General features: G+C 60.5%; 2 protein-coding genes across 9 annotated transcripts; both read right to left on the bottom strand.

Moving 5' to 3' along the window:
- Window positions 1-11,837: 11,837 nt before the first annotated feature.
- COL6A1 (collagen type VI alpha 1 chain) lies at window positions 11,838-47,556 on the bottom strand. The gene is made up of 35 exons (XM_075934120.2): window positions 47,263-47,556; window positions 46,028-46,157; window positions 42,146-42,346; window positions 41,611-41,770; window positions 41,077-41,178; window positions 40,960-40,980; window positions 40,355-40,375; window positions 40,212-40,256; window positions 39,517-39,570; window positions 36,873-36,917; window positions 36,740-36,766; window positions 36,006-36,032; window positions 35,759-35,803; window positions 33,523-33,576; window positions 32,560-32,622; window positions 31,398-31,460; window positions 29,877-29,930; window positions 29,759-29,794; window positions 29,338-29,400; window positions 26,140-26,202; window positions 24,290-24,352; window positions 23,655-23,717; window positions 22,591-22,641; window positions 22,468-22,503; window positions 21,988-22,050; window positions 20,376-20,441; window positions 19,920-19,955; window positions 19,358-19,394; window positions 18,356-18,364; window positions 17,587-17,720; window positions 16,692-16,801; window positions 16,072-16,258; window positions 15,057-15,231; window positions 14,269-14,298; window positions 11,838-13,572 (listed from the first exon to the last, which is right to left on the bottom strand). Exons 1-35 carry the CDS (start codon window positions 47,369-47,371, stop codon window positions 12,962-12,964), a joined length of 3,054 nt encoding a protein of 1,017 aa, XP_075790235.2. The 5' UTR covers window positions 47,372-47,556; the 3' UTR covers window positions 11,838-12,961.
- Window positions 47,557-67,780: 20,224 nt separating this feature from the next.
- On the bottom strand, window positions 67,781-128,510 carry PCBP3 (poly(rC) binding protein 3). 8 transcript variants are annotated; one of them, XM_089779845.1, is made up of 14 exons: window positions 128,364-128,510; window positions 108,170-108,315; window positions 106,840-106,863; window positions 105,946-105,978; window positions 105,386-105,502; window positions 103,623-103,754; window positions 103,081-103,209; window positions 100,464-100,607; window positions 95,455-95,496; window positions 83,688-83,766; window positions 82,805-82,864; window positions 75,030-75,082; window positions 70,819-70,988; window positions 67,781-69,305 (listed from the first exon to the last, which is right to left on the bottom strand). In XM_089779845.1, exons 2-14 carry the CDS (start codon window positions 108,236-108,238, stop codon window positions 69,269-69,271), a joined length of 1,089 nt encoding a protein of 362 aa, XP_089635971.1. In that variant the 5' UTR covers window positions 108,239-108,315; window positions 128,364-128,510; the 3' UTR covers window positions 67,781-69,268. The 8 variants fall into 8 exon arrangements, with proteins under 8 accessions (XP_089635971.1, XP_089635972.1, XP_089635975.1 ...); XM_089779846.1 differs by having other exon boundaries at window positions 83,688-83,763; XM_089779849.1 differs by having other exon boundaries at window positions 100,533-100,607; window positions 128,364-128,509.
- Between the last annotated feature and the right edge of the window lie 5,438 nt (window positions 128,511-133,948).

Genomic DNA, 133,948 nt, shown 5'->3' with positions numbered 1-133,948 from the left:
ACAACACGACGGGCCAGGCCCTGGCGAATCTGCCCCCAAATCCCGAGCAAGGCTCCTGAGGTGCCCGTGGGCGAAGAGCCCCACTTGCACAGGTGACCTAGGTAGCTGCACGGGGCTTTCACACCTGCCCCAGCGGGTCCTGGGGCCTGCGCCTGCACTCAGACTCGGAGCGTGCCAGGGGCAGCAGGCCTCCTAACAGCGCCGGGGGGGGGGGAGACTGTCCCAGGTTACAGGGTGGGGGCTCGAGCCAGGCCTGTGTTGGACGGACGGGAGGAGTCCTCGATACTGAACCCGGCCCTGCCTGCGGCTGGTGCCACCTGGACGGGCCGGCGTAAGATTTTGTAGTCCCCCGCAGCCATTATCAGCCCCCTCTGAGGGAGGCTGGTGCGACCGGGCTACCGTGTCCCCGCCACGGCGTCTCTGAGGCGTCTACTTTCGCCCGCGCCACTGCAGGACTCGGCTGCCCACTGTTCCCACTGAGCCAGGCACCCGTGTGGTCACCAGTGTCCCCAGCCCACAGAACTGTCACTGCCCCCGCCCAGCCACGGGCCCCTGCCATCAGCCACCGGCTCCGCTCTGACAGCGCCCGCCAGCCACCGCAGCCAGCCACGTGCAAACCCCGTGGCCCCAAAGGGAGCCTTGCTCCCTGGGAACCGGAGCTCCCATTGGCCTGCAGGCCTGACCCGCTCCTCTCGCCCTGCCCCCAGGTCCTCCTCTCCTGCTGGCGACCGGCCTGAGGCTGACGCCAGCTTCCGTAGCTGCTCCGAACTCGGTGGCCCCAGCAGCCGCCGCGCGTCTCTGGCTACAGCTGGGGTCCTTCTGGTCCCAAGAAACCAGCCACAGTCCTCGGTCAATGTACACTCTGGATCTTACCCACAAGATCACACTGAGCCAGTCCTTTAGAATCTACAGTCGAAAGGTTTATTACTAAAGGAAAGAAAAGCCTGAGAGTGAGGTTGTTAAGGAGAATACGTTACATGCGCCAATCTCCCAGTTCTCAGTGCAGGCTCGCAGCAGAGATGTTATGAACTGCTGGCTTAGAAGTGTCTGGTTACATCCTGTGTCAGGATGGGTCCGCGGTTCTTCCCGGCTCGTTGTTCCCTGCAAGGCTGCATCTGGGATCAGGAGCTGAGCTCAAGACAAGATGGAGGGAGCCACATGGCATTTTATATCCATCCCTGGTCTCTCCCAAGCTGGAGCAGGTCCCATGGCCCAGGGACCTATCCCTGTGTCCCAAGCCAGCAATCATTGTTCGGGCTGGTCTGCAGGCATCCAGGCATTCCCCAGGGGTGTCTTTGGCACCGAGAGATCCATTGTCCCTGGAGCCTCGCTAATTAGCCCAGCCACTGAACGAACATTCCTGGCCCATGGCTCTGCCTCAGACAGAGAATTGTCCAGCATCCACACAGAGTCCATGTTCATAACTCCACACACAGACATCACACAAGTACATGAATGGCACCTACAGAACCATGATAGAGATGCAGCTGTGTCAGTCTGGTGTAGCTGAAACAAGAGACAGGACTATGCGGCACTTTAAAGACTAACAAGATGGTTTATTAGGTGATGAGCTTTTGTGGGCCAGACCCACTTCCTCAGATCAATTTTCTTCCACTATTTGATCTGAGGAAGTGGGTCTGGCCCACGAAAGCTCATCACCTATTAAACCATCTTGTTAGTCTTTAAAGTGCTGCATAGTCCTGTCTCTTGTTTCATATACAGAATCAGTAGAACATGAGCTTTTGTGTGACACCTCTCATGGCCCCTTTGTACAGACTTTTGGGGCAAACACCTCCCCCCTCCCATGGGCACAACAGAGATCTTTAGAGTCCAGTCATGTGACAAAGCTACCGGCCATTTGGTGACGGGTTCCAGGCAGCCGTCCTTTGACAAAAGGGTTTCAGTCCCCGCTTACAAAGGGAGATGGCTGCACCAGGATTCATTGGGGGGGAAGCGAAGTCTCTTCTAGATCTGGGAGCTACACCTGCATTTTGCCCAGCCGGGCTCTGGGTAAGGCCGACACAGTGATTGAGGCTGCCAAGGAGGGTGTGTTTTATAACCCTAAACCGCCTGTGTGGGTCTTTCCCCAGTGAGTGGCTGTGCGTTAAGCGCACTGTTCACTGGGACTGCCCAGCTGTGGGTGGTTAAAGATCCGTTTTAACCGTACCCGCTTGCTGGAGCGAGATGGGGTGCCAATGTCCCAACGCCATGCACGTCAGCCTGGGCACGCTGTTAGTGCACCCTAGCCGGTCTTGCACGTCTCGCACAAGGGTGTGCACCTGAATTGCTGCACGCATATTATGTCAGGCACGCGCCAGTCCCCTCCTCTGCACGGTGACTGGCTCTCTGTGGCTGTGCTCCTCCGAGTATTCGCCAAGAGGTGAGCACAGCAAACTCATGGCACAAGTGAGTGCAAATCCATGTCTGCCATTCAGCTAGGGCTTGTTTAACCCAGCACAAGGTCCTCTGCCCTCGCCACGCCCCTTGTGCACACGTTTACTGGGTGAGGATGCATGGTGAGCACCTTAGTTCCCAGAGACAGGGCTGAAACAACAGCACTTCTCCACGCATGTCACACTGAACACGGAACGCCCACCTGATAAATTTACCACGGAAACAACGGCGCTTCTCCACGCGTGTCATACTGAACACGGAACGCTCGCCTGAGCGATTTACTATGGAAACAGCGGCGCTTTTCCACCCGTGTCACACTGAACATGGAACGCTCGCCTGAGCGATTTACCACAGAAACAACGGCGCTTCTCCACGCGTGTCACACTGAACACGGAACGCTCGCCTGAGCGATTTACTATGGAAACAGCGGCGCTTCTCCACCCGTGTCACACTGAACATGGAACGCTCGCCTGAGCAATTTACCACAGACACAACGGCGCTACTCCATCCGTGTCACACTGAACATGGAACGCCCGCCTGAGTGATTTACCACAGAAACAGCGGCGCTTCTCCATCCGTGTCACACTGAACATGGAACGCCCGCCTGAGCGATTTACCACAGAAACAACGGCGCTACTCCATCCGTGTCACACTGAACATGGAACACTTGCCTGAGCGATTTACCACAGAAACAGCGGTGCTTCTCCATCCGTGTCACACTGAACATGGAACGCCCACCTGAGTGATTTGCCATGGAAACAGCGGTGCTTCTCCACCTGTGTCACACTGAACAGAGAACGCAGAGTGCTGCCAGTGTGCCAGCGACATTGCGCTGTGTCCATGTGGGCAGCCACAAGCCATGAGAGTCACTGCTGAGGAGGGCAAAACCATTTAACTGTCCAGAGATCTGCGCACCTTGAACATCGTTGGGTAGATACCAGGGCTGGGTTCGACTGGCTTGCCTAGCCAAATAAATAATACGGGCTGGGTTCTGGGTAGCCATGCCTAGTCGTCAGAGCCAGATTGTACAGACAAGAGTGACTGGGGCCAGAGTGCTTGCAGGTCAGGCCAGGTCTGGGTGCCGGAGGGTCAGAGGCAGGAGCTGCGCTGGGGTCAGAAACGACTGTCCCTCTTTCCTTCAGACTCAGCCAATGATTTTGAGATCACTGAAATCTCTCAAATCGAGGCAAGATGGAGGCTTGTAGTTCTACGTGTACACATGATAGTTATCTGCAGACTTTTTCCTGGAAGCTATAACTCAAAAATGATTCAGCCAATTTAGCTCAGGAATAGAATTTAAAAAAAATGTTGTTTCTGGGCTGATATCAAGTGAGGAGAATTTCAGCCAAGCAGGGTTTAGTTAGAAAATGACATCAATAACTGAAAAAGTGGGGGAGGAGAGAGAGTTGGAAGAGACATTTGAACTTCATCATAGTTATAGCTAATTTAAATTTAACTATTATGTTGACTAAAAGAAAAGAATTCTAGAGCTAAATATATCAAAGTGAGCGAATATAAACCTGCAGATTGGTAAGCTAGCGCGCAGGTTGAGATAGACTCAGGCTAAGGCACCTCACAAGAGCATGGTCATGAGCCTAAACCAAGAGTTCTAGACTCGGGACTAGGACAAACTTAAGAGAGGACCGGACATGAAGGACCAGAAATGCTCAGTGAGGGCGCCCTGGTCGCATGGACACCCAAGTGAAAAGGGGGAGAATTTCTCATGGAAACGGCCTAATAACAGGAATGAAGTTTTGGATAAAATGAAACTTTCAGCTTTGCCAAAATATTTCCCCTGGCCAATCAGAAGGCAGTGTTTCGCTTCCGTAACCTCGATGGAAACGGTTTGTGGAAATGCACGGAGACACTTTGTTTTCGCGGATTGATGTTAAACTGCAGCCCCGGCCCACACTCGGCCACGTGGCTGGCATTTTGGCCAGAATCCAGCTTCCATGACACACCGTGGACTGTGATCTGGTGGTGGCGTGTCCCGGGCGATGCAGTGCTGCCAGGGGTCTAGCTCGGAAGGGGGAACAGGGCCGCCCACACACGACGCTCCATGAGCCCCACAGCACAGGGTGGAGATGTGGTTCAACGACTGACTCCAAACAGTTTCACCTTCCAACTGACTTTTTGGAGTTTTCTCCACTGAATGACTAGAGTAGGGACAAAAGCAACGGTTCACATCTTGGAATTTCCTCAAAGATGGGATGTAACAGGTAGCTTGAAGGGCAGGGCAGCCTAGCAGTGAGAGCACATGTCGCTTAGCTCACTGCTTGGTGGAGAAACCTCAGAGAGGTAGTCGAGTTAGTCTGTAGCAGGAAAAACATAAGGAGCCTTGTCCTTTAAGGCCGGGGGAATGGGGGACCCAGGACCTTCCTCTCCTCTGGGTTCCATTCCAGGGCCCTATGTGGGGCAGCCCCCCACCCCCCAGGGAGTCTCAGTCCTCTGCCCTCGGCTGCTCCCTGCCTGTGCCTGTCCAGTTTTGGGCAAGGCCCCATTAGCCGGGCTGGCTGGGCTCTTTGCTCCCCACAGGGCCCTCTCATGGGTTTGCTCAGGCACTTACCTCGGGGGCTAGAGGCTCCTTGGCCCCCTTGGCTGAGAGGTGTGATGGTGCGTTGCGGTTTTCCTGTCTCCTGCACCCCAGTAATGGCCCGGACAGACTCCACCAGCCAGTAGAATAGAGGGAGTTTATTGCTTCTCCAGGATACAGCACAGCACAGATGTCATCTGGTTCCAGGGCAGGCCTAGGATGCCTCAGCCCCCCTTGAGATGGGGGAGCCTGGGCCCCTAAATCCCAGCCCGTTGCCTAGGCTGCTTCCTCCATGATACCAGCCAGAAACCAAACTAACTCACTTCCAGCCCTGCCCCCAGCCAGGGCTCCACTCCCCTTCTTCCCATTGTTCCGCTACCTGGGAGATCACTGGTCAGACAGGTTGGAAGTCCCCTTGCATAATGACTCATCCCCTGCCCTGCTGGGCCGTGCTGTAGCCAGCAGCCAGTGGGGGTCACTCACAGCCCCAGCATAGCAACCAGCAAGGTACCCCCACTATGTCACAAGGGGACAGGGCTCACGCCCAGCCAGCTGGCTTGGCTGTCAGGTGGCTAGTGCCCCTGCCTCTCAGGGGGAAGGAGATGGCTAGCTACTGCCTCTCCTCCAGTCTCCCCCCAGCTGAGCCAGGCTCCCCCTTGCGTACCCCCAGGCCTGGCAGTGGCTGCATGTGTGTGTGTGGGGGGGGGCTGGCAGGGCCCATAGGCTCTCCTGAACCCCTGCTGTGCTGGGCGGGGCAGTTTCTCTTCTTCACCTGCCTTTGCTCAGCTCTCCCCCTAATGAGCCCACTTGGGCTGTGCTCACGCCACGTCCCAGCCCCAGTGGAGCAGGGTTCCCCGACGCTGGGAGCTGGCTGCGAGGGCAGGTGCTGACTAAATCACAGTGCTGACTGATTAGGGAGGTGGAATGAAACGGAGCAAGAGATCTTACTACAAACAGTCACAACGGTTGGGAAATCGCAGACCATTGTGCTGGGCCAGGAGAACAGCTCCTCCAGAGGGAACCAGTGCCGACTGTACCCCTAGCGACGTCTCTGGAAAACGTATGAAACTAACGACTTCTTATGAAAACAAGGGCACCAGTGCCGACTGTACCCCTAGCGACGTCTCTGGAAAACGTATGAAACTAACAACTTCTTATGAAAACAAGGGCACCAGTGCCGACTGTACCCCTAGCGACGTCTCTGGAAAACGTATGAAACTAACAACTTCTTATGAAAACAAGGGCACCAGTGCCGACTGTACCTCTAGTGACTTCTCTGGAAAACGTATGAAACTAACGACTTCTTATGAAAACAAGGGCACCAGTGCCGACTGTACCTCTAGTGACTTCTCTGGAAAACGTATGAAACTAACGACTTCTTATGAAAACAAGGGAACCAGTGCCGACTGTACCTCTAGTGACTTCTCTGGAAAACGTATGAAACTAACGACTTCTTATGAAAACAAGGGAACCAGTGCCGACTGTACCCCTAGCGACTTCTCAGGAAACTTAAAAAACAATGAATGGTTCTGCAGCATCATAGAAACTAACCACAAAATATAGCTGGTACCACGCGCTTTTGTGGGCACAGCCAGGCAGCATGGGGGCCCAGCCCACGAAAGCACGTGGTACCAGCTATATTTTGTGGTTAGTCCCTCAGGTGCTGCAGGACAATTCGTTGCTTTTGACATTTTTTAGTTCCAGACTAACACGGCCGCTCCTCGGAGACTTCTTAGGCAGAGGCCTTGCCAAGCACTTCGTTAGAGGCTTGCTCACAAATAGCGACCGTACTGGCACCTGCCTGATAGCCGTCCAAGGCGGAGCGTCTGAAGCAGTTTGTTGGCCTCTCTGGTGTCGCCTGCCAATGTGTGCAGGACACAAAGCAAAGCTGCTGCTTGTGGGGACGCTGGCTGTGCCCAGGAGGCCTTGCTGAGAGAATTCATTACCAGAGGCACTGGGCAGCCCTGCTCTTCGTTTCAATCAATAGTTTATCACCCAAGCCCTCTGGAAAAACTCTGACCTGACTGGTACAGCACACAGATAAAGGTGCCCTTTGCCAGAAAAAAGCAATCTGATGGGAAGGGCCCAATGAGGGTGAAGTAGACTGATTCCCATCACCCGCTCTTTCTCTTTGCTGACGCTAGCCTTCGGGAGAATTTCTCCAGCTGCCATTTTCTGGCCTGTGTATCACAACCCCCGTCTCTTGGAAGCGAAACACAAGCACTTCCCGGGGAAGGTGAAAACACAGCCTTCCTGTGAGCACTTATCACAGCAACGGCTGGGACTGGGACCTTAAGCAGGTGGGACAGCTGCATCTTGTGCACTAGTGCACGGGAATGAACTGGGACCTTGCTTCGTGACCCCTGGTGGAAATACAGCACCATTCTCGGCACACTTTGCACAAGGGCACGTGCTAGTGCTGCAGCCACACGCTTAGGCTGTGTCTAGACTACATGGCTCCATCGACGGAGCCATGTAGATTAGGGTTGTAGGCAAAGGGAAATGAAGCGGTGATTTAAATAATTGCCCCTTCATTTAAATTGAAATGGCTGCCGCGCTGAGCCGACAAACAGCTGATCAGCTGTTTGTAATCTCAGCGCGCTAGTCTGGATGCTCCGTGGTCGACATCAAAGCCCTTTGTCGACCGCCCCGGTAAACCTCTTCCCATGAGGAATAACTCTGTCAATAAAAGGCGTTATTCCTCGTAGAACGAGGTTTACCGCCGTTGACAAAGCTGCTGAGTTCTGTTGCCATTATGTCGACAGAACTCAGCGGCAGTGTAGACACAGGTATAGTTTTGTTGACAAAAGTCCACTTTTGTCAACAAAACCCTGTAGTCTAGACACATCCTCAGTGATGATTTCCTGTTCCCTTTCTGGTCACTGACAGAAGAGGGCCACCACCCCACGCAATGACAACCGCTCCTTTGACGTGACCTTCGGCGACCCATCAGCTCACCAGCTTCCAGTACATTTCATAGGTGTCAGGTTCAGGTTGGGCTTGTTTCGAATGAAAAGGCGGCGTGGTGCCAAATTCAAAACCTTAGGGAAGTCTAAGTAAAGTGGATCAGCACTAGTCCCTTTATAGACCAATCCTGTAATCTCATCACACAAAGAGCTCAAGGCAGCCTGGCAGGGGCTGGTTCCCATAAACCCAGGGTAACTGGCATTAATTGCATCATCTTCCTTTAATTCTTCTTTAATTGCATTCAGCCCTCTCAGCCACTCCATTGTCTAGCCCAGGATCAATGCCAGGCCAACAGGCCTGTCACTGGCCACCTATCCCATTCCCTTTTTAACTATTGGCACAGTATTAGCATTCTTCCCTCAAGAGCTTTACAAGAGCTGGCCGAGGAGCCTGCTGGCCCATGTATCTAGGTTTTCAGTAAGTCCTGCAGCACCTGGAAAGTTCCAGAAGAATGGAAGAAAATGAATGTTGTGCCAATTTTGGAAAAGGGTAACTGGGGTGCCATGGCTATTCAGAAGCTGACAGTCTGACATCAAGCCTAGGCAAGCTACTGGAGCGGCTGACTTGGGACACAATCAAAAATATAGGGAGCTGCTGCAGTTAACACAAGTCAACATGGGTTTGTGGCAGATGGATCCTGTTCGATGAAGGGGCCAGCCTGTCTATTGGGAGTGCAGGTGTCACGTTGCTGGATCTTGAGGGGAGCAGCCAGATCACTGATGCACCCATAGGTGGGGGTGTTGGCCCCAAAAATGGTATAGGAGGGGGCCATGTGAGGTATTGAATAGAAGCTTATTATCTGATAATCCTATGTATGCTGTTCTGGTGTTTGTATAATGTCTGTGTGTGCAATTATTAGCATGTACTTGTATGGACACTGAAGATTTCCCTGCATGTGGTTAAGCATTGGGCAGGGCCGAGCCTGTGGACATGCTAATTACCGAGGCCCTGTGGAACAATGACTCTCAATGGGCTATGGACACACCTAAAGAATGGGGGCTGTCATCTGAGAGCAGCCAGCAGGGAACACAGAGATTGGCCTCTGTTCAGGTGACCGGCTACATACTAGAAGAGGCCAGGAAGGAGGTATAAAGAGGCCATGCGGTTGATGCCATTTTGTTCTCAGCTCAGCACTTCATCCCAGAGGCAGCATTGCAGGGATCGAAGAGCCCGGAAGACCTGTGAACCCATCCTGATGATAGGATGTGCAACAAGAACTTTTAAACCAGCAGCTGTAACATCTCTGCTAGAGCCTGCATCGAGGACTGGGAGATTCGGTGCATGTAACGTAATATTCTTTAACAACCTTACTCTCATGCTTTTCTTTATTGTAATAATAAACCTTTAGATATATATTCTAAAGGATTGGCCCAGCGTGATTTGTGGATGAGATCCAGAGGGTAAATTGACCAGGGATCTGTGGCTGGTTTCTTGGAACCGGACAGAACTTGTTCGGGGTAGGTGGGATTGGGTGCTAGGACCCGCCACCTGTGTATGAGGCCCGGGGCCATCTGGGGCACGGATATTGCTGGGGTGTCAGAGGGGTTTTGCTCGGGAGGCTTCAGGCAGGTTGCTGAAGCGCTCTGTGGAACTGGTTTGTGGCCTGTTTGGAGAGGTCACCAGTCTGGGGGCTGTAAGGAGCCCCGGATTTGAGCAATTCGCCCTGAGCTGACACCCTCAGTTGTGCCCAGACACGGCCCGGTCTGTCACAGCAGGTTTGGTTCCATTATCAACAAGCTGAGCGAACTAGACAGTGGTCACTTACGCTGTCTGCAGCTGGCACGGGGGCTGGGGTTGCTGAGTCCAGTCGCCCCGGGCTTCCTGGGGGCACAGGGACACCGGGACTCAGCAAAGGCTGCGAGGCGAGCTGTGCGGAGGTGGAGAATCAGCTGACCGTGAATTGGGCGCTCTTCCCTCTCGTCAGGACAAGCATAAAATCATTCAGTGGCTGGGGGCTGAGGCCAGAGAAAGTCAGGCTGGAAATGAAGGGGCATTTTTAACAGGAAGAGTCACTGGAACAATTTACCAAGGGGCGTGGCGCATTCCCCGGCACTGGCCCTCCTTTTCCTACCAGCCTGGGCTGCACAGGAGGTCTGACTAAATGTTCACAAGGCTCCCTTCTAGCCTTTGTCCTGGGACTCTGTGGACGAGCAGCAGTAGCAGAGCGCCCCACGCATCAAGCTGTCCTTGTTTCATGCCAGGACATTTCCAAATACCCTTGCCAGTTGGTGGGGGAAGGGTGGGAGCTGGGCAGGCTACCAAGGGCCAGCAGGTAACTGTACAGCTGTCTGATTCATGACGAGGGCATGGGAAGAAGCGGGTGATTTTTTATTTGCTTCTGTGAGAGTGGGAGATCTTCAGCCTGTTTGGAAGTTTTTGCATTGTAGCCTCCTCTCTCCATTCTTCCCCATTGTCTCCCCAAGGTGCTGGGCACAGCAAGCTAGTGGACACATAGAACCTTAATTTCTCAGTGCCTCAGTTCTCCATCTGTAAAATGGGGGTTGTGGTAAATGGGGAGTACTGCCTATAAAGGGTTAAACTCAGAATCAAGAGACTCCCTGAAAAAACCCAGGAAGTGTTGGCTGGGAGCCAGGGAAGCCAATGGGAAGAAAGTGATAAGAATTTTAAACCAGGACGTAGGGAGTGGGGGGAAGATGAATTGAATGGGGCAGGGATACCTGGGCCTAGAATTGGACTGGACCTTGCAAGTACGCATATGTGAGTAGATAGGGAATGTTTAGTTAGACGTAATCAGGTTAATTTCTTTGTTTTGTTGTTTGGTTAAGCTCCTCTGTGCTAAGTCTATGTGCCCCTCCCCCCCACCCTCACACACTGTAACTGAAGCTGAATCCCAGGGAAGCAATTCTCTGTGTTTTAATTTGTTTTCTTAGTTACTCTCTAACATCTGGCAATCAACTCTGCTTTATGGAGTAGATCTTGTTTTGCAATAAAATCACCTTCTAAGGGGCAGATTTTATTACCTGGGAGGTAACAGAAGGTCTGGCTGTGCCTGCCTAAGACTGGCAGGTCCGCAATCAGAGATTGCAGCTTGTTTTCAAGCTCTCTTGTGGTAAAGGGACTTGGGGTGCCCCTCTGGAAGAAGTTCCCAAGTGATTTCTTCCGGGGTTCAAGAATAAAGGGTTTTTTCCATGTGGGTGGTGCAGTTACCTCCCAGGGTCAGGGAATCTGTGACCTTGGGGAGTTTTTAAGCAGAAGCCTCCAGAAGCCAGGAATTTGTAAGGTCTCTTGGGGGCCCCCAGCTGCACTCGGAGTGCCAGCGTGGGGACCAACCTCGCCAGGGACAATAGCCACTGCTGACATGACCAGTGAGCCACATTCATTGCGGCTGGAGGAGCAGCCAGGCACCGGAGCAGGGAGCCCCACAGAGAGCCCAGCAGGAAAGGAACCATTCTGTCTTGGGAGCAGGGTTTCAACAGGGAGCAGTCACTAAGATCTGGGGCCACCCACTGAACAGCGAGAAACCAAAGCATCAAACAGCTGCTCGTTCAGCCCAGCACCACCCCCAGGGCTGGCTGAGGCAGGCGCCCGCGGAGAGCCAGAGCGTGAGCATCATAAAAAGCTGCACCTGAACGCAAACACAAGGGGCCGGCTGGAAGTTGCAGGGCCTCTCCTCAGGGCTTGACTCTGCACTCTGAACGTTCCTTTGCCATACCGCGTGTGTGCAAGAAATGCATCGAGCGATGGGGCCCTGGGACGCGGGGCCGGGCATATTTTGAAATGAGCAAATCCAGCGGAGAGCTTTCTGTGGGCTCCAAGCACCCGTTCCCTCCCCTGGCGTTCCCCCACCAAGCTCCCATGCAGCCCTGGAGAGACTCCCAGATCCTGTGTGATGTACTGAGCCAGCCACACCTCCCACTGCAAGCCACAGAGCCACGAAGCTAAGCCTCTGGCCCAGGTTACAGACCCACACAGACAGCCTGCCAACGGGGCTGAGGAGAACTATTTATTTGGAAAAACTCTTTAAGTGGACACGTTTCAGTAAAACAGGCATAAGATAAAATGAGCTGGCAAAATGGATCTTGGTTACAGAGTAAAATAGACGGTGACATTGACGGCATCTCAGCCGTTTCTGTCCGAAGCAAGAGCACCACTGGGAATATGAAGGAAACTTCTCCAGGCCACGCCACATCTTCAGTGTGGCCGTGGCATTACTGTGTAAACATGTAGGGCAGGAATTGGCCAGGGAGGGGTAGCACCTTTCCTTGTCACTGCGCCTTGCAGGGTCTGCTCCAGAACCAAGGGAAGCTAGTGAGGATCTTTCCATCAGCCTCACTGGGTTCTGCATCTGTCTATGTGACCGTGGCCCTAGGCAGACCTTCTAAGGGCGACTTTGGGACACAACCCATCCTAAGCTCACAGCTTTGTAGGACAGGGCAAGTGACCTCTCCCCCCCCCCACCCAGGGTCCCCTTCTGGCTTATCCCTAGCTCTCTGGGTCCCATGTGGCTGGAGTGAAGCCCTGTGAACCCCACGGGTATGGGTGGAAGTGCAGAGGGGCAGCCCGTGCTGCACGGAGTCTAGCCTGCGGCACTGAGAACCATGTGCACTGTGGGCCCATTTCCCAGGTGCTGAGGATGGTTTTAAGGCCCGTTTGGGGCTGGGAAACAAACTTGCCTGCCACGGCCAGGACCCCACCTCCCTGGCTGGTGCTGGCATTTGAAAGCTGAGCCTTAAACGCAGCATTGGCTAGGCCCTGGAGAACGGGGGAAGCAAAGGGCTTTACTTGGGAAAGCGAGATCTGGGACCGAGCTTGTCGAACGGGGCGAGTTCTGCATGGTCTCTGCCTCATCTGCCTCACGTCTGGGGCTCGGTGGTGAGTCGAAGGCTGGCCACGGGGCTGCCGCATTTAAGTGCGGCTGCTGGGGGGACTCAGGGAGAGGAAGAGGAAAGGGAGCTCCAAGCAGGGGTAGGGGTGCACAGAGATTCTGGCACTATGGCTTTACACAGACACAGAAGTCCAGCCCATATCGCTAACTTTTGACTCTTTCCGAGACGCCGCAAGCACACACGGCCTGTCCCCGGGCTGGGCGAGGCCTTTCCCTGCCACTCAGTTCACAGCGACCCTCCTGGAGACTGTCTGGTAGAAGACCCCTCGAAGCAGGGAGTTGTAGTCAGGCACTCGGAAGAGGTGGCGCTCCCCAAAGGCCACGTCATACTCGGTGCTCTTCCCCGTGACAAGGACCTGGATGTTGGGCTCGTTGACTTGGCTGCCAACCACCACCAGGTAGATCTTGATGCCTGCCTGCTGGGCCTGCTGCACCGCCTGCTCGATGGCACTTTTTGTGATCCCCTGGGAGTGGCCGTCGGAGAAGACCAGCAGCCGTTTGTTGGCATTGGCCCGGGAGGACTGCTGGTAGAGGCTGGTGACGTACCGGAGGGCGGCGTTGATGTCCGTGGCATCGTTAATGAACTCCATGTCATCGATCGCACTGGCGATCATGGTGTAGTTCTGCAAAAACAGGGCTTCCAGCTTCTGCTGGTTCTTGCCGCTGTACTGGACGATGGAGACGCGCACGGAGTCCTCCGAAGGCTTGTCCGCCAACAGGAACCGCTCCGCCATCCGCTTCACAAACTTCTTGGTGGTCTCAAAGTTCCGGCTGCCAACGCTGGCGGAGCTGTCCACCAGGAGAGTGATGTCCGCGGGGCCCGTGAAGACAACTGCACAGAGAAAGCCGCTCGGTTATTCGCAGCTTCTCCGCCTTAAGAGTTCCCCTGCCCCACCTGAGTCCACTGGACTCACGGGCTGTCTGGCCTCCTGCTCTTCCCTCTGGGCTTGCCTGGGCTCCTGGGAAATAACCTCCTACCCCTTGCCAGCTGAGCGCCCTGGCTGGTTTCCTTGCCTGGAGGGCATGCCTGCTGGGCACTAGCAGCCTCCATGCTGAGGTGGAGGGAGGGGTTAGCTCCTTACTGAGCGGTAGGGAAGTTTGGATGACCCCCACCCCAGTTAGAAAAGCCCCTTTTCCAGCCGTTACTGCCCCAGTGCCACGGCTTGTCCCTCCCCCGCCCCAAGAACTCGGGACGCAGGGCCATGGTCCATCCTGGGCTGCCCTTTGAGGCAAGGTGTGGGTGCCACTCGGGCCTAGGCCAGGAATGCGCCTCCCGAGCTCTGGAGCAATGCTCAGTCTTCTGCCCTGGCTCCGCTGTCTCATTTCTCCCCCCCTCCCCGTGCGCTCCCCCAGGCCAGCAGTGCAGCTGGGCACGCCGGGATTCCTGCCTAGGACTGGGCTTTGAACCCAGACAGAGCCAGCTGCCTGGCCCTCTCCACTCCAAAACGGTAGCTTAGATTCCCTGGCACGGGCGGGGCGCTGGGCTCCCTCCGTGCCCCACCCGCCCTCGCCAGGCGGAAATACTCACTCGGGCAGGTGTAGTCTGGACATTTCTTCTCTGCAAGAGAAACAGGCAAAACAAACCCCTTAACTTGGCCCTCGTTCGGGAAGGGCGTCTCTCGTCTAGACACCAGCCAACGCCCCTCCCCCCCCAGAATATTCACAGCCAGCGTCCAGCGCACGACGCCACGCTACTGCCAGGGCCAGCTCTGCCACGGCCACGGAGCCCACCTCTCGCCGCACAGGCCATGCTGTGTCTCCTGGCCCGGCTGCAGGAGGGCTGAGTGGCAGAGCTGTGGCACCACATGGCCGCCCCGTGGCACCACGGCAAGGACTGATCTGCAGGGACAGGCCTGGGAATGACCAGGGGGGGCTGTGCTGTGCGGGGAGTCCCTATCATCCCGGAGGAAGCAGAGCACGTGGCTAGCCACGTATGGGCCAGTGAGCACCTCTGCCCAAGCCCACACCAGGGCATGAGCACTGCCAGAGCGGGAGAAGTGCTGGGCAGGGCCTCGGCTGGAGAGGCAGCCCTCCGTAGCCAGGCATAAACCAGGCCTAGAAATGGGCTGGGGAGATGACAGACCCCCTCCTGCAGCCACACGAGGGTCCCCGAGCTGCAGTGCCGCTGCCTGGAGCGGCTGACTCCCCAGTCGGCAAAGTGGCCCGGAACCCCATCAGCTGGGATGTCATCGGGGCTGCTGGCAGCCCTACCAGTCCGAGTGGGACCTGCCCCCCAGTCCCCTGGCTCCCGTCGGGGACCCCCTGTAATCCTTCGGTCCCGGCCAGTCGGGAGGAGTGAGCGGCGGCACCACCCACCTCGGCAGATGTAGGAGGTCACGTTCAGGAGGAAGGCGTCCTCCAGCAGCTCGGCATAGTTGTCCCGCTGGACGGACAGCCCCGGGCGGTAGGAGGTGCCCTCGCAGGCAATCACCCCCAGCTGCTCCGAGTTGGGGGAGGTGCGGAAGATGTCCCCTATGCCCAGGGAAACCACCTAGGAACAAGAAGGCCCATGACTGACTGGGACTGGCCGGGCGTCGCTCTGCACCGCGGGGCGCCCAGCTGCCTTCCTGGGGTGGCCCCTGGGCCAGATGTGGCACGAGGGGCATGCAGGAGAGCGGAGAGGGCTGCCATCCCCGCGCAGGCCCCCCATGCCCACCTGCTGAGCGGGGAACCAGCAAGTGCTCCGCTGTGCCGACACGTGCTCTCTGTCTTGCCGCCCAGTGCCGGCCTGCGTGGGCCCCAGGCCGCAGGCGACAGCCGCGCCGGTCTGCCTGGGTACCCCGTCCAGCACCTCCCGCTCGCCCAGGCCCACAGGTGACAGCCGCGCCGGTCTGCCTGGGCGCCCCGTCCAGCACCTCCCGCTCGCCCAGGCCCACAGGCGACAGCCGCGCCGGTCTGCCTGGGCGCCCCGTCCAGCACCTCCCGCTCGCCCAGGCCCACAGGCGACAGCCGCGCCGGTCTGCCTGGGCGCCCCGTCCAGCGCCTCCCGCTCGCCCAGGCCCACAGGTGACAGCCGCGCCGGTCTGCCTGGGTACCCCGTCCAGCATCCCCCACTCGACCCGGCCCGCAGGTGACAGCCGCGCCGGTCTGCCTGGGCGCCCCGTCCAGCATCCCCCACTCGCCCCGGTGCGCAGGAGACAGCCGTGCCGGTCTGCCTGGGCACCCCGTCCAGCATCCCCCGCTCGCCCCGGTGCGCAGGAGACAGCCGTGCTGGTCTGCCTGGGCACCCCGTCCAGCATCCCCCACTCGCCCCGGTGCGCAGGAGACAGCCGTGCTGGTCTGCCTGGGCACCCCGTCCAGCATCCCCCACTCGCCCCGGCCCACTGCCTACCTGGGTGTTGATCTCGCAGAGCGAGGAGAGGGGCGTGGCATCCCGCAGCGTGTCCGACCGCCCGTCCGTGATGACGATGGCCACCCTCTTGTCGGAGGCAAAGCGCGCCAGCAACCTGTCCTTGGTGAACTGCAGGGCCTCCCCCGTGAAGGTGCCGCCCGCGATCCACTTCAGGTTCCTCACAGCCCTGCACGCGAGTGGCACAGGGAGCTCAGAGCCTGCAGGCCCCGGCTCCTGACAGCCCTCATCCCCCGCCGGCCGGCCCTGCAGGCCAGCCGTAGGAAAGCGCCACACAGAGACACGGGCACGAGTGCCTGGGCTAAGGAAACATCCCGTTCCCCCCACTCTGCCCATCGCCCCTCCACTCTGCCCATCCCCCACTCCCCCATCGCCCCTGACACCATGCCCACCCCCCCACTCTGCCCATCCCCCCACTCGTCCCCCCCCCCCACATGGGTCCAGGCCCTCCATGGCGGGTGCTGGGAGGATGGGACTCCTCCCCGGAGTGGGCAATGAGCATGTGGCTGCCCAGGGCTGTGAGATGCTGAAACAGGCGCTGCCCCGGCCCTGGGCTGGGACTCTGAGCAGCAACCGAACCCCATGTCAGGCTGCGGACTCACTCCTTCAAGGCGCCGATGTTGCTGATGTTGGGGTCGCCCATGGCCACCAGCTCCTGGGTGTTGCCGTGGCTGTACTGTACGACGCCCACGCGGGAGTCCCCGGCTTCAAACTGTTGAGCAAGGGTCAGACAGGGGTAGAAGCAGGGCCGGGAGAGACTGTCTCGCCGTGTCCAGCCCCAGGCCCAGGGACGCCCCTCGCCCGAATGAAACCGGGCAGCCCTCTTCTGGAGCAGTCTGCCCCACCCACACGGGGATGTGTTGGAGCGGGGGGGCAGTGCTTCCCGCAGCCACGAGAGCTCTCACGTGGACACGCCGCTGCGCAGGAGAGGCCCCCGCTGCTTCTCCGGGGACAGGAGAGTGGCCCCTCCCTGGGCATCACCTTAGCCACAAAAGCGGTGAGGAGTCCTGTGGCACGAACTAGGTAGTTCGGACTAGGCTTCCTATTCCGAACTACCGGTTCCACGAGGCGTACAGGTAGTTCGGAATAGGAAGCCTAGTCCGAACTACCTAGTCCGTGCCACGTGTAGCCGCGGGCACGGAGTCCTCACTAGCGGACATTTAAAAATGGCGGCGCCCGGCAACATGCAAATGAAGCCCGGGAAATTCAAATCCCGGGCTTCATTTGCAAGTTCGCATGACTACATGAACCACCCTACTTCGAACTAGGGTGGTAGTGTAGACAGACCCTAAGTTGCCACAGGACTCCTCGCCGCTTTTGCAGATTCAGACTAACACGGCGACCCCTCTGATACTTGGCCACAAGTGGATTAGCTAGGGAGGCTCACAGACTCAGGGAAGGCTGGGAAAGAACCCCCCGGGTGCACGCCGCGGTGTTCTCCAGGGCCGGCCTGCCCTGCGCGCAGGCCATTCGGCGCACGCCCAGGGCCCCACCCACCTTCACGTGCTCGTCCTTGACCAGCCGGTCGATGACTTTGATGATGAAATTCTTGGCGAGAAGGAAGTTCTGGTCGCCGATGCTCTCCGAGCTGTCCAGCACGAAGAGCACGTCCACGGGCCCACACTTGCACTCTGCAGCAAGGCACAGGCCGGGGGCGTCAGACAGAGCCCAGAGATGCTCGCCCCAGCCGGGAGGGGCCAGGCCATCCTGCGCGCGCTGCACTGGAGGAGGTGGGAGCCCCGCGCAGGGCTGGGGATGCCATTAGCTACCTTCCTTTCAGCCCCCCGCCTCCGCGCCCAGCGTCTAAACCACACGGGCCGCGTGTCACAGGGCCCCCGCCAGCCCTCCTCTCCTCCCGCTGCCCAGTGCAGGCCGAGGGCCAGTCTCTTCCAGGCCCTGACCTCTGCCCTGCCTGCCTTTGGGTTCCTAGTCCCCCCCGAGACACTGCAGCACTGGGGAGGGGCGGTAGCTGGACGGACAACTGCAGAACTGCTCCCTCCTTCAGCGCAAGAAGGGTCCCAGAGCACCGTGGCCCCGGCTCTTCGGGCAGCGCCCTCCTACACAGGATACAGCGCAGATGCGCGCCAGAGGCCTCCCGCTCTCTCTGTGCGCTCCCCCCGCGCGGGGGCGGGCTGTGCTCTCGGGCGCGTTCGGCAGGACCAGACCGGACTGCCCGGCTAGTTCCTGCGGCTTCGGGGGCTGGAGCAGGAAGGAGGCGGGATGGACCCAGCGAACATTCCTCCGGCGTGTGGAAAGTGACACTCACCACAGCAAGCTGGAAGACAGGGGGGGGGGGGGGCAGTTACAGCTGCGCGTCTGGAATGTCATCTCAGCCGGCACGCAGGGCAGCGAGCGCCCAGCCGGAGTGATGTACAGCAGGGCTGTCGGGGCCCCGCGGCTCCCAGCGCACGCAGCCCCCGCGAGGCGGCCTTGGGGGGTGCGGGGAACATGTTACCACCAGCTGATCCCCAACCAGAATCTCCCAGCAGAACCAGATGCGGGGGCCGGCCAGCCGGGGGAGGCTCTGCCTGCAGGCCAGGGGTGGCATCTGGTACTTTGCAGGAACAGGCTGTCACCTTGCTCCCTTGCCACCTTGGTTTGCACAGACAGGCCTGGTCCCCATCTCTGGCCGGCCCTGACGCAATGGGGGGAAGAGCTGGGGGGGTCCTTGTCGAGGCGGCAGTGCCCAGAGCTCCCTGAAGTGCCTGTTCAAGGGACAGAGCACAGGGCCCTCCCACCCCTGTGCTGTGAGGGGCCTGGCTGGCGCGCCAAGGGGGCTGCCAGCTCGGTCAGCTGTGGGCACGGCATCGAGCCAACGGGCGTCGGGCTCTCCCCCTGAAGCACAGGGGCTGTCCTGGTTTCTGCAGCCTGCTCCGGCGGGCTGCTGAGCTGCAGGGCCCCCAGTGCCGCACGCGCAGGCCACACGTTCCCTGCAGCTGCTGGGCAGGGCGGCGGAGCTGTGGCTGCTGGGCAGGGCGGCGGAGCTGTGGCTGCTGGGCAGGGCGGCGGAGCTGTGGCTGCTGGGCAGGGCGGCGGAGCTGTGGCTGCAAGGCAGCGGGCAGAGGGTGAGCTGCCTGGCTGCCCAGCAGCGGGGGTACATGCCGCCATTCCCCGGGCTGGGGTCCAGCCCCCCCAGAGCTGAGCCAGGTGGCCGAGCTCACTTAGGGCTGTCTCTGCCGTTGCACGGGCTTGTCTGGCTGGTCACTGCCCCGTGGCCAAGGCCTGCGCCCCCCTCCCCACACACAGCAAGCGGGCGCGGGATACTCACAGCACATTTTCATGATGATGTCCAAAATCTCACATTCCTGACAATGAAGGAGAAGAAAGGCTGAAGGGCCGGGCCCAGACGGCTCCTGCCTGCCCCCGGCGCGACGGCTGCCCTGTGGGCACAGGGCTCTCGGGGGGACGAGGGCAGATGGCATTTCTCACTGACTGGGGGACAGCCGCTCATGGGCCAGTGGCAGAGGATTCCCTCTGGCTAGAGCAAGGGGCCTAACACACTGGACACGCCGCCCGTCAGAGCGCCCAGGCCACGCCGGTAGGTGCCACACCCACCCCTCCTTGACAATGCGGCTGGGCTGTTGGTCCGGGCCAATGTCAGGGGACTCACACTGGCGCTGAGGGGGCAGGGCATGTGCTTGCTGGGCTCCCCTAGGGGGGAGGGACCCCAGACCTCTGTGTCTATGTGAACGCAGGGAGGACGACACGGCCGGGTTTGGCCTCCTCCAGAGAAGCCCTGCGCCCGCCCCGCCCTGAGCTAGACGCGCTGGAGGGACGTGGCTCCCGCGAGCGGTTGCCAGGGCAGAGGGGACAGCGAGCGGGTCACTCACGTCTGGTCCTGGGAAGCCGGGGGGTCCGGGCGGTCCCTGTCAAAGGAAGCGTTGAGAAGGCGGTTACCAGAGAGCCGGGCGGCTCTCCCCAGGCGCTCGGCTGATGAACGCTGCAGAGAGCAGCCGGGGGAGCCGCTGGGGCTGAGCGTGGAGCAGGTGCATGTGTCTCTGCAGGGGCCAAGCCACCCCACGCGCTTTCCCAAACTGCTCCTGCTGCACCGTGAGCAGCCAAGCCCCTGGCTGGGCCAGCTCCCAGCTCCCGTGACCAGCCTTCGCCACGGGCCCGGCGAAACGCTCCCCTGCAAACAGTGGCTTCCGCAGGCGTGGGGGAGACTGGGCCCTCCCTCTGCCAGAGCCGTGGCACCCTCCCCAGCCGAACAGCACCGGGCTCCGAGTGCCCAGCCCCCCCGCACGGTGCTGTTCCCTCCAGCGCTGCCCCAGAGCGGGCTGACTTACCGGGGGGCCTTCCGGGCCGCGGTGACCCTTGGCCCCTTTCAATCCTGGGGGGCCAGGGCTGGGGTTCTGCAAGCAAAGGACAAGTGGTTACCGAGGGGCAGGCTGGGGGTGTGGCGGCTTGGCTGAGCTAGGGCAGTTGGGTTGTGTTGGGGGAGCGAAGGGCCTGTCCTGCCCCCTCCTCGGCCAGCTCACGTCACTCACCCGGGGCACTCGGTGCACGGCCAGCCTGGCGCTCAGCTCACAGGGCACTCGGTGCACGGCCAGCCTGGCGCTCAGCTCACAGGGCATTCGGTGCACGGCCAGCCCAGCGCTCAGCTCACAGGGCACTCGGTGCACGGCCAGCCCGGCGCTCAGCTCACAGGGCACTCGGTGCACGGCCAGCCCGGCGCTCAGCTCACAGGGCACTCGGTGCACGGCCAGCCCGGCGCTCAGCTCACAGGGCACTCGGTGCACGGCCAGCCCGGCGCTCAGCTCACAGGGCACTCGGTGCACGGCCAGCCCGGCGCTCAGCTCACAGGGCACTCGGTGCACGGCCAGCCCGGCGCTCAGCTCACAGGGCACTCGGTGCACGGCCAGCCCGGTGCTCAGCTCACAGGGCACTCGGTGCACGGCCAGCCCGGTGCTCAGCTCACAGGGCACTCGGTGCACGGCCAGCCCGGCGCTCAGCTCACAGGGCACTCGGTGCACGGCCAGCCCGGCGCTCAGCTCACAGGGCAGCCCAGTGCCTGGCTCACTTCGTGCACAGCCATCCCAGCGGCCGGCTTATGGGGCACTCTGCATGACCAGCCCAACAGCCAGCTCACTTGGTGCACGGCCAGCCCGGCCTGCCTTCCACTCACCCCAGCTCAGTGTCACGGCTATCTGCCCCAGACCCCTTTCCAGCCCTGTGCTCCAGAGAAAGAGACCCAACAAGGAGTGCCTGGCACCGGCTCCAGGCTGCCTGGCAGTGTGGCTTGGATGGTGTGACGTAGTGGGGGTACCTTGCTGGTTGCTATGCTGGGCAGTGGGTGACCTCCACTGGCTGCTGTCTGCAGCACGGCCCAGCAGGGCAGGGGATGAGTCATTATGCAAGGGGGCTTCCAACCTGTCTGACCAGTGATCTCCCAGGGAGCGGAACAATGGGAAGAAGGGGAGTGGAGCCCTGTCTGGGGGCAGGGCTGGAAGAGTTGGTTAGTTTCTGTCTGGGAGCATGGAGGAGACAGCCTAGGGAAAGGGGCTGGGATTTAAGGGCCCAGTCTCCTCCATCTCAAGGGAGGGCTGAGGCATCCTAGGCTTGCCCTGGAACCAGAAGACATCTGTGCTGTGCTGTATCCTGGAGAAGCAATAAACTTCCTCTATTCTACTGGCTGGTGGAGTCTGTTCGTGCCATTACGGGGGTGCAGGAGATGGGAAAACCCCGACGTGCCGTCACAGATGACACACAGATCAAACCTACTGGGAGCTAGTGTCTCCCTGCTGCCCCTCCCTGTAGGCCCCTCGACAGGCACAAGGCGCTCCAGAGGCCAGGCAGCGTCCCAGCATCGCCGCAGGCTGCGCCCTCTGCATGAATCGGTTCCTCCGCCAGGGCACGGCGCCCGCTAGAAAGCAAATGATGTCAGCCGCTCGTACTCACGTCAGGTCCGGGGTCTCCGGCATCTCCCTCGTCGCCCTTGGGCCCCGGGTAGCCTCTTGTGCCCTGAAAGAGGACACCGTGAGCGCGGCGAATGAGGAGCCAGGTCCAGGCGGGACAGGCGTTCCCCCATAGCCTGAGGCCAGCCATGAGAACGGACACCCCTGAGGAGTCCCAGCCGGTGCAGAGTTACCACACCCGCGTCTGAGCCACGGAGCCCTCCTGCCTCCACAAATTCCCCTAGGGAGTTGGCCTGAGCACCCGCACGGCCTGCTCCTGCCAGCTTTGGTGATCCCTGGGAGCTGCCGGCCTTTGGAAACATGGACTTGGGGCGGGGGGCAGGCCGGCCACTCCCGGCCATGGGCAACCAGCGGGCTCTGGGGCCGTCTGGCCAGCTGTGAACACGTGTGGGGGCCGCCGGCGGGTTGTGTCTCAGGCGGCTTTGTGCCATGCGAGCCGCGGGAGAGCCAGGGGCAGACTTACATTCGTGCCTGGGTTCCCTCTGGTGCCGGGGTAGCCCTGAAAGGAGGGAGACACACGTTAGGGAGGGGCTTGGGTTCCGTTGGCAGCCACGGAACCATCTCCTGGGGGGCAAAGACAACTCACCGGGAAGCCGGGGAAACCGTCGGTGCCGTTCCCTGGGATGCCATCCGCTCCCTAGCGGGGAGAGCAAACCACATCGCTAGTTAGCTCAGGCCTCCATGTGGCACCCGCCCTCCGCCCAGCCTGCCCCGTGTCTCCCTGTGGGCCGGGATCCTGCAGAGGAACAGGCCACACCGCGGGGAGGAACAGGGTGGGAGCTGTCAAGGATGGGCCAGTGATTGATGCGCCCTGTTGCTGCCTCCCTTCTAAGGCTCTAATCCCGCTCCAACGCCAGGCCCGCCTGTCCCTGCCGCCTGCCGCCTGCCTGCTCCGTCTCTGCAGTGCGTGGGTGGGGGAGCCCGAAGATCTCCTTCGCCGCTGGAGTCTCTGCGATGGGCACGCTTCCGAGAGCAGGCACCCTGGGCATGGCCCGTGGCAAGGGGGGGGGATCCCAGGTACCTGGTATACACCCCCCGCGAGAGCAGCCGGCAGCTCTACCCAAGCCCCAAGTGTCAGACCCTGCGGCCCTCTGTGCAAGGCATCTTCCAGGCGAGAGGCTCCCAGCCGGCGGGGCCGGGGGAACGTGGACGTACGGAAAGGACTCTGCGAAGGGCTGGCTGGTGACAGGCTGACAGCCCTACTATCGATCCGACCGCCCCGGAAAGTGGGCTGCTCCCCCTCCCCGGATTGGACAGCTCTCGCTGCCTCTGTGGCCCTGGGCCGTAGTGCAAGGCCACGGGCAGCAGGATAGCCGCAGGGAACGGCAGCGCTATTGGCGTGGCGTCGCAGTGGGCGGGGCGCAGTTCCACGCGCAGCAGGGGAGCGGGACAGGAGACGGCTGGAAGAGCCGAGATCAGAGGCGAAGGGAGGGTCTGTGGCTGAGCCACCCGCGGGGATGTCTCTGCGGAGCCACACGCTGGCAGACCCAGGAATGAATTCGCAGTGCACAATGCAGGGAGCGGGAACCCGTGTGCCAGCTCCTCTGCCGGGGGTATCAGCGTAGCCCCACGGGCAGGTCCGTGGGCTCAGTGCAGTGGCACCCGGGACACCCTCCGCTAAGCACTTCCTGTGCTGCGAAGGCCACGCACCCGTTCGCCCATCAGGCCGGGGTCTCCAGGCAATCCGGAGGGTCCGGGAAGTCCTTTGGGGCCCTGCAGGGAGAAGGCGAAATGGTCACGGGGGTAGCGCCCAGCACCCGCCCCTCAGAAGCACACAGCTGCCCCTCGTGTCCCTGCGCCGTCCGGTGCCCCCGTCCCAGCCTGGCACTTACGGCTGAGCACGGCCAGGAACACGGGCCCGGGGAGCGAACTCTGCACCTTTACCCCGGCCTCAGTCCCTTGTCCCCCAGGCCAGGCCCGCCATGATCCGCTCCTGGCTGGGGCCAAGCCCCCAAGGCGCACTGCAGGGAACGAGCCAATCCCGCTTGCCAGGCGGGAGCACAGTGTAGACGGGCTCTGCCTAAGGGTCTCTCAGGGATCAGCTCTCCGGCCGGCAGCTCTGTTCAGAAAACGGGCCGAGGGGCCTGGGGAAGAAACGTTAAACGTTCCCCTCCCATCCTGGCCTGGCCCGGCCATGTGTTCCTGCAGAGCAGGGAACCCGGCTTCCCCGTCCCCGCTTCCAAGGGCTGCCAGGGCTTTCCAAGGGCCGCGGGGTGGCAGGGAGAACTGTTCCCGTCACTGCTCTGGTGTGCGTGGCCCCCATCACGAGGAGGAGGGACACTGACCTCAGGTCCCATGGGTCCTTCGTCTCCTCTGTACCCCTTGGGTCCAATCAGGCCAGCCTCCCCCTGCGAAAGGAATATGAGACCTCAGGGAAGAGAATTCCCTACTCTTCCCCGTCTCGCTGGCAGCGCTGAGCCCAGGAGCCAGCTGTCCCTCCCCGCCTGTGTGCAGCTCTGCGCCCGGGAGCAGGCTGTCCCTCCCCGCCTGTGTGCAGCTCTGCGCCCGGGAGCCGGCTGTCCCTCCCCGCCTGTGTGCAGCTCTGCGCCCGGGAGCCGGCTGTCCCTCCCCGCCTGTGTGCAGCTCTGCGCCCGGGAGCCGGCTGTCCCTCCCCGCCTGTGTGCAGCTCTGCGCCCGGGAGCCGGCTGTCCCTCCCCGCCTGTGTGCAGCTCTGAGCCCGGGAGCCGGCTGTCCCTCCCCGCCTGTGTGCAGCTCTGCGCCCAGGAGCCAACTGTCCCTCCCCGCCTGTGTGCAGCTCTGAGCCCAGGAGCGAACTGTCCCTCCCCGCCTATGTGCAGCTCTGCGCCCGGGAGCCGGCTGCCCCTCCCCGCCTGTGTGCAGCTCTGTACCCGGGAGCCGGCTGCTCAGGCAGGCTCCAGTTGTAGGTTTGGGAAAACTGGACCATCCCGTCTGGCTTTATTCCCAAAGGGAAAGCGTGGGCAGGAGGGGGCCAGTCTGGCTGCAGAGTGGCTGGCATGGGGAGTGCTCAGGAGCCCCTTGAAAGGACAGCTTGTGGCAAAAGGCTTTGCAAAGGGCCTGAGCCAGCAGGGTGGGGGAGGTGCCGAACACGCTCGCCAATGAACTGCTGTTCTGCAGCCCCCGTGGCTCTGGCACCCACAGACGCTCTGAACCAGCACCGGCACCGAGCTAACGCGGAGCCGCCAGCGGGCTGGGCCCTCTGGCCTAGGAGAGAGAAATGCCTCGGCTGCAGCACAGCTTGGGCCAGCTGAGGATGTCGGGGTCTGGCCCAGCCTTCCTGCTGCTCACTGGAGTCGGTACCCAGGGTCGGCACAAAACATCTCCCGCCCGCTCCCTCCCGCTGTGACTGGCTCCACGTTACAGACCGGTTCTGGTGCCAGCACCCGCGCTGCACCTCTCCACGCAGCTGCCTTCAATGACACCGCGCTGGTGGCTCTGCTGGGCCTCGGGGATCTCCAGCCCTGCTCCCTGTCCACACGGACACGCCCCACAAAGCCAGATTCCCAGGTGCCCCTGGGCCTGAATGATGCCACTGCCAAGCAACCAGGGCGGGATTGAGGGCAGCCCTGGTCTGCACCAGATTCGTGGCCTTGGGCAGCCCCAGATTATTCCTGGCCTAGCCATGGGGGATGTCTGTAGCCTTGCCTAGCCCTGCCTTGGGCAGGGACACCATGTTCTCTGGCCCCGTTGCTGAGCTGTTGGGCTCGTGGCTGCTTGCCATTTGGCCCAGGTCCTGGCTGCAAAGTAGCTGCCACTCATGCAGCTTAGCAAGGAGCCCTCGTCTCTGCACATGGTAGAGTGAGCCATTTTAAAGAGGCAGGAGCCAAGTCCCACCCAACTCACCCAGTAGCCCGAGGCAGGTGAGTACGAGCAGCGGGGTCTGGCCCAGACTTAGCACTCTGTGCTCGGCTGCCCAGATCTGCTAACACATGGGCTGGCCTCTGTTCGCACCAGCAGGCGGAAACGATGTCCCAACCACCAGCCAGTCTCCATTTCTAGGCTAGTCCAGGTCTCCCCACTGGCACGGCCCCTCCCGCCACCTCTCGCCTTGAGGGTGCGTGTCCAGGCTGGGTGCACACCACCTCTTGCCGCCTCCCTGTCTGAGCCGACGTGCCCCCATTTGCCCGGCCCCGGGGGGAAGCAGCCATGTCCTTACGGGATCTCCAGGCGCGCCGGGCGGTCCTTCCCGTCCTTGGTCGCCCTGTGGGCCAGGCTCCCCCTGAAAAGGGAGAAAAGCAGAAAACTCCAGGAGCTGCTCTGGGAGCCAAGAGTGGGGTGAGGGCTGGGGAGCAGGGACCGAGCGGAGCAGCAGAAGAGGGAGCCCATTCCCAATGCCCGGGTCCCTGGGCAGCCAGACGGGGCTGACCACAAGGCTCGGGGGAATGGGCCAGCGCCCGGGGGATGGCATGCAGGGGGCAGATCAGCAGAGCGGGTGACAGCCCAGCTCCCCCACGGCCGGCAGGGCTCCCTCTGCTCCAGCGACCCGCGGGGAGTTTCATTTATCACTGTCTGTGAGAACAGCAACGGCTCCCTTCATCCGGGCAGGGGCAGGGCCTCTCTGCTACCGGCTGCATAACCCCTGTGATGATGCGGCCCCTTGCTCAGCGGTCTCATCTCCCCCCGTACCTCGCTCTGCACTGACCAGCCCCTTCCACCTGACGCAATACAGCGTCACTGCACACCCGGGGCAGTCTCCAGGCCTGGTCCCCTCGGCTCTGCACTGACCAGCCCCTTCCACCTGACGCAATACAGTGTCACTGCACACCCGGGGCAGTCTCCAGGCCTGGTCCCCTCGGCTCTGCACTGACCAGCCCCTTCCGCCTGACGCAATACAGCGTCACTGCACACCCGGGGCAGTCTCCAGGCCTGGTCCCCTCGGCTCTGCACTGAGCAGCCCCTTCCACCTGACGCAATACAGCGTCACTGCACACCCGGGGCAGTCTCCAGGCCTGGTCCCCTCGGCTCTGCACTGACCAGCCCCTTCCACCTGACGCAATACAGCGTCACTGCACACCCGGGGCAGTCTCCGGGCCTGGTCCCCTCGGCTCTGCACTGACCAGCCCCTTCCACCTGACGCAATACAGCGTCACTGCACACCCGGGGCAGTCTCCGGGCTGGGTCCCCTTGGCTCCGCACTGAGCAGCCCAGCATCAGGGAGTCCCAGAGTGCCGGTTAGCGAGGAAACCTTGTGCAGTGGCTCCATGTGTCAGACGCCCACGACTAAGCGCAGGGCAGGGCACTGCACGAGGGAGAAAACTAGAGCCCAGAAAGTGCCGCCCTGCATGCGGGCCCATGGCGGAGCAAGGGGAGCGGGGCGGGCGTTAGGCTGCAGGGTGCAGCGCTGAACAGCCGGGAAATGCTTCGTCCGCAGGTCTCTCTGTGAACTCAGAGCCATGCAGGCAGGGCAGCAGTTCTCTGCAAAGCCCAGCAGCTCGGTGCCCCTTAGCTGTGCATTCTCGCCCGTCCTGTGATCCGCCCGCCCTGCCCCCCGGCTGCGGGAGGAGACCACCACCCCTTCTTCCAGCTCCTCTGGCCTTTGAGCCGTGCATCCCCCCCGCCGACCGGGGCCTCGGCCTCGCTTGAACTGGCCCGCTCATCTGCCGCCACCCTCACACCTCCCTGCCACCATGCCCAATGGCGAGCGGCCGGGGGCGACAGGCCCGGGAGCAGCCTGGCTGTTGTTTGCACGCTAGAAGCTTCCATGGGGCCCGGCCAAGCAGTAAAGCAAATGGTCTCCGGCCTCAGCAGGCCCTGGATGCAGATGGAGATGCTTCTGGCAAGGGGCTCATCCCTGGAGCCAGGCCAGAGACTTGGAAACTTGCCTCTGCCTCTTAGCCACCTCCTGTGGCTTCCTTCGCATGCCTCTGGGCCATGCAGGCAGCGCACCCGGTGGGGGGGGAGCTGTTCCCAGGACACAGGATGTAAACAGGAAATCGCACTTCGGGCCGTTCCCAACGGGCGGGATGGAGAACCCCACAACGTCTGCTTTGTGCTGCCCTGGCCGCGCTGCGCCCTGCATGGCCGTAACGCCAGGACGCTCTGTGCCATGCTAGGGACAGCCCCCGGGCAGCGGGGCACCCCCGCTCTGCCTCCTCTTGCTGTGCGGGAGCCTTTGCCTCGGCAGCCTGCTCCAGCGGCGCCAGGGCTCCCTGGGGCACAGCGAGAGCAGGGGCACCTCACGTCTCCTGGGAGAACCAGCACAGGGCCGGATCGCGGACGGCACCCGAGGCAGCTGGCCCATCGCTGTCCCGTGAACCAGTGTCACCAGCAAGGCGGGCCACGGCATTGCTGCCACAGTGGCCAGGAGGCCGGACTCAGACGGCTGTGGTGGCTGGCTGTCAGCCCAAGCGCGTGTTTCTGGTGGGGTCCCACGGGTATCAGGGCGGTGGGCACAAGGGGGGTTGCCCGGCAATGCGCCGCACGTGACTGCAGGCCTCGGCTGGAGCGGGCGCTGCTCCCATGGCGCGTGCGGACGGGAACCGGCAGCAGGCTCCTTGGCCCTGGCTTAAAGGGCTCAGCACGTGGGCAAAACAAGCAGGTGCGAGTCCCACCGAGGGCTGGGCCCGGGGTTCGCCTGCCCTGTCTTACGGCCTGTCTGGGGGCCACCCGCGGGGCTTTGGCAGCCCAGCAGCACGGCCGTCTTGTGGCTGGCAGCCTAGATCCTGTTCGGCCAGCTCCTATCCTGCCCCCCGCACCTGCCCGGCACCACCTGGCCAGCGCCCGGCTTGGCATGCTGCATTTGGACCAGGGCTGCCAGATGAGTCACCCTGCGGCCACCATCCCCCGCTTTCCCACCGGCGCCCCGCCTCTCGGAAACGGGCGCTGAGTGACACAGCCCCCCCCGTGCACCCCCTTTTCCTGCGAGGCCAGGTGCTCTCTGGGCCAGTCCCACCCAGATCCCTCAGCAGAGGCCTCAAGCAGCCTCCCCCCCAGCTCACCCTGGCCCAGCTGCTCGGGGGCGCAAGCGAGCACGGAGAAGCCAGCAGCAGTTCTGCAGCTGGAGGGGTTTTACCTTCCTCTGTCTGTGCTGGTCCCTTCCCCTGGTTCTGCGGAGCTCTGCTCCTGGTCCCGGAGCAGGCCAGGAGGCCTAGGGCGCCCAGCCACGCAGGGCCACGAAGCCAGCCTGGCTCTGACCCGTGGCTCTTGGAAGCAGCGGCCACGACAGCGCACGCGGCAGGGGACGGGCATGCAGCCCAGCGGCTCTCGTAACGCCCAGCAAGCGTGGCACGCCACCGGCCTGGGGCCGCAAGCCTCTGCAGCTCCCTGCCTGCCCAGGTTCATGCCCTTGGGTGGGGGTGGGGTGGCCAGCCCAGCCAGCCGGGAGCCTGGCACAGCCTGGGACACACGCAGTTACCTCGTCTCCTCGGGGCCCACGAATGCCCGGCGTGCCCTGCGGCCCTTGATCGCCATCGCGGCCCTGTTGGGGAATGGCCAGAGCGTCAGGTCAAGCCCACAGGGCCCGGGGCAGACTGTCCCTCTGCCACGTGGGAAAGGAAGGGGGGCCAAGGGGCTGCCAAGGGAGGCCAAGGGGCAGAGCCAGGGCCACGGCGAGGCCCACGAATACCTGGGCAAGTTGCACAAATCCCCCCAGCTCCTTGGTCGGGGCTTTCCAGGCTCCGAGCCTGTCGCCCTGAGCACCCACCCCGCGCCCTTGGCCTCAGCGCGAGCGAGCCACCACCAGCCGGAGCCTGGGGCTCCCCAGCGACCCAGCCCTCTGAGGCGCAGCCGAGCCCCTCGGCCCCCCGGCGCGGGACTGCGGCACGTGCAGCTCTTACCTTCGCTCCGACAGGGCCGGGCGGGCCGGGCAGTCCCTGCACAGACACAAAAGCAGGGTTAGCGCACTCGGACGTGCCTGCCGACCGCACCGCCGCACGCCAGGCGCCCAGGACTCACCTCGTCCCCCAGCTCCCCTTTCTCTCCAGGGCCTCCAGAACTGCCCGGCTGTCCCTGCACAGGCAAACCAGACACAGCAAACACTGTCAGTCACGGGCTCGGACGGCGGCTGCAGCCCACGCCGCTGGCCTGCTCTTCACCGTGTGCTGGGGTAAGGCCCCCTTGCTGACGGGCGGGGTAAGGCCATGGGTGCCGGGGTTGGGGTAAGGCCCCCCTTGCCGACAGGCGGGGTAAGGCCATGGGTGCTGGGGCTGGGGTAAGGCCCCCCTTGCCGACGGGCGAGGTAAGGCCATGGGTGCCGGGGTTGGGGTAAGGCCCCCCTTGCCAACGGGTGGGGTAAGGCCATGGGTGCCGGGGTTGGGGTAAGGCTCCCCTTGCCGACGGGCGGGGTAAGGCCATGGGTGCTGGGGTTGGGGTAAGGCCCCCCTTGCCAACGGGCGGGGTAAGGCCATGGGTGCCGGGGTTGGGGTAAGGCCCCCCTTGCCGACGGGTGGGGTAAGGCCATGGGTGCCGGGGTTGGGGTAAGGCCCCCCTTGCCAACGGGTGGGGTAAGGCCATGGGTGCCGGGGTTGGGGTAAGGCTCCCCTTGCCGACGGGCGGGGTAAGGCCATGGGTGCTGGGGTTGGGGTAAGGCCCCCCTTGCCAACGGGCGGGGTAAGGCCATGGGTGCCGGGGTTGGGGTAAGGCCCCCCTTGCCGACGGGCGGGGTAAGGCCATGGGTGCCGGGGTTGGGGTAAGGCTCCCCTTGCCGACGGGTGGGGTAAGGCCATGGGTGCTGGGGTTGGGGTAAGGCCCCCCTTGCCGACGGGTGGGGTAAGGCCATGGGTGCCGGGGTTGGGGTAAGGCCCCCCTTGCCGACGGGTGGGGTAAGGCCATGGGTGCCGGGGTTGGGGTAAGGCTCCCCTTGCCGACGGGCGGGGTAAGGCCATGGGTGCTGGGGTTGGGGTAAGGCCCCCCTTGCCGACGGGTGGGGTAAGGCCATGGGTGCCGGGGTTGGGGTAAGGCTCCCCTTGCCGACGGGCGGGGTAAGGCCATGGGTGCTGGGGCTGGGGTAAGGCCCCCCTTGCCGACGGGCGGGGCAAGGCCATGGGTGCTGGGGCTGGGGTGCTGCCCCCATCTCCTGGCTGGGTGTGATTTCCACCAGGCCAAGGGGTACAGCGGGGCTCGCCGCTGCACACATCGGTCCAATGAGCCCCGCCGTGGTACATCCTTGGGCCCGGGCGAACCTCCCTGCTCGGGTGAGGACAGCGACACGCGAGCCAAGCTGTCTGGGCCCCTGAGCAGACCCCACTGGGCCCGAAGGGGAGCCGTGCAAGGAACCAAGCCTGTCCCCACGGGCACAAACGCAGCACGTCCTGGTGCAGCTGCCGGGACGGTGACAAAGCAGCTCGTCCCCTGCTTTGCAGCATTGGCCCAGAGAAGGAAGCAGGGCGGAGCACTGCCCTGCCCCTGCCTGGGTGGGGAGCTGCAGCTCTAACCCGGGGCAGGGGCGGGGGGCAGCCTGCTGCCCAGGCACTTCACCTTTTCGCCAGGGTTCCCGGAGCTGCCCGGCCTGCCAGGTTTCCCGTCTGCTCCCGGATCGCCCTGGAGGGAAGAGAAAGCGAGTTAGCGGCAGGGGTCTCCTCAGAGGGGGAGGTCTCTTACCGACAGGGGGAGGGTCTGAGAAACCCGCGCAGCAGCCGCAGGCCCTGTGGCCCCTGGAAAGGGGAGACCATTTGCTTCCCGAGCCCCGGGGAGGGACAAGTGCTGGGTATCATGGGCCTGCTCCGAGAGGCGCTGGGCACCCGCCGCGCCCCTGAGCTCAGCCTGAGTTATGCCCCAGCTCTGTCCTGCAAGGGGGGCAGTGAGGCCGGGGGTGCACCATTCCCAGCGTCGATACGGGGATTTGCCCCGGCTCTGCCCTGCAAGGGGGGCAGTGAGGCCGAGGGGGGCACCATTCCCAGCGTCGATACGGGGATTTGCCCCAGCTCTGTCCTGCAAGGGGGGCAGTGAGGCCGGGGGTGCACCATTCCCAGCGTCGATACGGGGATTTGCCCCGGCTCTGCCCTGCAAGGGGGGCAGTGAGGCCGGGGGGGCACCATTCCCAGCGTCGATACGGGGATTTGCCCCAGCTCTGTTCTGCAAGGGGGGCAGTGAGGCCGGGGATGCACCATTCCCAGCGTCGATACGGGGATTTGCCCCAGCTCTGTTCTGCAAGGGGGGCAGTGAGGCCGGGGGTGCACCATTCCCAGCGTCGATACGGGGATTTGCCCCGGCTCTGCCCTGCAAGGGGGGCAGTGAGGCCGGGGGTGCACCATTCCCAGCGTCGATACGGGGATTTGCCCCAGCTCTGTTCTGCAAGGGGGGCAGTGAGGCCGGGGGTGCACCATTCCCAGTGTCAATACGGGGATTTGCCCCGGCTCTGCCCTGCAAGGGGGGCAGTGAGGTCGGGGGGGGGACTGTTCCCCGCATCGCTATGGGGATTTGCTTGCCAAGGAAACTAATAATTAACGCCACCTCCCGCTCTGCACAACAACTCAATCCCCCTCCTTCCAGGCAGCAGGCAGCGAACAGGCCAGCGCCTCCCGTCCCCCGTCCCAGGCGAGTGACAGCCAATCCCTCCTGCCAGCAGCCCAGAGGTGGGGCGAGGGCCGCTGGAGATGGAGCGTGGCCGACCCCATGCCGGGGGCGACTCGCGACTCACCTTGCTCCCTTTGCGTCCGTAGGATCCAGGGTCTCCCTTCGGGCCGGCGGGGCCTTGGAAGCCCTGTGAAAACCAGGCAGCTGCTCATCTCACGCTTCCCTGCGCTGTGCCCGGGGGTCGGGCAGGGCCACCCGCGGAGCGTGACCTGCCCGTTCAAGGCTCAGGGTTTGCAGCCGCATGACCCGGGCCCCAGCCCTTGCTGGGAGAGGAGGGGGGGCAGCGCAGACGGGCGCACATGCCCCACACGGCTCTCCGGCCACATGACGACATGCAGGCTCGCGCTGCCCGAAGGGTCGGGGGTGGGGGTGCCTGTGGAGCCAGGGTGTCGCCCAAAGCAGCTTGTGGATTTGCCTTGATGGAATAGTAACCCCCCCCCCCCCCAGGGCCAACCGCTGGAAAGCTGCCAAATCGCCCAAGAAGCCCCCTGCTCCTGGAATTTCCTCTGCAGCTCCCGCCAGCAGCAAGGGCCACAGCAGCTGAGCGGTTGCCCTCTCCGGCTCGGCGGGGGTCCGCCCCCACGGTGGGCAGGCCGTGCCGCGCCCAGCAGTCGGGTTCTCCGCTGTCGTGCAAAGCGTCCCCTGAGCATCCGCGGAGAACGCCAGAGGCGGCACGGGGCTCTCCCGGCTGCTCCTTGGCCCTGGATGCTTTCACTAGAGGGCAAAGCTCTGACTGGGCTACACGAGCCTCTGGAATGAGCCCGTTTTCCCAGCGCCCTGACGGCCACACACGGCCAGGCCAGCAGGGCCAGCAACCGCCCTGGTTAGCCCGCCGGACACAGGGCTCACAGGACCCCAGCCCCCTCTCAGGACCCCAGCCCGCCCACGTGGTTCCCAGGCACGCCGCCCTGCCACCCAGCTCCCTGGAGCCCCCCGCGGGGATTTGCTTTGCCTGGCCCCCGGCGCCAGCGCCCTGCCGGCCAGCAGCAGCGTCCCCGCGGCGCACAGCAAACCCGCCCCTACGTACGTCAGTGCCTGGCGATCCCTTGCAGCCGGGCAGGCCGGGGAATCCACTCTCCCCCTGGCAGGGAAGGAAAAGCGGGCAGTGAGTGTCCCGTGGAGCGAGCAGGCCCCGCCCCATGGCCGGCAGCCCTGACCCCCCGAGGGTGCTGCCGGCTGCAGGTCCCAGGCCCCTCTCCCCGCTGGAGGGGAGGTGACGGTTGCAGAGAAAGCTGGTGCTGGAGGGAGTCCTGGGGGAACCCTGCCTCCCCGAAGGCAGCGCTAGGGAGACCCTTCGCTCCGGCCAGGGGCACAGGCCTCTGGGCTGATGCAGTGGTGCCCGGATGCAGCGGTGATGGGCTGCACAGTACAGCCGGGAGCCGGGGCCCCCCCAGAGCAGCCTGCAGGGGCAGAGGGTGGGGAATCGCGGAGGGGCGTGGCCCAGGCCCCTCACGGGCACATGGATCCCCAGGGGCCTGTGCCGTTGTGGGGGGGGCCAGGCCTGGGCAGGAGCCTCCCCTGTCCGCCTGCCGCGTCCCTGGGGCTGCGTGGTGTCATGTTACCGGATTTGAAGCCCAATCGCTGCCGCACCCGTGGGGGTGTTTGCCCCAAAGGCTGTACAAAGGGGGCCGTGTGAGGTGCCACATCAGGGCTTCTGTTCTGCTGGTTCTGTGTGTGCCGCGCATGTACCTGTGTGATCTGCGTGTGGAGTTAGAAATACGTGCTCTGCGCGGAGGCTGGAAAATCCTCTGTCTGGATGAGCAAAGGGCAAGGGATGCTCAGCCGGCGGCTGTGCTAATTAGCAAGGAGATAGTGAAGCTCTAGGTGCCAGGACACACCCCAGGAATGGGACTGGTACCTGCAGACCAGCCAGGGCCAAAGGGCTGCCAGCCTGGGACACAGGGATAGGTCGCTCGACCATGTGACCTTCTCTGGCCAGGGAGATGCCAGGGGAGGGATATAAGTGCCATGTGGCTCCCTCCATCTGGTCTTGAGCTCAGCTCCTGATCCCAGATGCAGCCTCGCAGGGAACAAAGAGCCGGGAAGAACCGCGGACCCGTCCTGACGTAGGATGTAACCAGAGACTTTTAAGCCAGCAGTTTGTAACATCTCTGCTGCGAGCCTGCACTGAGAACTGGGAGATTGGTGCATGTAACGTATTCTCCTTAACAACCTCACTCTCAGGCTTTTCTTACAGTTAGTAATAAACCTTTAGGCTGCATCTAGAGTGGCATGATTTTGTGGAAATACTTTTAACAGAAAAGTTTTTCAGTTAAAAGTATTTCCGCAAAAGCACGTCTAGATTGGCACGGATGCTTTTGCACAAAAGCATCCGTGGCCAGTCTAGACGCCATTTTGCACAAGAAAGCCCTGATCGCCATTTTAGCCATCGGGGCTTTTTTGCGCAAAACTGTTCTTCCCCTCTTCTTGCACAAAAGGGCTTTTTCCCGAGTGGGAGCATGGAAGACATCTGTCAGGGATGGTGTAGACGGAGCTTGGTCCTGCCTTGAGGGCGGGGGGCTGGACTCGATGACCTCTTGAGGTCCCTTCCAGTCCTATTATTCTATGATTCTAAGTATTTGCACAAGAAGCACTGATTTTGTACATTACAAAGTCAGTGCTCTTGCGCAAATTCAAGCGGCCAGTGTAGACAGCTGGCAAGTTTTTGCGCCAAAGCGGCCGCTTTTGCACAAAATCTTGCCAGTCTAGACGCACCCTTCGATTGTAGATTCTAAAGGATCGGCTCAGGGTGATCTTGTGGGTAAGATCCAGAGTGTACATTGACCGGGGACTGTGGCTGGTTTCTTGGGACCGGACAGAACCCGTTCAAGGAAGGTGAGGTTGGATTCTATAACCCCCCACCCGTGTGCAGGCCTGGGGCTGCTTGGGGTGCAGGGAGAGCTGGGGTGTCCGAGGGGTTTTGCTCGTGAGGCTTCTGGCTGGCCAGATTGGCAGCTGAAGCGCTCGGTGTGGCTGGTGTGTGGCCTGTTGGGAAGGTCCCCGGTCTGGGGCGGTATGGAGCCCAGCGTCTGAGCAATTCGCCCTCAGCGGACGCCCTCGGCGGTGCCCAGACCCGGCCCGGCACACTGGGCTTTGCCACAGTCCCACAGTCCGAGCCCCCAGCCCCCCTCACTCTGCGCCAGAACCCCCACCCGCTGGGCAGCCCAAAGCCCGGCAGTCCTACTGCCTCCCAGCCTGGCCACACCCCCTCCCGCCTCTGCTCGGGGGTAAACGAGCATGCTGGCGCCCCCCCGTGGACTCACCTTCATGCCGTCTATGCCGTCGATGCCACGCCTGCCCTTCTCCCCCTGGCAGGAGAGACAAGAGAGAGCCGTGGAGATGCCGCTTCCGGCCGGCGTCCCAGTCCCCCACACTCCCCGGCACAGGCCACGCGTGGTAGCCCTTGATGGGGGCACCGCCCCAGGCCCTGCCAAAACCGCCTCGTGCCCCTCCCTGCACCCCTCCCTCCACAGGCCCCACGCCCCAACACCCCCAGCCACAGCCGCTCACCTTAGCGCCTTTGGAGCCACGCCAGCCCTGTGTGGGGGAGGAGAGGAGAGGTTAGCGGTAGCACACAGGTCATGCCCCCTCCCGCCATGTGGAGCCCGGCGCTGACGTGGCCCAGCTGACCAGAGAGAACCCAGCTTCTCTTCGCTCCCAAGGCGGGTCCTTCTGCTGGGCGTGGCATGAGGGCATGTGCGCACGTGTGTGAGTATGTGTCTGTGAGTGTGTGTGTGTGTGTCTGTGTGCATGTGCGTCTGTGACAGTGTGTGTGTGTGTGCGCATCTGTGAGAGTGTGTGTGTGTGTGTGTGTGTGTCTGTGTGTGCATGTGCGTCTGTGTGAGTGTGTGTGCGTGTGTGTGTGCGAGTGCATCCGTGAGATTGTGTGTGCGGGTGTGAGTGTGTGTGTGCGCGAGTGCGTCTCTGTGTGTGCGCATGAGTGCGTCTGTGAGAGTGTGTGCGAGTGTGAGTGTGTGTGAGTGTGTGTGTGCGAGTGTGTCTCTGTGTGTGCGAGTGTGTCTGTGTGTGTGTGAGTGTGTGTGTGTGCGCGCAGGCGTGCGTGAAGCCACCCCAGCCTGGCGGAGCTGCCCAGGGTGGCTACGTGGCGGATTGCTCCCCTTGCCCCGCCGTGGCAGGGCGGAGGCAGCGCGAGAGGCCGGTTTCCAGGGTGCAGGAGGAAGCCAGGCACCGCCGTGCCCTGGGCGGGTACCGGACAGCGTGTGGGCAGCGCGCGCCTCACTCACCTTCTCTCCCTTAAAGCCTTTTTCTCCCTAAAGAGAAAGGAGAGAACCAGTCAGCGGGAGCCTGAGGGTGCGTGGCCGCACGGCGGGAGCAGCCGTGACAGCAGCATGGCCCTGAGCGAGGCGGGGCACATACCTTCATCCCCTGGTAGCCAACGGGCCCGAGGTCGCCTTGCTTGCCCTAGGGACAAAACCCAACAGGTTAGATGTGTCAGGAGCCCGCGCGCCACCGCTGGGCCTATTCCGGCTCTCCTGGCAGGTGGCGGCTGGGTTTAGAACAGTCAGCAGAGCCCCACACCCCAGCGCTGCTCTGTCCCCCCAGAACCGCCCCTGGCTCAGCCTGCATGGCGCCCTCCGACGTCTGGGAACGGGCGACAGGAGGGGCCACGGGAGGATTCCCGGGTCTGGTCCCTCCCTCCGGGGCACTGGCCGCGGTGGGCAGACGGGCCTGGGCGAGATGGGCCTTGGGCCTGAGCCCGTCTGTCCGTGCTCATGCCCTTGTTCTAACTCCGTCAGCGAGCGCGAAGGAGCCTGACGACAAGGGGATCCCAGCAGCCCCGCAGAGCACTTCCTCTCCCCACGCACGCAGGGAGTCGCTCGTCCGCTGTTAGGGAGCACCCGGCCGTCGCCGGTGGGACTTGGAAGGAAAGTTTAGTCGACAGAGAAGAAAAACCGTGAGAGAGGAAATATCCCAGGCTGGGTTTTCCAGGCTGAAAACACACGGCAGCCTGTGCTCCGAGGGGTGTGGGCGAAACACACGCCCCAAAGTAAATGTGCCTCATAGGAAAGGGCGGGGGACAAACGGAGCTGGTGGCTGACACCCCCCCCCCCGTAACACTGTCCTGTCTGTCCCGGGAAGGGGCATCGGCGCCAACGCTGCGTGGGCATCCCTGGGCGAGGTGAGTCAGAGGAACGGGCTGCTGGAAAACTGGCTATTTTGGGGTTGGGCCTCAGGCCCGGTGTTGGCAGCAAGGAGGCGAAGGGCTGACTCAGACATGGTCACCACTCAGCACCGTTGCCATAGTGCCCCCCACACGCTCCGGCCCTGAGCGGCCGGCTGTAACCCAGCTGAGGCCACTGCCAGCTCCCAGCTCCTGGGCGCCCAGGGCAGAGTCGGACACAGACCTGCCTAGGAAACCCCCCGGGAGCCAAGGGGCTTTCAGGGCCTGCTCCTCCGAGCCAGCGCGGCATCGTTCGAACCCGGGACGAGCAGGGACTCAGGGCCCGAGCTGCCTCGTCGTGGGAAGGCCGGTCCTGGCTGTGATGCAGTGGGGGGCTGTCTGCTCAGTATCCTGGGGTCCCCCCGCACTGCGATTCCCACGGACTCACCCACACGCACATTGGCCCAGACGCCTAGGCCCAGCCTGAGCAGATAGCAAAGCTCTTCCCAGGGGGAGAGACAAAGGGAGGGAGGTGGAGACCTGGCTGGGGGGCAGGGCCTGGGAGCAAAGGGAACGGGCTAAGCTGGGTGCTGAGGGTTGGGGGGGGGCAATGGACCCCTGCCCCAAGGGGTCTGAGGAATCCTGCCCCTGACTCCTGTAGCCACGTCACGTCTGTGCTGGGCTGTGTCCTGGAGAAGCAATGAACCCCCCTGTTCTACTGGCGGAGTCTGGCTGCTATGGGGGTGCAGGATCAGGGGGACCCCGACGCGCCGTCACACTGGCCAACCCATCTCTTTCACATGACACTGGCGGCTCGGCTTTGCCTCCCGGTAGGCCCCGCCCTGCGTCGTCCTCTGTCCCTGACAGCGCTGGAGACTGAGGCCAGGCCGTTCAAGCGGGCAGGGCAGGGCAGGCAAGATGGCGGGAGAGCAGCCATGAGGGGCCTATGGCACAGCGGTTCCAGAGGCGCTATTTCCTAGGACCCCTTTGGCGGGGTCCTCCGGAGACACGGGAGGCAGGGAACGGAGCAGAGCGGTTCCAGATGGCTCACGATAAGGGGCGGACGAGCTAGCAGACTGTGGACGTTCTCACCCCGTTCTGCTCTGGAGCCCAGTGCCGCAGGGTTCCTGCAGCCCATCACAGCCAGCTCTGGAGAACGGTTGCTCGGCCACTGCTGGGCAAAGCCACTTGGCCGTCTGACAGACGGACGGCTCAGAACAGCTACTGCCTGCAAACCCAGCAACAGCGCCCCATGCCCCTTGTGAGCCAGGGGACTGCCTAGAACCATCCTTCAAAGGAGCTAGCCTAGAACCAGGGGACTGCCTAGCACTGTTCTACAAATGAGCTATCCTAGAACCAGGGGCCAGTCTAGCACCATCCCACAAATGAGCTAGCCTAGAACCAGGGGCTGTCTAGAACCATCCTACAGATGAGCTAGCCTAGAACCAGGGGCCAGTCTAGCACCATCCTACAAAGGAGCTAGCCTAGAACCAGGGGCCAGTCTAGCACCATCATAAAAAGGAGCTAGCCTAGAACCAGGGGCTGTCTAGAACCATCCTACAAAGGAGCTAGCCTAGAACCAGGGGCCAGTCTAGCACCATCCTAAAAAGGAGCTAGCCTAGAACCAGGGGCTGTCTAGAACCATCCTACAAAAGAGCTAGCCTAGAACCAGAGGCCAGTCTAGCACCGTCCTACAAAGGAGCTAGCCCAGAACTGGAGATGGTCTAGCACCATCTCACGATGGAGTTAGCCCAGCCAGAGGTGAGTGTGCTGCACCATCCCACAGTGGAGTGCTGCCCTTAAGGCTCTAGAGCATTCCAAACAAGCTGTGGCACTGGAAGCCTTGCATCCCGTGCAGTCTCCCCCACCTAAACACGGTGTATGCCCCTCCCCACTTACCGGCTCTCCAGGAGTCCCTTTCTCCCCAGGAAGACCCGGCTTTCCTCTCTCCCCCTGAAACACAGAATATGCATCGCCGTAGGACCCCACGTCTCTTTCTGTGCAGCGCTGTGCGCCTCGCGATCCGAGTTCCTGCCGGCGCGATGCGGGAGCGGCTCTTCCCAGCCAGGCAGCCCCAGCGTGCTCATTTGTGGACGTGGAGCCAGGCTGGCTGTCGAGCACCTTGGTCTAGGTCCAGTCGCCAGCTGGAGGCTTCCTGAGGCAGGCCTCGGGCAGGGCAGCGTGCGCCACCTCCAGCGCTGGGAGATCGCGGTGCTGCCCCGGCAAACTATAAACTGAGGCCATGGGCTCACCGGAGCGTGCTCAGCTCCTCCCCAGGACTGGCTCCCTAATGCCCCATCTCAAGGGCCCCTGAGCCGGGAGACCAGCCAACCCAGGGCTGGCTTTCCTACAGGCGACACCCTGGGGCCCGGCGTGGCTGCAGGCCTCCCAGGGCCTCGGTGGCTCTGGGGAACACGGGGCCGGCCACGTGGGTCCCACTGGAGTTCACTTGATGCTCGTGGCTCTCCTACAGTGCAGGCAAGCGCAGCTGTGATCCCCGCATGCCCCTTGGCCCATCCGCTCGCTGGCATGGCCCCTCCAGCGGGTCTCTGCTCTGGTGCCCCCCTCGCACAGCAGGGCCCTGGCTCACTAACCTCGTAGCCTGGATCCCCTGGCAGCCCGGGAGGCCCTCTGGCAGGCTGCAAGAAAGAGGCAATGGTGAGAGGCAGGCCAGGGCGCAGGCCTGGGGGAAGGGGCGCTCAGGGAGAGCTAAGGCAGGGCCGGGAGCCCCACTCACCTGGCACTCGAAGGAGCAGCACTGCCGGGGAGAAGGAGAAAGCGCAACATTAGACACCCCGCTCGGCTGATGTCGCCGCCCCGCCCCACCACCGCCAGCCCAGGCAGGCGCCCTGACGGTGACTCCCGCTGTTGCGAGGGCGAGAGGAGCCAGGCCTACCCTGCCTGCAGGCTGGACCCTCGCCCCGCACGGGTGGCCAGTGCGAGAAGCCCTCCTCCCGCCAGCGTGCTCCACTGCATGGCAAGGTACGCCGGGTGCACGGCCGGGGCCACCCCAGCAGCTGGAGCAAATGCCAACGGAGGCCATGCTGGGCGCTTTGCTCCCCCGGCGTGGGCAGGACGCTCAGGGCCTGCCCCCTGAGCGAGAGCTCTGGAGACCCTGGAGGGCAGGGAAGGCTCGGGGAGCTCCAGGCCTGGCCCGGTTTGCTCCCCTGCCTGGGAAGGAGAAGGGACCCGGCGGGCCAGACGGTGGGGCTGCTGCGCTGCATTCCTCGCGGTGCGGTACTGGAGCCAGGGTGTGAGCGCAGCCTGTGCGCAGCTCCCAGGGAGCCAGCCTGGCCCGGACCGGGCCACGCCAGGGGAAAGCCCGGGGAGCGCAGGACTCACCATTTGTTCCACGTTCTTTTTCTAGAAGAGAACAAGACAAGCGCCCGGTGAGCAGGCCCAGTGACACCCGCCACGTGGGCAGGGGGAGCCCGGGGCCTGAGGCCAGGCGATACTCACAATCATGTCCAGGATGGTATCGATGGTGTACTCCACCGAGTTGGTTGCCGTGAAGTTGCGTCGGTGGCTGTTGTCCGTGGCAATGACGCTCAGCCGGGACTCCTGGGGGGAACAGCCGGGAAGCCACAAGGTTGGGCTCGAGGCCCTAGGCTACCTGCCAGGTGCCCACGGCCCGGCCCGAGAACATTCCCGCGGGGCTCTGCTGCTCTTGCTCGGCCCAGCCGGGGCAGTCGGCTCAGGGCTGGAGCCGTTTCCCCAGCGCCGACGTGGGGTGTCAGACCTTGGCGCTGCCTTGGGGACCATCTCTGTATTAACGGAAGGTGCTGGGCCAGAGTCTCAGCTGGGGTAACCCGGCACTGCTTCACGGGGGCACCGTTTCTAATCGGCCACCCCACCCAGCTCCTTCCCAAGGCTGCTGCAGCCACGGGCCCCTGCCCCGAGACGGGTTGTGTGGCTGTGCTAAGGACTATCCGGTCTCTTGCTCCTCCCTGCACCCCAGCCGTGAAAGCCCCCAGCCCCGTGGCCCATGCGTACCAGATGGTCAGGAGAGATGGCAACAGAGAACACTTTGATCCCCAGATGTTTTGCTTCGTTGGCAGCATCTTCCAGGCCCCCGCAGGGCTCCTTGTAGCCTTCCAAGGGGTGGCCATCGGTCACCACGATCAGGTACTTGTTCTCCTTCTGGTGGGAGCCCCTGGAACATCCCAAGTGCCATTGACTTCCTTTGCAATTCTTCTACACCCCGTGGCCTCTCTCTGACCATCAGCCTCCCCTGGGACTAACCAGTCGGGGGCTGGCCGGGGTGCAGCTAAACATGGGGGCCATGGCAGAGTGCTGGGGTCCCCAGTGGCCATACCACGCATGGGGGCCCACTCAGGCCCAGCCCTGGAGAAGCAGGGCGTGGTGCCCGGGAGGAGGCCACGGTGCAGTGGGACCAGTGGGCCCCTCCAGCACAGAGCTGCCAAGCTGCGCCTAGCCAGGCGGCAGCAGAGCCGGGCTGTCCCGGCACCAAGACAAGGCTCCTCCCGGCCCCCGGCCTTCCCTCTCCGCCGGCCTGGCTCTCGCTCACCGGATGAGCAGCTCCTCGATGCCTCTCTTGATGGCGCAGTCGGTGTAGGTGCCTTTCCCAATGTAGTCCACGGCAGTCACCTTCCTCTTCAGTTCATTGCGCATGGCGGGCATACGCTCCAGCCCCTGGATCAGCACCACCTCATCGCTGTAGTGCAGCGCACCTGCGTTCCACACCAAGCTCCGGTCGCACCGATAATACCTGCAGAGAGCAACCAGGAACCCGCCTCAGAGTCAGCTTCCGCCCGGCCTGCAGCCCCCCACCACGGCCCCCGCCACGGCTCCCACGGCTCTACTGGGTCTCTCCTGCGGCATCCTCCCACCCTCTTCCACGGCCCCCGCCACAGCTCCCACGGCTCTGCTGGGTTTCTCCTGTGGCGTCCTCCCGCCCTCCGCCACGGACCCTACCACGGCTCCTACGGCTCTGCTGGGTCTCTCCTGCGGCGTCCTCCCGCCCTCCGCCACGGCCCCCACCACGGCTCCAACGGCTCTGCTGGGTCTCTCCTGCGGCGTCCTCCCGCCCTCCGCCACGGCCCCCACCACGGCTCCCACGGTTCTGCTGGGTCTCTCCTGCGGCGTCCTCCCGCCCTCTGCCACGGCCCCCACCATGGCTCCCACGGCTCTGCTGGGTTTCTCCTGCGGTGTCCTCCCGCCCTCCGCCACAGCCCCCGCCACGGCTCCCACGGCTCTGCTGGGTTTCTCCTGTGGCGTCCTCCCGCCCTCCGCCACGGCCCCCACCACAGCTCCCACGGCTCTGCTGGGTCTCTCCTGCGGCGTCCTCCCGCCCTCCGCCACGGCCCCCACCACGGCTCCCACGGTTCTGCTGGGTCTCTCCTGCGGCGTCCTCCCGCCCTCTGCCACGGCCCCCACCACGGCTCCCACGGCTCTGCTGGGTTTCTCCTGCGGTGTCCTCCCGCCCTCCGCCACAGCCCCCGCCACGGCTCCCACGGCTCTGCTGAGTCTCTCCTGTGGAATCCTCCCGTCCCCCGCCACGGCCCCTGCCAGTCCGTGACGTCCGGAGCATGTTGCACTCGGCTTTTTGGTGGACGGTGGAGCCTCTGCCTGAGAGCCCGGCCATGCCAGGCCCTTCCTACAGGCCTGTCCTCATGCAATACGGGGAAGGGTCCCGGGAGGGGAAAAGAGGCTCCGTGGTGACTGGCACAGCTGGAGCGCAGCCTGCCCGTGCGAACACACCTCTCTGGTGCAAGGGAGAGATGACGGGCGACTCCCTCCCAGCCCAAGTGCCAACACGGTGACCAGCTGTTTAGAGAGAGCGCTCAGGCGAGCCGACAAAGGCACCAGCTGCCAGGGGATTCACAGTGCACAGCCCAACCAGGCAGAGATCCATCCAGCCCACAGACTTGAAAAGGTGTGAAAAGGGGATGAGCAGTGGGGTGTGAACACATGGGTGTGAAAAGGGGATGAGCCGCGGGGTGTGACGATGGGGTGATCAGTGGGGTGCGATGATGGGGGTGAGCCACGGGTGTGAACACATGGGTGTGAAAAGGGGGTGATCAGTGGGGTGCGATGATGGGGGTGAGCCACGGGTGTGAACACATGGGTGTGAAAAGGGGGTGATCAGTGGGGTGCGATGATGGGGGTGAGCCACGGGTGTGAACACATGGGTGTGAAAAGGGGGTGATCAGTGGGGTGCGATGATGGGGGTAAGCCACGGGTGTGAACACATGGGTGTGAAAAGGCGATGAGCAGTGGGGTGCGATGATGGGGTGAGCAGTGGGGTGTGACGATGGGGTGAGCAGTGGGGTGCGATGATGGGGGTGAGCCACGGGTGTGAACACGTGGGTGTGAAAAGGGGATGAGCAGCGGGGGGGGGGGACACGATGGGGCTGCATATGCATGGGTGTGACTATGGGGCGGTGCCGCAGTCACATGGAACCTGACTCTGTTACGGCCACAGGAGCCGTCTGGCTGCCCCACCCGCTGTTGTGCTGTCGCTGTGGGGCTGCTGCCATGTAGCCGGAGGCTTGTCTCCAGCCCGGCCCAACCACTGCGGCTCACTCTGCTCCCTTCCTGATGGGACTGTAGGGTGGCTCTGCAGCCTGAGCCTCCTCAGCCCGGCCGTGTACCACTGCAGCAGGCTCTGGGAGGAGTCTGGGGATAGGAGGGGGTACTGACTGGGGGTGCAGAAGGGGAACCATAGGCATGGTGGCCCCGTGCCACTCAGAATACCGGCTGCTGCTGGCATGCAGGCCCCACACCGCTCAGGGCACTGGCTGCTGCTGGCATGGCTGCCCCACACTGCTCAGTGCACTGGCTGCTGCTGGCATGCAGGCCCCACACCGCTCAGGGCACTGGCTGCTGCTGGCATGGCTGCCCCACACCGCTCAGGGCGCTGGCTGCTGCTGGCATGGCTGCCCCACACCGCTCAGTGCACTGGCTGCTGCTGGCATGCAGGCCCCACACCGCTCAGGGCACTGGCTGCTGCTGGCATGCAGGCCCCACACCGCTCAGGGCACTGGCTGCTGCTGGCATGCAGGCCCCACACCGCTCAGTGCACTGGCTGCTGCTGGAATGGCTGCCCCACACCGCTCAGGGCGCTGGCTGCTGCTGGCATGGCTGCCCCACACCGCTCAGTGCGCTGGCTGCTGCTGGCATGGTTGCCCCACACCGCTCAGTGCACTGGCTGCTGCTGGCATGGCTGCCCCACACCGCTCAGTGCACTGGCTGCTGCTGGCATGGCTGCCCCACACCGCTCAGTGCACTGGCTGCTGCTGGCATGGCTGCCCCACACCGCTCAGTGCACTGGCTGCTGCTGGCATGGCTGCCCCACACCGCTCAGTGCACTGGCTGCTGCTGGCATGGCTGCCCCACACCGCTCAGTGCACTGGCTGCTGCTGGCATGGCTGCCCCACACCGCTCAGGGCGCTGGCTGCTGCTGGCATGGCTGCCCCACACCGCTCAGTGCACTGGCTGCTGCTGGCATGGCTGCCCCACACCGCTCAGGGCGCTGGCTGCTGCTGGCATGGCTGCCCCACACCGCTCAGTGCACTGGCTGCTGCTGGCATGGCTGCCCCACACCGCTCAGTGCACTGGCTGCTGCTGGCATGGCTGCCCCACACCGCTCAGGGCGCTGGCTGCTGCTGGCATGGCTGCCCCACACCGCTCAGTGCACTGGCTGCTGCTGGCATGGCTGCCCCACACCGCTCAGGGCGCTGGCTGCTGCTGGCATGGCTGCCCCACACCGCTCAGGGCGCTGGCTGCTGCTGGCATGGCTGCCCCACACCGCTCAGGGCGCTGGCTGCCGCTGGCATGGCTGCCCCACACCGCTCAGTGCACTGGGTGCTGCTGGCAAATGCCTGTGGGCCGCTGGTCTCTGTGCACTTCCCACTGGCCGGTTCCTGGGCCTGGCACCCCGGCAGGGGAGCAACCACAGGGCATGGCCCATCCCCAGCAGAGGGCCTGCAGAGTGCAGCTGACGGTGCGTGAAACCAAGGCCGGGCTCTGCTTTGGCTCTAAGGGGAGGCCGGAGTTACGCCAAGCCCTGGGACCCAGCCCTGGCTTCGTGCCGGCGGCCCCAGAGGATAGCTCTGCGGGTGGGACTCAACGCCGCTACACCCCCACCCCATTGTTGGACGAACGTCGCCACCTGCAGACGGGGATGGAGAAGTGCAGCGCTCCCATGCCACACAGGAGAGCACTAATCTCACCAGTACAATCTCCTCAGCCTCTCCCATTGGTCACAGCGCCAGGCCCTGGCCTCTCTCTTGTGCACTCTCTCCTCGTGCAAAACACAAAGACCCAAGCAGCGTCCCAGTCCTGCCGGGGTCACTTTCCATTCTGCTGCCACGACCAGGCGTGAGCACCCCGGGACGTGCCACGAGACACGCGGGGCAGCAGTAGCATGCACGGCCACTCCCCTTACCTGTCGGTCAGCCTGTCAATGAACTGGTTGGTGAAATCTTTCAACTGCGTCACCAGGGCTCCGAACGGCTTCACCCGCAGAGCAACGCTTTCCGATGTGTCCAGCACAAAAAACAGGTCGACCGGGCAGTCTGCTCAAAGCCAGAGAAAGGGCGTGAGACGTGCTGTGGCTACACCAGTGGCCCAGTCCACGAGGGGCTTCCGTGCAACGTGGATTCGAGCGCTATAATGAGCGCCTTCCCTAGAGCACACACGCAGGCCAGTCTCTAGCACCCTCTTACACACTCTCTCTCCCACGGTGCAGCTGCCAGGCACCAGCGTTACACACACACACACACTGGTGGCATTGGTGCTAGGCCGGGTTAAAACAGAACCTGGATGCAATAGATTAAAGCCAACATCGAATCTAAAAAGAAACAGCTTTTTTCAAACCAGCCAAGCAAACCCAGAGCAACCGTGGTATTTTTCTTTACGTTTATGGCTGTGATGTTTAAATGAGAGATTGTTTTCCTAGGCGTCTCGGCTTTATACCGAGAGATGAATTAAGTCAGCTCAATAAAACATCAGCCAGACACTGTTTAAAAGAACACCCCCATGTAGCGCTCCTGTCTCTCTTGTATGTATTTTCTATTTAAAGAAGAGCAAAGAGCCTGTGACAAAGGATTTCTTTTGCAACAGGACCAAATACTAGTACAATTGAAGGGAAAATCTAGACACTGTGGGCGTGTCTAGACTACAGGGTTTTGTCGACAGAACTGGATGTCGTCTAGATGCTCTTTGTTGACTGAAGCTTTGTCGTCAGTATCTGTCGACAAAGCCTCCGTTGACAAAAGCCTGTAGTCTGGCCGTACCCCATTTGGGCAGCTTTTGAACACATTCTAGCCAGAGATCGGTAACTCATGCAGAATACTGTCCTGCACAGGCCTCGCTTCGACTCCCCTGGTTTGCTAATGACGCCCCATGAGGGAGGCACAGAGGTGAGGGTAACGGGGAAATGGCTCAGAGCAGTGGGCTGAAGAGGGGAGATTCCCGATACCCCAGTAAGGACTAGCTAATCAGCAGGCATCCGAAGTGAAACGTCCCGGCAAGCGGAAAGCCCCGCAGGCTGAGCAGCCGGAGGTGCCCGTGCAGAAGGATGAGGGGCGCAGCTCGGGAGGCAGAGCCTGCTCGTAACATGACAGGACGGGGAAGGGGAAGGGAACGGGAAGCAAGTTCACCGCAAAGCAACGTTCTTACCTTGAAAGGTTTCACCTCGGTCGATTATCTGCGTCTGCTGAGCCCGCGTCCCTCTCCACAGGAAACAGACTTGGAGGAGGAAAAGGAACAGAAAGTTTGCTAACTTCATCTTGCGGGTCCCGGGGTCACCATTTACTACCGAGGGAGCGGAGGGAGGGGGCCGAAGGGGGCAGAGGACAGGAGTTGGGATTTTGATCCTAGTTGGGGAGTTTGGTCGAGGTTTCCACTCGGTCCCTGAGTTTCCTGTGGCAGGAGGCGCGGGAGAGGCAGTGAGGAGGAGGGATGTGCCGGGCTGGTTCCCAGCTGCAGCAGGGGCGGGATTTCAGAATGTCAATTTCGGTTGAGCCTCAGCATAACCAGTGAGCGGCTAAAACATCCCCTCCCCCTGTACTGGGGCCATTTCTCCTTTGCAGCTCTGGTGATGCCTGGTCAGGCTTCCCGATGGCCGTCAGACCACAATTCATTTCTGCTCCGCCAACCTCTGGCCGCTCCGGCAGCTCGTCTTTACCCCGGTGAACGGGCTGTGGCATCGCCGCGCGGGGCCTGCTCCAGAAGGGAGCCTGGGGCCGTCGCAGGTCTAAGGGTACCATCCCGACCGCCACAGCTAAGAGCTCTCACCCCGGCGTGGGCCAGCCCGTGGCTGCTCTGGGGCAGGGGTGTCAGTGCAAGGACGGCGTGGCTGGGCCGTCGCACGCTGTGTTAGTGGCTCTTCCGTGGCTTTCCACCGTGTCCAAGCTGGCTTGGGAGTGTGCCCCAGGAGTTTATCAAATCCCAGGCTGCCCCTGCCACGGCGAGCACCCTGGGCCACCATCCCCACGCCCTGCTGGGAGAACTCGCGCCGGCCCAGCCCCCTGTGTCCCTCCAGCCCAGGCACCAGGCATCCGTCTCCCCTGCCTGCGCCAGGCGAAAACTGCGATGGAGACCACTGGTGGGTGCTGGTCCTCCCGCTCCTCGCCTCCAGGGCGGCTTCCTGGGCCCACGGCCACATGGCCCAGCCCGGCCACACCGAGGTGTGAGTGAAACACCCCCGAACAGACACCAGCGCCTCACCCCCGCCAGACACCCCGGCCCTGCCTGCCGGAGGGAGATTCCTCAGGTGGGCCCCCTCCCTGGGGGCAGAAACTGCACCTGCACTGGAGGAAGTAAAATGGGGGCCACTGAGGTGTCCCACAAGAGTTTCATCGCAATAGCCAGGTAGTTCAAATGGAGGCCAGAGCGTCCAGACCCGGGAGCCGAAAAACAGGCCCCAAAGTCCCTCCGTAGACCCACGTGGCCAGGGCGGCAACGCCCCCAGCTGGAGGCCAGTGGCCTTTGGGGTGCGTGGCCCGTGGCCGCAACAGGAGCAGGAGCGGAGTGCAGCGTCCAAGAGCGGATGGAAGGTCTGTGCAGCGCCGGGAGCAGCTGCAAGGCTGGGGCTTGGCTCGGCCCCACTCGCCAGTGAAGGGGAACCGCCTGCTGTGGCGCGCAGGCAGGGCCAGAGGGCAGGGTTGCGGGCGACAGAGCTTGACAGGGCAGGGAGGGAGCCACTGGGAGGCGATGCGGAGGGGTGCGAAGGGATGTCCGCATGGATGACGTGAAGAAGGGAAGCTCGTTAACCCTGGGTCATTTTCCAAAAGATGACGTTCAGTGCCATGGAAAGGCAGGACATCGGCCTGTGGAGCAAGGACACTCTTACACCGTGTGCACGGTAGCCTGCGGAACTCACTGCCACAAGATAGCACGGAGATCAAGCACTGACCAGGATGCACACTGGGATTATGCATCTTTACGGAACCCCAAAGGGACACAGGTACGGCGGCACGGGGAGCCTGCGTATGTGCATGGATGACGAACCTGCCCATGTCACACAGAGGTAGCGCCAGTGCTTCTTCTGTGACAGCCGCTCCCGCCAGCCACCGCGACGCTGCGCCCACCCAAATGGCCCCTGGCCCCTAGCCATCTCCCTGTGTGACGGCGTGTCGGGTTTTTCCCATCTCCTGCACCCCCGTAATGGCACGGACAGACTCCACCAGCCGGTAGAACAGAGGGAGTTTATTGCTTCTCCAGGATACAGCACAGCACAGATGTAATCTGGTTACAGGGCAGGTCTAGGATGCCTCAGCCCCCCTTGAGATGGGGGAGCCTGGGCCCCTAAAACCCAGCCTGTTGCCATGGCTGCTTCCTCCATGATACCAGACAGAAACTAACCCTCTTGCAGCCCTACCCCCCAGCCAGGAGCGGCATTCCACCTTCCTTTGTTTCTCTCCCTGGGGGGTAGCTGGTCGGACAGGTTGAGAGACCCTTGCCTAGTGACTCATCCCCTGTTCTGCTGGGCCGTGCTACAGACAGCAGCCAGTGGGGGTCACCCACAGCCCCAGCATAGCAACCAGCAAGGTACCAACACTACGTCAAACCCTGGGAGACGCAGCCATCGAGCCTCTAGCCCACAGCCCCTTGGTCCTTGTCTGAACCAATAGGCGTCTGTCCCCAATGCCTCCTGTTCTCCGTGTTTCCAACCCCCACCCTGATGCGCCTTAGAGAAGCAGCGTGAAGGGCTAGCGACCCCCCCTTCCGCGGGCGAAAGGCTCACTGGCCAGCCCCTTCGGCTGCCTTCTCTTCGCGGGCTCTCTGCTGGGGACAGCTGAGGTCTGGGCGGAGTCCCAGGGCGGCACGCCTGCCAGTAGTCAGTTACCCTCCCTGCCCTGGCTTGGGTAGTCCGCCGGGGCTGGGAGCGCCATGTGCGAGGGGTTCCGGCTCACGCGGCGCGAGGGGGACCCCGAGCTCCACTTCCGTCTCAGAGCCCCGCGGGGAGCAAAAGCCGAAGGCCCGACGACAGAATGGTGCCACGTCCTCGTGTGAGGATGCGAAGGGCCTGGTGGTTGGCTCGAGCCGCCAGCCTGCAAGAGCTGTCTCCCAGCATTGCCTCTGCGCTCACTGTGCTGTGCAGCCCTGGCAAGGACCGGGCACGGCAGCAGCGGCCACACCACCGAGCAGGAAATGTTGAGGCATTTGAGCTGCTGTCGCCTGCAGCCCCTCTGTGAGGAGAAGTGGGGCTGTTCCCAGGGAGGCCCCATCCTACTGCCAAGAAGAGGGCACTGTCGGAGCCCCGCTGCAGTCCAGCTGGGGAAAACGGTGGTGCTCTGTGGCCAGGTGGGCTCTTCCAGACCCCTGGGCACATGTGGCAAGCAGGGCAGGGCTGGACGGAGCGACCCCGGTGTGACGGGCCAGGCTGGGTCCGGGCACCGCCGAGGGCATCCGCTCAGGGCGAATTGCTCAAACCCACGGCTCCGTACAGCCCCAGACCGGGACCTTCCCAACAGACCACACACCAACCACACCGAGCGCTCCAGCTGCCGATCCGGCCAGCAGGAACCTCACGAGCAAAACCCCTCAGACACCCCAGCTCTCCCTGTGCCACAGTCAGCCCCTAACACGGGTGGGGGGTTGTAGAATCCGATCTCTCCTATCCCGAACGGGTCCTTCTGGTCCCAAAGAACTAGCCACAGGTCCCCAGTCAACGTACATGCTGGATCTTGCCCACAAGATCACGCTGAGCCAGTCCTTTAGAATCTAACATCTAAAAGTTTATTACTAACAGAAAGAAAAGCCTGAGAGAGAGGGTCTGTCTACACTGCCACCCTAATTCGAACTAGGGTGGTAATGTAGGCAACCGGAGTTGCAAATGAAGCCCGGGATTTGAATTTCCTGGGCTTCATTTGCATCTTGCCGGGCGCCGCCATTTTTAAATGAAATGAGGAGTAACGGTAGTTCGGAATAGGAAGCCTAGTCCGAACTACCTAGTCCGTGCCGCGTGTAGCTGCGGGCACGGAGTCCGCACTAGCGGACATTTAAAAATGGTGGCGCCCGGCAACATGCAAATGAAGCCCAGGAAATTCAAATCCCGGGCTTCATTTGCAACTCCAGTTGCCTACATTACCACCCTAGTTCGAACTAGGGTGGTAGTGTAGACATACCCTGCACCCTGGGAATCGGAGCTCCCATTGGCCTGCAGGCCTGACCCGCTCCTCTCGCCCTGCCCCCGGGCTCTCCTCTCCTGCTGGCGACCGGCCTGAGGCTGACGCCAGCTTCCGTAGCTGCTCTGAGCTCGGTGGCCCCAGCAGCCGCCGCCACGCATCTCTGGCTACAGCTGGGGTCCTTCTGGTCCCAAGAAACCAGCCACAGTCCTCGGTCAATGTACACTCTGGATCTTACCCACAAGATCACACTGAGCCAGTCCTTTAGAATCTACAGTCGAAGGTTTATTACTAAAGGAAAGAAAAGCCTGAGAGTGAGGTTGTTAAGGAGAATACGTTACATGCGCCAATCTCCCAGTTCTCAGTGCAGGCTCGCAGCAGAGATGTTATGAACTGCTGGCTTAGAAGTGTCTGGTTACATCCTGTGTCAGGATGGGTCCGCGGTTCTTCCCGGCTCGTTGTTCCCTGCAAGGCTGCATCTGGGATCAGGAGCTGAGCTCAAGACAAGATGGAGGGAGCCACATGGCATTTTATATCCATCCCTGGTCTCTCCCAAGCTGGAGCAGGTCCCATGGCCCAGGGACCTATCCCTGTGTCCCAAGCCAGCAATCATTGTTCGGGCTGGTCTGCAGGCATCCAGACATTCCCCAGGGGTGTCTTTGGCACCGAGAGATCCACTGTCCCTGGAGCCTCGCTAATTAGCACAGCCACTGAACGAACATTCCTGGCCCATGGCTCTGCCTCAGACAGAGAATTGTCCAACCTAGACCACACACAGACATCACACAAGTACATGAATGGCACCTACAGAACCAGTAGAACATGAGCTTTCATGTGACACCTCGCATGGCCCCTTTGTACAGACGTTTGGGCCCCATGGGCGCAAGAGTGACCTTTCCAGTCCAATCCCATGACCCCCTGAGGGCATCCCGGGGAAGTCTCCCCCTGCGTCCCGGTCTCAGACACAGGCGTCTGGCAAGGGCTGGGGGAGCCGCTGTGGTGCCAGTCCTCTGGAGATGACTCACTGAGGAGAGGCTGGATGGAATGAGCCGTGCACAGCGTGCTGTAGGAACTTCCCCAAGCCTTTGTCCAGTCTGTGGGAGCGCCAGGCCGGCCCGTGGGAGCATTAGGCAATGGTGCTTTGCCCCTTTCCTGCAGTGCTTCCCGCTGAATCTCTGGTCCTTGGCTCCTAGAGTCTGCGGTGAAGCTTGGCCTAGAGCCCCCAGTCTGTGCGGGCGCCTTGGCCTTACCAAGCAGCGTCTGGCTAGGGCTGCAGAGCTGCGCCCCCCTGGTCTGAGCCGGGCCCAGAAGGGGAGAACCCGAGACGTGACTGAGGCCCCGAGTTCGCAGATGCTGCCCCTGAGCAGCAGAGCCACTCGGCTTCCTTCCCGCAACACAGGCAGGTGGTGGAAGGCGGGCGGGGGGGCCGCAGCTATTGGGCTGCAATGGCCACACTTCTGCAGCGGCTCCCGTGGGATGCCCCATCTCACCCCCGGGATCCAGTTCGGCCTGCTGGCAGGGCAAACGCTCTCTGCAGGAGACGCTTCGTCTGGGCCACCTTGCACCCCACAGGGGCCATTCTGCTGGTTAAGGGGAAGCCTCGTGGGGAGCCCCGCAGGAAGGGGCCCCGCCCCGGGGCTGCAAGCGGGTGCTGCGTGGTGCCAGCGGGCGGGGCAGGGCCCGGGCAGGAGAGCGCCGTGGAGTAGTGGGTCACGTGGCACTGTGGGCTGAGCCAGGGGGTTCCCTGTCTGCACCTGTGGCAAGGGGCAGCGGCCCCCTTGGGGAGCAGGCGGGGGGGACATCGCAGCGTGAGGGGGCGCTTTCCTGGTGAGCGGCGCTTGGCAGGGAGCTGCTCTTTGCAGAGGCCGCGAGTGAAGGAAAGGAGGCTCAGAGCGCAGAGCGATGGCGCAGTGGAGCGCTGACCCCCGGCTAGTGCAGATTTTATTTATTTCCAGCAAACGCTGCCTGGGGGAGCTGCGTCCATCTTCAGCTGGCCCTGGGCTGCTCTGCAGCATCCCGCCAGGAGGGGAGGCAGCCAAAGACGTCACGGCAATGGCACGGCGTGTGCAGCCCAGCCATGCCCTTATATGGCCATGCCGCACAGCTGCAAGCAATCACAGACACATGTGTGTGTCAGGAGCCCCGCGGCACCCAGCCCTTCCCAGGCAAAGGGGAACAGCGCCACCGCGGCTGCGGAGTGGAGAGCTGCAGCCGCTTCACGCCACTGCCCGCCGCGCCCCGCGCACTGGGACACAGAGCTGCGCCTCATGCCTCTTCGCCTCTCAGCTCGCCTCGCGGGCTCCCCCGCAGCCAGGCCCACGCGCTCCCCCTCGCAGCCTCTCCCAGCCTGACTCCCCCACAGCCAGGCCCATGCGCTCCCCCTGGCAGCCCCACCCAGCCTGGCTACCCCAGAGGGCTTGGCCTTGCCTGGGGCAGCGCTACCCTCAGGGGCTCATGGTGGCCCCTCAGCCAGCCTCTGGCCCCTGACTAGAGGCCACGGCCACAGCCTGCTGAGCCGCCTTCGTCCCAGGAGACTCGTCCAGTGGGACTCTGCTGCCCCAGAGGGGCAGGACCCTGGTGGCCTGGCCGAGGGCTGAGTCCCAGCGAGAGCCACGAGGGACAGCAGCAGGTGACTCAGGGCATCTGGGCCCAGGCGGCGAATGCCCTGCCCGTACTGAGGGCCGTGCCCCGGGCCCCAGCTCGCTGTGGGGACGTGCTCCCCAAAGGGTTCTTCACTCCCCTGGCCAGACCCCAAGCACAGCCAGCTCCTCTGCGTGAGCCGCGCCGAAAGCCAGCGTCAGCCAGACGCAGCCGGAGTCCTAGTGCTGCCACTGTGCGCGCTCCCTTGGAGACGCCAGAGTTTGGCAGCTCCCCGGACTTCCCTGATCACCCCCATGCAAACAGAAATCTGTGTCCATTGCCCTGCCCCCCGAGTCGCCTTCTTTTCCAGCGGTCCGCAAAAGGCACAGCCGCGACTTGGCGCGTGTGCGGAGTGGCTAACGGTGACTAACAGGGAGAGCAGCAGTGTAGTTCCTGGCTGCCACCACACTGCCTCTGCCCGGCCCTGGCAGGGCTGGGGACACAGTCCTGGAGCTGCAGAGCGGAGAAGGAATCTCACTTCTCCAGATCGTCCTGGGTTGGCCGACCCCATCTCACTGGGGCTAGTTACACGCCGGAACCTCTGATCTGCAGCAGGGACAGCTGCGGGTTTTCACTGAGCCTTTATTTATGGTTTCAGCTCTGGCGGCCAGAAGCCCCATGGAAGAGAGTGTGGTTTCGTGGTCACTGCAAAGATGGTCATTAAACTCCCCACGACGTGGTCCCAGCAGCGGCTCCCTCTGCCGAAGGGCGCGATGGGGAGATTCACCATCTGTGACGGCGCATCGGGGAGCCCCCAGCCCTGCGCCCTCATCCGCAGCCAGATGTGACTCCGCCAGCCAGTAGAACAGGGGGGTTTATTGCTTCTCCGAGGCACAGCCCGGCCCGGGCTCGACGCTGACGTAGGCACCAGGGCCGACAGCTCCTGGGGGTAAGGAGTTCACAGGCCCCTGAACCCCCTGTACTGGACTCAGTCTCCTTTCCTCATGCTTCCCCCAGCTAAAAATGCCCCTTCTTCCAGCCACTGGTCGGTCACTCCCCCCGGTAGCCACACCCCTTCCTTTGTTCAAACTCCTTCCCCTGGTCAGGTGTGAAGTGGCCGGGCTATTGCCTATGACACACACACACACGCACACGCACACACTCACTCTCCCCCCCCCCCCCCAGCATGGGCAGTAGGGGTCACACACAGCCCAACACATCAACCACAAGAGTGGCTAGCACACCCCTCCCCCACTACGTCACACCATCTAGCAAAGAAGCAGATGGAGAGGGCTGTGTGCCTACTGAACGCCGGAGAGTCCCGGGGTGGGCTTCGGGTCCAAGGGGGCTGGTCAGCAAAGCCCCTTGCCCAGTGCCCCCAGTGACCGTCTCCCGGGGAGGAACACGCTGAGACAATCGCAAATGGTATCGGCAAAGGAGCAGGCGCCAGGCGTCTCACCCACAGTGGGGCTAGGTGCAGAGCGGAGGGGGACGGATTTCTCTACGCAGTGTCCATGAGCCGTTTCCTGTGCCTTAAGGGGAACCCGTCCGGTCCCTCGGTGGCCTTCCCTCTTGGAGGCAGAGCCATTTTGAGAGGAAGGCGTGAGTCGTCGCACAGGGGACTCGTTAGCGGGAGGGGGGGGCTGGTGGTTTGACCGTTAGCCTGGGCTTCCTTAGATGTGGGTTCAAGGCTAGAGCCCCCGTGAGGCTGAGCGAGTGACTCTATCTGGGCTTCAGAGCTTGGCCTCCACATGGCAAGGGTAAGTCATGAGCTCCAGGGCAAGGATGGAGCCAAGCTGGCAGTGCAGGAACGGCAGAACCGTGCCAACTGAATTACTCTTGCTTGAAACGGTCACCGTGTTTCTTCGAAGTCATCCAGCCACTGGCCCTTGTTGCACCTTTCCAGGGCTTTGTCCTTCACAGGCAGCAGCCACGAGCATGGACATCCAGCCAGGGTGTCCAAAATCCTTCCGACTCTCAGATTTACCTTTCTGGCCATGTGTGTCAGAGGCCTCCTGACTGCCCCGCGCCAGTCCATTCCTCCGCGGCACATGGCCGTTCTCACTGGCCGCTCGCCACTCCATTCCTCCGTGGCACGTGGCCGTTCTCACCGGCCGCTCGCCGCTCCATTCCTCTGCTGCAGGTGTTATCCTCTCTTCCCTGGCTTAGCCTGGGCCTTCCCGGGGAGCCATTTGGCACCAGGCCTCTTTCTTTACCCCCTCAACGTGAAGGTGTCGTCCGTAACCCAGCATTGGTCTTTATTCTCGAATATCCCAGTTCTTCTTCAGCAATCCCTGTGATAAAATCACAAGATAAGCCCCCCTGCCTCCACAGTAGACAGCTGGTCATCCAGGGTAGAGGATCTGCAGCCTCTGTGGGATTTAAGATCAATTGTGGGGAACCCCCAAGCAACGCGCACCTCCTAGAATGGAAACCAGTGAACTGCTTACGCTGTTTTCACTCGTGGTGGCGCTGAAGGAGTGAAGAGTCGTATCACTCTGGGTGGGCCGTTACCAGTGCATGGCTCTGCAGGGGAAGAAGTCACCAGTGGGTTGGCCCTGGGAGGGGTCTGACATTTCAGCAGCTTCCATGTCCTGTGCTAGGTGACGGGGCATCTGTGTAACAATTAAGACCCCAGTGTGCAGTGTGGTGGTGATAACACAGTAGTGACAACAGAGAAGATCCGGGGTGTGGAGGCCTAGCCTGCGCAGTGAGGAGAGCAAATATGGTAGGTGACCAGATCGGCTTACCGGGAACATCCTTGGTGAGCTTAAACACAAAAAGGAAGCTCACAAGAAGTGGAAACTTGGACAGATGACTAGGGAGGAGTATAAATATATTGCTCGAGAATGCAGAGTTGTCAGGAAGGTGAAAGCGCAATTGGAATTGCAGCTAGCAAGGGATGTGAAGGACAATAAGAAAGGTTTCTACAGGCATGTTAGCAATAAGAGGGTGATCAGAGAGGGTGTGGGGCGCTTACTGGATGAAGGCGGTAACCTAGTGACAGATGATGTGGGAAAAGCTGAAGTACTCAATGCTTTCTTTGCCACTGTCTTCACAGACAAGGTCAGCTCCCAGACAAATGCAGTATGGGAAGGAGGTGGACAGCCCTTGGTGCAGAAAGAACAGGTTAGGGACTATTTAGAAAAGCTAAACATACACAAACCAATGTGCCCAGATTTAATGCATCCGAGGGTACTGAGGGAGTTGGCAAATGTCATTGCAGAGCCTTTGGCCATTACCTTTGAAAACTTATGGAGATTGGGGGAGATCCCGGATGACTGGAAAAAGGCAAATGTAGTGCCCATCTTTAAAAAAGGGAAGAGGGACAATCCAGAGAACTAGAGACCTATCAGCTTTATCTCAGTCCCCGGAAAAATCATGGAGGAGATCCTCAAGGAATCCATTCTAAGCACTTGGAAGAAGGGAATGTGATCAGGAACAGTCAACATGGATTCACAAAGGGCAAGTCATGCCTGACCAATCTGATTAGCTTCTATGATGAGGTAACTGGCTCTGTGGACATGGGGAAGTCAGTGGATGTGACTTTAGCAAAGCTTTTGACACGGTCTCCCACAATATTCTTGCCAGCAAGTTAAGAGAGTACGGATTGGATAAATGGACTGTAAGATGGATAGAAAGCTGGCTAGACTGTTGGACCCAACGAGTAGTGATCAATGGGTCGATATCAGGTTGGCGGTCAGTTTCTAGTGGAGTGCCCCAAGGATCTGTTCTAGGGCTGGTTTTGTTCAACCTCTTTATTAATGATGTGAGAAGCAGATAAGGGGATGGATTGCACCCTCAGCAAGTTTGCAGATGACACTAAACTAGGGGGAGTGGTAGATATGCTGGAGGACAGAGATAGGGTCCAGAGTGACCTGGACAGATTAGAGGATTGGGCCAAAAGAAATCTGATGAGGTTCAGCAAGGACAAGTGCAGAGTCCTGCCCTTGGGACGGAAGACTCCCAAGCACTGTTACAGGCTGGGGACCGACTGGCTAAGCAGCAGTTCTGCAGAAAAGGACCTGGGGGTTACAGTGGATGAGAAGCTGGAGATGAGTCAACAGTGTGCCCTTGTAGCCAAGAAGGCTAATGGTATATTAGGTTGCATTAGGAGGAGCATTGCCAGCAGATCTAGAGAAGTGATTATTCTGCTCTGGTCAGACCACATCTGGAGTATTGTGTCCAATTCTGGGCCCCCCACTACAGGAAGGATGTGGATGCATTAGGGAGGGTCCAGTGGAGGGCTACCAAAATGATGAGGGGGCTGGAGCACATGACCTATGAGGAGAGGCTGAGGGAGTTGGGTCTGTTTAGTCTGCAGAAGAGAAGAGGGAGGGAGGATTTGAGAGCAGCCTTCAACTTCCTGAAGGGAGGTTCCAAAGAGGATGGAGAGAGGCTGTTCTCAGTAGTGACGGATGGCAGAACGAGGAGCAATGGGCTCAAGTTGCAGTGGGGGAGGTCTAGGTTGGATATTAGGAAAAACTATTGTGACGTAGTGTGGGTACCTTGCCGGTTGCTAGGGTTGGGCTGTGGGTGACCCCCACTGGCTGCTGTCTGTACCACGGCCCAGCAGAGTAGCTGATGGGACAGGGAGGTAACCTGTTCTACCGGTTACTCCCCAGGGAGAGGAACAAAGAAAGGTGGAATGCCACCCCTGGCTAGGGGGCAGGGCTGGAAGGGACGGTTTTTAGTTGGCTGTCTGGGAAGCAGGGGAGAAGGAGCTAGGGAGAGGGGGCTGGGATTGTAGGGCCCAGCCACCCCCCATCTCAAGGGGGGGCACTGAGGCCCTCTAGCCGGTGAGAGCCGGTCAGACTAGGCAGTGGGTGGTGCTGGTGACCGGTGGGAGCCGGTCAGACTAGGCAGTGGGTGGTGCTGGTGGCCGGTGGGAGCTGGTCAGACTAGGCGGTGGGTGGTGCTGGTGGGAGCTGGTCAGACTAGGCGGTGGGTGGTGCTGGTGGGAGCTGGTCAGACTAGGCAGTGGGTGGTGCTGGTGGCCGGTGGGAGCTGGTCAGACTAGGCGGTGGGTGGTGCTGGTGGGAGCTGGTCAGACTAGGCGGTGGGTGGTGCTGGTGGGAGCTGGTCAGACTAGGCGGTGGGTGGTGCTGGTGGCCGGTGGGAGCCGGTCAGACTAGGCGGTGGGTGGTGCTGGTGGGAGCTGGTCAGACTAGGCGGTGGGTGGTCGGTGGGAGCCAGTCAGACTAGGCGGTGAGCAGTGCTGGTGAGAGCTGGTCAGACTAGGCGGTGGGCGGTCCCTTCTGGCCTGCAGCACTGTGGCACTCTGTGGCATGCTGCAGAAACATGGTTGAGGAGGAAATGAAACAGCCCTCAGCGTCTAAGGTCCCGGCGTATGGCTAACCCCATTGGTTGATTCTGTCACAGCCAGGAGGGCATGAGGCATCAGGTGAGAAGCAGACAATGGCTGGTGTGGGGCCATGCCTGGTGCGCAGAGGAAAGTGGGTGTTGCAGAAAGTCTGCAGTGCTGAGGGCAAAGGAAGCCAGCCAGGAGGCTGACGGTTAACGAGGCTGGGAAATGCAGTCCCGGGGTGTTTCCTACACTGACCCTCGCTGGAGGGAGACACTGGCAAGGAGCCTTTCGCGATGGAAGCCATTCTGCACCTCACCGTGGCTGCACCATAGCGCCGGCAATCCATGCCGCGCAGCGTTCGTACGGCACCGAGCACAACGGGGCTGTGATTGGCTGCTACCGAGACCTAAGGAGCCAGAAAACTAGCATCCAGACCTGACAGGCTGCTGTAAACACCTCCCCTGCCCTCCTTGCTTCCCAGCAGATGGGCTGCCTCAGGCACTGACCTCCAGCTGTTCTGGCCCCGCTGTTTATACCATTTGTCAGTGAGTGCTGCTGTCAGGGTGGGGCAGGCGGCGAGGGAGCTGAGGCGAGCCGGGGAGGGCACTGCGGCTCGGTGGAGTGAGCAGAGGATGCTGGGAGTGGAGGGAGCCATGTTGTTCGTGGGTCGCTGGCGTGAGCGCAGGAGAACGGAGAAAGTGGCTTGCAGCCTGGCAGAGGGCAGCAGCAAGGGGACAGAAGATTGGGTCAACAAGATCCCTGTAACTGTGGGGCCTTCCCCTGGATAAGGCAACGCAGATACCCGCGGTGGCTGGCACCAGCGTGCGGCCGTAGGGGGAGGACACTGCTCCGAGGGGTGCAGCAGCCGGTGGCAATTCGGGAGGAGCGTGCGGGGGAAGGCAGAGCTGTTTCAGTGAGCAGCCACTTCTGGGAGCTTGGGGGGATTAAATTAGCAGCGTTCCCTGAGCAAGGCGAGGTCAAATGCTCAGGGGTCTGGGGAGTTTGGCTTGGCTTGAAAATTGTAGACACATCTCAGCCATCCTGGCTTCCCCCTACCGGGCTTGCCCGGAACAGCCTGTCAGCCCTGCCGCTGCGAGGGGTGGGAAGCCAGGCCCAGTCCACCCCCTCGCGTTCCCTTTCAGGACACAGCGTCCCTGCAGAGGGAGGCCAAGCCACGCCGTGCAGGCAGGGCCGCGGGCGAGCTCTGACACACTGTTGGCTTTGGACGGGTTAACGGTTTTCCAGTTACCTCATGTTGGCCCCTGCTTCTATGGAAAAACAGACCATCTGGTCCCAATATTTCTTGACTCGCTGTCTGAGTCTGTGGGAACGTTTGGCTTCAGTTCTTAAAACCCCATTTCACTGGAAAAGGCCCGTGGGGGGCAGGGCAGGAGGCTCCGGACCCAGGCAGCCTTGTAGCGAGGCGGGGAGGGCAAGGAAATGGTCTTCATATTCCTTTTCCTAGACTGGGTCTTACAGGGCAAGGACCGCAAAAGTCGGGCAGGTCCCCTCTGCGCTCCCGGGAGGTGCTGCTCCGTGTGCGCAGGGAGGGGCGTGATGCAGACCTGCCGGAAAAGCCTTTCGAAGGGGAGCCAATGTCACCGTGGAGCCCAGGGACCTCACCACTGGCCCCAGACACAGCCGTTCTTGGCAAGGGAGCCCCCATGCGCGTCCAGCAGGAGAGACGAAGCCTCCATCCCCGGAGGCAAAGCCCCAGCCCGGCTCTGGGAGGAAGGTCACCATGTGGGGGTGGGGGGGCATGGCTGCAACACGACCCACCCTCAGCCGGCCAGCCAGTGTCCCCTCAGCACGCCTGAGGCGCTGGCTGCCGCAGGGGCCTTCGGAGAGCTGCAAGCCCACGGCACGGGAGAGATCCCCCACCCCCCGTTCTAACTGGACTCAGAGCCTGGGGAGACACGGGGCCCCCGGAGCCCCCCTCGAGGCCAGACTGGCACTAATGGCATAGCTGTGGGGCACTGCCCGAAGGGAGCACCCAGAGGCCCTGTGCCCAGAGGGCACCCTCCACTTGCAGGTTTGGGGGCCACCCAGGACAGCAGGGGGTTCACTCCTCACCTCCTTGGAAACGCTGGGGGCCTGCGCAGCTAAAGCCCCAAGCCCCCGACCGGTCTCAGCCCTGGCTCCCCCAGCCTGAGTAGCCCTTGTAGGGTGGCCTCCTCAGCCCCGTCATCCCGGGCACCCCAGTCCATCTCCCCAGGCTATCTGGGAGAAGCCCGGTCCTCCTTGTCCCCGCCTGCTCCTTCGGGCGGACAAGGGCTGCCATTGCCAGGCGTCCCTTGGCCGGGCTGATCTGTGTGCCCGGGGGAGGAGTAGGAGCCTGGCCCTACCCCCACGTACCGTGCGCAGGGCCTGGTGAGCGCACACGTGCCAGCCCCGTGCTGGCTCCGTTACCGATTTAGCCCTGCCTGTTGGCAGCCCTTCAGCCACCCAGAGTCTCAGCCAGGTGGTGGGTGGCACGTGTGGGGCTTCGGCTCCGTGGCTTGGTGCACTGGCTGGACACCAGGCCAGAGCAGAACCTGCTGCACAGAAACGCTCGCCCAGACCTCTGCTGCCCTTGCCAGCCCTCTGGAGTCATCCTGGCACCTCCCTCTGTGCCCAGGAGAGCGTCCTGCATGAAAGAGCCACAGAACCTGCCGCTTCCGGCCCTTGGGAACTGCTGACATTTCGCAAGTGGTTTTCCAACAAGAACCAAAATGAGAAATTTCAAAATTTCCAAAGAAAGAGGCTCCCCAGGGGTCTTCATGTAGGGAAAATGAAAACTCTCCCCCGCAGTGTTTCAGCCAGCAAGAGCCGGGGTGGGCTCCTCGCACGCCGGAGAGCCAGGGCGGGCTCCTCACACTGCCCAAGAGCCGGGGTGGGCTCCTCGCACTGCCCGAGAGCCGGGGCGGGCTCCTCACACGCTGGAGAGCCGGGGCGGGCTCCTCGCACGCCGGAGAGCCGGGGCGGGCTCCTCGTATGCTGGAGAGCCGGGGCGGGCTCCTTGCACGCCGGAGAGCCGGGGTGGGCTCCTCGCATGCCCGAGAGCCGGGGTGGGCTCCTCGCACTGCCCGAGAGCTGGGATGGGCTCCTCGCACTACCCGAGAGCCGGGGTGGGCTCCTCGCACTGACCGAGAGCCGGGGTGGGCTCCTCGCACTGACCGAGAGCCGGGGTGGGCTCCTCGCATGCCCGAGAGCCGGGGTGGGCTCCTCGCACTACCCGAGAGCCGGGGTGGGCTCCTCGCACTGCCCGAGAGCCGGGGTGGGCTCCTCGCATGCCCGAGAGCCGGGGTGGGCTCCTCGCATGCCCGAGAGCCGGGGTGGGCTCCTCGCACTGCCCGAGAGCCGGGGTGGGCTCCTCGCATGCCCGAGAGCCGGGGTGGGCTCCTCGCATGCCCGAGAGCTGGGGTGGGCTCCTCGCATGCCTGAGAACCAGGGTGGGCTCCTCGCACTGCCCGAGAGCCGGGGTGGGCTCCTCGCATGCCCGAGAGCTGGGGTGGATTCCTCGCACTGCTGTACCTTTAGCATGGCACCGGCTCCAAGGGCTCAGTGGGGTGGGTGGGAGGGACTGTGGGGCCTAGGAGAAGCTGAGCCAGCCCCTGGAGGGAGGCCAGGTTCTCAGGTTCTATCAATTTTCCTCTGCCAAGCTGCAGTCCCGCAGCCTTGCCCTGAAACGTGTCACCTCACAGCCCCCGCCTTGCTCGTGGGACTGAACCACAGGGAGCCCCTACACCATGCGGGCTCCTCTGCCTCCCGCTCCACATTGCACAGGCCGCGACGGCCCCTCTACCCCCGGGTTTGTGTGTTAGCCGGGGCCCTGTTTCTGTGGGCAACCTCCAGCAGGCGCCTGCCAGCGCAAGGGCAGTCTGTGCGTGGCGCCGGAACCCCGCACCACTGCGCCCAGCGCCCCCCGGACGTGAGGGGAAGGCCCCCCCCTGCAGAAACGCGCCCTCGTCTGGGACTGACGGCATCGAAGCAGGGCTCACCAGCAGGAAGGGGCCACTCCCGCCGCCACGCTGCAGGAAATGGCAGGGACGTGCGGGAGGAAGAGGGTGTTGGCACAACTGCGGAGTGGCGCCCGTGCTAGTACAAGAGTGCCTCCCCGTGCGGGGGCCCCTGGCACTAAGGGCCCAGCCCCCGAGTAAAGCAGGCTGCACGCTACCGGCTGTGGGGCTGGGACTCAACGGGACGGAGGATGGGAAAACTGAGACTCTCCTTCCGGCCGTCCCCAGGCCTCTGCGCTCAGCCCACTCCAAGCACCGCTCCCTTCCAGCTTCCCACCCTCGACAGCTGCCCCGCGGCCTGGGTCGGAGTGGCTGGACTAGCAGCTGCTTGGGGCAGGGGCCAGGTCTCTGTCCGCAGAGCGCCTGCTGGGGGCTCGCATCGCATGCGCAGCGCGATGGGTCAGATTCACATTCCTGCGAACGCTATCTCAGCAGCGTGCTGGCCTGCGTCCCAACGCCCACGCTGCTGAGTGCTCCAGGCCCAGCAGGGATCCGCTGGGAGGTTTGTTTGTTTCCTGCGTGCAAGCAGAGCTGTGACCCCGATCTCGGCGAGCCAAGCACGCTGCCTTTTGTTTGCACACGTCCCACGGCGCCAGCTCTCCCAGGCCCCCGCGCACCCTGCGCCGAGCACGAGCCTAGCAACCCACCCTGGGCCATAGAGCTACGTAGCGCGCCGCCGCCGCCTCGCTGGACGAGGCCTGGCCCGCGGCATCTTCGCACCTTCTGGGGGTGGACGGGGCTCCCTCCAAAGCAGAGCCTTTCGCCGAAGGCGTGGCGGGTCGCTCCAACTGCTGCCTATGGGAATGTCGTTTCTGCACCGTGCCACAGGCCGAGGGATGCCTGGGCGGGAAGGGGGCTCTTCGCCTTTTCACTGCCCCTCCCCCCCATACACACGTTTCCTTGCTGCTCTGCCACTTTCCAAAACCGTCTCAGGGCTGGAGAAATGCCGCTGGCGAGGAAGGCCGTGGTCTCCTGGGCCCTGCACAGCATGTCACGGCATTGCCCTGGGCCCGAGGCACCTACCCCTGAGATCCGGACGTTGCCCTGGGCCCGAGGCACCTACCCCTGAGATCCGGGCGTTGCCCTGGGACCGAGGAACCTGCTCCCGAGATCCGGGCATTGCCCTCGGCTCCAGGAACCTGCCCCCGAAATCCGGGCGTTGCCCTCGGCCCCAGGAACCTGCTCCCGAAATCCGGGCGTTGCCCTCGGCCCCAGGAACCTGCCCCCGAAATCCGGGCATTGCCCTGGGCCCCAGGAACCTGCCCCCGAAATCCGGGCGTTGCCCTCGGCCCCAGGAACCTGCCCCCGAAATCCGGGCGTTGCCCTCGGCCCCAGGAACCTGCCCCCGAAATCCGGGCATTGCCCTGGGCCCCAGGAACCTGCCCCCGAGATCTGGGCATTGCCCTGGGCCCCATTAGGCCAGGGATCGACAGCGAGACGGAACACCCCATCTTGTGTTTCTGGAGGCTCCGGGCATGCCCGCCCCTTGAGTTCAGTGAGGGATGCGGCCACGGCGTCTCCAAACAGGCACCCCGGAGTCGGGACAGGGCCACACCAGCCACTGGGCTGGGAACGGCTGCCCCGAGCCCCAGCAGAGGTCTGTCCTGGGTACCACACGCGCAGCAGTAGGTTGGCTGGTGAGACTGGAAGGGGCCTGCCCGGGCTCGGGAGCTGCCGGAGGAGGATACGTGGGCTGGTATCGTGTCGCATGCTCCCAGCTGAGCAGGGGCCTGAGGCGACTGGTCTCTCCCCCACCTCCTGGAGCCACGTGTGGCCCAGCTGCGGGTGGCTGGAGGGTTCTCCGGGGGGCTGTGACTCACTGCTACAAACAGCCTCCTGCTGGCTAATGCATCCCGGCCCTGCGGCCGGCTGCCGTGTGGAAAGCCTCTGCATTCTCTCCGCGCCCTTCTGCTCCTCGGCCTGCTGGCGGCTCCGCTCGCCCTGGTTCCAGCATTTCCGGAGCCAGATCCCAGGCCCTTTCCCAGCAGACTGTGGCTGAGCTCCCCCATCCCAGGGCTGGCGGGGGCCGGGTTCGTATTAACCCTTCAGGGGCAGGTGGGATTCTCTGCCCCCTTGGCTCCCATGGGGATACTCGGAGCAGGGCTCCCCTTGCAATGGGCTTCTGAGCCTTCTCCGCACCGTCCTCCCGCACCCAGGGCCTGGGGAGCGCTGGCTCTGCCGGCTGCACGCCGCTTTGACTCCTCACTCCACACGGCTCCCTCTGGCGTGGCAGGGTCGCCCCAGCGCTCCCACGGCCACCAGCCGAGCCCCGGCGCCCAGCCCAGAAACAGCCGCTTGCTGCTCCTCCTCAGCCCCCCGCCGCCCCGGGCCTGCCGAGACGCCGGTGCTGGAGCCAGCCCAGGAGGGCTCAGCCCTCACAGCTCTGGGGATGGGAGGCCTGCTGCCAAGGGGGTCCCTGCGCGGGGGCAGCACCCCCCAAGAGGCCCGACAGGCTCAGTGCAGCGAGAGCAGCGAGGAGCCAGGATCTCTCGCGGCCAGCCCTGAGCGGGCCCCGGGGACTGTGGAGGTGGCGTTCCACTCCGAGCTCGGAGCCGGGCAGGCTGGAAAGCTCTGGTGTGGGCAGATCAGCCCGCCTGAGCAGGGTGGCACCAAAGTGCAGCTCCGGCGCCAGCCCCCGGGTGACTGCGGTTGCTGTGCAACCGGCCCCTGGCCTGCTGGGCTCCCCCTGTGTGGAGCCCGTCGAGATCCAACCCCGAGAACAAGCGTGCAGCGGGGACGCGGCGTAAGCGGCGGGGTGGGAGCAGCCTGGCAGACAGCTCACGCGCTGCCTTTGATGGGAAGGGCTGTGCCTCTCTGGGCACCGCGGTGGCAGGACACAGCGGAAGGGGAGCAGATGCTACTAATCCCCCCCGGGAATTGCACAATGCTCCGCCTGCCGTGGTAGCCTGTGAGTCTCACGCTCGATGGAGAACATGGGTTAGGCAACACTACGGGATTTTTGAGAAAAGGAAAAAAAGGGCACGGAGCAGAGCATTGTCCCACAGGGACAGACGGCTCTGAGTCCCGCACTGTTTGTGCAAATCGCTCTGTGCTGAGTCCCGCACTGTTCGTGCAAATCGCACCGTGCTGAGTGACGCACTGTTCGTGCAAATCGCGCCATGCTGAGTCACGCACTGTTCATGCAAATCGCGCCGTGCTGAGTCACGAACTGTTCATGCAAATCGCGCCATGCTGAGTCACGAACTGTTCATGCAAATCGCGCCATGCTGAGTCATGCACTGTTCATGCAAATCGCGCCATGCTGAGTCATGCACTGTTCATGCAAATCGCGCCGTGCTGAGTTACGCACTGTTCGTGCAAATCGCGCCATGCTGAGTCACGAACTGTTCATGCAAATCGCGCCATGCTGAGTCATGCACTGTTCATGCAAATCGCTCCGTGCTGAGTCACGCACTGTTCGTGCAAATCGCGCCGTGCTGAGTCACGCACTGTTCGTGCAAATCGCTCCGTGCTGAGTCACGCACTGTTTGTGCAAATCGCTCTGCACTTCGGGGGAAGGCCCTGGGCAGTGCATGCCCGGGGGGTGCACGGCCCTCCCAGCGAGCTGGCCCCTGCACACGGCCTGGCTGGCCCAGTCAGCGCACGCGCCATGAGCGGGTATTGCTAGTGCAGGCCAGGCCCCACTGCCCTCTCAGCAGCCCCCAGGCTGCAGCTGCTGCACAGGGCCGGCGTGTCCCTGGGAGCCACCGCTGGGCACTGGAGGCCTCTCCGCTCCCCAGGCGGGACAGGGGGCTGATGCCTGGGACACGGCCCAGGATGTCCCAGGGGCTGAGGCCGGCGCTGTGTAAAACACGGGCTGCGAGTGCCCTCTGGTGGCCAGCGCGGGCAGTGAGCCGGCCGGAGGGGAGAGGCAGCTGCAGGCTGCGGGCGGCTATTCCCCTCCGGCCCAGAGTCCTTATGCCCTTGTGCCAACCGACCAGCACGACTGCGCCGGCCACAGGCGCATCCCCCGAAGGAGCAGGCCTGGCCCCTCCTCTCCGACCGCGGCGCCGATCCGAGAGCCAGTCTACCCCTCCCAGCTTTGTATCATCTGCAAACTTAGGACTACATCTAGACGGCAGGCTTCTTTCAGAAGAGGTTTTTCCAGAAGAGATCTTCCGAAAAAACTTCTTCCAAAAGAGAGCGTCCACGCTGCCAAAGTGCATCCAAAAAGCGATCTGCTTTTTCAACAGATAACGTCCACACTGAACGGACGCTCTCGCATGTCAGCTGTGATTGCTGTGGACGGAGCGGCCACCAGGGCCACCAAAAGAACTCCCTCTTCTCCGTCCACTCATGCTTTTTGGTGAAAACACTCTTTTGCAAAAAGGCTTCTTCCTCCTAGAATGAGGGTTACCGATGTCAGAAAACCCCTCTGTTCTGTCCATTTTCTTGCAGAAAAACGCAATTGCAGTGTGGACGTTCCTCGAGTTTTGTCATAAAAACGGCCGTTTTCCGGACAAAACTCTGTAGTGTAGACATGCCCTAATAAGCGTCCTTTCTATGCCAATATCTAAATAATTGATAAAGATATTGAACAGAACCATCCCCAAAATAGCTTTGGGGACTTCAAAACTTCTTGAGCAATGGGGACCTCAAAAAAACAGACCAGAAGGTTTTGTGCTGGTTCCGGATTTCGTCTGCCAAAATGGCCAGAGCGGACGGGGGAAGCCCAGGGTCAGACGGAAGGCAGGGAGAAGAACAGAGTCAGGAGGCCGAGCTCGTTGGTAGCAGAGCTGCACAGATATTTATTGAATACAAACAGCGGCAAACACAGCAGGCTCATGGAGATTTGAGCTTCCTGAGCTAAGTCCAAAATTCACTGAGGGCTACGGTCTTAAGAATACTTCCAGAGGTGCCTATGGCTTTGGATTCCGTACCCTGAATCCCCGCCCTCCCCCCCCGATTATTTCTTAGTTAAAAAGTGAGACTGACTTTTTTCTTCTTTCGTTAGTAATAAAAATGGCTTGTTTGGACCCTGCCGTGTTGGAGCGAACGTATTCTGTGTGGGACCAACGGGGACTGGGAGGTGCGCATCCTGCTCCAGACGCACATGGGGTAAACCATGCCACATTCTCCAGACATGGATTCAGGGGCGGGCAGGGAGCCGGGAGGAGCAAAATGAAGAGTGGACGTTTCAATGGGGTCGTGGTGAGAAGAGTATTTCAAAGCAAGCACAGCTCTAGCTGGCAGCGCAAACCCTACCCTACAGGGAGTGCTGCTAAAACGGCAAAAGAAAACGCTCCAATGGCTACGCTACGCTGACACCAGAGACCGAGCCTTCTTCTGAAGTCTCACCAATGGAACCCCCAAAAGGCCAGTACAATACTAAACCTGCAGTCTGGAAACATGGACAGGCCTGGGGCCGGAACTAAACGCCTCGGGAGCAGTGTCGGGAGCACAGCACGGAATGCATAACGAAACGGGGCGAGTGTGTGTGTGTGTGTGTGTGTGTGTGTGTGTGCACGTGCTCATAATGAAACGGGGTGAGTGTGTGTGAGTGTGGGGGTGAGTGTGAGCATAAAGAAACCGTGTGTGTGTGTGTGTATGCACGTGCTCATAACGAAACAGGGTGTGTGGGTGGGGGGTGAGTGTGTGTGTGTGTGCACACACTCATAATGAAACGGAGTGTGAGGGTGTGAGGTAGGGGTGAGTGTGAGTGTATGTGTGTGTGTGCATGTGTGCGCACGCGCTCATAATGAAACGGGGTGTGTGAGTGTGTGTGCGTGTGCATAAAGAAACTGTGTGAGTGTGCGCGCGCATAAAGAAACTGTGTGCGTGTGTGCACGTGTGCATAAAGAAACAGTGTGTGCGCGCGTGCACATAAAGAAACAGTGTGTGTGCGTGTGTGTGCGTGTTTGCACATAAACAGTGTGTGTGTGTGTGCGTGTGCATAAAGAAACTGTGTGCGTGTGTGTGAGTGTGTGTGCGCGCATAAAGAAACTGTGTGTGTGTGTGTGAGTGTGTGTGCATGCACATAAAGAAACTCTATGTGTGTGCGCGCTCATAAAGAAACAGGGTGTGTGTGCGCGTGCGTGTGTGTGTAAAGAAAGCTGCCTGTGTGGAAGCAAAGGGAGGGCAGGAAACACACAGGTTGCATGAGCCAGGTGGCGTGCCATTGGCTCGAGAGGGCCGGGCGATGCAGGGTGGAGGCTGGTGGGTAGAGATTAGAGGGCGCCCATTCCAGTGACCTCGGACGTCAGCCTAGAGCAGACAGCGGTGCAGAGAAGGGACGGGGAGAGAGAACAAACAACAGGATTAGCCAACAGAGAGTTTGTGGCATACTCACAAGGCCTCGTTTCCGTCGCCGCCGCCTCCTGCCCGCGCCCGGGTGGGACACCGACTCAGGGCTTTGTGCTCGAACGGGTCTGCACCGGTCTCTCGGAGCGGGTGGCCCTGCAGTGGGGGCCTACGTAGCCTCTTTGGTTTCTGTCTGTGCACTTTTGACGGGAAGTCGCCGAGTTGGACTCTGGGTGGCTGCTATGCTGGGCAGCCCGGCTTGTCATTGGTGACGACAGCTCTGAGAAGCGGGCTGGAGCCACACAGAGCGCGGTAGACGGGGGACCCTGCGATCTGCTCTTTTCACATTGCCACAGGTTTCAAGAGTTGGGAGACTGGGTTATCACCGGCGGTGCGCCAGCCTAGCTCCGCCCCCCCCCGTGCTAGGCACAGGGCAAGCGGGAACCTGGGCGTGAGGCGCGGTTATTCACAGCGTTTTGCCAGGAGGCAGTTTGGGGTCACAGGAAGGTCTGTGGCGGCTGAGGGCTGTGTGGCACCAGGGAAGGGCCGTGCGTTCCGTGCGAGGCGGCAGCGTGTGAGTCTCTGCTCCAGGGCGCGGGGCTGCGGGCACCGCAGAGTGGGAAGGAGGGGCTAGGGCACGGTCTGTGGTGGAACAGGTCAGTACTGAGGTCAGCCAGCCCCACCCACACCATGGCCAGGCGGCTCTCCCAGACCCTGCTTGCACCACACCTGGTCTAGCCAGTGGGCCTGCACGCGCACCAGTGTCCTGGAAGAGGAGTCAGTCAAGCAGCCTGATCCCTTCTCCCTCCGGCCTCCCAGCTTGCCGTGCGGGACAGAGCCAGCCAGCCACTGGCACCCGCCTCACAAGCCCTTTGTGCACCGGAGGCCACGCTTGCGCGCTCAGGTTTGCACCAGCACTGGGGACAGTTACCCTAGGCTCAGCTCCGGCCCGCCTCGTGGCACCGTGCATGGCAAGGCAGCGTGGGCTGTCGCCAGAGGAAGCGAAGAGACGGGTTCGTAGCATGCCGGGCGGGGCTGTTTGGGAACGGGGAGCCTTTCCAAGCCCTGGGAACTTGCGCTGGGTCTTTGTGTTCGGGTCATTGGGACAGAGGCTACATGAGCTGTGTGGGGGCTCCCCGTGCCCTGGCCGGGCTGTCAATGGAAACCAGCCTCGCGGCCCCGTTATAAACTCCAGGCCGCAAGGGGACAGCCCTATGGGTGCCACCGAGCCAGCGCAAGAGCCATGCGGACGCCGGGGCCTGGGAGAACGGGGCGTCCTAGGGAGAGGTCCTAGGAGAAGTGTTTGACATTCCCACTCCCGCGCTGCATGGACAGCAACGTGGAGCCAGCGGGCCCTCTCGCCGTGTCCAGGCCCCTCGCCCCTGGGCCCGCGTGCGGAGGACTGGCGGAGCGGCGTGTGCCTTCGGTGTGGGGCCGGGAGCCACGAGGCTGAGGGGGCCGCGTGAGTGCCTCTCACCTGGCGTTGATGAGGTACTGGGCCAGGCTGATGTTAGCGGGGGTCCCTGTGATGGTGATCTGACGCTCCGAGGACCCTTCCGTGGCGTTGGCGATTTTGATCTGCGCTCCAGACATCTGTCGGATTTCATTGATTTTGGTCCCTTGGCGTCCGATTATGCAGCCTATTAGCTAGAAAACAGCGTGGAGGGAATCTTGTAAAGCAGGCCCTGGGCAGTAACTCGCGGGGGCTGCTAGGGGCGGGAGTGCCTTGAGTGCTCATGAAGGCAGAGATTGATGCACGGGGGTAAGCCACAGGTAACACCAGCCGCCTCCTGCCCAAAGCTCCCTCTGTGACTTCCCCCTGACCTGCCACGGCCGGGGCGAACGCGGGCCCCTGGCTCTCTGCAGCAGGGATGTGATAGTGCAGCCCGTCGACCGAGCCGCGAAAGCGTGTAGGTTAATGCTGTAGACTACACGCACTCCCCTCCCCTCTCCCTGCCAGAACATTTTCTAGCAGGTTGGCCGGCAGCCCGGCTCAGTTCCGGCTCACACCGTGTCTGGGAACTCAGACCCCCCTAGACAGGGGCTGCTGCCGCCCCACGCTGCCGCCTCTGTCTCAGAAGCAGCAGGGCAGGGCGACAGGCAGCCGGGTCCGCAAGGGGAGCTGGTTTTTAAACTGGCTTCCCTTGTGGACCAACTCCCGCCTGGCGCTGCTGCCTCTGATCCAGCGGCTGCTGGCCCCTCCCCAGGGACTATAGACTAGTCGACTAACCGATACGAATTCATGAGCTTACTCGACTATTCCGTTAACAGATATTTCACACCCGCCCCCTGCAGCAGGGACTGAGATGTGGGGAAAGAGCACGGTGCCCCCAATGGCCCTGCCAGGCGTGGCCCGTGGCAGCGAAAGGCCAGCTACTCCCGTGCCAGCGTGCGGGAGAGTTACTGAGGCTAGAAGGCCGGGTCACGGAATGGCTGCCAGATCTCCCACGACTCATCTGTTGTGCGGCTCTTCTGCGCTTCCTGTTGTCCCAGCAGCCCGTGACGTGCTACCCCGCTGCAGGCGCTGCCTGGCCCCTGCCCCTGCCCGGCGAGTCAGGCCCGTGGCAAGCGGAGCCGGGCTCTGTGCTTACGCAGGCCCGAGCCGCCTGAGCTCACCCAAGGGAGCGCCTGAGAGAACAGGGCGGCGTTCGGGTTGGAGTTTGTGCTCGGTAGCTGGTTGACAGCACTAGAGGCTGGAGGTCCCTGTTTCCCCAGGCTTCCTGCGGCTTCTCAGCCCTCCTCCTGCCTCTAGGATGGGGGGCAGGGCAGGTCCCCACGCACAGGCCCTCGGTGGCCACTGCCGGGGTCCGGTGTCCACAGAAGGAATCCCAAGCCACCCACAGGGCAGCGTGTCCCAAACTGCCCGTGTACAGCTGTGGTGTAGTGGGGGGGGGGCTGTCTGCTCTGTGACCGGGGTCCCCCTGCGCTGGGAGGGGAGATTCTCACTGACTCTCCCAAAGGTGGATTAACCCAGACACCCAGGCTCAGCCTCCCAGGGAGAGACAAAGGAAGGGAGGCGGAGACCAACAGCTGGTTGGGGGGCAGGGCTGGAAGTGAGTTTTAGCTGCTGTCTGGGAGCATGGAGGAGACAGCTTAGGGAAAGGGGCTGGGATTTAGGGGCCCAGTCTCCTCCATCTCAAGGGGGGCTGAGGCATCCTAGACCTGCCCTGGAACCGGATTACATCTGTGCTGTGCTGTATCCTGGAGAAGCAATAAACTCCCTCTGTTCTACCGGCTGGTGGAGTCTGTCTGTGCCATTACGGGGGTGCAGGAGATGGGAAAACCCCAATGTGCCATCACAACAGGCCACCCAGAGGGAGACTGAGAGCAGGCAGGGGCAGGAGATGGGCACAGGGAGGGAAGCAGGACCCAGAAGAGCGAGAGGAGGCTTGGGAATGCCGCGGGGCTATTGCCAAAAGAACCCAGAACAGCACAGCAGGGTGGGAGGCCCGTGGGGTAAGGACACTGTGTCGGTCTCCAGGCCTCCGCCGCTGTGTCCGGAGCCGGCACGGAGCCAGCAAACCAGGGGCCTGGTAGGTCAGGGTGACCCTGGCAGTGACTTCTTTGCCTCAAGAGCTGGGAAGACACGGGAGCCCGTTTCCTCTGGAGAAGAGAAGCTAAAATGGAGGGTCTGAAAGCGTTGGAACAGGCCTCCTGGACCCTGTCAGCCAGCACCCTTCTGGGCAGCCAGAGGGAAAGGAAACGGCCCTTTGAGCCTCTGTAGCTACTCAGCACACGGCCGCGTGCGAAGCCAACAGTCGGGTGCGGGACAAGGCTAGTGTCTAGTGACTGTGGGTTCCAAGTCCCTGATGCGCCAAACCGCTGCCTGTCCAGCCCCGCAAGAGGGTGCTATAATGTAGCCGAGAACAGTGCCGTCCCCAAAGCGCTGCCCGCCCTGCCCCGCAAGAGGGTGCTATAATGTAGCCGAGAACAGTGCGGTCCCCAAACCGCTGCCCGCCCAGCCCCGCAAGAGGGCGCTATAATGTAGCCGAGAACAGTGCGGTCCCCAAACCGGTGCCCGCCCAGCCCCGCAAGAGGGCGCTATAATGTAGCCGAGAACAGTGCCGTCCCCAAAGCGCTGTCCGCCCTGCGGCCGGCTGTGCCTTGGCGGAAGTGCAGCCTCATGCTAGTGAATGCAGCTGGGTCTGTCCCTCTCCCTCTCCGCCTCCTCGCCACCAGGCACAAGTCTGGGGACAGCAGTCGTGCCCCCGCCCCTCTTCTCTCCAACAAATGTCCCAGGCTTTTCCCTCTCCCCTTACGTGCCAGCTCTTCCTTACCCCTCCGCACTGGTGCAGCTCTTTGCTGGACCTTCCCACTTCTACTGCACCTCTCTGGGGAGGGGGCACCAGAGCTGTGCACAGTGCCCAGGGACGGGACAGACCTCACTTGTCTTATTCGCCCCTGTCCCAGTGGAACCGCACAGGCTGGTGGTCTGGGCTTGGGGTTCTTGGCTGAGCAGATGTTACCAGGGAACGCTCAGGGATCCCTCGAGACCTGTCTCTGGAGTGGCAGCAGCTCGCGTAGCCCCGTCGTGTTGGCTCTAGAGTCCGGAGGGCTCTTCCCAGGGAACATGGCTTTGCGCTTGTCCGCTGGAATTTCACCTGCTATTTTATTGCCCATCACCAGTCTTTGGCGGGCCTGTGTGGCTCTTTGCAGTCTGCCTCGGCCTGAACTAGCGGGAGCTATTTTGTGTTAGCTGCAGCTGTTGCCGTGTGGCTATTTGCCCCTTTCCCAGAGGTGAGCGGACGCATGAGAGCAGGCTGATGACTAGCTGTGCCATCTGTGCTGCCTCTCTCCTGCTCCCAGCGGCAGCTTGCCATGGTGTGACAGGGTCCGAGGAGTTCCGGCCCCGATCCCGGGAGCTGGGACCCTAATGCCCAGATGGCATTTAGACATTCTGCCGTGGCCCTGCAGAAACCTCCAGGACCATTCAGGGTGGGCAGAGTGCCAGGCACGCGGTGTCTTTCACCATGCCCCTCAGGCCCCTCCACTTGCTGCCTGGGAGGGGGTGGTAGCGCAGAGCTGGCTATGCCAGGCAACGCTGCCTGCGCGGGATCCTGGGTTTTCCACCAGGACAGCTTCATGCCTGCGCCGGGGCTGAGCCTGCCCTGAGCGGCTTCCCGCCTGTGGGCGTTTGAGTGGGTGAGTAACAAGCCTGTAACCCCAGCAGCCCTGGGTACCTGCGCCCCAGGACGCCTGCAGGGACGGCCGCCTTGTATGTCCCTGCCCCCACAGAAAGCCCCCCGTGGTCTCAAACACCTCCTCCACCCGGCTGGGGTTCCCCTTCTCGGCACAGGCAAGATTGAATTCTAGCTAATCCCTCTCCAGATCTACTTAACTAAATCCAGGGCTTAGACGGCCCTGCGCTGCGCAGACACGGCCCGGGTGGGGGCAGCGGCGCTCAGCGCTCGGGGCAAGGCAGGGAGTCTGCTCGGGCTGAGCCGCTCACGGAACATCGGGCAACCTCCCCTCTAGCGCTGCCAGGCGGGCACGTTCCAGGAGCACCAATTCCCTGCGCAGAGTCGCCGTGTTCCTCGCGCTGAAGCCAGCAGCGGCGGACCGAGCGACCCACGTGGCCTCCTCGGCCTCCCACCGTGCACTAGGTCCGGCTGGGACACGGCTCGCCCGCATTCCCGCATGACTTTCCCCTCCACCCCCGCTCAGAGTGCGGCCGAGCTGCATACTCACATCATTGGGAATGGTGAGTTCATGAGTACTGGCCGGGGGACTGGCATCCAAACCTGGGCATAGGCAAGGGGAAAAGGTTAGAGCTCGCAGAGAAAGCAGCGCAGTGCCTGCAGACCCGCGAGGAGTCCTGTGGCACCTGACACACTAGCCGGGCAGTGCCTGGTACCAAGGAGCAGCCCCTCAGGCCCCACACTCCTTCAGGGCCAGGAGGGTGCGTGGAAAACACACTCTGGTATACAATGAGGAACAAGCACGCCACCACTGGTTACCGCTGCTCTTCTCCTACCCCACTCCCACCGGTTCTCATGGGAGGGTCACAGCTTCCAGTCTAAAAGTCTGTGACTGCAGGTGCCTTCCCATCAGCGGGTCTAACAAGAAACAAGGAGGAAACGCGCCTTGCTACTGCAGCCAGTCCAGCTTCCTTTCCTTGGCACTCCCCAGGGGCCTGCAAGCCGCTCTGCAGACTCACAGAGCCACCTGGGAAACACTGACGTGGGCTGAGCAAGCAACCGCCTGTGCCGCTTGAAGTCTGCCAGGGAACATCGCGTGTGCCGCTTGTGCCGGACGCCTGTAAGCAAGCCCAGGGTGGTGAGAGTCACCGGCTCACTGGGGGCAGCGAAAGCACACATCGGCATCCCACTCCCACCCCTCTGCTCACAAGGAACACAGCAGGGTTTGCGGCCGCGGGGCGGGCGTACGGAAACCGAGGAGGGGCTTTGCAGGACACGTGGAAGTGCCACAGTGCACGATGCAGATTTCTGCCTGTCCTTCACCAGTGCCTGCTAAAGGACTTGAGCGTGGAATACCGCGCCCCCAGGCCACAGCGCACACAGGCCCCCGGCTGCAGAAACTCTCCGTGTGATTGCATGTGCGCTCTGTGGCCCAAGCCCCACAGATTCACAGCCAGCAAGGACACGGGCACACAAAACACAGGCTCCCGATACCCATCGTAGGCCTGCTCCAGCAGGACAGCCTGCCGCTTTGTGCAGCCAGAACCGTGCTGTGCCTCATGGGCACCGTGCCCAGGGCCGCAGGCTCCCGTCCGCTTCCCTAGCCAGGTCGAGGGCCTTCTCCACCCACATGGCAAGTGGCAGAGGCAGGGGACAAGTGTGCGCAGCTTGAAACGTAACTGGCCCGCCCTTTGCACTGCTCTCGGTCCAGGCCCAGGCATGGCCCTGGCGTTCCTCTGAGGCAGTGCCTGACATGGCCACTCCAGGCTGACAGGGTGGCCTCCACACCCCTACGTGCAGCACGGGGCGAGTGACGCTAGGGGCAGCCAACGGGGACTCTCAGCTCCTCAGACCAGTCCTCACCCTTGGGAATAGCAACAAGGGTCCACCTGGGAGAGGAGACGAGCAGGTGAGGAGAGCGGGCTTGTGTCTGGAGGCCGGAGGGAATACAGGGGTGCAGAGAAAGCTGGTGGACGGAAACAGGTGAACAGGCAGACAGGCTGAGGCCAGAAGGATTCTGCTGTTCCTAAGACGCCTCCCGCTTTAGCATGTTCCTGGGCAGCATGGGGAAGCCAGTTCCGTGCCGTGGCGCTATGCGGTAACAACAGCGTCACCCGCCTCTCAGGCCAGCCACAACATGCATCACCCTCCATGTGCCGTGGGGCTTGGGAGCAGCTCCAGAAGGACGACCAACAGCACCAGTCAGGACCCAGTGCTGCCACCCTTCCAATACATCCGTGTTTCCTGCCTGCTAAGGGGACTAGCCAGGAACAGTCAACATGGATTCACAAAGGGCAAGTCGTGTCTGACCAATCTGATTAGCTTCTATGATGAGGTAACTGGCTCTGTGGATATGGGAAAGTCAGTAGATGTGATATATCTTGACTTTAGCAAAGCTTTTAACACGGTCTCCCACAATATTCTTGCCAGCAAGTTAAGGGAATATGGATTGGATAAATGGACTGTAAGGTGGATAGAAAGCTGGCTAGACTGTTGGGCCCAACATGTAGTGATCAATGGCTTGATGTCCAGTTGGTGGTTGGTTTCTAGCCGAGTGCTCCAAGGATCGGTTCTGGGCCAGTTTTGTTCAACATCTTTATTAATGACCTGGATGAGGGGATGGATGTCACCCTCAGCAAGTTTGCGGATGACACTAAGCTAGGGGGAGAGGTAGATATGCTGGAGGGCAGGGATCCAGTCCAGAGTGACCTGGACAGATTAGAGGATTGGGCCAAAAGAAATCTGATGAGGTTCAGCAAGGACAAGTGTAGAGTCCTGCACTTGGGATGGAAGACTCCCAAGCATTGTTACAGGCTGGGGATAGACTGGCTAAGCAGCAGTTCTGCAGAAAAGGACCTGGGGATTACAGTGGATGAGAAGCTGGAGATGAGTCAACAGGGTGCCCTTGTAGCCAAGAAGGCTAATGGCATATTAGGTTGCATTAGGAGGAGCATTGCCAGCAGATCCAGAGATGTCATCATTCCCCTTTATTCGGCTCTGTCCAGTCCTGAGCCCCCCACTATAGAAAGGATGTGGATGTGTTGGAGAGGGTCCAGCAGAGGGTGACCAAAATGATGAGGGGGCTGGAGCACATGACCTATGAGGAGAGGCTGAGAGGCTGGGTCTGTTTAGTCTGCAGAAGCGAAGAGTGAGGGGGGATTTGAGAGCAGCCTTCAACTCCCTGAAGGGAGGTTTCAAAGAGGATGGAGAGAGGCTGTTCTCAGTAGTGACGGATGGCAGAACAAGGAGCAATGGGCTCAAGTTACAGTGGGGGAGGTCTAGGTTGGACATTAGGAAAAACCATTTCACTGGGAGGGCGGTGAAGCAGTGGGCTGGGTTCCCTAGGGAGGTGGTGGAGTCTCCATCCCTAGAGGTGTTTAAGTCTTGGCTTGACCAAGCCCTGGCCGGGTTGATTTAGTTGGATTGGTCCTGCCTTGGGCAGGGGGCTGGACTCGATGACGCCTGAGGTCTCTGCCAGCTTTATGGTTCTATGATTCTATGATCCCCCAGTTCATTTTGCTGGTACCCCAGAGCGCATGGTGAAAATGAATGAACCAGTTACGGGTGCTGGTCCGAGGGGTGCTCAGGGTTGAAGTGGTTTCAGCGTGATTCAATGGCTCCCAGCCCCCCGCTATGCTAATTGTTCCAGCCCATGGAGCCAACAGGCTCTGCCCCGTGGCATCAGCGATCTCAGAATCCCCGCGGCTGAGCGCTAAGCCCATGGTGCAGATGCCATGGAGAGCGCCACATGGCACTTCCTGAAATGTGGCGGGTTGCTCTTTGCCTTGGCGTGCCGGAGTCGGGATGCAAAGCGCCCCTTCCCCCCGGCCGCAGGCGAGGAGCCCGTTGAAGGCCAGAGCTTTTCGGTTAAACAGGCACTTGGGAGGTTACTCCAGGCCCGAACGACATCGAATTGCTCCTCTGTGCTGGAAGATGCAGCGCTTTCCAGACGTGACTGGAGACAGCCTCGTTGCCCCCAGGAGGCCAGGTGCGTGGTGTGCTCGCCTCCCAGGAGTGGACACTGACGACAAGCTACAGTCAGGCCCCGGTGTCACGTTACCGAATTTGAGGGAAACAGCCGGATCACTGCTGCACCCATAGGTGGGGGTGTTGGCCCCAAAAATGGTATACACCTCCATTTTGTTTTCGTGGCTAAGTGCAAAAATGCCTACACGATTTGGGATGAGAATACCTGCATTCGCACAATGTTAATTGTTGCTCAGAGAGTTGCCAGAGCTGGCCTGGATAAATTCACTATTTTCTTCAGCTCGGGGCAAAATCACCTGACACACTTATGGATCATGCCGCAGAAGCAGATCCTAGTAGCTGTGGTTTTTACCAAGTTCTACCTTGGGTTGGTGAGACAGGGCAAGGACATGGCTGTCAATAGGGCAGACCTTGCAATAATGAAGCCTATTTTAGGCACACTGGGTTCTCATACTCTCATTCAGCTCTGTCCTGTTGTTTCTGCCATTGGGTTAGAACATGTGATGACCCAGAGCCAAAGCATGGGGAAGCCTGTGATGCCCTCAGTGATGTTACTGGCATCACTTCCTGCATCAATTTTGCATTGGGGGTGTCACGTTACTGGAATTTGAGGGAAGCAGCCAGATCATGGCTGCACCCATAGGTGAGGGTGCTGGCCCCCAAAATGGTATAAAAGGGGGCCATGTGGGGTGTTGAATAGGAGTTACTGTCTGCTGATCCTGTGTACGCTAGTCATGTGATTGTATAATGTCTGTGTGTGAAGTTCGAAGCCTGTACTTTGTATGGATACTGGATATTTCTCTGCATGTTGTTGAACATTGGGCAGAGCCCGGCCTATGGACATGCTAATTAGCGAGGCCCTGTGGGACAATAGCACTCAATGGGCCAAGGACAGATGGGGTACAGATGGGGTACAGATCACAGCTAGAGGATTCTCTGCATCTTGGGGTCTTCATAGTATTTGAAGGCTTCAATATCTGAGATATAGGTGAGAGGATTATTCTAGAAGGGGTGGGTGAGATTTTGTGGTCTGCACTGTGCAGGGGGTCAGACTAGATGATCATAATGGTCCCTTCTGACCTTAAAGTCTATGAGTCTATGAGTCTATGACACACCTCGGGAATGAGGACTGACACCTAAGGGTTGCCAGCAGGGAACACAGGGATAGGCCGCTGGCCAGGTGACGTGCTGCAGCCAAGAAGAGACCAGGATGGATCTATAAAGATGCCATGTGGCAGACTCCATCTTGGTACTCAGCTCAGCATTTCATCCCAGAGGCAGCAATGCAGGGATTGAAGGGCCGGGAAGAACTGTGGACCCATCCTGACCTAGGATGTGCAACAAGGACTTTTAAGCCAGCAGCTGTAACATCTCTGCTAGAGCCTGCATTGAGAACTGGGAGAGTCGATGCATGTAATGTATGATACTTTAGCAACCTCACTCTCAAGCTTTTCTTTCTTGTAGCAATAATCCTTTAGATGGTAGATTCAAAAGGATTGGCTCAGTGTGATTTGTGGGTAAGGTCCAGAGGGTAAATTGACCGGGGATCTGTGGCTGGTTTCTTGGAACCGGACAGAACTTGTTTGGGGAAGGTGAGATTGGGTTCTAGACCCCTCACCTGTGTATGAGGCCCGGGGCCATCTGTGGCACGGATATTGCAGGGGTGTCGGAGGGGTTTTGCTTGTGAGGCTTCAGGCAGGCAGCTGAAGTGCTCTGTGGGAGTGGTTTGTGGCCTGTTTGGAGAGGTCACCAGTCTGGGGCCTCCTGAGCGGACGCCCTCAGCTGTGCCCAGACACGGCCCGGTCCGGCACACCCCGTTTTCAGACCTGGCTGCTCAGAGTCAGCCACCAAAGGGCCCAGAGTCTCAGAGCTCGCTCTAGTCCCAGGAACTTGCCAGGGATTTGGTAAAACCCCCAAGCCAGGGCCTGCATTGAAACATCAGCATGTGATGTAGCTGCCTAACCCGGCCCGAGTTTGCATATTTTGAACTCCCTGACTAGCCCGAGGACACAAAAGGCCGGAGAGGAGGAGCTGGGCATCCAAGCCAGGTTGCCCATTGGCCCGTCCCAGCAATCCCAGCCTGAGCCCGGAGCAGTGTCAGCCCCTGGCTGGGCCCCCAGAGCACTAGCTTGCACGGGCGTACGCCTGGTTGGTGGAAGAGCGAGACTTTACAGATCAGCAGGACTAACTGCCAAGGCTCCGCGACCCGCCCGACTTCCAGGGCAAAGGGCTCACCCACACAGAGCAGCGTCTTGGGCGTCGCTCCACAGGGCACTGACGCTCCCTGGCTGCTCGCAAAACCAGCCCGGCCGCAGCGCTTGTGGGGAGGGCAGTCACAGCGGCAAAGTAGCAGCGGGTCCTCGCACTGCCCCGGACCCTCACGGGCGGAGCCCTGCAAACCCGCGGGTGTCAGCACGGACAGCCCCAGCTCGTGCTACCAATTCTGGGTCTAGAGCTCTGTGCGTTGGCAGACGCCCCATCTAGCCACGGGTCTCTGTGGCCGTGGGTGTCAGCGTGGACAGCCCCAGCTCGTACTACCAATTCTGGGTCTAGAGTTCTGTGCGTTGGCAGACGCCCCGTCTAGCCACGGGTCTCTGTGGCCGTGGGTGTCAGCGTGGACAGCCCCAGCTCGTGCTACCAATTCTGGGTCTAGAGCTCTGTGCGTTGGCAGACGCCCCGTCTAGCCACGGGTCTCTGCGGCTGCAGGTATCAGCGTGGACAGCCCCAGCTCATGCTTGCGGATGCAGATACAGGTTTTGTAGCCACACAGAGCTCTGCAAATGGGTCTGGAGCCCCTGCGCGAGTGGGGACAGAGTCCCTCCTCTCCCCCATTCCCTCTTCCCTTCAGCGCCGCTTGACCCTCCGGGTCCCATGGATCCCTCTGCACTATGCCCCTCTTGAACCTACTCCTCACTCACCTCGGTGCACCCATCTCTACAGCCTCTCCCACGCTGACCAGCAAGGGCCAGCAGGGGCTGGAGTCAGGGTGCCCCAGCACGTCCCATGCGCTGGAGTGGGGGTGGTTCCCGCCACTTGCCCCTTGGAGTGTGCCACACAGCAGCAATGGAAAGTCCCCGAGCATGTGGCCTTGCCTGTGGCTCTCCCCTACGCTGTGCGGCTCCATTTAGGAACAGCCTGGAATCCCGCAGGACACATGTTCGTACTGCTACTCTGAACTGAACCGCTTCCTAACTTGCCTGATCAGCATAGGAACCCTCTTCAGTTACCAGACACAGGCCCTCCTCCGCGATGGCCATGGAAATCCCATGCCTTTCACAACAGTCCGAATGGGTCCAGTTACTACACAAATACTCAACCAGAAAAGGAGTTTGTGTCTCATCACTCTGCTTTGTGGGGCAAAGTCGTTCAGAATCCATGTCACGTTACCTTTTAGCCTGGGAGAGGCCATCGGACTATTTTGCCGTGCGCCTGGTGTAGGTTTGGGACGTCACCAGGGCACATTTACGTATGTATCTCTGTGTCCCTCTAAACACAGGGCCACATACATAGACCTGCCTCCACTGGCTTCATGGGAGCTAAGCTGATGAACTGGGCTGAGGCTCTAACCCATAAAACAGGCCCAGACGGCTTTCACAAAAAGTAGCTCCCATCATTACCAATCAGCATCCATTTCAACAGCATGAAGAATGCAACATGCTTCATCAGAAAATGCATGAACTTACTAGTACTGCTCCGCATTACGAAATGATCATTTCCCAACCGTGTATTTAAATTAGAGGTATTTTGAGTGAAGTGAATGTCAAAACTATTTTAAAGCAGTTCATTTCTTCCAGCGTTTTGCCTGCCTTTGAGCTAAGTACCTTTTTGTAAAGAAAATCCATACCGGCGTGTGTTGGCTTCTTAGCCAATTATCAGCATAGAAAAACTGAAATAGGAATTTATCAAAAAAAGACAGCTCTATCCAGACACAGTAATGTATTGCCTAGCTTCACACTAACTGAGCAATATTCTCTCTCGTCTCCCATGGTTGCTCTCCTGCTATCTCATGGAGAACTTTATAAAAACCACATACAACAACAACACAGGTCACAATCCTGTGGTTTTCTGGACCATGCATCATTCCTGCTAGCATGAACGGCTCTTCTACACACGTGCCCAGAGACTGTATTAACAGACTACTGAAGTACAGTTCAGTATGGGCCAAGTCATTCTCCTCGCTGAGTATACTGTCCCATGCAAATGGCTCCATGAGTAGGACAAGTCAGACTGTCTTGTCAACACAGGAAGACAACGTATGTACGATTACAACACCGACAGGGTCTTAGCCAAGAAATACTGCACCCGAGGCCTACTGTTTCCCTATAGCTTGGATTTTACCTGATGACTGGCCCATCAGATTTTGAGCTTCTTCGGAGGAATGTAAGGGCAGCTTTTCTCCTGAAGAGCAAAGAAGAAACAGATTTAATGCTTTTGCCTTTGAGGAGATAAGCAATGTCACTTCAGCTAGGAAGCTCAAAATATGATGGACAAAATGGCAGAAAAGGCATTCCCATCGCGTGATAGGAAGGTATTTTAAGTATTCTGCGTGCCTACTCTGTAGCTGCACAATGACAAATGGAACAGGCACTAGCAATGTCGCTAGTAGGGTCTGAGACAGTCATCCTAGCTTGAGTTCTGGGGGTCTTCCAGCGTCACATGGTGCTTCAAAGGGCTCCTTCACCCAGGCAGGGTTCCCCCCTAGACCCACGGCTCCCCCTAGACCCATGGCTAATTCCCACCACTGCTCATGGAGCACCAAACAAGAGGGCTGCTCATCGAGGACATTTCTGCTGACGTTCTACTGCCATGTTGTGCGGATGAGGAGAACGTCCCGGACAGCGATGGGCAGGAAGCACTGAAAGGAATTTCCTGGCCTTTCCCGAGTGTGGCATCTGCAGACAATGCGCCGCAGAGGAAGCCCTGTCCGAGTACCTGGACGTCTCCCGAAGGACATCCCATCCCATGGCAGTGAATGCCCACTCCTCTGGGCCGGGAGGCCAGGGAGCTCCGGGAGCAGACCGAACCACCACAATTACAGTCAACTGAGCCATAAGGAAAATCACTTTGAAACATCATCGTCTGGTAGCGTTTCACCATGGACATTTGCAACGTCACTTTACTCGGCCTATTTATTTCCATTAAATAAAACCCGCTTTGAAAGAGAGAGAAACTCTACAGGTAAGAAGAGAAGGAAATGTGTAAAGGGCATCCGGGTACGTACCAGGGAAAGCGGGGGTGGTCTGTCCGAGGGGAGTAAAGGGGGTTTGCTGCATAGCCAACTGGTGGAGCTTGGTCAACTGCTGAGGGGTAGGAGGGACATTAGAACTAAGAAGGTTATTGTTATAGAGCACAACAAGTCACAGCAAAAAAATCAAGAACCAAATGATAACGAAAAGCCCAAAGCAGGACGCCATGGTGCGACATGACACTGACGCAAGGACTTGGCCTGGATAGACACCGTAAAGCCTGAATCGGTAGCAGAAGTGCCTGGCCAGGGTCTGAGGTACATACCAGCAGCAAGCCCACGTTGGCTCTGTGTCCGGGCTGATCTCCCTGGAGCCTACCGGCCCACGCACAGCACCAGCAGCCCTGGCAGAACCAGGAGCCGTCCATGCGGGCGGAAGGGCGTCTGAGCAAAGGAATTCCAGCTCAGCGGGGCTGAGGCTGCTGCCCAAGAGGTGAAATATCTGAGAACGGCGGCCATGTGGCCAGGCCATTCTGATAGTTACAAAGCCCTGAGAGCCCCCGGGCTAGCTACAAAACATCCGCTCAGTGGCCGTTCCTTTCCTCACCCGCTGGAGGTTCCCCGTGTGACTCGGGCACTGCATGGTCGACAGGGAAACAGTCCAGCTGCCAAGTCAGGGGTAGCTCCCAGAGGAGTCTGTTTTACAGCCCTCCCCGCAGGAGGCAAAAGGTGGGCGTGAGCTGAAATAGGTAAGTACTTCAGACCCGGCGTATCCCTTGTGGTCGGCGCCTCTCCCTGGCCCTGCAGACGGGCCCTTGGGGAGGGCGGATGCCTGGAATCCATTTTGTGCTGCGTCGGAGAGCTGCACAGCTCAGAAGACTGAAGCAGTAGCCGTTTCCCTCCAGCTCAGGCCCCCCGGAGATTTCGCTGCGTGTGCAGGCAGGAGACCGGGACCATGCCCCTCCCATCGTCCCCATGGTGGCCTGACAGCAGCACAGAGCTCAGAGTGGAGAAGCCCTCTAGGTCAGCCAGTCCCGTGATGCCATTTCCATGTGCGGGGGACACTGCCCTGGCCCAAGGGAGGGCGCGCGGGGGTCCGACACCGGCAGTGCTGGGGGGCGCTGGAGGCAGAGACAACAGGTGGGAAGGCAGAGAGGGCTTTGGGAAGCAGGTGGACCTGGCAGCAAGCAGGAACCCCAGACGCATGAGGCAGGCAAGTGGCAGCTTGTCCACGAACTAGCAGCCACGAGGAGATGAGATTCCAACCACCTCACGAGGGCGAGCACGCACCGGCCCCACCGTACAACAACCGACACCACGCACCAGCTTTCCCAGAGAGGGTGCGCACATGTCTCACCGGCTCAGCGTGGCCCCCCCGTGCCACAGCAAAGCCACATGGAAATGGGGTACAGCTTGTGAGCCGCCCGCGCACGGCAACTCTCGGACTGAGAAAAAGACCCTCGTTTTTTAACAAGGGTGTCTCCTGTTTTACACGCACGTGGGGCCCAAACCGGTCTCCGTGGGGCCGTTCCCATGGTTCCCTCTTTTGAAATCAGTATCCCTGGGCGGGCCCCTCCCATCCTGACCTTGCATGGGCTGCGGCTGCGCAGTACACGACAGGACCCGTTTCCTCAGCACCAGACTGGCTCCCCCCACTGCCCTGAGGGCCGCCAGCCGCCCCCTCCCACTAGTGGGGCTGCGAGCTGGGAAGTGGAGGAGAGCCAATCAGATTGCTCATTGACCCCAGCATCCCTCCCACCACTGGTTGCTCCTTCAGCCAGCACTTGCTCTCCTCAGCACCGCCCGCTCCTCTTGCCCGCCCCTGGCTGAGGCTGCCACTGAGCTGTTGTGAGGATGCTGGGAAGGGGTGTTAGTAACGTGGGGAGGGCCGGTGTGCTAAGGAGGGTATCTGGGAAATCTGGAGCATGGCTCTGGGCCAGGTCCCACCAGGCTAAAACAGTTTCTGTGCTCATCGTCCCCTGAGAATTGCCAGCATCCCCACCACCTCCAGCTTGCCCTCCATGGCAACTCCCACGTGCAGCCTGCCCCGGAGCCCCTGCTGAGACCAAACCCCATGCACTCGAGGAACCAGCTTATCTACAGGAAAGCCGAGAAAGGTCGTCAGGGCTGTGCCCAGGTGCACATGCCCCTTCAGCCATCCCATGCCAAGTCCCCAGGAAAACGCTGCAGAATCAAGAACGGGAGAACGCCCAAAGACAAACGGGGGCTGCAGCAAGCGAGAGAGAGAAATGACCGAGTCAAGTGATTTCACGTTTCCGGGAACTAAACAATTAAACATTGTTTGAAATAGGGAAGCCTGAGAAGAGACCAACGCAGAGTCGAATTGTTCAGCACTGCCGGTCTCTCTAAACTCCGCCGGATTTGGCCCCAGAGTATGGAACAAGTCCCAGGGATGATCTGCCTGCCACTGACCAGGACACAAATGCTTCCCCCATCCAGCACATGCCTTGGGGTTTGTTCCTCTCTCAGGCAGCAACCCCCGCCACTGAGAAACGCAGCCTGAGGCAGGGCCTGGGCGTGCGGAGAAGGACAAGGAGGAGGAAGGCCACAGGGATCCCACTCGCAAGGGCCGCACAGTCTATTTGAGGAGAGAAACTGGAAAATATGAAGCAAAAACGTCTTGGAAAAGAATCCGAAGGGCTCTGTCAACGCAGATACACTGAACAGCAGACGGGTCCCTGCGGAGCCGGACTAGCACGGCCTCTGGCAGAATCCGGCCTCTCTTGTTACTGCTGCTCCTCGGGCTGCCGGCTGCACAACGCGCCAGTTTCCATTCTCAGGCGTGGACATTTGTGGCACCATCCCACGTGGCCGTGGCTGCGCGAGGGGGAGTCGTGCGTTTTGACTCTCCCGCCACAGATGGAAATGGTGGGCCGTGCTGATTGCTGAGTGGCAGGCGGGTTCTGTGGATGGCCAATAGCAGATGGCACAGCGCACTGAGCGGGGGCGCACGGCAGAGATTCTCCGAGGGGCGGAAACGTGAGAAACGCTGACAGGAGTGAGTGGAAGCTGCAGGAGGCGGCGTGACCAGGGCAGACGGGCGCAGACTAGCCAGGTGGCTGTCTGAGTGTCTTTAGTGGTGCTGAGCATAAGCCAGGGAGGCGGGAAACGGACCCAGCCTGGTTACCTACCAAGCCCCGGAGACTGTCCTGTCACTGGCTAGCAAGAGCTATGGTCAGCAAGCAGCCGTCTGGTCCTCAGAGGAGACACGTCATCTCCCGTCTCTGCATGCCCCGGTCCAGCCATGCTTGGCGTTTAAACACACGCAGCAGGACAAGCCTATCGATGCCTGCACAGGGCCTCCGTTGCACCTCCAGCCACGGGCTCTCCGGCAGCAGCGTGCTCCGCACTCCCTACACGTGTCGCCAGCCACAGACACCCCTTCTAAGCAGGGGCGGGCCGCCGCCGAGCTGCGCTGGCAGAGCCATCAGGCAGGGTCGCATTCGTAGCCAAAGGGAAGGCCCTGGGTTTCGGGGTGGAATTCCACCCGGCGCTCAGGCTGGGGCACATTTCTCCCAAACCCAGCTGGGAGGCGAGACAGGTTGTCTGGATGCCACGAGCCCCACATGCATCCCTGCCCCAGACGGAGGGGCTCCACCCAGGAATCCCCAGCATCCGTTCCGAAAACCCGGGCCATGCGCAGCTGGCAGTCTCCCAGCCTGGGGCCTTCGCAGCCCAGAGCTGACCAAGCTGTCACGTTACTGGAATTTGAGGGAATCAGCCAGATCATGGCTGCACCCATAGGTGAGGGTGCTGGCCCCAAAAATGGTATAAAAGGGGGCCATGCGGGGTGTTGAATAGGAGCTTACTGTCTGCTGATCCTGTGTACGCTATTTATGTGAGTGTATAATGTCTGTGTGTGTAGGTAGGAATCTGTAATCTGTGTGGATACTGAATATTTCTCTGAATGTGGTTGAGCATTGGGCAGAGCCCGGCCTATGGACATGCTAATTAGCAGGGCCCTGTGGGACAATGGCATTCGATGGGCCAAGGACACACCTAAAGCATGAGGGCAGACACCTGAGAGCTGACAGCAGGGATAGGCCGCTGGCCAGGTGACCTGCTGCAGCCAAGAAGAGACCAGGAAGGATGTATAAAGAGGCCATGTGGTGGACTCCATTTTGGTTCTCAGCTCAGCACTTCATCCCAGAGGCAGCAATGCAGGGATCGAAGAGCCGGAAAGACCTGTGGACCCATCCTGATCCTAGGATGTGCAACAAGGACTCTTAAGCCAGCAGCTGTAACATCTCTGCTAGAGCCTGCATCAAGAACTGGGAGATTTGATGCATGTAATGTATGATACTTTAGCAACCTCACTCTCCTGCTTTTCTTTCTTGTGGTAATAAACCTCTAGTTGTTAGATGCTAAAGGATTGGCCCAGCATGATTTGTGGGTAAGGTCCAAAGGGTAAATTGACCAGGGATCTGTGGCTGGTTTCTTGGAACCGGACAGAACTTGTTTGGGGTAGGTGGGATTGGGTGCTAAGACCCCCCACCGGTGTATGAGGCCCGGGGCCATCTGGGGCACGGATATTGCTGGGGTGTTGGAGAGGTTTTGCTCGTGAGGCTTCAGGCAGGCAGCTGAAGTGCTTTGTGGGACTGGTTTGTGGCCTGTTCAGAGAGGTCACCAGTCTGGGGACTGTAAGGAGCCCCGGATTTGAGCAATTCACCCTGAGTGGACACCCTCAGCTGTGCCCAGACCGGCCCAGACTGTCACAGTGGCGTAGTCGGCAGGATCCACAGATCTTGGTCAATTGAGCTTTGGGATCAGGACCCCACGCTGTCTAAATTTGATTTTTGCTACTGAGAAGTTGGTTGGGTAAAGAGCAGCTGCAATGAGTGAGCTACAGTATGAAAATCTGGACAGAGAGGCTCTGGAACTCTTGTGCTTGGAAGGAGGAATTGCCTTTAATGAGGAAGTTTCTAATCCAGAGCTGGCATCTTTGTTAATGGTCAGAAATGCTGCAGAAGAAATGACAGTGCAGGATCCAGTAAGGAGAATGCAACTTAGATGTAAACGAGAAGTGGAGGAGTTTCATCTGCTATCACAACAGAGAATACAGAGGCTAGACCGAGAACATGCAGAGAGAATGGCAGAGTGGGACAGACAAATCAATCAAGGCCGGGAAAAAGCTGCCAGATTTGAACTTCAACCCAAAAGAATTGAAGCACAAAAGGAACCGTGTCCTCCTGAAAGTTCCGTGTGTGACCGTGTGGGCATGTTGGGTAATGGGGGTAACACAGCCCCGAAGCATGTATGAGGTTTGTGAAGGGGGTACAGGTAACTCTGGGAAGCTTTCTGGGGCTAGTCAATCTTATTGTAACCGAAAGAAAAGTGTCTCTAAATGTTTGCCTGTGGCAGGTAGCCATGAATTTATGAGTGAGGCTTCTAAGGGCCTGTCTAGTGCCTCAAAGGCGAGGCTGAAATCAACACCAGGGCGGAAAAAGCCCAGAAATCAGAGAAAGTTTTCTGGGGCTGGTCAGTTTTACTGTAACCAAGGGGAAAGTGTCTCTACATGTGTGCCTGTGGCAGATAGCTGTGTGTCTGTGAGCCTGTGAGTGTGGGACCCAAGGGCCTGTCTGATGCCTCAGAGGTGAGGCTGGAATCAGAACCAGGGCAGGAAGAGCCCAGAAATCAGGGAAATGTTTCTCTGGGGCAGCCTGGAGTGGCTGGCAAGAGCGGAGTTTTAGTTGAGGAGTTGGTGGCTGGTGAGGTGTGTGGAATTGAACCTGCACAAGCTGAAATTGAGTTGTGTGAAGCGCAGTGTGTGCAGGCTGGCAATTTGGCTGGTGGAAGTAGCAGTGGGTCAGTAAAGGAAGCTGTCTCAGTGGCTAGCTGTAGGCCTGAAATTAGCCAGGGGTGTTGGGACAAGGGAGAAACTGTCTCTGGTTGTCGGTCTGTGTGTGGGGAAGAGTTTCTTCCTCTGTCTGAGGAAGGTGCCCCACAGCCTGTGATGGCGGAGAGCAGTGCTGTTGTCCCAGAGTTGGGTCTGGATACAGAGAAGGCCCAGAAAGGAGGTGGCTCTAAGTTTGTGTCTGCTGGGGAGGAGGATGCTGTGACTTGGGTAGATCCAGGCAGTGTTGTGCCAGAACCCCAGAGATCAGACAGGGGTGACACTGATGTTGTGCCTGATGCTGCTGTGTTGCTGGAAGAGGGGAGAGTGACTCTATGGGACCAGGATGACCCCTTAGCCCAGGCACAAGGAGAGAATGAGGGCGTGTTAACTCTGGAGTCTAATAATGGTGTGGAATTTTACAGCCATCTAGAGAGCTGCAAAGGGAGAGAAGGTGCCTCGGACCCTGTCTCTTGTGAGTCTGTCTGTGTGCCTGAGAAGGGAGTATCTGTGAATCCACCGGAGGGCCCAGAGATAACTCAGGGAGTAAGGGAATTGTAGGAGGAGTTGGTCGGGGCTCAGCAGAGCAATGCTGCTGCAGAGCCAGAGAAGGGTGAAGTGTTGCTTAAGGAAGCTCATGGGGAAGAGAGTCCTGGCAGTGCTTGTAGCAAGCAGTTTGCAGTAACAGAGAGAGGAGACAATGCCTGGCTTGGAGAAGGCATTCAGGAGAAAGCTCTGCCTGTAAAAGGCAGCCGCTTGTTGTGTGAGGCACTTGTTTCAGTGCCTGACAGACAGAATTTGTCTGTTAACAGTGACTCCACTGACTTGGGTTTAGGGAAACCCAGTGTGGATGGTGTTGGAGAGATCTCGGAGGGACTGAGGGTTGTTCCAGAGGAGGCAGGAACAGCCAGAGAATTGGAGCAGTCTGATGAACAAGTGACTGTGTGTGACCAGCTTGCTGGGAAGTCAGTGTGTACAGGATTATTCCCAGGTGGATGAGGAGAGTGGGAAGTTAGTGTCTCAGATTCAGGAGAAGGACTGTGTAGTTAAGTATGCAGAGCAGAACAGCTGTGTGGTCACTCTATCTAGGATGCAGGAGATGGCAGTTACGCTCCCATCTCTGGACACGGTGGACACTCATAATCAATCAGGGAAGTTGATATCTGGTTCCATGTGGAAACAGAGGTTAGAGAGGGACAGAGGAGAGACTTGGGAGTCTACAGCTCACTGCTGTTATCCCACTGAGTGGGGGAAGGGGGAGAATTCCAGGGCCATTGTGAGCCAGGGAGTCACACCCAGCCAGCCCTTTGTCTTGGTCAGGCCAGAGGTTTCAGGCCTGGAGCCCAGAGGACAAGGGGGAGGGTCAGGACTTGATTTGGCAAAGAAGATTTGCAGATTGAACCTGAAGGGCCAAAACTACAATGGTGTGGGGCCAGAGAAGGGGCATGATGGAGAATGTCAATATACACCTGAGATAGGATTGTTCTTGTTACTGATGTTAATTCTGGTAACCAATGTATTATTGTTGCAGAGAAATGTAAAGATATACAATGTGCATGATCTTATGGAAGTACCATGTAATCTGTCCGGAGATGTACCAAACGACAGACAGTATGTAAAAGGACATTGTGATCTTGCTATTTCATGGTTAACACTTGTAACTGGTCTTGGAACTTCTTACAGGACAAAAGAGTTTCCAGACAGAAGGTCCTGTGTGAAAAGGGAAACTGAGGCGCACCACCATTTTGTTTTCGTGGCTAAGTGCAAAAATGCCTACACGATTTGGGATGAGAATACCTGCATTCGCACAATGTTAATTGTTGTTCAGAGAGTTGCCAGAGCTGGCCTGGATAAATTCACTATTTTCTTCAGCTCGGGGCAAAATCACCTGACACACTTATGGATCATGCCGCAGAAGCAGATCCTAGTAGCTGTGGTTTTTACCAAGTTCTACCTTGGGTTGGTGAGACAGGGCAAGGACATGGCTGTCAATAGGGCAGACCTTGCAATAATGAAGCCTATTTTAGGCACACTGGGTTCTCATACTCTCATTCAGCTCTGTCCTGTTGTTTCTGCCATTGGGTTAGAACATGTGATGACCCAGAGCCAAAGCATGGGGAAGCCTGTGATGCCCTCAGTGATGTTACTGGCATCACTTCCTGCATCAATTTTGCATTGGGGGTGTCACGTTACTGGAATTTGAGGGAAGCAGCCAGATCATGGCTGCACCCATAGGTGGGGGTGCTGGCCCCCAAAATGGTATAAAAGGGGGCCATGTGGAATGTTGAATAGGAGCTTACAGTCTGCTGATCCTGTGTACGCTATTTATGTGAGTGTATAATGTCTGTGTGTGTAGGTAGGAATCTGTAGTCTGTGTGGATACTGAATATTTCTCTGAATGTGGTTGAGCATTGGGCAGAGCCCGGCCTATGGACATGCTAATTAGCGGGGCCCTGTGGGACAATGGCATAAGATGGGCCAAGGACACACCTAAAGCATGAGGGCGGACACCTGAGAGCTGCCAGCAGGGATAGGCCGCTGGCCAGGTGTCCTGCTGCAGCCAAGAAGAGACCAGGAAGGATGTATAAAGAGGCCATGTGGTGGACTCCATTTTGGTTCTCAGCTCAGCACTTCATCCCAGAGGCAGCAGTGCAGGGATCGAAGAGCCGGAAAGACCTGTGGACCCATCCTGATCCTAGGATGTGCAACAAGGACCCTTAAGCCAGCAGCTGTAACATCTCTGCTAGAGCCTGATCGAGGACTGAGAGATTCGATGCATGTAATGTATGATACTTTAGCAACCTCTCTCTCAGGCTTTTCTTTCTTCTGGTAATAAACCTCTAGTTGTTAGATGCTAAAGGATTGGCTCAGCGTGATTTGTGGGTAAGGTCCAAAGGGTAAATTGACCAGGGATCTGTGGATGGTTTCTTGGAACCGGACAGAACTTGTTCGGGGTAAGTGGGATTGGGTGCTAAGAACTCCCCCCCCCCCCCCCCCACCGGTGTATGAGGCCCGGGGCCATCTGAGGCACGGATATTGCTGGGGTGTCGGAGGGGTTTTGCTCGTGAGGCTTCAGACAGGCAGCTGAAGCGCTCTGTGGGACTGGTTTGTGGCCTGTTTGGAGAGGTCACCAGTCTGGGGGCTGTAAGGAGCCCCGAAGTTCAGCAATTTGCCCTGAGCAGACGCCCTCAGCTGTGCCCAGACCGGCCTGGTCCGTCACACAAGCACACCGCGCGGCCCAGAGAATGCACCTGCCCGCAGACAAGCAGGCATTATCTCAAATCGGGGGGGGGGGGGACCGGCCGGGAGGGGAGTGGGGCTGGCCGGGAGCGGGTCGGGGGGAGCGGGGCTGGCCGGAAGGGGGTCGGGGAGAGCAGGGCTGGCCGGGAGGGGATCGGGGAGAGCAGGGCTGGCCGGGAGGGGGTCGGGGGGAGCGGGGCTGGCCGGGAGGGGATCGGGGAGAGCAGGGCTGGCCGGGAGGGGGTCGGGGGGAGCGGGGCTGGCCGGGAGGGGGTCGGAGAGAGCAGGGCTGGCCGGGAGGGGGTCGGGGAGAGCGGGGCTGGCCGGGAGGGGGTCGGAGAGAGCAGGGCTGGCCGGGAGGGGGCCGGGGGGAGTGGGGCTGGCCGGGAGGGGGTCGGGGAGAGCGGGGCTGGCCGGGGAGAACGGGGGGGGGGGAATTTGTTTCCCAGACAGAGCCCTCAAATACCGGACTGTCCAGTTCAAAACCAGCCAGCTGGCAGCCCTGTACATTGCTGGGGGCCTGCGCATGCAAACTGGCACATGGAGCCTGGCCCTCGGGCTAGCGCACCCTGCATTGCTGGGGGCCTGCACAGGTGCAACCCATATACCTAGTGTGGTTCACTGGCACCTAGTGCACAGCACCAGCTACGCTCAAGAGACCTCTACAGCAGGGCTGGGCGCCAGATGGCTGGTAGCTCAGCGGGTAGCGGCTCCTCTCAAGCTTCAGAGGTCCCTGGTTCAAATCCGCCCAGTGGTGGTTATATGTGCAAAGAGGCAGGTGGAGCGTGGCCACTGTAGGCAAAGGAAGGGGCCTTTGTGCTGGTCTAGTCACCCCTGGCTGCAAGGGGGCCCCTCCCCTCTGTCAATGCAGCAAAGGGCCGGCTCGCTTAATTGACGGACCTGAGAGTCAGACAGGCCCACTGTGATCAGCTGGTCTGGCGTCTGGCATCCAGCACTTTCTGCAGGCACAAACCTTTGCCTCCCAGTCTGGTAACGGACTCTCAGCTGCGTGTTGGGCTCCTTGCACCTTACAGCACGGAGGGTCTGCCACTGACCTAACCCCCCCCCCCCACACACACACACACACACACAGGGTCTCTGCCATTCTGGCTCCTTCCCAACCCCAAATACGGTGGCCAGCAGACCCGAGCAAGCGGGCCAGACCCTCCAGCCAGCTGCTGGGAAAGAACTGCCTGCAGCGACTCCTCCCCACAGTGACTCCTCCCTGCCATGTCCCCCTTGCAGCTGCAGTGGGGCCACCTGCCATTTCAGGTCCACTCAGCCTGCCGGCCCCTCCAGACACCTCTTGAGTGCCATTTGAAACGGGGGGGTGGGGGCTACCCCCACTGCTCCGCTGGGCCCACAGGGAGTGCCATACGCCCAGCTGAGCTAACTCTGCCTGCCTGTCCGTGGCTACAAGGCGCTGCTGCCCCCGCTGTGCCCCTAGCAGGGCTGGGGATAGCCCCTCACAGTGGAGAGCTTCCCCGTGCTGTCCTGCCATGTGACGGTTCTGGGAGGGCCCTCCAGGCCTCAGGGCCAGTGTGGATGACAGGCCGCTCTGCCTGGCCTCCTCTTTGCCCCAGCAGGGCCGGTGGAAGCCCATGAGCTGAAAAGCCCCACCTGGGTCAGCACACCTGTGACCAAGAGCCCCCCCCCCCCCCCCCGGAGGTCCGACTGGCTCCCCACGAGCCGTGCAGCCAGAGTTCTTCCTTCCCCTTTCTCAGGCCGAGCGGCTGCCCCTTTTCCCCTCGCCTTGTCCTGCATCACCCCCCGCCCCGGATGAAATGCCTGCTCAGCCTTCCTCGCGGCTTCCCCCACACGAGGGGCGGTGCCGCCCTCCCTCGGGGAAACATTTTAATGTCTGCTGGGGCTCCACACAAGCCATGCGGAGGGCGCTCCGCCTGCTCCCCTGCGCCCAGGTATCTCCTTGGGAACGAGCATCAGCCAGGAATGAGTTTGGCATGGAGCCGCCTTTGCTTTCTTTCCTCCCTCTGCCGCCTCCCCCACTAAGGCTAAGCTCCACAGACCCAGCCCCCCACCCTCACCGGAAGACAGAGAGGGTCCAGGACGACCCTTTCTCTTCCCGGCTAGACCCCAACTCGCCCAGAACCCTGCACTGACATTCGGCTCTCAGGGCCTTGCGGGTGCTGCTCGTGAGCCAGGCCAATGAGAGTGGCTGCGACATGCCCTCCCTCCCCCAGTGACGGGGCCCACGTGCATCTGTACGCAGAACCGCTGGACTGTACAATCTCTCGCCCGTCTGAACGAGAGCTGGGAATGGGGGAAGGAGTCGGCACCCCCAGACAGGCAGTGGGAGAGAGAACGCCCGGGGACAGACTGCCCGCCGACGTCCTGGAGACAGCCGCGCCCTCGCTTGTGTTTCAGTCCCTGGAGTGGGACAGAGAGGGAACAGGCTGGCATGACCGTTCTCTGAGGCACAAACTGCAGCCCAGGCGTATGCCTTCGGGAAGGGATAGCACTGAACACCACCAATAATTTAGCATCAGGCCAAGTCCTCACTGGTAACAAAGTTTAGTGCTAACAGGTTGAAAGGCTACTCAAGGTATTACAGACACGACACACAGACCTTACTTTGAGAAGCCGCTATTAATATTATTGGCTAATATTAATATTAGTCGTCATCAAAAGTATCATGCGGGTGACACAAAAGAGTAAAATGGGTATAAGAAAAATGAGGGTAAAACTCACATCCGGGTGTGGGATGGCGTATTGCCCCTGGATTGTGTAGGCCTGCAAAAGAAAGGGAGAGGCCATTAGGCGCGGCTGGCGTAAGCAGCTAAGCCCTATGTCTCAGCGGCAGCTTCCACCCAACCCCCCCTCGCTGGGAAGGGGGGAAGCCTCGCTTCGATTTTCAGAAACGCATTTGAGGGATCGACGCAGCCAGAGAAGGTCGCCTCTCACTCCCCAGAGGGCCCTGGCATCCACCCCCCCCCCCCCCCCGCCGGCAAGCCCAGCACCTCTGCCTGCTGCTCCCTTTCCACGCTGCCACAGGCACGCCTCGCCCGGACACAGCACCTGCCCGGAGCAGCGCTGTGCCCACGAGGCGTCATTTAACCCACGGTCGCTGGAGGGCCCAGGCGCCTCCCTCTGGACTACAGGGGCCTCAGGAGAGGCCAGCACTGGAAAGGCATGGCACAACTGCTGCCCGGGCCTGGAGCCCAGTGGGCCAATAGCCCGGAGGGCTTCTGAGCAGCGGTTCGCCCGGGGAGCTGCATAATACCCCGCAGCAGCTGGCGAGCGCGGAACCCCATTGTCACACGGCTCCCGGCCCCCCGCCCCGCTGCTGACAGTACGCTGCGGTTATGGGCAGGGCCCCACCGAGTCCACCCTCCGCTGGATCCCTCTCACAGCCAGGCCCTTTGAAAATGGGCTCAGCTGCCCACATGTGAAATGTCACGGGGCTGTAAGCAGGGCCCCAACCCAAAAGGTGCCAGGAAATGGGTCTGCCCCCCACCCCCGAGCCGCTAGGCCAGGGAAGGAGAAGCCCTGACCTTCCCAGACCCACCTCACAAGTCTCCTCCTGCTGCAGGACCCTGCAGGGCTGGAGTTTCCTGCAGCGGGGGGGTCGCTCCGAGGGGGTCTGGTCTCCCTCTGCCTTGCAGAAGAAGGGCAAGTCTCCGGGACTTGCAGCAGGAGCCCCTGAGGGGGCAGCCCCAGCAGCAGGGCAGGGCAGGTTTCAGGGAAGAGCTTGCGTCACGGCGGTGGGAGTGGGAGGGGGCTAGCGGCGAGGTGCAGGGGGCGCTCAGAGGCCCGCTGGGTGGGGACGGAAGGGACGATCGTGTAGGGCAGGATTGCGGCACGGGGCTGCTTGCACTTCCAGTGCGCCTGCGTCACTGCAGCCCTTGGCGAGGATGCTGTCTCTGCCGATGGGAGGCGTCTCCCTTCGGCCCAGGCCCTCCGCCTCCCCCCGAGGCAGCAGCTATGCCAGGGGAGAAGCCCGCCCTTGCCCCGGGGCTGTCTCCAGTGGGGTAGGGGCGGCATTTGCAGCCCCAGGGGACGTCGCTGGGCAGCCCGGGGCTGGGAGGGCCCCGCGACAGAGCCCTTGCAGTGGCAAGCTGGAGCAGTCCGTCTGCCCGAGCTGTCAATCCCCTCAAATGTGGCCGTCGCTTGATCTACGGCAGCTCTTTGGAGAGCCAGTGTTCCCCAGGGCTCTGACCCCGCCCTGGTTCCGAGCTGCCGGCAGCCACGGGAGGTTAGCCAGGGAAGTCACACTCCTCTACCTGCAACAGTGTGGCTGGGCTTTGGAGCCCGCTTCGCTGTCTCAGGGAGTGGGACCTGGATGCCCCCACGCTGCCGCTGACTGGGAGCCTTTGGGCCATAACCTTGACCCTACAAAGCGGGAGGCCCAGGGCTAAGGGAACGTCTCTGTCCTTGGTACGGATTCAGCAGGCAGCCATTTCCCGAGGAGTCTCCACCTAGTGTCCGAAGGGGATGCTCAAAGCCCTCGCTGGCAGAGTGCCTGGGGCTCGCTGCTCGGGCCTGGCCATGGCCTCGGCCCCTTGCTCGGAGAGAGCCCGGACTCGGTGCCGGGGGGTTTAGCAGCGGCAGGCCGGGTTCTGTTCAGGCTCGGGGCAGTGGGGAGAGCTGCAGCCTCTGCGTGCGAGGGCTCGGTGCCCCCTGGCCTCTCGCCTCTTCCCCGGCATCTCGCAGCATCCTTTGGACACTATGTCTATCCCTTTGACCACGAGCATTGCTCACAGCCAACGCCGAGGGGCGTACGGGGCAGGAAACCTCTCTGAGAAATTCAGACGTTTCTCGGGCGAAGCCCGTGGCACAGGGTGGGAAATGCTTGGCAAAGGGAGAGTAGAAAGGCAGCGAGGAAGGGAAAGTCTCGGCACGTTTGGTGAGTTGCACTGCTGCTCACACGCAGCCGCGGCGTGGCAGAGCGAAGGCCAATGGTACGTGCAGACACAAAGCCAAGCCATGTTTTCCTGCCACCAGCAGCTCTCCCCTCTGACTCAGCCCAGTGGCAAAATGTGTGTGTGTGGGGGGGTAACACCGTCTACTGGCCTTACACATGCCCACGGCTACCAAAGGTTTGGTTCTCCTGGTCAAAGCTCTTGGGCTGTGTCCTCACAGGGGCTAGTGCCCGCAAGGAAACAGACTGAGGACGTTCTCTAACTTGTCATTTTGTGTACACGGCCAGGCTCTGAGCACAGGCCACTGGCACATGCTCCTTGGCCCCTGAGCACAAGGGTGTGCGATGCACCACGTGCTTCCACCCAGGGCTCCGCAAGGAGCGCGCGTGCGTGGGAAGCGGTGCGAGACGCGTAGTATTGCTCCTGCCCAGCTTAGTCGCCTGGCTCCCTGCGGCGTCTGACATCTTGTAAGGGTTACCCACACACTTAGTCACGCCGCGAGGGAGCCTTGGACAGATGCAAATCCATGTTCTTACAAACTAACTTGGCTCGAGTCGTTGTTTTTAAAGGGCCAGCCGCTCCCAAGAGAACCCGGGGGCGCTACCAATGAAAGCACCTGGGCGTTCATGCTGGCAGACACTGGCATGCACATGGGAACCACCGGAAACACATCACTAAACACAGGAGTCTTACCACAAGCCACAATGCACCTTGAGCTGATCTCCTACAACTTCCCAGCCCCCCCATGGCCCAAAGGGACCGTGGCTTGGTGCCCTCCCTTGCTGTCATGCTGGCGGTCACGTGGCACCGCTCAGAGGAGGGGCCCAGGCTAGAGAACCTCGTAGGTCTTGTGCCGGCTGAGCTCCGAGGGGTGGCCTGGGGAAGCATGGAGTGGGCGGGGCAGTAGCTGCCGAAGGTGCAGCCAGGGACTCTGCCGTGCCCAGGTGGCCCCGGCCCTGCCGACCCGCCGAGCGCCTGCCCTCCCTCGGCCCTGCTGCACACAGGGATGCTCTCCCGGGCCCAGAGCAGGGCTAGTGTGCGTCAGCCAGCCCCCAGGGGTGCCCCGAGCCCACTCCCCCGGAACAAGCCACCAGCCACCCTCCGTCTTGCTCTCCCTTTGAGCGGTTACAGCTCGCGGCAGCTGGACCCAAAGCTCTCGGCAGGACTGCTGAGGGGTGGGCGGCAGTCGCCCAGTTGCCAAGGTGCTGGTGGCTGCCGATGGCTCTGCGGTGGGCCCGCCCGTGAGGGCTTGTGCTGGGCCTGAACGTCTGCCGGCCACGGGCATTGTCATGGCAGCACACCAAGGACGCTACCTCGCCGACCCCAAGCGGCTGCTACGCCTGTTCTCGGGGTGCCCCTTGGAGCACCTCAGTGCAGGGCAGTGGGGCCAGGCTCCCAGGTCTGCCAGGAAAGCCTGCGGCAGCGGCACATCCCTCCTGAAAATCCGGCCAGAGGGCTCAACGGGGCACCCAAGGGTGTTTTAGGGATTTGGGGCCCCTTTTTCTGCGGGCTCTCGCTCTGGTTTGAAGGGGAATTGCTGGTGACTGGGAGAATCCCGCCTTGTTAGCGGTTCGCTGCAACAGCGAGGAGTCCCGTGGAAACCAGGGATGCTACTGGGGTCAGCTAGAGTAGCTGTGGAGGCCCTATGCTCCATTAGGAGCCCAAAGAACAAATAACTAGCTAGAGCGTATGGGGATAGATAGATAGATAGATAGATAGATAGATAGATAGATAGATAGATAGATAGATAGATAGATAGATAGATAACGTAAGCGCTATCTGTGCTGTTGCAAGCTGGACTCCAATTCCTGCCCTAACTTACGGCCCTTCCCTGGCCAGCAGCGGGGCTGTAACTCCAAGTGGCTTCGTGAGGCACTTTGTGTGACACGGGGGGGCTGTCTGCTTTGTAACCCGGTGTCCCTACCTGGCTGGCCTGTGTGACTCCCACGGACTCACCCACATGCGCATTGGCCAGACACCCAGTCCCAGCCTGAGCAGACAAGGCTCTTCCCCGGGGGAGAGACAAAGGAAGGGAGGCGGAGACGCCACCTGGCTGGGTGCAGGGCCTGGGAGCTGGTCAGGCTGAGGGTGGGGAAGCATGAAGGGAAGAGAGTAAGTCGAGTACTGGGGGATCAGGGGCCCGTGCCCCCTACCCCCCTGTTCTCCTGGCTGGTGGAATCCCATCTTGCTGCTACGGGTGCAGGGTCGGGGGTCCCCAACGCGCTGTCACACGTTGCCAGCCCCTTTCCAGCCCCCTAGTCTCCTCTCTAGCTTGGCTTAACTAAACCGAGTTAAATGGCTTCGGTTAACCTGGTGCAGCGAGGCGCCCAGCCCCACTCCGAGGGAGGGGCACCAAACGGGCCTGCGGGCCCCCCGGGGTTTCCCAGAGCCCGTGCCGCTCGGGAAGCCAGGCGAAAGCACAAGCTAGAAAGGAGAGCAGGGGGATAGCGCTCCCTTCACCTTTCGGAGCCGGTGTGAAGTCGTGCAATTCTTGATACACGGTTGTTGATTATCCTGAGCAAAACTCTGTGTGGGCGGAGCCGTAGACGACACTGGCCACTCAGGGTCACTTCAAAGGGCTATCCAACGCCTTAACGGAGCCAAACTCCGCCCGGATTGGCAGGCACGGACGCCCGTGCCAGGCTGCCCGCTGGGGTTTTGGTGTTGGCCAGAGGAAGAATTTTGCGTGCTCTCCCATCGCGGGAGCTACGGGGCTGGGCGGGGGGAGAAGGGGGCATGAGCAGTCGAGCAAAGAGCTTTCGGTTTAGCTGCTCCGGCGCGATGCGGCTGGGATGGAGGCATGCAAGCGAGAAGGCGAGAAAACCTGAGCGCACTAACGGGCAGCGGCTGGTGCTGCAGTAAAAGGCTGAGGTTGGCAGTGGAGGCCGCAAGCGGGTCGGCTCTTACCTGACCACCTGCAAAAATGACAGGGGTGGAGGCGGGCTTTGGGCGGTAGGGGATGGTGGCACCTTTCGGTGGGGACTAGGAAAAGGGACAAGGAGAGGGAGAGAGAACATTAGACCAGCTTTCCTGGAACAGTGTAGAGAGAGCGTTAGAAAGCAACCGCGCCCCACGAGCCCCCCGACGCGCTGCGACCGCCCCGCCCTGCACGGCTCCCTTCCAGCACTCTGACGGGGACCATGCCCTCCCCAAATGGGAGGAGAGGGGGAAGGCACCCCTGTGAAAGCGAGGGGAACCCTTCCACTACAGGGTTCTCAGCCCTTCCTTTTCAGGGACCCCACCCCCATGGGCTTGGCACCTGCATTCCCAGGGAGGCTAGTGTAGCCCTGGCTGGAGAACCCCCGTGCCCAGGGATGGGGCCGCCGTGGGGGTGCCGGCTATGGGCCGCACAGCGGGGCCGCTGCTGAGAGAAAGGGTCGGGGATACACGCCGAGATCTCTTTGCTCATGGCTCCCACCAGCCAGCCACGCTGGCGCCCACAGCTGCGTGGGTGGCAGGTGGACAGCTGGAGGGGGACTGGAAAGAGCGAGACGCTTGTGTGACAGGGCTGAGCCACTCGGCCTTCCCTGCTGAAAATGACTTTCACGTCCCTCCCGCAGAAGGGCAGGTGCCGCTGGGACCACGTGGAGTCTTCCACGGTGGGTGCTTGGGCAGAGAAGGCCTCGTGACTTGCATCCGCGCAGGACCGATGGGCCGTGCAGTGCAGTGGTACCACACTACCACGCTCGGCTGGTGTGTGACACAGGGACAGGACCACTCCCAAAGCACGTCCCACAAAGACTGGGAGATCGCCCCGCCTCTCGGGCGGCATCTCACGCCAGCCTGCGGCCAAGCAGCCGTGTGGATCGCACGCTGTGGGGAGCGCTTTCCCGGGTTTAAAAGGCAATGGCCATACCGCTAGTGGGGTCCTGGCCCGGGATCTCGCTGCACTTGCGAAAAGGGACCGTGCTGGGGACCCGGGGCACGTCCCCTGCTTAGCCACTGAGTGGGGGCGGCGGTGGAAAGTGTGCGAGCCGACCACACATGCACGTGCACACACCCGCACTGTGCTTGGGGAGCAAGTGAGCTGGGACAGAGGAGCCGCCGTGCAGCCGTGTGCCACACTCCCTCTGCCTTCTCGCCCTGCCACAAGCACGTGCCGTTTGCCGACTGGGGGCCACCTGGGGGGAAGGCCGGGCCGGGCACAGGCCGAGTCTGTCTGCTGACCGAAGCGCTGCTGAGGCAGGAAAGAAACCCAGGGGCAGCCCTTCCGGTGGGATTCCAGGCTGGAACGCCGGCGCGTTGCTGCTCCACGCCATGGGGCCTGCACAGCGGAAGCCTTCGCGCCCAGACACGCTGGCGACCAGCCCTGGGGGACGGGCCGCGTTGCACCCGGAGCACCCAGTGGGGGAAAGGAGATTGCCCGGGGGCGGGGAGGGGAGAGGCGGCAGGCTTGGAAAGTATGAGCATGAGCGCAGAGCCCAGGCTCCCATTCGGCCTCAGGCTGCCCCGGTGCCTCTCCAGTAGCGCCCTGCCTGCTGCTTCAAACCCCCTCGGCCAAAATCCTTCTCCCAGCCGCCCCGGGCCCTTTGCTAAGAATCCCCCGGCTCAGCCTGAGCAAGGCTCATCCCTGCCCTCTCTCATGCCCACCACAGTGACCCCCTCGCCCCGGTCCTCGCACAGCACCAGCACCCCTCCTTCCAAGGCCAGGCCAAAGGGATCTTTCCAGCGCTCACTGGGCCTGGCCCTCCCCACGCCCCAGCGTGGACCTGTGTAGGGTTGCCAGATGGTTTAACCAAAAATACCGGCCCTCCTCCCCAAAAAAAACACTGGGGAAAAAATTCTGTTGAGGAAAAAAAAAGGGAGAGACCAAAGTTGTTGAGGAAAAAAAACACCCCCGAGATTTGTTAAGCAAAAAAAAGTTAAAAATTTAAAAAACCCAGCGTGGCCTCTTTAAGAAATGCTTTTGAGGCTTTTTGGTCCTAACAGAAGGCCACATCTAGCCTCCCTGCTCCAGGTCGGACAGCTCCCCTGCGGACCAGGTAAGCACCCAGGATTTTCACCTCCTGGCCAGGGAAAAATCAGACAATAGCGGCCATTGTAGGGCGTTGTAGGTGTCCAGTATTTGCTGAATGTTTTCACCGGACAGGAGGCGACAATACCGGAGTGTCCGGGTCAATACGGGACCCCTGGCAGCCCTAGGCCTGCACGATGCCTCTGCGTCCCTCTCCGGCTAAGGCAGAGAGCCTACGGCCTCCTACGCCTGGGAAAAGACTCCCCATGGCTCAGCTGCTGGCTGCCGCTCCGCCTTCGGGTTCAGCCTCAGCCCCCGCGGCGGGACAGTGAACGGGGCGCGGTGGCGGGGCAGGCCCGCGGCACGAGCAGCTCAAAGGAATGGTACCAGGAAACGCCTGTGAGCCGGCAACAGGGTGAACAGCAGCAGCCACAGCCGTCCCGGGGTTGCGCTGCCGAGAGCTTTTCCTGCACACGCTACCCCCACTGCTACAGACGGTACCTCCAGCATCACCACACAGATCTGTTTGACACACTGGATGATTGCGTCGGGGGTCCCCGAAATCGTCACTGCCCGCTCGGTGGAGTTGGGCAGCATGTCCCCCGCCACTTGCACCTGGGCCCCTGTCGACTGGAGGAAGCGGGAAGGGGGGAGGGAGGAAGAAGAGTACGTTGGAGGCACCGCAGCTGCCAGGCTGAACACACCCCAGCCCCCTCCCGTGTAGCCACGCTGGGGTGCGAGACCGCTCCCACCGCCTCCCCCGTACTGAGCGCTTGCTTGCTGTGCCAGCGTCCCGCCCACCACCTCCCACCTTGGCCAGCCACGCACTGCGTGGAAATGGCAGGCCAGGCCAGGCCAGCTCAGCGTTGGGGGGCCGGGGCCAGAGCCATGGAACAGCCACGGGCCCCGCCTTGGTCAGCATGCGTGGCAGGCGTCCCACAGGAGGGGTCCAGTTTGGGTGGCTGCCCGCTTGGGGGCCCGCTGCAGAGGCTGCAAGGTCGGTTTCCATTCCCAGGGGAGCCATGGGCCCAGCTCTGCCTCACCTCCCGGATTTCCTTGATCTTGGAGCCGCCTTTGCCAATCAGCGACCCGCACTGGCTAGCAGGCACGACCAGCCGCAGCGTTACCGGCGGCTTGCTGGTCGCTGTGCTGTTGCTCATGGAGTTGATGATGTCCTTGGAGGGGGAAAGGAAAACAGGCTTTACCATCCGGCCAGGCGCCCCGTCCCACTGGAGAGCTGCCAGGGAAGGCGACCGCTGGATCCCGCCAGGCTGCACGTGGGAGCGCACCGTGCTGCCCACTGAACAGGAGAGGAGCAGGGGCGGCGTGTCTAAGCCCGGCTGCATGGCCCCAGTGGGAGGCAGGGAGGGTGCTGCTAAGCTCAGGCTCCAGTGGCCCGGGACAGGGAATGCTGGAGGGAACCGGCAGATGCTTCTGTGCGGTGGGCAGACGCCGTCCCGATAAGGCCGAGAGTGCCGGGGCTAATTCCCTGCATCCTGGGGGCTGACGAGATTAGCCCGCTGGCCTGAGAAAATCCTGCAGCAGCACCTGGGAGAGGCGAGGCTGTGACGTGCCAGCGCCCCAGTTCAGCGGCCAGCCAGGGAGCACGGGAAGGCCACGGGGGTTGCTCCTTTGGAGGCTAGGAGTGGAAAGGGCTGAGACTGGGAACGCCCCCTGGACAGGCCTGCGCAGCCGGGCCCTGTACCCGATCTGGTACAGTGAGGCCTGGGCCAGGGACACACGCTGGAGGAGACAGGCAAAGCTATTGTGATGAGCGGTGGGTGCGTGTGCAGCATCGAAAATCCCTGGACAGCTGGACCCGGCCGGTTTGCACTCACGCCCGTGGGGGGGCAGCCCAGGCGCCAGAGGCCAGTGCATACGCATTAGGCGTGACACCAGCAGGCTCTGATTGGTGTGGCAAAGGGGGGCGGACGCAGACCTGCCCAGCGCAGGCAGCAATGCAGTGAGGTTGTCCTGGAGAACCCCTGCTTGGAAGAACCTGCTCGCCGCGTGTGACGTAGCGGGGGTACCTTGCTGGTTGCTGTGCTGGGCAGTGGGCTGTGAGTGACCCCCACTGGCTGCTGGCTGCAGCATGGCCCAGCAGGGCAGGGGATGAGTCATTATGCAAAGGGGGCTCTGAACCTGTCTGACCAGTTATCTCCCAGGGAGCGGAACAATGGGAAGAAGGGGAGTGGAGCCCTGGCTGGGGGCAGGGCTGGAAGTGAGTTAGTTAGTTTCTGTCTGGGAGCATGGAGGAGACAGCCTAGGGAAAGGGGTTGGAATTTAGGGGCCCAGTCTCCCCCATCTCAAGGGGGGCTGAGGCATCCTAGGCCTGCCCTGTAACCAGATTACATCTGTGCTGTGCTGTATCCTGGAGAAGCAATAAACTCCCTCTATTCTACTGGCTGGTGGAGTCTTTCTGTGCCACTACGGGGGTGCAGGAGACGGGAAAACCCCAACGCGTCGTCACACCGCGTCCCTGGTAAATCCCTGTGAGACCCGCCATGCAAGAACCACGTCACATGGAGCAGCGGGTCTCCAGTGTGCAGCGATCGCCCTCCCCTCGGACTGCACCACCAGCAGTGACCCTTGGCGCCTCCCCCCCCCCCACAGCTTAGCACTTGGGCCTGGGCAGACTCTGGCTGCCCCTGGCCCCAGGACCCCAAGGACCCAGGACTGCTAGGTCCTAGCAGGATATGGCCGCACTCGCTCTGCCAACTCGGCCGAGGCAGCATCGGGGCGGGTCCCCAGCGCTGTGAGCAATCGGCCCCCGGCTCTCCCCATGTCGCCAAGCGCCCTTCCTCACCTCCTCGAATTTGTAGGCGATCATGGCGAACGCCTTGAAGATGGCGTCGGTGGGGCCGGTGATGGTCACGATTCTCTCCGGGCAGTTGCCCTCGGAGATGTTGATTCTTGCTCCACTCTGGAAAGAAAAGACAAATTGTCTCAGCCCTTTACAACGGCATCAGCTGGCTCGGCCACCGTGCCGGCAGCTGCTCCCGGCCCGCAGATCCGGACTGGGGCGTGCCCCGGAGCACTGCGCCGCCCCTGCCGTCTGACCAACGCGGGCTGCCCAGGCCTCCCGCCGTGCCAAGGGGGCGGGCCCCGGCTTGCCTGAAAACACACAAGGCGTTTGGCACAAGCACACACGGTGCCCGGACAGCAAACGCGCAAGGCAAAGCGCTGGCTCAAGTACACAGCCACGGAGCCCGGCACCCACTGACAGCGAGTCTAGGGCACAGCAGCTGGCTGACGTGTCTGAGTAACGGGGCCAATCGCTTTACCGCTGAAGTACCGAGGTGCCATTAACTAGCCCCCCCCCGGGCTGCTTTCGTTACAATTATTGCCACGGCCTGGGCGGCTCACCTCCTCCCGCATCTTTTTCACCGTCTCTCCTTTCTGAAACAAGAGGCAGAAACACAAGCATTGAAATTGCGGCCGTGGCCACGGCTGTACCCTGCCCGATCCCCACCCTCTGGAAAGCTCCAGGCTGCTCTGGGAAAGCGCAAGTCAAGGGCTGGAGAGCGGGGAGGAGAGCTCCTCTCCGGGCGCCACGGCCTGCCAGCGCTCGGAGGTGGGTCAGTGTTCGGAGACGTTTCCTTTTCATACTCCCCGGACTCCAGCCTGCCACTTGTCTGCGAGAGAGCCCGCAGCTAATTCTGAGAGCCAGTCACAGGGAGCCGCCTCCTTTCTACGTGTCCCTCTGCGTGGCAGAAGCGCAGTCCCGGCCCGAGTCGATACGAAAAGAGTGGGACTAACCAAGGGCCTGGGGTGGAGGGACAGGCACCCTCCCTCTGACCTGTCCTTGCTGTGACAGCCCCTTCTTCTGCCGGCCACAGCCCTGAGAAACACCTTGGCCTCCCTCCTCACGGCTCTAGCAGCATCCCCCATGCTGCTCTCTGGGGGGTAGAATTTTGCTTCTCCTGTGATGAGACTAATCTTCCTCCTCACTGGATAATCAGCGGGAGCACAATTCCCACCCCCAGAAGGAACAGGAGTATTAGTCGCCGGAGCGATGCGGCGGTAGCGACCGGCTAGGGAAATGACAGTAGCAGGATACGTTTTGTATGGAGAACGTTCTCAGACCCCGAATACTCGGCCATTCAACCAGAGCATCAGAGCCACAGCACGGCCCTGGTGAGAGGGGCAGTGTGCAATACCGAACCGCTGGAAGAGTGCAGGCGGGAGTGACTGCGCCGCGAACACGCTCAAGGGTCCCGCCAATGGGATTTCTACACGCGGGTCGGGAGGAATAGTTACCTTCCCAATGATGCTGCCCACCTCCTGTAAAAGACCCAAACACAGAGACAGAAATTACGGGGTCGGTGCACTCAATGAGCTCGGTAATCACGCGCCTCTCCGAGCAATTGTCAAACAGTCACCGGAGACCCGGAGGGGGAGGGGGAATGACTTTGGCAGCCCAGAGGGGGAGCTCCACATGTTCCCCAAATGCACAGGGGCCCAGCCCTGACCAGGTTTTCATCTCTGGTTTCTGAGCGCCACGTAATCAGTGTGGGCTCCAACTGTGGCCCCGATCCGGGAGAGCACCCTGTTCAGGGCTGCACGTAAGCAAACACTCTCCTGAGTGGGGCCTGGCCACCTCCAAAGTGAAGCCGAGTGGTTGCATGGTCTCCGGGACAAACTGGTCACAATGCAGCCTACCACGGAGCAGTGGCTCTCTCATGGCACCACGTGCAAAACACACAATACATGGGAAATAAAAGGCGGGTAATTCTTTAAAGAAAATATGGAGACATGACTCTGAACAGCGGATCGGCTGTGACTCTCCGAACAGAGGGGTCGGTTGTGCTTCTCCGAAGAGAGGGGTCGGTTGTGACTCTCCGCACAGAGAGGTCGGTTGTGATTCTCTGAACAGAGGGTCGGCTGTGACTCTCCCATCAGAGGGTCGGTTGTGACTCTCCGAACAGTGAGTCAGCTGTGACTCTGAATCGAGGGTCGGCTGTGACTCTCCGAAAAGAGGGTTGGTTGTGACTCTCAGAACAGGAGGTCGGCTGTGACTCTGAATCAAGGGTCGGCTGTCTCTCCGAACAGAGGGGTTGGCTGTGCCTCTCCGAAAAGGAGGTCGGCTGTGACTCTGAATCAAGGGTCGGCTGTGATTCTCCGCACAGAGGGGTCGGCTGTGACTCTCCGCACAGAGGGGTAGGTTACAACTCTCCGCACAGAGGGGTAGGTTACAACTCTCCGCACAGAGGGGTCGGCTGTGACTCTCCACACAGAGGGGTAGGTTACAACTCTCCGAACAGAGGGGTCGGCTGGGACTCTCTGAACAGGCGCTCTGAAAAGGTTGGCGTGGTGGCTGTGTGGCCGCAGTGAGCAAGTAGAGGAGCGTCTGTCCCTTGGAACACCACTGCGATGTGGGGAGGAGACAACACCTTCTGAAGTGCTGTTGGCCGGAGACGGGGACCTGCCAGACTCCTCACCAGGAAGACTGCAGCCCTGGGAGGCCGATGGGGGGTAGGGGCACAGGGTGCTGACAATTCTCTCTCAGCCTAAAGCAAAGGAAATCTCTCTCCCCACCCCCCAACCCTCATGCCCCGAGGCCGGGTGTTCTCGCCCGGCCGCTCACTACCTTGCCGTGCATGAGCAGCCGGATGGTGAGTGTGACATTCAGGCCGCCCTCGGAGACCTTGGAGTCCATCCCGAGTGATCCGGCAGAGGCGTGGGCAGTCACGGGGGGGGTGCCACACAAGGACCAGCCAGCCCTAAACTCGTCACCTGCCAGGAGAGAGAGGAAGAGCGGTCAGGACTCCCTCCATGAGAGCCAATGGTGTTACCCGCTGCTCTCGTGCTGCCCCCCAGCCCTGCCTCCCGTGGCCAGGGCGGGGAGGTGGCAGCGGCCAGACACGGACACACAGCATGCTCACACGTGGCTGTGGGCTGGACACAGGCTGGCGGGCGAGGGTTGGCCTGCTCCGCTCGAATGCAGTGCCCAGGGCCAGGCTGCACGCTCATGGGTTCGCTGCAGCAGGAGGCGCGGAACACGCCTGTGCACAGACACGGGCTCGCGGCAGGGCGAGGCAGGGGCGCGTGCCGGGGTGGGACAGACAAAGGGTTAGATCCCTGCCACTGGCCCGGGCCAGCTGACTGGGGCTTGCAGGGCTCAGGCCACGGAGCTGTTCACAGCTTCCCCTCCCGCCTTTTCCCTTCTAACGGAGAGCGGAGCCACCCAGCCAGCTTGGCTTCCCAGCGCTGCTCCGGCTGCCGGGCTTTTCCCTGGGGCTGGGTGCCTCAGCGTGAAGTGTGCCGCGGGGCCTAGGGCACCTGGCATGCCCTGGGGGCCAGAGCATCCCTAATAGCCCCGGGGCCCGTGCTCGCTCCGCTGCTCCTGTGCCGAGCTTGCCTGGCTGGGCCAGAGAACTTAGCTGGCCCAGCTGTGTGCCCCCCATCTGCAGCTGGAACCAAGTCCTGCGGGGCCAGGACAGCCTCTAGCAGCCACAGGGCACTTCTCCCAGCTGGTCACATTGGCACTATCCACGTCCATGGGTCCGTGGGCCAGAAGGGAGCGTCACATTGACCCTCCGTCCACTGCAGCTCCCTGCTGCCCTGTCCTGAGCCCAGAACGCCCCTCGTCTGCAGCCATCACACAGTGGAGCGTGCCCCACTCCCTAGGGGGCTGGCTCCAGCGCCGGGCTCCCTGTCCCCAATCTGCACCGGACTGCCGCCCTGAGTGTGCCCCACTCCCTAGGGGGCTGGCTCCAGCGCCGCGCTCCCCGTCCCCAATCTGCGCCGGACTGCCGGCCGTTGCTGCTCGCAGTTTCCTCCACTAGAGCAAAGAGCCCATTATCATCTGCTCTTTCTCTTCTTGGGACGGCCCTTCCGTACCTCGGCTCTGCCCACGCGGCTGGGGCGGTAGGCGCTGGCCAGAAGCAGAGTGCAGGGCTGAATGGGCAGCCGTTTCCTCCACCGGAGCCGCCGCAACACATGCCTGTAGGGCAGCCCGAGGCTCCTGGGACACTCGAACCAGAAGGGACCTCGGGAGAGCACTGAGTCCAGTCCCCTGCCCTACGGCAGGACCAGGCACCGACCATCCCTGGCAGGCGTCTGTCCAGCCCGCTCCTCAATCTCTCCAGGGATGGGGATTCCACAGCCCCCCAGGCAATTTATCCCTGTGCTTCACCACCCTGGCAGGCAGGACGTTTTTCCTCATGTCCAACCTAAACCTCCCTGGCTGCAGTTCAAGCCCCTTGCTGCTTGTCCTGTCCCCAGAGGCCAAGGAGAACGATCCTCTCCCCCTCCCGTTAGGTACTTGAAAGCTGCTGTCATGTCCCCGCTCAGGCTTCTCCTTTCCAGACTACCCAGCAGTCGCCTTCCCTGGCCTGGCAGCGCAGAGCCCTGGGCCCCTGGCGTGCTGTCGGGAGCGCCCTCAGCTGGCACTGCCTGTCCCGTGCAAACCAGCCCCAGGCTGGAGGGCGTCTTAGCCACAACTGCTGAATCCGGGAACACGCGTCCAGGAGAGACGTGCTAATTAGGACAGCCCCACCACCCGGGGCAGGGAGCAGCTCCCACACCCCCGGCCGCGGGGTCAGCGTCACACAGCCTTCCAGAGCAGCGGGAAAAGGCCGCCAGGGCCACCCGTGCTGCAGGACCCAGGAGGGGCCATCAGGGATGCCGTGGAGAAAAGCACTTGGGAGGTTGGGAGCATGTGGCAGGCACGTTCCTGGGGCACCCAGAAACCCTGGGGCAGCCCAAGGGATCAGCTGCCCCCACTTCGCCAGCGCACATGGGGGCCATGCGCTTACAGCTCTCTTGGGGGTGCCCGCCTGTGTGGCCTCCCCGGCCCTTGGTTCAAGGCATGCTGGGACATGCTCGCTCCCCCAGATGGGCAGGGAGGGGCGGGGAGTGGGGATACCTTTGCTCTACCCCCCAATGCAGCAGAACAGAGCTGGCACCAAGGGCTCCGCCACTCAGCACCCCTAGAGCAACAGGGAAAGACCCAGGTGCTGACTCTCGCACCGGGCAAGAGGGAAAAGACAAGGCCGCCCCGAATGCCCGGCTCACAGCTCAACTGACGGGTCTCATCGCTCTGCCCTCCTCCAGCTGCATGAGACGCACCTGCTGTGCGTGTGCCCTGCGCGGCCGGGGGGGCTAGCAAACCCTTGCCAGGCACGCGTCTAAGCTGCAGCCAGTCCGGGGCGTCTGCTCAGTGCAGTCTGCGCCCTTCCTCCCTCCCCAGCAAGCGCAGACCCGAGCCCGGCGCTTATGTAAATGTTTCCAATTGATTGAAAAAGTGGGTCATGTGTTAGCCAACTGCTCCTGGCTCTGAGATTTATCAGCGTTATTAAATTAAACACGCTTCATGCTCCAGCGGGCAGCAAAGCTACAGTGGCCTTTTCCTCCTCACACTGGCAAAGGTAAGTCTGCTGGAGCCGCCTTCCGCCACGCCCTGCAAAGCCAGGGAGCCGCGCCGGGCCCAACTCTGCCTAGGAGCCTTCCTGCAGCCGGGTAAAGACAGGGCTTCAAAGCAGCTCTCCTAGCCCCCCGGCCGAGTCTTCCCGAGCAGCGCCCTCGGGTCCCGCCCCCAGCTCTCCTAGCCCCCCGGCCGAGTCTTCCCGAGCAGCGCCCTCGGGTCCCGCCCCCAGCTCTCCTAGCCCCCCGGCCGACTCTTCCCGAGCAGCGCCCTCGGGTCCTGCCCCCCGCTCTCCTAGCCCCCCGGCGGAGTCTTCCTGAGCAGCGCCCTCGGGTCCTGCCCCCAGCTCTCCTAGCCCCCCGGCGGAGTCTTCCTGAGCAGCGCCCTCGGGTCCTGCCCCCAGCTCTCCTAGCCCCCCGGCGGAGTCTTCCCGAGCAGCGCCCTCGGGTCCTGCCCCCAGCTATCCTAGCCCCCCGGCCGAGTCTTCCCGAGCAGCGCCCTCGGGTCCTGCCCCCAGCTATCCTAGCCCCCCGGCGGAGTCTTCCTGAGCAGCGCCCTCGGGTCCTGCCCCCAGCTATCCTAGCCCCCCGGCGGAGTCTTCCCGAGCAGCGCCCTCGGGTCCTGCCCCCAGCTATCCTAGCCCCCCGGCCGAGTCTTCCCGAGCAGCGCCCTCGGGTCCCGCCCCCAGCTCTCCTAGCCCCCCGGCCGAGTCTTCCCGAGCAGCGCCCTCGGGTCCTGCCCCCCGCTCTCCTAGCCCCCCGGCCGACACTTCCCGAGCAGCGCCCTCGGGTCCTGCCCCCAGCTCTCCTAGCCCCCCGGCCGACACTTCCCGAGCAGCGCCCTCGGGTCCCGCCCCCAGCTCTCCTAGCCCCCCGGCCGACACTTCCCGAGCAGCGCCCTCGGGTCCCGCCCCCAGCTCTCCTAGCCCCCCGGCCGACACTTCCCGAGCAGCGCCCTCGGGTCCTGCCCCCAGCTCTCCTAGCCCCCCGGCCGACACTTCCCGAGCAGCGCCCTCGGGTCCTGCCCCCAGCTCTCCTAGCCCCCCGGCCGAGTCTTCCCGAGCAGCGCCCTCGGGTCCTGCCCCCAGCTCTCCTAGCCCCCCGGCCGAGTCTTCCCGAGCAGCGCCCTCGGGTCCCGCCCCCAGCTCTCCTAGCCCCCCGGCGGAGTCTTCCCGAGCAGCGCCCTCGGGTCCCGCCCCCAGCTCTCCTAGCCCCCCGGCCGACTCTTCCCGAGCAGCGCCCTCGGGTCCCGCCCCCAGCTCTCCTAGCCCCCCGGCCGACTCTTCCCGAGCAGCGCCCTCGGGTCCTGCCCCCCGCTCTCCTAGCCCCCCGGCCGAGTCTTCCCGAGCAGCGCCCTCGGGTCCTGCCCCCCGCTCTCCTAGCCCCCCGGCCGAGTCTTCCCGAGCAGCGCCCTCGGGTCCTGCCCCCCGCTCTCCTAGCCCCCCGGCCGAGTCTTCCCGAGCAGCGCCCTCGGGTCCTGCCCCCCGCTCTCCTAGCCCCCCGGCCGAGTCTTCCCGAGCAGCGCCCTCGGGTCCTGCCCCCCGCTCTCCTAGCCCCCCGGCCGAGTCTTCCCGAGCAGCGCCCTCGGGTCCTGCCCCCAGTGAGCGAGAGCCCCTCGGCGGCGCCTCCTCTTCAGAGGCCCCGTGTGCTGCTGGTTCCAGGGAAACCTCCCATTGCTGCTGGCTCTTTGCGCCCTACGGCCGGCAGCTCCCATGAGGCCCAGGACAATGGGCCATGCCCACAAGGGGCAGAGGCAGGCCCGGGCGTAGGTGCACCTCCAGCAGCGCCAGTGACCTTGCGTTCGCTCACAGGGCACGGCCTGGCCCAGCCACTGCGGCGCCACAGCTGAACCCGCGCTGGGCTGTCAATGGGCTGGGGACGCGCCGTGGGCCCCTCTGGCACAGCTCCATTCCTGAGGGCCCCTCGGGCACTGACCCATTCCTGTGGGGGGCTGCGCCGTGGGCCCCTGGGGACCCCGAAGAGCCATGGAGAGAGGAATTCCTGTGCGTTCAGGTGTGGGGCTGGGGATCAGCCCTCCAATGGCCACAGCCGCAGGTTGGGATTTCCCCCGTGGGCTGAGCCCTGGGCCCCAGAGGGCAAGCACCCAGCACTGGAAAGAGGGGTGGGGTCCCCCTGGGAAGCCCCCTGGGGGCAGGAGGGGCCCTGGCAGCCCCGGGTGAGCAGGGAAGGCAGGCCTGCAGGCAGACCTCCATCCCCCTTGCCTGGGCAGGAGTTACAGCGCCAACACCCCTGCCCGGCCGGCCTGGGGACAACTGGCCTGAGCCACGGTGGGGCAGGCACGCCGGCAGCAGTCTGGAGCAATGCTTTGTGGCCTCGAGGCGCCCAGAGAGCCGCTAGGAAGGATCCCTGGCTCCCGCGCAGGGTGCGGCGCCTCCCTCTGCCGCTGACCAATAAGGAACCCTTCCGGGCATGTCGCAGAACACCCATCTTGGGCACGTCGCCCCATGCAGTGCCCTGAGAGCAGCAGGGAGCCGTGGGGGGAGAGCAGGGAACGTTCTGACCGCGGGAGAACAGCCTTTGGGGAACTCCGCTGCTTGGCCCTTCCCAGCACGGGGGGCCTCCTACCAGCACAGCCCTGGGAAAGCCCGTGACGGATCGGCAGCAGAGAGACCTTTCCTCCCCTCCCCCTCTCTGCACTGGAGTGGGTGTTTGGGGGTTTGCTTTGAGAGCAGCTGCTCTCCAGAGGCATTTCACCAGCCGCTACAGAGCACGCGGAACCGGCCTGCCTCTGCAAAGGCGCCACTGTCTCCCTGGGCCGGAGCAGAGCCATTAGCTGGATAGCGCATTGGAAAGCCTGGCTCCCTGCCTCTAACACCGCACTGTGACATCGCAAGCTGCGCCTGGGACACGGCCAGCCCAGTCCATCAGCCTCGTTCGCACAGTCCCACAATGGACGGGAGCCGCCTCCCTTCCTTCTCCCGTCTCCCGGCATTCCCGGCTCACGGGGGAAGTGGGCTGTGCCCATGCAAGCTCAGGACGCTACAAAGCTACTTGTGTGACTCGGGGTGCCACAGGGCCACTCGGTTTTAACTCCTAGTCAAATCACGTGGAACGGGAATGAAAACATGGCAAGATGCGAACCCCCAACCGGATATCGCACCGAGCCAAGGCTCCGGATTGCCCCCGGCCCGGCTGGGGAGACAGGGGCGGCGAGAAACGAAGCCTTTTGGTCTGTGCTCTACAAAACGGCCCTCGGTTGGACTCACGTCAGACTTGCCACGAAGCTCCAGCGTCCAGAGCAGGAGCCAGACCCCCAGCTGACAGCGGCGGGGGGCGCATGGTCTCCAGGTTGGAGAAGTAGCTTCCTGTGGGGCCCAGAGGAGCCACCGGCACACGGCCAAAAGGCAGACGCTGCACTTGTCCGGGCGCCCTCAGCCTGCGCCGCAGCCCGATCCCGGAGAACAAAGGCCCGGCAAGGACGTCGCCTGTTTTAGCCACGGGGGCGGGTTCCCCCGGAAGGTTTCTCCCAATCGGGATGGTGAAGAAAGACTTAACCCCGCGCCTGTGCTGTGAAACATGCTCGTCTGCTCCACACGGGCCGGGCTTGGTGACACGGCTCAGCCATTCTTCGCGTGTCGGCGTCCAGCCCTGGAGGTGACTCAAGTCACCCAGGCTGGTTCAGAGCTGCGCTGCCTCCCCGCAGGGCACAGGCTCTCCTGGGCCGTTCCCTGCCCCCGGCCCCACTCACGCCTCCTCTGCAATGGCTCCAGCTCCCCCGTCCCCGTCAGCCCCTGGCCATCCCCTGGCGCTGGGTCCCATTTAACCCCAGCCCCATCAGCCAGGGGCGAGAGCAGTGCCCCCACGCTCTGACAGGGCCCTGGACATGGGGGACAGGTCCCAGGCTACAGGTCTGGACTGTACCCCGGCACGTCACCCGTGGGGCGGCTGGAAAGGGAGGCAGTGCCCCCCAGGAGGGGACCGGCCTCGCCACCGCCATTTCTGGGGTTGTGACATAGTGGGGGTAACTTGCTAAAGCTGTGACGACCTCTGCTGTCTGGTCATTATGCAAAGGGGGCTCCAAACCTGTCTGACCAGCTAACCCCCATGGGGAGAAACAAAGGAAGGTGAATGTCGCCCCTGGCTGGGGGGCAGGGCTGGAGGAGAGTTAGTTTTCTGTCTGGGAGCATGGAGGAAGCAGCCTCAGCAACAGGCTGGGGGGTTTAGAAGCCGGACCCTCCACCCCATATCAAGGGGGGCTGAGGCTTCCTAGGCCTACCCTGTAACCTGGTGACATCTGTGCTGTGCTGTATTCTGGAGAGGCAATAAACTCCCTCTGTTCTACCGGCTGATGGAGTCTGTTCGTGCCCTTTCGGGGGTGCAGGAGGCGGGGGACCCCAACGCGCCGTCACAGGGGAGAAGGGCAGCTCTGTGCATGGCCCACGACCTGTAGCCAAGTCCCACGACCCCGCCAGGCTGTGCCGCTGGGACTGGGCAGGGCCTGGCCTGTGCGTCCCTTCCCCCAGGTGCAGCCCCAGTAGGCCGCAGAGCTGCAGAGGAACAACGCCCCGCCCTGCTCCCACACGAGGGGAGAGCTGAGAGGGGCAGCGGGAGGCGCGGACGGCGAGAGGCCCAACAGAGCTGCAGCCACGTTGCACAGGGCCCCAAAACCAAACCCAGGGAAGGAGGGAGCTCATGTCTCCCGCCATGGATAAGGCTCCGAGGGGAGGCCCTGCCAAGGGGCCGACCTGCTCCTTTGGACCCGGCGGCTGGCGGAAGAGCCTGGCCCTGCGGCACTGTCTGCACCCTTCACGCCCTGCGTGTCAGGGGAGCTGCTCCAGCCCCCGCCGCGGTGGGACGAATCGGGAGAAAACCCACCAATGGGAATCTCCTGGTGTTTGCCCCAGAGCTAGGTGGAACAGAGACCAGGATCCTACACTCCACTGGCCCACGCTTCCCCCTGGGTGACGCTCCTTTCCGGAGGGTGCATGGTCCAGCGAGTGGTTCAACACCAGCGCTGGGAATCAACACTGCTCTGGCTCACGTCTGACGGCCCTTGTCAGGTGCATTGTCGCGGGGCAGCCAGCCAGGTGAAGAGAGTCCCTTTGCATGGCCGTGCCTTCCTCTCTGCACTCCGAACTAGGAACCCGGCTTCCCTCGGCAGGACCACCGTCCTCCACTGGGCACAGAGATCTAAGAGCATATCAGTAAAGAGCCAAATTCACCGCCTCCGTAGGAAACGGATGCCACATAGAGTCCGCTACAGAGCTCAAAATCTTGCTCATTTCCTCCGATCCAAAGCAGAAATACTCGCCCGTGACAAAGCTAGAGCGGGTCAGAAGATGGAGGGGGTGTGGAAATGTCAGGGTTTGGGCCAAAAGAAACATTTCAAAATGTATATTGGGAGAGAAATCCACAACAACGCTGGCTCGTGTGAAAACCTTCCATTCAGAGGCGCTAGTAAATCGCCTGACAGGAGCAACGGTTCCACGACTCCATTCTCCTCTTCCGGCTGCTCATCCGGCCCCGTGGCCCCTTCTTGCAGAGCTGACATGGTGCATCATGGGAACAGTAGTCCAGCAAGGGCCCCTGCCTATGGCAGGGATGGGGGAATGAGGAAGCTGAAGTAGAGCTATTGAACTAGTGTGATGGCTTTTCCAAATATTTTTTTAAGTCGTCTTTCAGGCAAAAGTTTTCAAGTTTTCATCAAAATGTTTCAGTTTCAACTGATTTTGTTTCGTTTCAGTTGGAATTTTCTGCAGAAAGCAGACACATGTAATAGAAAATGTGGGTTGGCCAAAAACTCATTTTTTTACTGACAAAAAGTTTTGACAGAAAATTTTCCACCAGCCTGTCAGTGGTCTCACATCCACTGTAACATGAAACATGGTAGCTTTTATTAGTCCCAAAGAACATTTAAAAGCAATTTCCAGAGGCCAGTTTACAAAAGTTCAAAAAAACCCAAACCTCATGAAAACTTTGAGTAAACTTCATAGGTTCCTCGATATTTCAGGACGGTGGAGTTAAGCTGTGATAGGTGGACACAATGGGTCCAATCCTTGGCCAAAGCCAATGGCCAAGTTCCCATTTATTTCAACAGACCAGGATTCAGTTTCATAGGCCAAAAGTATCACACGTGGTTGCTTAGTATCAGGCCTTAGCTTAGTGCTGGGCAAATGTTTTCATCCAAAACCTCCAGCTACTTAGCCCATCCCTGGCGTTATTAAGACCAGCGTCTCAGTACCGCCCCGGGACTCCCATTCCAAGCCCAGAAGGGAGCACTGTGACCCTCTCTTTGACCTCCTGGAGAACACAGGCCATAGGACTGCCCCAAACAGGCCCCAGAGCCGTCTTTTGGGAACAACCCTGTCCTGAGTCAACATTGTCAGAGCTGGAGAATCCTCCATGTCCCCTGGTAAATTGTTCCAATGCTTAATTATGCTCACTGTTAAAAAATGACCCCTTATTTCCGCTCTTCTACTTGCAGCCCCTGGGTTATTTTATACGTGTCACTGCTGGGTTGAAGAGCCCATTATCAAATATTTCTTCACCATGTAGGCACTTAAAGACCACGCTAAAGTCATCACTTACCCTTCTCTTTGTTAAACTAAATAGGCAGAGCTCCTCAAGCCTATCACTGGAAGACAATTTCCAACCCTTTAAATACTGGGAATGACTTCACAATGGGGTGGATCGATGCTGCAGCAATCAATTCACCAGGGGCTGATTTAGCAAGTCTAGTGAAGACCTGCTAAATCAACCACTGATTACTCTCCTGTAGACTCCACCAGGAAGAATAAGGGATGTCAACGGGAGAGTTTCTTCTGTTGATCCTGCATGGTGTAGACCCTGAGGTAAGTAAATCGATTTGACTTACACTACTAATGTAACTCAAATTGTGTAGCTTTGATCAACTTGTCCCTGCGGTGTAGACCTACCCATTCTTCTGGCTCCTCTCCGACTCCTCTCCAATTGATCAACATCTCGAATTCTGGACACCACAGCTGGCCATAGCATTTTAGCAATTGTTGGAGGTCCTTTCCCGTTCTACTATTCTATAATGACATGATTCTAGGATTCTTCTGCCTTTATTGCATTAGTAATGATTCTACCATTTCCATTCAATAATGTACCAATACCAAAATAGCATTTTTTAGATCCTAATATATTTTAAAAATTCCCTAATGTCCTTAATGGTGTTGGCCACAGATGTAGCCTTGCATTCCTTTGCTTCCCCTTATCAATTCTGCACAATTCCTAGCTTTTGAGTTATATTCATTGCTATCGATTTCCCCGTTCGTTAAGCGCACACACACGTGATTGTGTTTGCAGAGCCGTGTGCGTTTCCCCTCCAAACTAGCTTGGCTTCCCCCTCAATCATGGCGGCGTGGCTTTCTGGGCACCTGCCAAAAGGTTCACAAACGTGTGACCTTCGAATAAAAAATAAGGTGGAGAAAGGAGAGCTCTGGGGTTTCCCTGTACTTCACGTGCTCCAGTGCTCCTCCCGAGCAAGGACGTCTTGGGCTCTCTCTCCTGCCCGCTCCTCAGTCCCTGCCACTTGAGCCAGCCATTAAGACCTAATCCGGTGATTTTCGGCCTTGCGCGTTAGCAGCTGGGAAGGACGAGGATGCCGCCGTTTCCGGATTATCACGTCAATGCAGAACCCACTCATCTGGCCAGAGATGGAAGGAGCAGGAAGAAAGAGGGTTGTGACAAAAAAGGCACCTCGAGTAACCCCTGCAATGGGGGCTCTGTACCCGGGAACGCCGCCCCCATTAACAGAGTGACGGGTTACGTGCTGTGCTCCATGCAGAGCAGCAGCAACACCCCAATACAGGTGCAAGACGCCTCCCATTCCAGCTCCGTGGAATTTATTTCTGACTCTGGCACCCTTACCTAGGGAGGCTGCAATGCCCTACAGCTGATCTCCGGCGCAGGTTGAAACGTGGGGACCGAAAAGCGCTGTGGCTTGCAAGAGCGAGCCTGGTGAAAGGCAGGTGGTCTTCCCAATGCTCGTCTTGTTGACGTTTCCCCCGAGTTCTTTAATCCCCATGGTGTGGCGCAAGGATGGCTCTTCTAGAGCCATTATTCTCTCCTTCCAAAGCATTATCTGGACGGTTACCCTCCTGCTCAGAGTAGGCTATTCCCTGGCCTGATTCCAGCCCCTGCCACGTGGCGTCCTGAGCCTCTGGAAGCCACGGTGACTCACGCAGTCCTCACAACGGTCCTCAACAGCATCGTGAGAAAAATCCAAAGGCCACAAGTCCCTCCGTGTTGTCGCTGGACCCATCAGCCACCGTGGCTATTCATGACAGCCCGCCTCTTCACCGCGTCAGCACACACAACCTTCCCTGGGCCCGGCATGCCCAGTTTCTTGTCTCTCAGTGGAGGGATCATGAGAAGCATCCTGCCATTGTGATTTTCCTTCCTCCTCTGGGCGTCTCCAAGGGCTCGTCTCAGCCACCGATCGTGTCGCCTTGTGCTCTCCCCTGGTCGCTGCTCAGAGCCAACAACAACGTTGGTTCGCGACCGGCCAGCGATTACGTCTCCCTCTTCTCCTGTCAGCCTTGTTGAGCCGCAGCGCTGCTTCCCCCTCTCTTGCTGCCTTGTCCTTCTGGACGAAAGCCAATGACTCCAGTTTCAGCCACGGGGTCTGAAATTGTCTCTTTGGAGCCCTCGGTCACTCCAAAGTCACGGCGCATGTCTCAGGGCCTATCGCATCTCCCTGGGGATCTACCTTTTCTGGGCTTGGCCAGGTCCGCAGCCTTCCGCATTGGGTGTCTAACGCCCACCTCTGCACCAGCCCTCCCCACCGTCCCCGCCTACGGCACCTCTCCTGCGCTCAGGCAGTGCAGGGAAAGAAAAGACAGTGCCTGCCCCCAGCTCCCCCAACAGGCTCCCAAGCAGAACCTGATTGGTGGAACGCACTCTCCTGGCCTGACACACCATGAAAACTGCTCCCAGCCTGCGCCAAGACGCACTGCACAAAGGGCCGTGAAAGGGCCGATCTCCCCCGAAAGAGGAATCGGTTCTCCCCGGCTCACAGGGACTGCCGGGCGAGACCCACACACCCTGCCCGTGGCCTGCTCCGACACTGGGCACAAGGAGGGACACTCAGGAAGCTGCAGCAGCACCTCAGCCCCCCTATTCACCCTGCTCCCCTAGTTAGACACCAGCTTCAGCCCGGCACCAATCAAAGCTTACACCCTTCTCTCCGGAAGAGCCGGAGCCAGGCCCGGCAGCCGCCCGCACGGAACGCTTGCACTGGGATGGCCGGGGCGGGCAGGCTGAAGCAACCGAGCCCAAGGCTGTAGCGTGGGACGGTCCCGGGCTGGGGGGCGAGGTGAGACCGGAGATCGGTGGGACTGAGACAGTAGCAATACACACGCCGCGTGCAGGAGTCACCGTTCGCTACCCATCTGCCGACTGCACAGCCGTGGGTGCAGATGGAGTCGCTGTCACCCCGACACCCCCCCCAGTCACACCCTCTCCCTGCTTCCTCAGCCCCGCCGCAGGGAGGGGGAAACCATTCACTGCTGGCCTCCAGCCAGACACAACAGCGCACCCCCAGTCCTCCCGATCGCCCGGCAGGCCCCAGGCCCGCCCGCTAGCGGGACGCTGCCTGGCCATGGGGCTGCTGTGCAGCTGGGCTGCCCCCTTGGCAGCCAAGAGCTTCCTCTGAGGAACTGTCCTTTGCTTGAAGCTCTAACCCCGGAGGGGGCAGATCCAGGCCAGGAGGCTGGGCTCACCATGGACCAGGAGTCAAGCCAGGGCCCCTTGCTCCGGCCTAACACCATGGCCCCGGTCGGAGCCGGACAGGGGCAGCCCTGAGTGAAGGCCTCCGAATCTGGGCCTGCACTGGCGGAGCGGCAGCCCCTCGGCCGGCTGGGAGCTGCAGGTCCCACCCCACGGCGTGTCCAGCCCAGCGTTAAAACGCCTTTTACAGCTACTTGCAGCTCCGCTGGGTGCTTTGCAGTGCGACGCCCCTCCCCCCTCCACCCGGCCCCTCCCTGCCTGGGACGCCCCCTGATTTCACTCATGCTAATCCGCAGACCACAGCATCCCAGTAATCTCCCTCGGCTTTCAGTGCCCTGAGCTACGGCCCTCAAATCCGCTCCCCCCCGCCCCAGGCAAAGCAACCCTGGCCCCCACATTTCCTCAGCTAATCCCTGCAGACACGGGCCGGGCTCCGGACACATGTGAGCCAGGCAAAGAGGAGCAAGGTCTGAGCATTGCACCCCAGGCCTGCAGGGTACCTAGGGCTCGGGACGTGCCCCCCGACCCTTCCGGGTGGGGAAGCAGGGAACGCCTCCCCTCATGGCACGTCCGGGAGATGCTGGACCTGGGGCCGGCCGCTCACCCAGCACGCAGGGCCTCCCCTCCCGCATCTCAGAGGCATGGGATCCTTGGGGGGGCAGGCGGGAGGGAAGGGCCATTCCACCCCGGGGGGAGCAATCCCTGCTCTCCTGGAAGGGGGCGCTCACCGCTGCACGGAGATCTGGGAGGTCGGGCGTGTCCTTGCAGACAGAGCAGAGGCAGAGTGCAAAAGAGCACACACCACATGCTCACACACTCACCGCACACATACCTCACACACGCACACACACCACACGCTCACCACACACACACCTCACACACTGCACTCACACTCACCGCACACATCACACACACTGCACACACCACACGCTCACCACACACACACCTCACACACTGCACTCACACTCACCGCACACATCACACACACTGCACACACCACACGCTCACCACACACACACCTCACACACTGCACTCACACTCACCGCACACATCACACACACTGCACACACCACACGCTCACCACACACACACCTCACACACGCACCTCACACACTGCACTCACACTCACCGCACACATCACACACACTGCACACACCACATGCTCACACCCCCCGCACACTTGCACAAACACCACACGCTCACACACTCACCGCACACACACCTCACACATGCACACACACCACACGCTCACACACACGCACCGCACACACACACGCACCTCACACACACACTGCACACACCACATGCTCACACACACCGCACACTTGCACACACACACACACACACACTGCACTCACACACACACTGCACACACCACATGCTCACCCCCCCGCACACTTGCACACACACCACATGCTCGCACACACATCACATGCTCACACACACACACACACACCTCACACTCGCACACATTCCTCTCGGAGGGCTGTCAGTCTGCAGTCCTCTGTGCCTGCGCCTAGCGAGCCACGCCAATGGCAGCTGAGCGGCCCAGGGAGCCATCTGAGCCAGGGCTGGGTCCCACCGCCGCCGGCCCGCCAGGGCAGCAGGACTCAGAGGCGGCCCGGGGAGCTGCTCATTCAGCTGGCGGGTGGCCCACAACGGAGCCCCCAGCACGGCCGGAGCCCTGACTGTGGCTGGCAGAGGCTTTTGCAGGCAGCAGGACCTAGCTCTCCTCTCCTGGGGATGGCAGGTGGGGCTTGGGGAGGCAGGTGCTGTGGCCACGGCCGGTACGGGAGGGAGCCCAAGTCCCCTCCTGCGTCTCCGGCCTGCCTGTCCCCGTGGGCTGCATGGGCGGGGGCACTTCAGGCTCAGTTTCTGGGGAGGGGGGCCTTGCCCCTCTGTGGGGCCTGGCAGGAGACAGCGCTGACCTGACCCCTCCAGCACGACGCTACCGCGGCCCTGTGCTACCGGCACGTCCCGGGCGGCTCTGCGGGGCACCGGGCACTGTCCACAGACGGCCAGACCCTGCTCCTGGCAGCCCCCGGCAGGCAGGTTGCGCCGAATGGCAGCCCGAGCTCTCCGAGCTGAAAAGCGGCTCCGGCATGAGGTGCAGCACGGATCTGCTGCCAAATGGAGCAGGCCAGAGCACTGCACACACTGCCCCTCCGCAGCCCACGCCACTACAGAGCAGGGCTCAGGGAACCCCGGGGCAGGCCAGAGTGCTGCACACTCTGCCCCTCCACAGCCCACGCCACAGCCCACGCCACTACAGAGCAGGGCTCAGGGAACCCTAGGGCAGGCCAGAGCGCCGCGCACCCTGCCCCTCCGCAGCCCACGGCACTACGGAGCAGGGCTCCAGGGAGGGTTGCCAGGTGTCCGGTATTCAACCGGACAGTCTGGTTTTTGCGCCCTATCCAGTACAAAAATTCAGAAAACACCAGACCCGTGCAATGTCCTGTATTTTCTGCTTTTCTGGCTGGGCGCCTGGCGGGGGCGGGGGAAGTGGCTGGGGAGGTGGAGTTCTGCCTCCCTGGCCACTCCCCCCCACCAGTGATCAGTGCTGGGAGGTTCATGTATTAAAATATAAGATGTAGACTGTTGATTGTATTAAGCAAAGTTGTGATGGGGTTTGGGGCTTTTTTGCTCAACAAATTTTTAGCACATGAGTTCGGTATTTATGGGGGTTTGGGTTTTGGTTTTGTTTAGCACGTGTGTTCGGTAGTTTTTGGGAGACCATCCAGCAACCCAGCTCCAGGAGTGGGCGGCTGGCAGGGCGCAGGGAACCCGGGGGCAGGCCAGCAGGGCTAGCGGCGGAGCCATGCACAACGGCCCAATGCAATCCCTAGACTGAAAAGCCGCGGGACAATGGCCATCCGCCGGCACTGAGCGCCCGCCAGACAGCGCGGGGGCTGGTCCAACGCCCACACGGCTCAGCTACCACCAACAGACCCGCTGGTCTGCTCCCGCCCCCGATCTCCGCTGCCCCTGCCCAGGCCCCGGGGTGAGTTAGGGCAGCCTGGAAGCCCCCAAGGGCCCATACAGCAGCTGGGAATTGCTCCCCAGAGCTCGGCTTCCCAGCGCCGCCCAGGCACCCCTCTTTCCAGGCGGGGATGAGCGCCAGGTCACGTCGGGGGTAGTTCCGGGTGATAATTCCCCGCCATCAGGGCAGTTCTCAGCTGGCCACCGACAGCCCCGTGACACCCACCCCCTCCCCACTGCTCAGGCTCTGCAGAGAGGGCAGATCTGGGGCTGTTCTGTGGGAGAGGCCACGGGTGATGGGCCCGTTCACTCCATTGCCTCCGCTGCAAGACGAACGCCCCCTGGAATCCTTGGCCTCCGGCTGGCACGGGACAGAGGCGGGCTCCGCCGCCAAACACGTTTGCTGCTGGTTCTGACAGCGGGGAAGGTTGGCTTTCGGGAACACAGCTGGCCCAGCCGTCCCTGCGGCCTGGCGTGACAGGGAGCGTGCCACACGGACAGCCATCTCCCAAGGGCGAGCGCCAGGGGGGCGGGACAGCGTGGGCCCTGGGAGAGCCGGGAGCTGTTGAGCCAAACTGCGAACTTGTATCTGGAAGCTACTTTGTGCTCGGGGCTGCTCCCCCGGCTCTCTGTCCCTGGCTCCAGCCCCCTGGGCCCAAGTGCCTGCTGGTGCAAGGGACACGGACGCCAGCAAATGGGTCTCCCCCTCCGGGCGTGGGCCGCCCGTTGCTGGGTGTCGGTGACTCCTGGGGCCGGGGCGGCGTTGTCAGACTCGCTGCAGCTCTAGAGGGGAGATGCTGAATTCTTCCGACAAAGGTCACAGAGCAGGCCGGGCAGAGCCATGCAGGCAGCGGCAGCTCCCTGGGACACCCCCACGTCGGGGGCAGCCTGCCAAGGACACAGGACCTGGGCTCTCATGATGCATCTCGGCCGCCGAGGGTGCATGCGCGGCTCCAAGCCTGACAGCAGGCTCCAGAACTGTCACTGCAGATCTGTTTTCACTTCAGCTAAAGCTCAGCCCAGATTACGATCAAGAGACGGTTTTGCTCCCCCTTTCCTCTTCCCTGCAGTGGGTCCTGCAGGCCTGTGGCTCCGAACACCAGTCGCTCCTTAGTCTGCGTGCAAAATCGGCTCCCCGCGTAGCGCCCAGCAAACGGGCCCACGCTGCCCGCTCAGCCCACGGGGCGGGGGGCTAATCGGCAGTGCGGTGCGTTCGGCACGGGGCGCGACCCTGCAGGAACGAGCCAGTCCGAGTCAGGGCGGGGTCTCAGGGGCAAGCCCTTGGCTGTTAGCTACAAAGGCTGCAATCCGGCCGGCTCCGCAGCGCGGTGTCACTCGGGATGAAAGGGGAGTGCTCGCACAAGTAACGTTAAGTGCCTGCAGAATTGGGGCCTCCGGCCTTGCCCCTTAGCCGGGGGCAGGGAGCCCACCGGTGTAAGGGCCGTGCACAATGCAGTCGCTGCTCCCGCCCCACCGCCCAAGACCCAGACGGGGAGGGGGCGGAGCTGGGCATCGGATTGCACGGCCCGAGTTCAGCAGCACTCCCAGAATTGTAGCGCTGGCCTGGGGCTGCCCTTACTGATCCGGTTTCTGAACAGAAACCGAGTCTGGGGACGAGCGGCCGGCTCCCAGAGGAAAAGGTGGGAACGGAGCTCTAGGCAGCTGCTGAAACTCGTGTTCCAAAGCTTGTTCCAGTGAAACAAGCAGACGGGGTCAGAAACGTTTCACGGATTTGTGCCCAATTTTGCAAATTGTTTTGGTTGAAAAACAACCCAAAAAAATCTCCCTAATCACTGGAATGATTTGCTTTGCCATTTTCAGAACCAAGTGTTTCAGCTCCTTGGCAGGAGCTACTTTCCATTCTGAAATGACCATTCCGATGGATTTTTACAAAATCAAAGAGAGGAAAAAGCTCAAAACCAAAACTTGTTTTTCTCCCTTGTGGCTCCCCGAACACATTTTGAAAATTTAGCCTTCACGTTGGCCTGAAGCAATTTTGTCTGGATTTTTTTTAAATGGTCTATGAACCAAAAAATCAATGAGGTGCATAACTCTCACTCACTAGCCGGGGAAAGGCAGGGCAGGAGGAGGTAGCAGGTGTGACATCCATGGTAGGAGCCCCAGATACATACAGTTCTCATCTGCTGAAATCAAACTACTTTTGGCTTTTAAACGGAGTCTAGGTGGCAAGCTGTAAATTCAAGTCCCTCCGCTGCAACGTGCCTCTGAGATACCCCGTGTGCCTCCTTATTCCCTTCCCCCGTGATGCTGGGGTGACACTACGCCCAGTTAGCCAGTAGGCACAACCCTCAGTCCGTTGTGCCGTTAACTATGAAGGAACTGGACAGTAAACACATCAGCAGTGTCCCAGAATCAGCTTCTGATGCATTCAAAGCAGCCTCCTGCGGTCCCGCCACGAAAGCAAGACCAAAACCTGCATCCACTAAGGGCGTTCTAAACCCAGCCAGCGTGAATAGAACACGTATGTTTTCGAGACAAGAATGTCCATTTTGGTGAATCATGTATTGCTCCATGTACAGAGCGATACTTTGGCGCATGGGACATGGGCAAGGGGACACTCTAAGCCAGCAGAGCAGCGAGAAAGCACTAAAAGCGACATTTTAGTGAGGAGTGGCCCGTCCACATTTCCTGGTATGTCAGCAAACAGTTCTCATGAGCGGGGCGTGGGAATCGTCCAGGGCAGAAAGGCGCCATATTTTTCTAGCACATGACAAGAACCAGCTCATCCTGATGCATCCTTATTTCTCGAGAAAAGGGATGCCATCTTTTTAACCTCACAGCCAAAAATTACATCACTCGAGAGAGAAAGAGCTGTAGTTGAATTTCTCCACCAGGAGACATATAAATTACCCCCAATAACAGAGCAATTCTTGTTTTTACTTAGCAAACATCTTGCAATTGAAGAAATATTGTGTCTTTTTGCACTGACTTATCGGCTTGTGAAACCTTCTCTCAGCAAACTCCCTTACACAGTTTCAAAATACATTCCATATAATTAATTATATTGTGCTCATATTTTGTGGCACTTTGTGCTTCAAAACCAGCCTGTTGGTACAGAAATATGGGCGCATGAGGGAATCTACATATCCACCACCAATACCAACTTTTAAACAATCTTCAACCCATTTTAAAGGGTTTTTTCTTTTTTCTTTTGATGAGACACACGCACAATGAAACTAACGTTTTAAAATATCTAACTGGATTAGGAAAATGTGTCTCATAACATTCAGGACAAAGACATTAACATTTAGTTTTCAATCACAGAACACTAACCATGTTCAGAACAGGAAAATTCCTAAAAAGGGGGAAAGTCTGAGATTTGGAACTTAAAAACAAAAAAACCTCCCACCCAACATTGAAATCGTGTAGTCATAAATGCAGCACAAAATATTTTCCCCAAGCTACAACGTTTCAGGATTTTTCAATTTGGAGATGTCCATCTCCGATACACCTGTCTATAGGATCATCGATCTCCATTTTATCTTAGTTGCCGTGCTGAAGAGCCATTGTTTCCGAGTTACTTTCACACAACTGCTGAGTGACAGAAAATGGTATCGGATTCCGTTTCATGTTAAAATTAAATGATGCTCTGTAGCAAATTTGGACTAAAGCAAAAATATTTCTGCAAGCGGTTATCTAAAAATCTCTGGAATTCAGGGTGATAGTTTTGGATTTCTGAATAATTGATCTATACAACACTGTTAACAAATACATATTTGACTTTCTGCAATGTTAACATAAAACAAACTTTCTCATTATAAGAAAATGTAATAGGAACATGTTGGAATGAGAAGCAATTTATCTAATGTACAACTTAATCTTAAAAGACCCGTTAGTGACATACTTGAAGCAAAATAGAATGCTATCAATAAAATGCATCCTTTTTCCAAAACCAAGTTAAATATTTCCCTCATAGGAATTGCAGAGAGAGCTTCAAAACAGTAAGATGGTAAATAACAGAAAACTTTTTGCATGAGTTTCAAATGACAAACCAAAGGTTTTTAACTCGTAAGCAATACAAGTCTCTTGTATAGACAACATGCATGTTTGGGTTTTTATTAGCTTGCCATGCCAGAATAAATCATTTCTTTTTTACCATTTCCCCGAGACAATTGAATATTGACGATTGAATATTGTCAATGCTGTTTTGCTCCATATATCCATATTAAAGACAGCATAGAAAAGGCTGTACTGTAAATTATAACAAAAATAGGCATATTTAGCCTTTTCTAATGTAACACTTGAGATGAATAATATTCTTACCCTATTACATTACCTTTATTATATCAAAATAGTTGCTAAAACAGTGGATTATGGAAATAAATTGTACTCCATAGCAAAGGAAAAACAATTACTATTTTCACTATGCAGCTTGGTGATTAAAAAGGGTAAAAGAGTAGCTATTAAGTTATCTAAATTGCTCAAACAGCCGATTTTCTATCCGTTTCGTTTTCTTTAAAACGATAACCATTTGAAAATCTATACTACTATGTCTCTCTTCTTATAGGTTTTTAAACATCTCTAAAGGAATCTTCTTAAGAGGTTCACTTAAGAAGCCTCTTAAAAGACTTCCAAGCTCTATTGTCCCATTTGGCATAGGAAACGCGCTTTATATTTCGTGCTGCCCACTAATTTCTATTTGTAAGAGAAGTTATTTAACAGCAGTGAGTTTTCCACCAAAATGATCTTTTAAATCTTCTTACCTCCAGAACCCAGCTGCTTTCGAATGATCAGGGCTGATGCGGGTTTCCGACAGATGGTCACCCCTTTCACGTCGGGGAAAGCTGAAAAATGCGAAGGGAAAAAAATTACAGAGATATTTTGTTCTGTAGCACAGAGGGCTCTAAACCTCATTGGCCTCAGGATGGGAATCACGTGGCATGGACAAAGAGCATGTGACCTATTTTCTCCCAAAGCCCTTGGTTTTCCTTGGAACAGGGTGCACCCAACACTGATGTTGTCATTTCAATGGCTTTACAAAAAGAGGCCACTGAGCAAATCAGGCTGCCTTGAGGCCATGGGCAGGAACCAGCCTGGACTTTCCACATGCACAGGAGAAGAGCTCCAGCATTAATCCGAGGGGACCCCTTCAGAGCGTATGTCTCAGCTGCGGTTCGATGCCCTCGGCTGGTCCACGACAGCTGACTCAGGCTCGCAGGGCTTGGGCCAAGGGTTTAACTGTCATGTACACACTTGGCCTAGGCTCGGGCCCAAGCCCAGCTCTGGGTGCTAAGCCCAAGCCCCAACATCCACACCACAGTTCAACAGCCCCTTCGCCCTAGCTCCGTGGCCTGAGTCCCCTGGCCTGGGCCAGCCAGGGGTGGCCAACTGCGGCACAGACACCCCTGAAGAGCAGGAATGTTCTACCGTGGAACACGTGAAATTCCCCTCTACAGATCACACAGAGAGCTGGCATGTGAGGGAGAAAATCTCCTGTCCAAAGCAAGGAGCATCTTCCTCCCTCAGCCCCTGCGCACCCTTCCCTTCAAGGTCCAGGAGTCCCCAGACGCACACAGCCACACAGTCGGCTCGTTCCCCTCACCGAGGCCTGCTTTACCTGAGTCAGCGGGTGGTGACAGCTGTGCACTTGGAATAAGGGCTGTCTGCCCATGAAAGCATGGGGGTGGCAGAGGGAACAAGGAACCCCCCAGCGGGGCCAAGTCTGCATCCTTGGAAGGACACATGCAGAGGAAGGGGAACTCCACAAAATGAGGAGGTTGGTGAAACAGAAATTAAAAGGCACAGTGACAAAAGTAAAATCCCTGCGAGATGCATGGAAATGTTTCAAAGACACCATAATAGAGGCCCCACTTAAATGTATACCCCAAATTAAAAAACACAGTAAGAGAACCAAAAAAGTGCCACTGTGGCTTAGCAACCAAATACAAGAAGCAGTGAGAGATAAAAAGGCATGGTTTAAGAAGTGGAAGTTTAGTCCTAGTGTGGAAAATAGAAAGCAGCATAAACTCTGTCAAATGAAGCAGAAAGGCCAAAAAGAATTTGAACAGCTAGCCAAAAACACAACGAGCAATAGCACATTTTGAAGGCTGTGTCTACACTACAAAGGAAAGTCAAAAAAAGATACGACTTTTCCTCTGAAAAAGGCTTTTCCAACATTTGGCCCATCCACACGGGGATGGGCCAAATGCCTTCCGCCTTCCACATGCCTTCCGCCTTGTGGAACGAGGTTTACAGGGATGCTGAAAGAACGCGTCTGCTTTTCCGATATTTTTTTTCAGAACCGCAGTTGCGTTCCTCGGAGGTGGCAGAGCTTTTCTGGGCTATTTAAGTGCGGATTTGAATCCCTCTGGTTGCAATACATGATTTCAAATAGCGTTTTCAGGGGGTGTAAGGAAGCACCACACCTCTGCACACCGCCACTCGCAAGGATGCCGGGGGGTTATTTCAAGTGGTGCTCGTGGTGGGGACGCTGTGCTAACTCACTGGTGCCCAAACTCCAAACCATGCTGCAGAACCACACCCGACTCTGCCAGCCCAGGCCCGCTCCTCCCTTTACTCTGCCTGGGCTGGGAACCAGCCTCCTGCTGTCAGTTACAATCAAGCAGGAAGAAAAAGGGGAAATACGCCTGCTTCCAGCTCCTGCTCCTGACTCCTCCACTCCAGAGCAATGCTATCCTGCCCCTGGGCTGTGCAGCTAACTGGCGATGGAGGAGACAGACACAGAAAACTGAGATCGAGTTTCGCCCTCAACAACAAGCAAGTAGATAAAAGGATCCATGCACTGCTGAGATGTAAACAGTTGACTGATTTCAAGAGTAGAGCCTGTCTCTCGATAAAGCAGGGCAGAGCTTGGGGGAGGGGCTTTACATTTATTCCTCAGGATTAGAGGAATCTAGTCTAGAGAAAATCATAGACACACAACAGGCACACACGCGCGCGCTAAGCCTACGTCTAGACTGCAGGCTTCTTTCAGAAGAAGCTTTTCCGGGTCGAGAGCTTCGAAAAAGTCTTCTGAAAGAGACCGTCCACACAGCAAAAGCGCAAGGAAAACACGATCTGCTTTTCCGTAAGAGAGGCATCCACATTGACTGGACGCTCCACACTGATTGGACGCTCTGCATTGATTGGATGCTCTCTCGCATTTCAGTTGTGATTAATCTGGACGGAGTGGCCACCAGGTCACCTGTGTTATTTCCTGGAGGCCTCTTCTTTCGAAAGAACGCCCTCTTCTGCGTCCACACACGCCTTTTTCCAAAAGAGCTTTTGCGGAAAAGGCTTCTTCCACGTAGAATGAGGTTTATCGCCGTCGGAAAACCCTCTGCTCTTTCAACTGTCTGTCGAAAGAACTCAATGGCAGTGTGGACGCAAGTATTGTTTTTCCAGAAAAATTCTGCCGTGTAGATGCACCCTAAATCAGCGTCTGCTCAGGCTTTGTCTCTGTTACAGTCTAAGGAAATGAGTTTCTGAGACCCTATTGAATTTCTGTACATCTGGATGGTTCTCTAGTAGCGGCACGATGACCCCTCAAGCTACAGGATGCTTCAGTTACCTGCTGAACTTAAACGTAACTGAACAGCAGTTGTCTGTCAGTGAAGGTGCGTCTGCCCTGCCCCCAGTGCTCAAAATAAGCTACACAATTTGAGCTACACAATTTGAGTAGCTTATTTTGAATTCATTTCAAAATAGCTTGTTTTGAAATTTGGTGCCATCCATGCAGCACGTCTTGCGAAAAGGATGGCTGTTCCGAGAGGTCCCTTGCTCCCGTGGAATGGGGTTTCCAGGGACGTCGGAATAGCGAGCCCGTTATGTTTTGCAATCGACACCCAGCGTGCTCCCTGCAACACGGAGTGGCCCTGAAGTTTTAATTGTCAAGTGGCAAGCCAGTAACTAGCAGAACATCAGCTCCACAGCATCTGACTTCAAAGTGCTCATGCGCAAGTGATACGTCAGCCCAGTCCAGTAAGCACAGGCCACGCTCTCAGAGCAGGACTCGCGTCGGGGGGGAGGCAGAGCCCTGCCCCCGCAACACGAAGGGCACACGGATGTTTCCCTCTCTTTGCACGTCCCAGTCTGGGAGCTTGCCCATGGCCCCCAGCAAGGTCACCCCTCTTCACACAGGGCAGGGAGGGGGGCAGCTGACTGATGGCTTCGGAAGGGCGTGAAGGGGAAAGAGGAAAGGGTGGTGAGAAAGGGAACACATGTTCCGGGTTTGTGTCTCCCTCAGGGCAGGGAAAAGCCACTTCCTGGATCGATGCAATTAACTTTATTGGGTCCCCTTGGAGCGCACACTAAGCAGAAGGGTCAAAGTATGGAAACACGTGGTGTCCAGGGAACGCTCCCTCTCCCGCGGCTCGCAGAGCAGTCGCCCCTTCCCCTGAACATTCGCTGCTGTCCCCCCACCCCAAACTGGGCCCCCGCTCCTGCCACTCCGGCCACTAGCACCGCGCCAAAGCAAGACAGGCCGGGAGCCGCTTGCTGGTGGAATCGGAAAGGAAACCAGGCTCCAAGGCAGGAGCCATTTACTAACCGGAGGCCCTCTCCGTCCAGGTGCCTGTTCGAAAGTCTTGACCGTTTGCATTTGGGGTGGCGCCCAGGCAGCACTCTGGGGAACCTGCCTGCTCTCTGCCCCCAGCCCCGTAGGACAAACAGTCCTGTGGCTGCGTGCTTTGCTGAACCCACGGCCTTTAAGGGTTCAGGGCCCCCCCTCGGGTGGATGCTGATACACATGGGTCGGTGGGTTCAGAAATCCCAGTGCTGTGAACTTGGGGGGATTCAGGCTGCGCTCACCCTAGTCTGAACAAATAAATGGGGGTTCATTGAGCAGAGGGGGCTCCTGGAGACAGAGGCCACGCAAATCTCGTCTGCGCTGCAGAGAGAGCAGCACGAGCCAGGAGAGACATCCCTCGCGCTGTGTTCGTTCTTTGGGGGGATGTGCATGCGGCATCGCGGCGACGTCATTCCCAGCGCTCCCGACGTGCCTGAACGATATGTTCTGTGCCCGGCAGAGTGCTCTGTGTGCTAGGCAACTTCTGGTCTGCCTGGGACGCCCCAAGCAGCCTTCCACCACTCCAAGAAGAGCGTTGTGCCGGCTGAAAGCGTGTCTTGGGCATCCGCCAAAGTCGGTCAGAAGAGCATAAGAGCAGCCAGGCTGGGTCAGCCCAAAGGCCCATCCGGCCCATGTCCTGTCAGCCCACGGTGGCCACTGCCAGGTGCCCCGGAGGGAGGGAACAGAACAAGTGATCCCTCCTGTCCCCCACTCCCAGCCTCTGGCAAACAGAGGCCAGGGACACCCTCCCCGCCCCTCCCATAGTACAAACCCCTGGGGACGCCCCTCTCCATTCTGAGAACTGACCATTTATTCCGACACTGTCTCCTGTCTTTTAACCCGGTGCCAATCCAGGAGAGGACCGTCCCTCTTCCCCATGGCAACTCACTTTGCTTCACAGGTTCATCGGGGAGGGACCTTGTCAAAGGCTTTCTGGAATCTGAGCACACTATATCCAATGGATCCCCCTTGCCCACGTGCATCTTGGCCCCCTCAAGGGGCTCTAGCAGATTGCTGAGGCATGATCTCTCTTTACAGAAACCGTGCTGACTCTTTCCCAACAAAGTATGTTCATCTCTGCGTCGGACAAGGCTGTTCTTTTTCAGCCAGGGTGCGCCTGGAACTGAAGTCAGGGTAACTGGCCTGTAATTGCCGGGGTCACCTCTGGAGCCTTTTAAAAATTGGTGTCACCTTAGCCGCCTGGCCCAGAGGCTGGTTTAGAGGATAGCTTACCCCCCGTGCTCAACAGCTTTGCAATTGCCCATTTGAGTCCCTTCAGAGCTCCTGGTGAATGCCGGCTGGCCGGGGACGTGTCGCTGTTTCATTGATCGGTTTGTTCCGGAACATCTTGTAATGACCCCTCAGTCTGGGACAGTCCCTCGGATTCGCTTTGCTGCCCCCGACTCCTCCCGGAATGTTGAATGTCGTTCTGTTATGGTCACAGTTCCCAAGAGTTCCTTGGCCTGGGGGTGTCTCTGGACTCCGACCCTCCCCCCAACACCCAGTAAAGTTGCTGACACTTTTAGCAAACTCTCCACCTGCGTGCCGGATACCTGGCAGCGAGCAGCCTCCCCTCCCATCTGCTCATGAGCAAACCAGGGCGGCGCATTCACCTCAGGAGGTGCCTTAAGGTGCAGCAGCAGCTCCAGCTGTGGAAGTTCCCATTGGCCAAACTCCCTTCCGTTCGGACTCCATGGGGCGGTGCTCGGCTGCTTTCTAGAGATGGCAGCGAGCCCCCTGAAATAGCCCCCCCTCCCGTGAAATCGCGCATCCGTCGCGGTG

Source organism: Pelodiscus sinensis, chromosome 7 (assembly GCF_052426305.1).
Source record: "Pelodiscus sinensis isolate ZL-2025 chromosome 7, ASM5242630v1, whole genome shotgun sequence".
Taxonomy (NCBI): domain Eukaryota; kingdom Metazoa; phylum Chordata; order Testudines; family Trionychidae; genus Pelodiscus; species Pelodiscus sinensis.
Note: the sequence above shows the minus strand (reverse complement) of the source record. Positions and strands in the feature narration are given on the sequence as shown.

Bases quoted from the DNA above. Each gene is read 5' to 3' on its own strand.
- PCBP3 (XM_089779845.1), bottom strand. From the start codon at position 108,238: ATGGACTCCAAGGTCTCCGAGGGCGGCCTGAATGTCACACTCACCATC. The intron at 103,210-103,622 runs GTGAGGCAGAGC...CGCTTCCTCCAG, and splicing joins AGATCAAGGAAATCCGGGAG to TCGACAGGGGCCCAGGTGCA. The intron at 75,083-82,804 runs GTAAAATCCAAG...GCCTATGCCCAG, and splicing joins TCTGATGGGCCAGTCATCAG to GTTTGGATGCCAGTCCCCCG.
- COL6A1 (XM_075934120.2), bottom strand. From the start codon at position 47,371: ATGAAGTTAGCAAACTTTCTGTTCCTTTTCCTCCTCCAAGTCTGTTTC. The intron at 40,376-40,959 runs GTGAGTCCTGCG...TCTCCCCGGCAG, and splicing joins AAAAGAACGTGGAACAAATG to TGCTGCTCCTTCGAGTGCCA. The intron at 29,401-29,758 runs GTAAGAGCTGCA...ATTCCCCAACAG, and splicing joins CCGGCCCTGTCGGAGCGAAG to GGCCGCGATGGCGATCAAGG.